The 144,179-nt window shown below is 34.9% G+C and overlaps 2 protein-coding genes across 2 annotated transcripts; both read right to left on the minus strand.

The window, feature by feature from the left end:
- Positions 1-1,607: 1,607 nt before the first annotated feature.
- LOC306659161 (ankyrin repeat domain-containing protein 26-like) lies at positions 1,608-75,077 on the minus strand. The gene is made up of 14 exons (XM_079136578.1): positions 74,996-75,077; positions 74,748-74,899; positions 62,920-62,971; positions 53,898-53,955; positions 53,649-53,800; positions 42,846-42,866; positions 35,470-35,524; positions 35,224-35,348; positions 16,467-16,608; positions 11,119-11,341; positions 9,468-9,651; positions 4,048-4,163; positions 3,014-3,958; positions 1,608-1,768 (listed from the first exon to the last, which is right to left on the minus strand). Exons 3-12 carry the CDS (start codon positions 62,923-62,925, stop codon positions 4,137-4,139), a joined length of 993 nt encoding a protein of 330 aa, XP_078992704.1. The 5' UTR covers positions 62,926-62,971; positions 74,748-74,899; positions 74,996-75,077; the 3' UTR covers positions 1,608-1,768; positions 3,014-3,958; positions 4,048-4,136.
- Positions 71,359-108,866, minus strand: LOC306658964 (uncharacterized protein; the record flags this gene model as incomplete). Its single annotated transcript, XM_079136236.1, has 15 exons — positions 108,697-108,866; positions 108,357-108,530; positions 105,474-105,580; positions 104,011-104,148; positions 101,671-101,729; positions 100,430-100,451; positions 97,615-97,687; positions 95,099-95,156; positions 94,242-94,270; positions 94,080-94,149; positions 91,137-91,167; positions 86,875-86,938; positions 74,996-75,047; positions 74,748-74,899; positions 71,359-71,367 (listed from the first exon to the last, which is right to left on the minus strand). Exons 2-15 carry the CDS (start codon positions 108,372-108,374, stop codon positions 71,359-71,361), a joined length of 882 nt encoding a protein of 293 aa, XP_078992362.1. The 5' UTR covers positions 108,375-108,530; positions 108,697-108,866.
- Positions 108,867-144,179: the final 35,313 nt, after the last annotated feature.

The raw sequence follows: 144,179 nt of genomic DNA on the forward strand, positions 1-144,179 counted from the left end.
AAGATTCCACTTTGGTGGAATGAGACAGACATCATTACCCTATGTACATGTATGATTACACCAATAGTATGAATCTACATTGTGTACAACCATATAAATGAAATAATGTGCCCCATTTGTGTACAATGAATCAAAATGCAGTCTGTAAAAAATTAAAGGTTAAATAAAAAAAAAACTGTGATATATATATATATATATATATATATATACAATGGAATATTATTCTTTCATAAAGAAGAATAAAATTATGGCATTTGCAGGTAAATGGATGGAGTTGGAGAATATCAGGCTAAGTGAATTAGGCTAATCCCAAAGACCCAAAGGCTGAATGATTTCTCTGATAAGTGGATGATGATATATAAAGCGAAGAGGGAGGGAGGCAAGAATGGAGAAAGGATGGATTGTATAGAGGAAAATGAGGGGTGGAGAGAGGATGGGGGAAGGAAAAATAATAGAATTAGACAAACATCATTACCCTATGTACATGTATGATTATACAAATGGTGTGACTCTACTTCGTGTACAACCAGAGAAACTAAAGTTGTACCCCATTTGTGTACAATAAATCAAAATAAAAATTTTAAAAAACTGTGAGTCAAAATAAAAATTTATCTTTATTAAAAAAATATACCTATGATAAATACTGAAGAGGATGTGGAGGAAAAAACACTTTTGAAATTTTTGTGGGATGGCAAATTAGTACCACCACTATGGAAATCAGTATGGAAGTTCCTCAAAATACTAGGCATGGAACCACCACATGACCCAGCTCTACCATCTTTCAGTATTTATCTTGAAGAATTAAAGTTATCTTTCCACAGTGAAACATGCATAACCATGTTTTTAGTAGCACAAGTCACAATTGCCAAACTATGGAACCAGTCTAGGTGTTTATCAGTAGGTGAATGGATGAAGAAAATGTTACCTGTGTACACAATGGAATTTTATTCAGCCAGAAAAAAAAATGAAATTATGTCATTTACAGCAAAATGGATTATGTTAAACAAAATAAACTCAGAAGATCAGGTGTTGCATGTTTTCTCACATGCAAGAAGCTAGAAAGAAATAAGGTAAAGAAATGTGGGCCTCATCTCAGGAAGATCAAAGGGAGATCAGTAAAAGAAAGGGATCAAAGGGAGGAAGGCAGGAAAGGAGGCGGGGAATTGTTAGTGTGATGTTGGCCAAATTATATTACTATATTGTATGAATGCAAGAATATGTAATGACAAATCTCACCATTGTGTACAACTACAGTGCACCAGTAAAAAACTGAAAAAAATGTGTAATACACTATAGTAATTTTAATAAAAATAAAATATTGTTATGGGCCACAGTGCTGGACATAGCAAAATAATGCTGGTGTAAATCTTTAGGTCCATATTGGAAATAAAAATTGGAGAATACAAATAAGCCACCAATAATGTGATATATAGATTCATAAAGTTACTAATGACCACTTGGTTCTTAGGGTAGTGTTTAATCAGCAGGCTTCTGGGTGGTTTGGGTACATAAAAATGAAATGGGTGCATACTTGCAATTCAAACTTAATTGTAGATGCCAAGAAAGATTCAAATATTTTTTAAAAATTTAATAAATGCTCACTTTATTCAACTTTGTGAAATTATGTATTCCACATATACATCCAAAAATAACCATTATCACTGCCAAAAATAAAATCTAAGTCCACTTGAGTTGAAAAATATAACAAACACTTTTCCATATAGCCTCTGGATAAAAGAGTAATTTGGAATAATGACCAAATAATATCCTATAAAGAAATATTTTACAGTGAATATAGTTCAAGTTGTACTGAAAGAAAAGTCTTCTGCATTTATTTTTCAAAGTCTAAAAATGAGTAATATAAGTTTACTAATTAATGATCAACTAGGATAAGTCCATTAAAAATAAAGTTAAAAAATAGAAATAATTTTAAAAGCACAACTAAGAAACATGGAAAACTAAATGTATAGAAAGGATTAAAAAAAAGCAAATGAAATGCTAAATCAGAAATATAAAATAAGCTTTATAGAAACATAAACTAAAAACATAAAGTCAAGATCTGAAAGCAGTAAAACACATGGTACAAAAGATTTTTAAAATGATTATTAAATAAGTAGATATTTTTACTATACTCTATTTGCAGAAGGTCTAGCAAGTCTAAGTTCAAATTCTGTAGCAAATGGAAAACAATTATTATTATTGCATTCTTTTCTCAAAAATTTCACTGTCACTGTTCATGTTGTAAAACATTACTATGAAATATAATTTCCCCATAGTTGTACGCTGATTTAATTATCACTGTGGCTGAATATCAGAGCTTCAGGTTTCCCCATTCTTCATTTTTCAGTTCAACATTCATATGGTCAGGTAGTATCACAAGTATCAGAATTATAAGATCAATATGAGAAAGTCCACTCCTTACATGTTGAAGGCCCTGGGTTCAACACCCAGTTCTGATAAACAAAAACAAATAAATAAGTTCACTATTAAGATAATAAAATTAATTATAATGGAAAGCCAAAGAATGCCGTGCACTGAAATTAGTATCTTAAAACACTTTTTATTGTTTAAAAAACTTCAGATTGACTGTTAAATGTTCACTTTCATGATACTTCACTTATGACCTAATCTGGTTTCTTCTTAAATCCTGTGTCTTCTCTTCTAAATTAAGGTGATAATCAGATGAAATTGTAGTGAAGCCAGTTCATTTTGAAGTGGTCTCACTACCACCTGATATTTGTGTTAATGATTGCATAAATCACCTTATTATTTCTGTATGTTAATAATACTTAACGCTTTCATATTTCTTTTAAAAATATCACCACAAACATCAATTCACCTTCTAGAGATAAACATTTATTTCTGAATTCTGTTAAGGATACAGAAGGTGTTGTCTTCATGTCCAATCACTCTTACATTCTTTAGACAACAGAATCAGCCCTTTATCCATTCAAACATTACTTTAAATTTTGCTTCAAAGGCAATTCATGTGTTTTTCATGCTTGAAACTTACTTTTGTTTTCTCATTTTCATATTGATGTAGTCTTTCTTCAAAATGATTGCATTTGTTGCTTAATTTCTCAATTTTTTTTACCAGAATGAGATTTTTTTTTTTATTCTTAGCTCGAAATTTTTCTACAATATAATGAAATTCCTGCTGGATACGTATTATACTGTGTCTTTACTGTCAGATTTGTTGTGAAGTTCATGCAATTGCTGTTGAAAATGTATTTTCATTTTGCAAATGCGATCTCTTCTCCATGGAATCCTGCTTCCCATTATAATTATTCACTTTAGTTTGTTCACTTTGATATGTGTGTGTAATTTCCTCCATTTGGCACTGTGTCTGCCTTAGGTCTCTTTGTACATTTTCTAAAACCAATGTCATTTCTTTAAGAGCATGTCTTGTCTGACGGAGCTTACTTTGTAGGCTACTGACTTTTATTTTATACTTAGTAAGTTCTTGGGAAACCTCCTCATAATTAATTTTGAGGTGAGAGAGATCAAACTTTATCTGGGTCTGTGATTGCAAATATTCATCTCTGGCTCTCTGGAAAGAAAGTTCTTGGTATCCATTTGATGTCCGGCTTTCATGAAGATGGGAGGGAGCAGCAGTGAATTGGGCACGGTATGACTTGACTTCTGTTTCCAGTCTTTCCCTGTTTTGTTTTTCATACTCCAGTTGAAATATAAGCATTGTAATCTCAACTTTCATATTATTAAATTGTTCATTATACTGGAATATATTCTCTCTAAGTGTTTCTTCCTCTAGTTTGATGGTCTTTTGAAGTTCATCATACTTTCCTTTTATAATTTCAATACTCTCAAGGTATTTCTTTTCCTTTTCTTGGTTCTCATGTTTTATTGTGTCTACTTCTGGTCTCATTATAGTGACTATATCCTTTATCCTGTGATGTTTATCCAACAGCTGTTTTCCTGTTTCATCACTAGTGGAAACCTAAGCAAAAACAAGGTGATATTTAGCTAACACTCAGTAAAATGATTTGATTTACTTTGAAATAGAAAAATAACCTATATAATATGTACAGTGAAAGGGTTGCAGTAAATGGATATCCAACTGGAGAAAAATTAGATCTAAACTTCAGAGCTTATAAGAGCATACCATTTCCAGAAATTCAAGAAGTTAATTGAAGAAAAGGAATCTATAAAAATACAAAAGAAATGGTAATTTTTAAGAATCTCAAAATTAAATAACACTTTTCCTGAATTACAACAGACTCAAGACATAGAATAAGTGATTAATAGGCTTGACCATGGGGCTGGGGTTGTGGATCTGTGGTAGAGTACTTGCCTAGCATGTGTGAGGCACTGGGTTAAATTCTCAGCACCACATAAAAAATAAAGATATTGTGTCCATTTACACTTGAAATTAAAAAAAAAAAATAGGTTTGACCATGTTAAAAAGCTGTTTACATTCTGATAACTTAGATGTAGAGTCAACCCATAGTGAGAGCCTTAGTGTACATATATTTGACAGATAAAAAATTCACAAACTTCTTTTGGTTCTCCTTTCATGAAAATGTTCTACATATATTCTACTTTTCTAACATATTTTTACTTCATTATAAGAATTACATCTATTGATAATTGATAAACTCAGGCACTAAACTCAGCAATTCTACATACACCAGTGAATTCTTTTTAATCCACAATTCTGAAGAGTGAGGTTGAAAGTGTAAGCAATCTATTATCCTCCTAACCCCAAGTCCCCTCCCCTCCCTTCACTATCCCTGCCTAATCCTCTATTCTGCCCTAGCTCCCCCTTGTGTATTAGCATCAGCATATCTGAGAAAAGGTCTGGCCTTTGGTTCTTTGGGAATGGCTTATTTTGTTTAACAAATTAGAAAAACAACAAAAAGACCCCCCAAATAACAAAAAGTGGATACAGGCTTCAGAATTTCTTCTCAGTCCTCTGATTTCATTTGTAGTTCTCTTCCTCCAAGACAGTAATTTCTGTACTCTAAACATACATGGTTCAAAATCCTAACAGCAATTAAAGTGTATAAGGCTCTTCTCAGAAAATCCTGAGATTGTTTTCTGTTTAGTAATATTTATTTTTTCATTGTAATTTTTGAAATATAAGGAAATACGAAATAGAGAAAACACAGTGACCTATTTTATTAGGAATGAAATAAGTACCAATAAATCTTCATTAGATATGTGGTATGCTGAATTGGTGTTTTCAGAAACTCTTTGTACGGAAAGAGGAGATTACTTGGAGCAAACTGTTTTCACGTCTCAAAATGGAGTAAAGAATATTCACTCTAAGGTTCCTGCTGGCTACACTGTTCCTCCTGGCTTACTAGTGGGACTTTTAAGTAGACTTCCACATTAACATGCCAAGGGATTAAAATCACTGCCCCAAACTAGAACATTAACATGCCAAGGGGTTAAAATCACTGCCCCAAACTAGAACATCTATTGTTAGTAGCAATGGTTTAGAGATTATGAGAAAATTATCAATTGCTATGAAATATATTAAAAGTATTTTCTCTGGATAAAGCCATTGTGAAAGGGACTACTGAATTGCTGCAGAAAAGATTAGTTGAAATAAGAATGTTACTTTATCCAATGGGATAAAAATGCCCCCATCCCAAAAATATGTACATTAAGGATATACATAGATGATACTAAAATTCTCTACACATTCCATGATGCATAGAGCTTTTGTTTAAAGCATGTACACATATGAATACATACACATATATTTTTGAAAACAAGAGGAAAGTAATAAGGTTTTTTTTGTTTTGTTTTTGCTTGTCCATCTCTGTTGTTTGCAAGAATGATTTGCCAGAATCCCACCTTACAATATTCTGGCTTTCTCGTCTCTAAAATGTTGCCTCTGGGTGTCATTTTGTCCCTCTAAAATATAGATACATTTCAATAAGTTTTTTATCTCTTGCCACTAGGGGGATGTAAGTCTAAAAGCTTAATTAAAAGCAGTACTTTCAAAATTAAAAAACAAACAACAACAACAACAAAACAATAAAAACTCCAAAAACTGTTATAAAAAGGAGCATGTCAATATCTTCTAGATTTTCTAATTTATTGGATAGTTTCTAACAATCCTCTGGATTCAGAAGTATCTGTAGTAATATCTCCTTTTCCATTTCTATTTTTGTTGATCTGGGTCTCTTTCCTTCTTTTGGTTAGTTTGGCTAAGGGTTAATAAATCTTATTTATCTTTTCAAAGAACCAACTCTGTTGCATTGATCCTGTGAATTGTTGTTTATTCTCAATTTCATTAATTACGGCTCTAGTTCTTATTATTTATTGACTTTTACTGACTTTGAAGTTATTTGTTCTTTTTCTAAGGATTTGAGGTGGCACATAAGCTTATTTATCTGGGTTCTGTCTATTTTTTTTTTTTTAATGTAGGCATCCAAAGGAATGAATTTTTCCTCTTAGTACTTCTTTCATACTATCCCAAAGATTTTGATATGTCATATCTTGGTTTTTGACTGCTTCTAAGAATTTCTTGGTTTCTTTTCTCAAAATTTCTCCTTGGATTTATTCTTCATTTAAAAAAGTGTTGTTTAATTCCCATGTCTTTATGTGGTTTCTTCATTATTTTCTTACTGATAATTTATATTTTCATTCCATTATGATCTGATAGAACCATTCACTCTCATCACTGCTGTTCAATTTAGTTCTCAAAACTCTAGCCAAGGCAATCAGGAAAGAGATAGTAATTAAAGGAATAGAAATTGGAAAAGAAGATGTCAAACTATCACTGTATGCTGATGACAAAATCTTGTATCTAGAAGACCCAAAAAAATTCCACCAGAAGACTTCTTGAGCTGATAAATAAATTTAGCAAAGTAGCAGGATACAAGATCAACATTCACAGATCAATATCTTTTCTATACTCTAACAGTGATTCAGCAGAGAAATGAAGAAAACAACACCATTCAGAATAGTAGAAATAAATAAATAAGTTAAATACCTGGGAATTAACCTAATCAATAAAGTAAATGGCCTCAACAATGAAAATCATAGCACATTGAGAAAAAAAAAATTGAAGACAACCTCAGAAGATGTAAGACCTCCCATGTTCTTGGATAGGCAGAATTAATATAGTCAAAATGACCATACTTCCAAAAGCAGTATACACATTCAATGCAATTCCCATACTTTTTCCACAGAACTAGAGAAAACAGTCCTACAATCCATGTAGAAGAATAAGAACCAGAATAGCCAAAGCAATTCTTGGCAAGAAAAGTGATTCAGGAGGCACTACAATACCTGATCTCAAATCATACTACAGAGCTATAGTAACAAAGCAGCATAGATCATGAAGACCATTAAATAGAAGACAAGATACAGAGACAAACCCAAATTTATACAGTCATTAGGTATTTGGCAAAGATGCCAAGATATATGTTGCATAAAAGATAGCCTTTATAAAAATGGTATTAGAAAAACTGGATATTCTGATGTAGAAAAACAAATATAGATCCCCAGTTTTTCATCCTGCACAAAAGTCAAATCAAAATCATTCAAAAACTTAGTAATTATAGCAGAAACCTTGAAACTGCTCTAAGAAAACATATAGTCAACATTCCATCGGGTTCTGTTCCTGACATCCTCAGTGAGACACCTAAAGCTCAAGAAATAAAACCAAGAATCAATAGATGGGATGCCTTCAAATTAAAAAGCTTCTGACCAGCAAAGGAAATAAGTAAAGGAGTGAAGAGTGAGCCTAAGGAATGGGAGAAAATCTTTGCTGGCTACTTCTTAGACAGGAGACTAATATCCAAAAAATATAAAGAACTCAAAAACATCAATGACAAAAAACAAAAACAAAAACAAAAAAAACCAAAAAAAACAAAACAACAACAAAACAAGTGGTTCAATCAGTAAATGAGCAAAAAAATGAAACAGAAACTTCTCAAAAGAAGAAACACAGATGACCACCAACATAAGAAAAACCTTCAGCATCTCTAGCTATTAGGGAAATGCAAATTAAAATACACTAAGATCTCATTTCACTCCATTCAGAATGGTAATTATCAAGAATTGAATAATGATAAATGCTGGTGAGGATGTGGGGGAAAAGGTACACTATTACATTGTTGGTGGGCTAGAAAACTAGTACAACCACCCTGGAAAGCAATGTGGAGATTACTCAAAAAACTAAGAATGGAATCACATGTAACACAGCTATCCCACTCCTCCTTGTATGTCTGAAAGATCTAAAATCAGCACACCACAGCAATACACTTCAGTGTTTATACCAGAACAATTCACAGTAGCCAAACTATGGAACCTGTCTAGATGTTCATCAATGGATGAATAGATTAAGAAAATGTAGTAAATACACACAATGGAGTTGTACTCAGTCCTAAAAAAGAATGAAAGAATGGCATTTGCTAGCAAAGGGATGGAAAAGGGGGAAATCATGCTAAGGGAAGTAAACCAGACTGAGAAAAACAAAGTTTAAATGTTTTCTTTCATATGGGGAAGTTAGAGCAAAATAAGGGAAAGAAGGCAGTGGGGGAAGGGGTCAGAGATCATAAAGATATAGGAAAGAATAGTGAAGTAGATGTAGGAGTATGAGAGGACGGAAGGAAGGAAGGAAAAGGAGAAGATAAATGGACTGAATTTAACAAAATCACACTATGATCATATATAAAGATACCAAAGATAATTTCACTTTCTGCATATGTAAAAGAAAGGACATTTAATAGAGAAGAAAGGAAGGCTAGCAGGAAGGAAGCAAGTGAGGAAAGAGGGGAAAAGGGGCTTGAATTCAAATTCCTTGAGGTCAGATTTAGTCAAAATGAACTCAAATACGACGTATAATTATGGTACTCTAATAATTTTAAAAAGAAGGAGCCTATTAAGGCATGTGGAACTTTATCCCACATGAATAGTTCAAATTTTAATCACATATATGACAGCTAAATTGGTCAAAGCAGAAACATATCTTAAATGCAGACTGAGGCAGTATCATGAAATACAACATTTTACAAAACATTTAACAAGTTTCCTGATATTTTCAAAGTGATTCAGCTTATATTATAACATAAAATGCCCAAATTAACAATTATGTTAGTGAGCTAACTCCACTCACCTTCTATTACTACATTCAGAAATCATATTGAGCATCTATTAGATGTCAACATTTGCAATAAATAATTTTAACCATAAAGGCCATCACTTAACTTTAGGATGAGATGGTCTTTTGTTTTAAATCTATATAATGTAGTCATGCATAGCATAACAATTCTTTAATAGACAACACACTGGATATATAAAAGGGTAGACATCTTCAGTGAGTGTGAGTACAGCTTATGATTGCATAATGATGAAATTACTAAACAATGCCTTGTTCTCAGATCTTATCCCAATCATTAAGTGAAACATGACTACATATATTAAATTGTGCTGAAATAATTAATGCTGAAATAAGAAATCTGAAACTTTACTGAGGATTACTTTACCTCAATTAACCTATTTCTTGCAGCACTCAGTTCCATATCTCTTCTTTTAAGAGAGATTTCAAGTTGTGTTTTGATTTCCCTTTCTTTATTATAATCCTCTTCTTTTTCTCTTAACTTGGTCTTAAATTTTTTAAAAAAATGATCAGCATTACTTCTCCTCTTCTCTTCTTCTTGTAGGTCACAACTGCAGTTAAATAAGTTATCTTAAAATTCATTTTGTTAGAAAGTGAAAAGTTTATTTTGTGATCTGGCTCTTCGTATGTTAATTTATCATCCTAATCAAAATTCTGAGTTCTCAAATACATTTCCCTTCATGTTTTTGTATTTTATTTTCTTCTTCAATCTTTCTCAAAGGGGATATTTCTATATATAGATATAGAAGATTTAGACACAGAAATGTGTCTAATGGAATGTTCTTTATTACATTCCATTAGTGGTTAAGATTCTGTTATAATTAACTCTGGTAGAAATTATGCAAAAGGAATTTAGAGATGATTCTGTAAATTGACAAGTTGAAACTTAACTTTCAGGCAAAGTCATATCTCCTTCTCAATTCTAAATATAATTTAAAGATGTTTAAAAACGTATTTTTTACAAACCAGTTTATAAGTTTACTAGAAATAAGCTTTTATCTTCATGAAACATTGAACATATTCTTAGAAATCATTCACAATGTAAGATATAGCACCTTCACATGTTTTCATACAATACATATCAGCATGTTAATATAACCCAAGGCTAGTCCACAGAGTCTAATTCCTGTTATTACACGTTTAATTATTTCTTTCTGGGTGACACTTTCAACTGATCTTGTTGATTATCATGTACTTTATAAACAACTTAAAAATCACCCTTGGAATAAGACAGGACCTTATATTTGATCCAATAATAAAGAGTAAAATGTCCTTTTACCAGAGAAATTTGAACTAATTTTATTTATTTATGAGAAAAGTTGAATAAACTAGTCAGTAATCACTTTTCAATTCATATTTTCTTTCATGGGTCTTAAGAATAAAAAAGTATCTGGGTATCTAGCCCAGCAGTAGCACACCAACCAACTTGAACAAGATCCTGGGTTTTGATCCCAGACACCAGAAGAAGAAAAAATATGTAATTTTTCAAAACATGTTCTTGGTTGAGGAAAATGCCCATTTCATCCTCTCTTGGAACTGTAAATTAACATAAACTTTCTAGAGTACAATTTAGAAATCCTAATCAAATACTTTTTAAAAAATCTCTCTACTTTAATCAAATAATTCTATTTCGACGAATGTAGTAAAAATAAACATATAGAAAATGATTTCTATAAATGAGGCTTCTTGAAGCAATGATTGCAATACAAATGTTTTTTAAAAGAATGAAAGACAACCCCAAACTTCATTTGTTACAAAATACTGAGATTCCTGTAAAGTGAGCTTCTATGTAGCCAGTAACATTATGATTGGGGAGAATATGCATTTAATTAGTAGAAGAAATCATTTCTACTGACTTGTTATTATGTCCAAGATTTTCACACTCCAGATAAATAAGAAATTTACTCCCTTATGAAATGCCAAAAGGTAAGAGTCAGGAAATATATTATATCCCCCACATATCTGTAGTTAAAACAAAAAAATCATTCAAACATTCCTTTAAATTTAGGATATTGTACCTCAAATTAAAGAGTTTTTGTTTCCACTCTGCTTTTTTATGCTCTAGCTTGATTTTCGCTCTTATTGGTTCTAATAGCTTCATCTCTAGTCCACAAACTTTATCTTCCATTTTTACAAGTTCTTCTATAAGTAGTAAACACTGTGAACAGTGACATTTTTTACGTTCTATTGTTCTTTGAGAGGAAATAACTGCATCCTCAATTTTGGATAGACTAACAGAATCTGTATAAGGGAAAAAATAAGATAGAAGTAAAATCTTTGAACATTTTTCATATATGAATGACTTACATTTTCACATGCACTTATTCTTGCACTGAACAAATTATTCAGTCTGCCTACAATTTCAGGCATATTATAATATACTCAATAAACAAACCTATTAGATGAGACCCATGTTTTTCTTTAGCTTAAAGTGTAGAGGAGAAGACCAAAAAAAATGCATAGTGTAAGGAAATAGTTTTGTAATCACATAATGGAATCAAATCTACAGAAAGATTGCCCAAAGGAAAATATGGCTCCCCAGAGAAATGAAGAATAATCAGGAAGTAGCTGGGCAGAGGGTGAAGAAGAGCATTCCAGTCAACACACAGCATGCACTGAAGCTCCATTACAGTCTGCTTCTGGTCAAGATGGAGTAACAGGTACTCACCTGAAATATCCAAGCCCAAACAGGCAAAATACATTAAATACCAATTTTCAAGACAGTGGACTTCAGACAATGAGGACAATGTTCCCCAGAAGACAGGAAATAAACGATGTAAGCTTTGCAAGTGTGCCATCTCCCTGTTTTGAGAGAGCTTCCAGCCCTGACTCAAGGAGAACAAGCAGTAGAGTCTATCAGCCTCCCTGAGCTGAGATTATGGGGCTGTGATTCTGGTAAAACCAAGACACAGAGAGATCTCAGGATAGAGCAGGAGAGGAGAAAGCAGTACAGAGAAAGAATCTTGGAGATCTTCAGAGGGACCCTTTTGAATATTTAGAAAACCAGTGGACAACAAACCCATGAGTGCCAAGAAGCAACCTGAGATCAAAGGCAAAAGCAGTGCAAAGCATTGGAGGAAACTGCCTTCAGTTCACAGAGCACTGGGAAGTGTCTCTTCCTACCAGTCAGTGTGGAATATCCGCTATTCCACAGGACATGGGAAGAGTCATCAGCAAGTCCCAGTAGTGGAGAATTCATAATCAGTTGATCACCTGACAAATCATAAAAACAAGACTGGGAAGACTCAAGCTCATTACCAGTACCCTAACTGAATTCTAAAATAAAATTCAAAAGGAGAATAGGAGGCATGAAAGATATAATTAAAAAAGAAACACAAATTACACGTGTAGGGAGGAAAACTGACATAAATCAAAAAGCACAATGACAGGTAAGCCCAACTACATTAACCATTGAACAAAACAGGTTTGAACTCCATGGGTTGTCTTATACAAGGATTTGTTTGTTATTTGAGGAAATTAGAAACAATTTGAAACAACTCAGAGAAGTCAGGAAAAGTCATAGTACATAACTACACTACTCTAGTAATTTTGTAGTCACCTCCTATGGGTATTGAGGTGAACTCAAGTGTTACAAGCATATGCTTAAAAGGCCACCTGAGCTAATCAACTCCATGGGAGCAGTTTACCTCCAGTAAATTGACTATCACTGTAAGCAGTGATCTCTCACAGTTTTTTATACTCCTCCCATAACACCTTTCACATACAAAATGTTGTTTATATTATGAAGAAAGTTTTGGTCAACAGCAATCCCTTAGTAACTCTGATTTTGCAGGGTTCAAATATACACTCAGATTTTTTGGCTGCAGAGGTGGATGTCACTCCTAACACCAAGACTGCTCAAGGGCCAAATGCTTATAACAATCATATTAAATCAAAAAGTTCTAACAACTTCAATTCAACTTTCAATTAGTATGGACAAAACAGTCTGATTCAACTACACTTCCTGGAAGAAATATGCTTCCTACAACCACAAATTTCCTACAAGAAATACCTTTTTAATACAGACACAAATTGGTTAAAAATATGAAGAAGACAAACCATACTGACACTTGGTAGAATATGGCTTAACAGGAATGGCTATTTAAAGGTATAATTACAAAACACTAACAGCAATAGACATAGTCATTTCACAGTGATAAAAGATTCAATTAATGAAGAAGACACACAATCTTGAGTGTTTATGTACCCCATACGGATGCAAAATTCATGAGAAAAAAAAAACTGATAGAACTATAAACAGTAATAAGCAAATGCACAGGTATCATCTAAGAGGCCAAAGCCTCTTACTCAGTAAGTAAGAGAAAAAAACAGGCAGAAAGTCAGCCACAATGTAGAAGAGTTCACCACCACCTTTCTTCTCACCAAAATACAACACATGATAACATCATACAATAAATTGTAATTAAAGATTGTCATAATGATTTAACAATGCACGGTAAGTTGCCTAATTACAAAGTCATCAGATAGGAAATCAACAACAAATATATCTATATTATCTTTATCCATTCATCTGTCAAAGGGCACCTAGGATGGTTTCATAATATCTATTTTCTAGAAAGAATTATGCATGATTCTAAATGAGACGAAAGATAATCGAGGTGACAGATAGCTGAAACATGCTTATCTTATTATTACACCTTATATATATGAATTGAAATGTCACAGTTTACTCCATAAATACATCCAATTACTGTGTCAGCTAAAAATAAAATGGTTTACAAAAGAAATTAAAATGCTTATAACACAAATGGCAATATCTGTAATTGAACAAATATATGTTAGACTTCATCAAAATTTAAAACTGAAGTTCTTAAAAATAAACTGTTAAGAGGAGAAAATATCAAGCCACAAAGTGGTGAAAACATTTTGCAAAAAGAATAGCTGATAATGGAATGGTATCCAGATAATATAATGAACTCTCCATACTCATAAAATAATGAAAGAAACTAACTTTTTAAGTGGCAAGAGACAGTGGAATGAATCTGACAAGTCTTTCCAATGTACTTATTTGTTACACCACAGTGAATCTCAACTGTGTACATCCACAAGACTAGAATTCTAACTGGAATAAATTATATTTCATGCTTATATAAATATATCAAAATGGATTCTACTGTCATGTATAACTAAAAAGAACAAATAAAGAGAATTAAAAGGATAAATTGTGGGAAGTCATCCTTATTTAACAGAATCAGACTAGGTTAAGCAGAGGGATGCAGAGGCCTGGCTTCTAGGAACTGCCAGGAAGCATGTGTTGATGCAAGGGAGTGGTTCCCTGTCTCCTTCTGGAATTTTCCCCCTAAGAGGATGGCTCTCCTAACTCCACCCTATCCTGTCCATCACAGAAGAAGCTCCTCCCCGTCCTTGTCCCCTTTACCTGTGTGTCTATGAATAAAAGAGAGCTGGGCTACTTCAGGTCTAATGTAAAGAGGCCAGAGCTGGTATGGCCAGACCCCTTACACCCCCTCTCTCATAAAAAGAGTATTGGCTCTCGTGTGTTTATTGAGTAGATAAGTTTTTTGAGGAATGGACAGAAAAACCGCCAACATCCTCCTCTGGCAATCAACCCTTTCCTCCTCCACGTAGGACACGACACAGAGGACCCCAACAATAAAAGACCGAAAAGTTATCCAAATTAATAATAAGCTCAGGGAAACATGCTCAACATTAATTGTCATTAGTGTAATGCATATTGAAACCATACTGATGTGTACATGTGTGCAGAGCACCCCCATTAGAATGGTTATAATTGTAAAAATGGACAATACTATGTGATATTCAAGATAGAAAAGTATAGGACCTCTCATAACATGGGCATAGAAAATGGTGGAAATATTTTGGAAAACAGTTTGAAAGTTTCTTAATCAGGGAATATAAAGAGGCATGAAAACTATTTTGTGAGTAATGGGTTTCTTAACTGTCTTTTGTAATTTGTTCTTTTTCATTACACATGACAGTAAAATGTATTTTGGGAAATTATACAACATAGAGTATAACTTATTCTATTTAGGATCCTATTCTTGTGGTTGTACATGATGTAGTTACCCTGGTCATGTATTCAAATACAAGGCATGGAGAGTTATGTCTGATTCATTCTGCTGTCCTTCCTGTTCCCCTCCCAACTCCCTTCCCTTCTTTTCTCTTTGTCTAATCTCATGGATTTCTGCTCTTCCTCTCCCCACTCTCCCTTGATTTGGTTTAGCATCCACGTATCAGAGAGAACTTTTGGCCTTTGGAACTTTGGGATTGGCCTATTTCACTTAGCATGATATTCTCCAGTTCTATCCATTTACGGGAAAATGCCAAAGTTTCATTCTTTTTTATGGCTGAGAAATATTCCATTGTGTATATCTACCACATTTTCTTTATCTATTAATCCACTGAAGGACACCAGGTTGTTTCCATAGCTTTTCTGTTGTGAGTTGACCTCCTATAAACAGTGTACGGTTGTGTCACTGTACTAGGTTGATTTTAACTCCTTTGGGCCTATGTCAAAGTGTGAGATAACTGGGACAAACAGTGGGACCATTCTAAATTTTCTGAGGGATCTCCATACTGATTTCCAGAGTACTTGCATCAATTTGCAGCCCACCAACCATGTATGAGTGTACCCTTTCCCCCACATCCTCACCAACATTTATTTTGCTTGTATTCTCGATTGTTGCCATTCTAACTGGAATGAGATGGAATCTCAGCAACAACATCTTGATTATGGTATTTAAACACGTTTAATACATATGTCAAAACTTGTCAAATCCCACATATTATATATGTGCACTTTATTATATTTCAATAATACCTCATGAAAGATTTTGAAAACAAAAAGCTGTACTGCAAGACCAAACATCTAAGACACTGGTTGGGATACAGAAATGCAGGATAAAGTTAGATAATTTAAACCTTTAATCTTATAACAAAGATAAGTGAGAGCTAAGTTCAAGGGAGGGGTTAGCATGATCATCAGATCTGAATTTTAAAAAATGTGTAATTATGATAGCAGGCTTGAGCATGGTTTCAGGAGGCCAGGCAGCAGGAAAAGCAGGTCTAAGGTACTGCAGACTTCAGACAGAGACAATAGTAAACTGATCTGATAATGATTAAGGCACAAGAGAGCAACATAACCAACAAAAGCAGTTGGGGTGCATTCACAAAGAAAAGCACAGTGGGGATTATCATAGCTCTTTGGCTGAGGGTATAACATAGCTCTCCATCTATTTTAATATAAAGTATACTTCTGATAGGAACAGATATAACACATCACTGCTCCACAGTGCAGTGCCCAGCAATGTGAGCATCTATTACTATAATATACGTAAAAGGCCTAATTTTTATGAAAAGGTCCTACCTTTACATGATGTTTTATGTTGTTCAATCAACAGCAAAATTTTCTTATAGTTAGGATAAACCAACTCAAAATCCTTTGAGGGTGATTCAGATGATTGGTTTAAGTTATCAAGGTCTTCCATGGCATTGGCTTGTTTTTTGACCTATAAATAATATGATTTCCAAGGAAGAAATAGAAAATTACTTAGAGATACATGAGAACACCAATACAACATATCAGAATCTCTGGGACACTATGAGGACAATGCTAAGAGGAAAGTTCATTGCATTGAGCTCATACATTAACAGAATAAAAAGTCAATAAATAAATGACCTAACATTTCATCTCAAAACCCTAGAAAAAGAACAAATAATCAACACCAAAAGTAGCAGAAGATAGGAAATAATCAGAATCAGAGCTTAAATAAATAAAATTGAAACAAAAGAAACAATTGAAAAATTTGACAAAAGTTGGTTCTTTGAAAAAAATATACAAAATTGATAAACCCTTAGCCACACTAACAAAGAGGAGACAGAAATCTCAATTTATTAAAATTCATGATGTAAAAAGAAAGATCATAACAGATACTACTAAAATACAGAAGAAAATTAGAAATTATTTTGAAAATTTGTACTACAATAAAATAGAAAAACTCAGAGACATCAACAAATTTTTGGAGACATATGATCTACCTAAACTGAATCAGGAGGACATACACAGTTTCAACAGATAAATTTCAAGCAGTGAAATAAAAGATACCATCAAAAGCATTCTAACCAAGTAAAGCCCAGGACCAGACAGGTTCTCAGCTGAGTTCTACAAAGACCTTCAAAGAATAATTAACAACCAGATTCCCCAAATTATTCCATGAAATAGAAAGAAGGGAACCTTTCCAAACTCATTCTATGAGGCTAGTATCACCCTGATACCAAAACCAGACAAAGACATATCAAGGAAAAAAACTTCAGACCAATATCTCTGATGAACATAGACACAGAAATTCTCAATAAAATTATGGCTAGTCTCATACAAAAACACATTAAAAAGATAGTGTACCACGATCAAGGGGGGTTCATCCCTGGAATGCAAAGTTGGTTCAACATATGGAAATCAATAAATAAATGTAATACAGCACATTAATAGACTTAAAGACAAGACTCGTATGATCATTTCAATAGATGCACAAAAAGCACTTGATAAAATACAGCACCCCTTCATGTTCAAAACACTAGAAAAACAAGGGATAGCGGGAACATAACAGTGTAAAAAGCTTTCTATGCTAAACTCATGGCCAACATCTTCTAAATGGAGACAAATTGAAAGCTTTTTCTCTGAAAACTGGAACAAGACAGGTATGCCCTCTTTCACCACTTCTGTTCAATACTGTCCTTCAAATTTAGCCAGAGCAATTCATTATATGAAAGAAATTAAAGGGATACAAATAGGAAAAAAGAAGCTCAATGTTTGCCTACTTGCATGATTTGATATTTAGAAGATCTAAAGATCTTCCACCAGAAAACTTTTAGAACTCATAAATGAATTCAGCAAAGTAGCAGGATATAAAATCAATACCCATAACTCCAATGCATTTCTATAAATAAGTGACAAATCCACTGCAAAAGAAATTAGGAAAACTATCCCATTCACCTTAGCATCAAACAACAACAACAACAACAACAACAACAACAACAAAAGCCTTGGGATTCAATCTAACAAAAGAGGTGGAAGACTGAAAGACTTCTACAAAGAAAACTAAAGAAAGAAATTAAAGAAGACCTTAGAAGACAGAAAGACCTCCCATGTTCTTGGATAGCCAGAATTAATATTATCAAAATAGTCATACTACCAAAAGTTTTATATAGATTTAATGCAATTCCTATGAAAATCCCAATGACATTCTTCATAGAAATAGAGAAGGCAATCATGAAATCATTTGGAAAATTAAGAGACCCAGAATAGTTAAGGCAATCCTTAGTAAGAAGAGTGAAGCAGGAGCCATCACAATACTAGACGTTAAACTATACTACAGAACAATAGTAAAAACTGCATGGTATTAGCACCAAAATAGACATGTAGACCAATGGTACAAAGTAAAATACACAGAGACAAACCCACATAAATACAGTTATCTCATAGTAGAAAAAGGTGCCAAAAATATACATTTGAGAAAGATGGCCCATTCAACAAATGGTGCCAGGAAAACTGGAAATCCATATGTAACCAAATGAAATTAGTCTTCTATCTGTTACCCTGCATAAAAATCAGTTCAAAGTGGACCAAAGACTTAAGCACTAGGACAGAGAGATACCCTGTGCCTAACAGAAGAAAAAGTAGGACCAAATCTTCATCATATCAACTTAGGACCTAACTTCCTTAACAAGACTTCTAAAGCCCAAGAAGTAAAATTAAAAATCAATAAATGGGATGGGTTCAAACTAAAAAAGCCTATTCTCAGCAAAGGAAACATTCAATAATGTGAAGAGTGAAGCTACAGAATAGGAAACAATCTTTACCACACACACCTCAGATAGAGCACTAATTTCCAGAATATATAAAAAGCTCAAAAAAACGTAACACCAAAACTACAAATAACCCAATCAATAAGTGGCTAAGGAACTGAGCAGACATTTAAGATATACAATCAATCAACAAATATATGAAAAAATGTTCATCATTTCTAGCAATTAGAGAAATGCAAATCAAAACTATTCTATGATTTCATCTTACTCCAGTCAAAATGGCAATTATCATGAATACAAGCAATAATAAATGTTGGCAAGGATGTGGGGAAAAAGGTACACTCATACATTGATGGTGGGACTGCAGATTGGTGTAACCCCTTTGGAAAGTGGTATAGAGATTCCTCAAAACTTGGAATGGAACTACCATTTGACCTAGCTATCCCACTCCTTGGCCTACACCCAAAGGACTAAAATCAGCATACTACAGTGACACAGCCACATTAATGTTTACAGCAGCCCAATTCACAATAGCTAAACTATGGAACAACCCAGATGCCCTTTAACAGATGAATGGATAAAGAAATTATGGTACATATACACAATGAAATATTACTCAGCCTTAAAGAAGAATGAAATATGGCATTTGAAAGTAAATGGATGGAGCTGGAAAATATCATGCTAAAGTGACTTAAGTCAATCCCAAAACCCAAAGGCTAAATGCTTTCTCTGATAAGTGGGTGCTAATCCATAGTGAGGGGGCGGGGAGAATGAAGGAACTTTGGATTATACAGAGGGAAGTGAGGGGAGGGGTGGGGTGATGGAGATGTGAAGAATGGTAGAATAAGACAGATATTATTACCCTATGTATGAAAAATAATTTTTAAAAATTAAAAATTAAAAATAGAAATAAATTATAAAAAATATGATTTCAATATGTCCCCCAAATATATATACCATGTACTAATAAATTCATGGGAGGGAGAATTGTCATTTTATATGCAACAATACAGGTACCTGTTAAAAGAGTTAGTTTCTGTCCTTTATCAATGGTGACTATTTACTAATCACTTTCTCAAAGTAGAAGTCTTAACCTAACAAAAGATTTTCTAATTTTTTCAGGTTACATTTTACAATGCACTTTTTTTCAGAGTGCATTTTTTAATAAAATACTATCTTTTATTATTTTTAACAATACCTTCCTCTTTTCATTAGATGCTTTCTCTGTGAGCCTGAAAAAAGAAAAAAAAAAAAAACACACACATAAAATCCTTTCAGGTAAATACTAACCTGTAAATAAGAATGTCTATTATCTTTTTATGTAAAATCTCTACCTTTGTAATTTCTTTCTCCTATTCATAAACTTTACAGCTTATTTAAATTTCAATCATTTTCTACTATCATAAACAGAAAAAGAAACATTAAGGGACAAAGAATAATACTAACAATAAGTCCATAAGAAAAGTAAAATTCGGACCACACTTTTTGACAGTCAAAGCAAAAGTATCATGGTACTTATATTATTTGATAGAAATACAGCATTTTTGCAACTGTAATCCAAATAAAAGACAAACTTTTACCAAAGACTCAAACTCATTAGTAAAATAGGACTTAAAGCCTTTTACAAGGGAAAATCTTTTTGTATAATAATATGAGTTAGTTTCTCAAAACCTACTATGTAACCACTCTGCATGTTTCCAGAACTCTACATGGGTTCAACTTCTTTGCATCTTCACAACAATTCCACAAGGCAGATAGCATATTAGGTATTTATAAGGGAAGAAACTAGGCAAAGAAAGTCCAAGTAACTTGCTCAAAGGCAAACAGATGGTCAGCAGCAAACCCAGAATACATGTTTCAGGTTCTAAAGCATGTGTTTCACAATACACTGTAAAAAGTATTTTAAGAGTTATAATAGCAGATCAGTCTACATTATCATCCCTTATCTGGTGATAATTATAAATAATAATTTTTGAATCTTGCCAATATTTTTTAAATTAAGAGTTTAAGGCAACTGTGGAAACCTAGATCAGTTTCAATAACTAGAGATTTATTTTTTTCTACAGAAATTTATCAACAGGCATCATTATCTATTCACTAGTTTATTTATACATTTCACAAATACTTTCTCAGCACAGAATCCATTTTTAATGCCACTGTTGATATGAGGAAACAAGATTTGTATGCTTTAAAACTTTAAAATCCCAAAGCAATATTGGATACTAGGTTGTCAATTGTTCACATTTCTGTTGTGCACAAACAAAACCTTCCATTTTCCCCAACTATTAAATTGATACACCTGATATTTTAGAGCACCAAACAAAGTCATAGCTACATATGATGATTCCCAAGAATTAGAACAAAATGTGTTTAAGAGGCATCATCAAACTGAAGTAAGTAAGTATTCTTTAATTGTGAAATTATCAGTATGCTATAGAACCAACCTCATTTTTTAAATGAGTTCATACTGCATTAATTTATGGAAATGGCATTTTACCTACTTCCTTATTGATGAGTATTTAGACTATTTCCAACTTAATATGACAGTGCTATAATAAACACCCTTAATATATATGTACATAGTTATATAAATGTCATTAACATATATGTTTAATGTACCTGTTATGCATATTAGATATATTCACCCACTGTATTATGTATAACATATAATATTTGTCCTTAATATGTGTGTGCGGGTAATGCATTTACAAGTCATCTTTTCTATTCCAAGAGAGGATATAGTAATAGAAGTGAAGCTTTTAGGTTTGAGGAATAATATTTTGAATCTTTGGTACATGCCACTAACATACAGTTCCAAAAGTGTTGAACAATTTAATGTAGGAACAGTGTTTGAGAATGTTTTCTTCCTCACAGTTCTCAACATTGGTTATTAATTTGTAAATAAAATTTTCATCAATACATTTGGAATAAAATGGTATCTCATCATTTATTTTCTTTTTTATGGAAACCTTCCAAGGTTGAACATCCCCAGTTAAAGTTTGACCCAGCTATCCCACTCCTTGGCCTATATACAAAGGACTTAAAATCAGCATACTGCAGAGATGCAGCCACATCAATATTCATAGCTGCTCAGTTCACAATAGCCAGATTGTGGAACCAACCTAGATGTCCTTCAGTTGATGAATGGATAAAGAAACTGAATATATATATATATATATATATATATATATATTCATATGTATATATATTCATATATATATGAATATTACTCAGTCATAAAGAATAACAAAATTATGGCATTTGCAGGCAAATGGTGTAATTGGAGAATATCATGCTAAGTGATTAAGCCAATCTCAAAAAACCAAAGGATGAATGATCTCGCTGATAAGCAGATGATGACACATAATGGGGGATGGAAGGGGGCAAGAATGGAGGAATGAGGGACTGTATAGAAGGAAAAGAGGGGTGGGAGGGGTGGGGGGAAGGAAAAAATAACAGAATGAATCAAAACCCATTACCCTATGTAAATGTATAATTACACAAAGGTTTATGCCTTTACTTTATGTACGAACAAAAACATGTTTAATATTTCTTAATCATGAACATTACACTAAATTAGTATGAGATTTAGAGAATAACAATCATCTATGGTGAAATACTGCCATAGGCTTACCCATCATGTTTTTGATACTTCCTAAGAGAAAAACACTCATGATCAGTTTTTCTGCTCTCTCTCTGTTCAGTTGATTCATCATCATCATCTTCTTCTTCTTCAGCACCTTCACATAGGTTTTGTGATTCTTCTATTTCAATTGGGTGCTCCTTGTTTTTTACCTCAACCTTTAAAAAAACTGATACTTTTAAATAAAAAGGTTTCATTTTCTGTTTTCATCCTTGATTTTACCAGACTTATTTTAATTGTTATTATTTCAGCCCATAAAATATTTTGTGCTTCCTTTAATTTTATAAAATGTCATTGAAAAATTTTGTAAATTCTGCTTCATTTTTGTTTGAGTGGAGGAAACAGAATTCTTCAAAATATCAAATAGAACAATTCTTCATTCTATGCTTATATTTTGATCCATTCTTTACTATCTAACATTTACATTCCTTGTATGACTCGCAGATGCAAAAAGAAAAAGACATGAAAGGAGTCCTCTTTTCTCTTTACTACCTGGATCTCACATGAATCATCCAGATTTAGAGACTGCATCATTGTTGGGTTTCAATAAACACAGGAAGATTTCCCCTTTCTTCTCTAGTCTTTCCCCTTGCCTTTTGCAATTTTTTTGTCATTTGGATCCAGGGAGAGCAATACAGTAAAGGTGCTCACTGCACTGTATGCACTAAGTTTGCTGCAACACAAGGAACAGGGCAAACCTGCTGCCTTGTAACTGGAGTGCTAGAAAGTGAGATGCTTCCCAGACTGGTTATCTACATTAGCCCCACTATCACCCTGGGGGGAAATTCAAGAAAGATTTAATGAGTCTATCAAAGCTCCCACGTGGCACTACCTAGCATCTTGGTGGCATTGAAAAATACCATGATTTCATAATGCTGGATCAGATAAATTATCCAGAATTTCATACCTAAACAAATATATTATATGCAACCGAGGCAAAGTGAAGCAATGCTTTCTTGAGAATGCTCCCAGTTCATATGACACTACATTTATTTTAAAAGGATATCTCTATATTTTTGCTTATATTTAAAATTCAGTGGTCTTTAAAGTCCATGTTTACATCAATATTAAGTAAAAACTTTGGGACTGAGATTTAATGCTTCTTTATGTGATAACATGATACATACCAAAATTAACAAATTTTCCAAAACAACTTAAAGGGTTGACTGAAACAGAAACATTTAACAGTAATGATTTTAAAAATGCAGAACTACATATACTTGTCAAAAATGTTTAAGATGTTCATATTAGAAATATGTTTAAATAGTTGGAGTAAAACAGATAAATTTATACAGATGGAAGCACAAAAAACAGATTAGTTTGGCTGGAAATATATGTTACACCTCCCCAAACTAGGCACATGGATATATTTCATTTCAGTCATGACTTCCTTCCCCTGACATTTCCATTTCTTTGTTTAAATAAATGACAATTAATCTTAGTCCAATAGGAAAAACCAAACAAAAAACACTTCAAGCTTATTATATTCTGTAAGCAACTTCCTCTTTGCTTATTTTGGTTTAGAAGGTTACATGGTATAGGACTAAATTTCCCAGTTCATATGTACTTGGAAGATGGATTGACTTAAGGAGGAAGAAAGATCATGAGAATGTTTTCTCCTATTTATGGAGAGAGGAACAAGAATCTATTTCTAGACACAATTTCATATTTAGATAACCCCCAATACATGAGTTTTTTAAAAGCAGGAAATCAGAATATAATCGATAGAAAAACCAAGAGTAGCAACAAGAGAACATCTATCCCATTTTGAAGGTACTCTTTTGCTTTTTCTAATGCCAGGACCTCCACCTGTACCATGCCTATCTCATTCTTAAACCTTCCCTTGCCTTGCAGTGAGTGGTCATCTAGACATCCTGCCATCATTCTGTCACTACGTGGCAGAGAGAAACTCACCTTTTCTAATTCAGTTTCCATGCTCTTATGGCTGTCAGCACTGCGATGATCATATAATGGCTTCTGGAACACACCTTGTATTGATTTTGTTTTCTTATACGTATCTTTAACAGTGTAAATACTGTGCCTTTTCATTTGAGTCATGTGATTCACTCCTTGGGAGTACGTAAGACGTGAATCGAGATGGGTTTTTGTCTTATTAGACCCAGGCATATGTCCAACATTTAAATTCCAACTAGGAGTAATTATGTTCATAATTGGTTTTTTTGAAGATCAAGTTTTTGGTCTTCTTTCACTGTAACTATTAACAACTTCTGGGTTCCTTGCTTTTTTTATTTTCTGTATTATTATAAAAATCCTCCTCCTCAGTATTAGAAACATGTTCAGTTTCTAATTTGTAATTTTCAGGTTCTAATTTATTTTCACTTAGATGCATCTCAGAAAATGATTAGTGAGAATGTTCCAGGGATTCAGAGCATTCATGAGAAGGAAAGATATTTTCAACACTGGGTTCTTTTGGTTTAAGACATTTCTGCATTACCACAGAGACAGATACTCCAGAAGCAACTTTTTCCTTATAATCAAGTACATGACTTATCAAATTAAAGGGTGTTTTCTTTAAATTGGTTCTTCCTTTGGAGTTATCATATTTTAAAAGCTGGTATCAGTACACACCAAACAAGGCAATGTATGGATGTGAAGGACCTGAGGAACAAAAGCAGTTGAAATCCACTGGATGTCAGGGACATGGGTTTGGCAACGTGAGCTGGCGTCTCCCTGCCAGCACAGCTAGGCAGCCCCTCCACAGTCCCTCCTTACTCACCTAGCTCTCACCTGAGTCACCCTCCTCAGGGTTCAAATACTCTCCCTGAACTCTCCCTACTTAATCTGCTGTTCCTGAGTAACTCCTCTGACCTTTTCACCTAAGCTTCTGGAACTTTGTCCTGGTAAGCAAATAGTTCTAAGTTCTTTAGATACAGAATATGGCAGAGCAGATTTGGTTATAACCCCTGCACAGTTCAGAAAGGAAGCAGTGAGATAATAGCTTCCCAGAAAGAACGATGCTACAATTTTCTACCTGGACTACTGATATCAAAGTAGACTTCAAACCAAAATAAACCAGAAGAGGCAAACAGGTTTTTTTCATACTGTTTAGGGGAACCAAGGGGAATCAACAGCAAGATAGAATGATTTGAATATTTGTGTCCTAACCACTGGTATCCTGACAATATACCTTTCTCAATATAAAGAATTAAGTAGATCACAATACAATGACATTGGGTGATTTTAACAAGTCTCTAGTATCATTTCACAGGTCATTCAAACATAAACTAAGACTCTGAAGAACTAAAAACTAGTATTAATCAAATGAACTTAAGAGATATTTTAGAATATTTCATCCATTAACAACTGAACTCACTTTCTCTAAAACAGATCATATTTTGGGGCACAAAGAAAGTCTTAGCAAATACAAAAAAAGAGATAATTCCTTGCATTCTATCAGACAAGAATGGAATGAAATTAGAAGTCAACGACCAGAGAAAAATCAGATACCATTTTAACACCTTGAAGTGAAATTATACACTTTTGTGTGGGAATGAATCAAAGAATAAATTAAGGGAGAAATACAAAAAATTATTAGAAACAAGCCAGAATAGAAATACAACATATCAAAATCTCTGGGACAGTATGATGGCAGTTCTAGTGGGTAAATATATAGAACTGATTTCCTACATTAAAATAAAGCAAAGATACCAAATAAATGATCTAACATTATACCCAAATGCCATAAAAAGTACAAACTAATTCCAGGATCAGTAGAAGAAATAATTAAGATCAGAGTTGAAATTAATGCGACTGAGAATTAAAGGCAATACAAATGATAAATGCAACATAGTGTTGGTTCTTTTTTTTTTTTTCAATTTAATTTTATTTTTTGTTCTAATTAGTTGTACATGATAGAAGAATGCATTTCTACATTTTGATGGACCATACATAAATGGAGTGTAATCTCACATTTTTCTGATTATACATATTGTAGGATCACCTCGGTCATGCAGTCATATGTGTACGTGAGTTAGTTCTTTAAAAAGGTAAATAAGCTAGTAAAACCTTAACAAAATTAACCAAAAGAAAGAGAATACCCATTCACTTTAAAACAATGGAGAAACTAAGGATAAAAGAAACTAACGCCAACATTGTAAAGGGTATATATGAAAAACCCCAGGCCAATATCATGCTGAATGGAGAAAAACTGAAGGCATTTTCTCTAAAATCAGAAACAAGAAAAGAATGTCTACTCTCATCAAAAAACTCTAGCCAGTGCTTTGGCAAGAGAAGGAAATTAAATGGATACAAATAAGAAAAGAAGAACCAATATTTTATGTTTGTTGATGATACAACACCATATTTAGAAGACCCAAAAACACTACCCCAAGATTTCTAGATCTGATCCACGAATTTAGCAAAGTAATAAGGTACAAGATAAACATATATAAATCAATTGTTTGCTTATACTACAATAACATATATGCTGAGAAAGAAATCAGGAGAAAAAAAATCCCATTCCCAGTAGCCTGAAAGTATAGCTAGGAAAAAAATCTAACCAATGAGTTGGAAGACCTCTACAATCAAAACTCCAGGCACTGAAAGAAGAAACCAAAGAAGACAGTAGAATATGGAAAGATGTTCTTTGACAAATAAAAAGACAAGTCAAAAAGTCCATACTACCCAAAGCTTTATACAGATTCAATGCAATTCCCATCAATATACTATTATGTTCCTCACAGAACTAGAAGAAAAAGTCCTAAAATTCATTCATTCATTCAGAAGAGATCCAGAATAGCCAAAGCAATCTTGTGCAAGAAGAGGGATTCTGGAGGCATCACAATACCTAATGATCCCAAATTATACTGCATAACTATAGTAACACAAACAGCATGGTATTGGCATCAAAACAGACATGGAGATCAACGGAATAGAAGACAAAGAGGTAAATACACATAAATACAGTCATCTGATGCTAAACAAACATGCCTAAACATAGGTTGGAGAAAAGACAGCCTCTTTTGTATATGTGGTGCTGGGGAAACTGCATATCCATATGTAGAAGAATGCAACTAGATCCATATCTTCACTCTACCCAGAATTAAACTCAAAGTGGATCAAAGACCTAGGAATTAGATCAGAAATTTTTCAAATGCTAGAAGAAATAATAGACTCAACACTCCAACAAATTGGTACAGGCAACAACTTCCTTAGTAAGACTCAAAAACAGCAAGAAATAAAATCAATAATCAATTAAGTGGGACAGCATCAAATTAGAAGGCTTATGCCTGTGCATAAGGAAACAAGAATATGGAGAAAGAATCTACAGAATGGGAGAAGATATTTGCCATTTGCTCTTCCAACAAAGGATTAATATCTAGAATATGTAAATATCTCAAAAAAATAACCATCCAAAACCCAAGTATTAAGTCGGCAAAATAACTAAACAGACCATCCTTAAAAAACAAAGGCAAATGGACAACAAGTATAAATGTGTACACTGTACATATTTTCTATCTTTTCTCATGAGAGTAACTTATCAACAACCTGTTTGTTATTAATACTTTTAAAACTTGATACTTTCTATATTTTTATCCCTGTTCCTTATATTTGAAATAGATTTGTCAACTTTTCTGAAAAACTACTTTTCTAGTTTTTAGAGTCAGTCTGCTATGTAAGTCTTCCATGATTATGGGTTTTGTACCTACCAAAAAAAACATATTTCTTTCCTTAAGGCTATCAGTTTTTTATTGATTTTTCTAGTGTACTTTTACCACTTGGAGATTAAATTATTTCTTTATGTGTCAACCCTATTTACACCTAGAAATATGGGGACAATGTTTGAATCACTTTGCATGAACAGCCTTAATTTATTTGATCCCCAAATTATGTATTGAGTTCCTGGTGAATGCTCAAAAGGGGACCAAAAGGTGTCAGGGATGGTTTTTCTAGAGGTAGCATCTGAACTGAGACTTAGGGGTAAGGGTAGCCAGCCAGAATGCAGGAAAGAATGGGAGCAGGACAGGCAATAGCAAGAGATGAAGACAAGTATAAAACAGGGTATGTGCTTGTTTAAAAATATAGGAATTGGTGAGGAACAATGCCAGAGCAAAGGGCAGACAGGGAAAAGGGCTAAAGATGAAGAGTTAGACAGATGTCATATTACAGAACCATTAGTGGTAACTTTCAGATATTTGACCATTAATGTTTAAGGAATCCTTCATGGACATAATTGCATGGGAAAGAAGCTTACATAATTACATTTCTCTAAATGCTATGCATACAGTGAATGTCAGGGACATATGGATAAAGGAAAGGAGATGAACAAGTACAAGATAACAGTGCAAAATCCAGATGATACATGCCTGAAATGAAGGAATTCTTACAAAAATATTTTTGAGTCCTGTGTAAAATGAATTTTTATTGAATAAATTCATGTATAAATCTAATTCTCTCAAATTCATGTATAAATCTAATTCTGCTCAAATATCTACAAAAAAAAAATCAAATGATCTGTAAGATGAATTACAGGGAATGAGTAATTTGATTGTGTTTACTTAGTTGGTTTTCACTTTTATATTTTCCTAGGCTCAGGGCACCCATTTAGGTGTTCTGTTAGTAATGTCCGGATAGTTGGATCTACCAGACTCAACAATGAATGAGACAAGTCTGGGGGTGAAGCTCAGTGATAAGGTATCTTCTTAGCATGCAAAAGACTCTGATTTCAAACCCCTTCCTCTGAAAAGAAAAGAAAAAAAAATAAAAAACAGAAAAGGAATTAAGAACACTGAACTCAAGGTATAAGTAAGTAACTGTAGACTTATAGCTCTTAGGAACTACCCTAGAAATAATTGATTTTCTTCTCTAAAACACAGTACAAAGTGTACAGACAAAAGAAAAAAATTTAAATATACATAAATATTGTGTGATTTCATCAAGTGAGTGAATAGGTACTGAATTAATAGAAAAATAGAGGTGAACAAATATTCAATGAAATTAGTTGCCATAGACTTGGTATCAAGGTAGCACTAAATTTGATTTTTTAAGGAGAGGTGTTCTCTCTTTTTAAAACCTTGTGTCCAACTCCTGAAACCAAGGAAATACTTTGGTTACATCCCAAGAATCAGGGACTGTAGACACGCACCAATGCCCAACTCTCTAATGTGAATTTTTCTAATGGAGTCTAAAATCGAATTCTGAATACCTGAAAACGAATGGGAATTCCAGTGGCATAAAGGTAAATATAGAAACATTCAAGATTAAAATCATTTTCTTATACTTATATGGAGCATTTTTTTTTTCAAACATGGCCACCAACACTGATGTTTGCCATGTTTTCCCAAATAGTTCCACTAAACTTGGAAAAACAAAAGAATTAGAATTGGAAAGTCTGCTGCATTTCTAAAGGATAAATTTCAAAGATGCAGATAGACTGTAACAACATTTTTCCTCAAAGTGACACACCAGAATCATTTCTACCATTTTATTACAAGGATGGACCATATCCCTCAGATTCTTCTGCAATTTAATAAGTAAAAAGTTGTGATAAAATCCCAGTGGAATACACAATTCTTATCAAACAAATTTTTGTGAACTGATAAACTGAGGTATCTATTTTTAGAAAAACAGTGCATAAAAAATAGTCTTCTTTTTCCATACATGGGTTGGATACCCATGTGCCTACATGTCTCGCATCATCTGGTTGAGCTGTTTGGTGTTCTTGATCCACTCATGTGAGAAGATGTACCAAGATCATCTAAGAAAAAATGTACAGTAAGCTTAATGTATTGGAGCACAGTAATAAAAAAGGAAAGATAAACAGATGACCATGAATGATTAAATATCAATATCCTTTACTTCAAAACCTATGTAATTGATCCTCAAAGTAACAAAGTGTTCAAGGAGTAAACTCTATAATGTGTTTTATTCCCAACATTACTCTGCTGTGGTATACCCTGTTAGTCTTTGAAGTACTTTCATGAAATGACTACCTTATTAACAATTATCTATTTGGGCCAAGTATGTTGCTCAGGGAGGGCCATGGGATTCACTCCCAGCACCAATATCAGAGGGAAAATACAAATCAAGTGGAAATTTTCACTCTTTCAAAGTCCAGCCAGTATTTCTATAACAAAATATATTCATATGAATAACTAATGTCAATACGTTAAATATATCCATGTCCCTGCATGTTATGGAAGAAGAAGAATGAGTGACTTAGGTGTCTTCCCATGCCAACACACCCTCCTGATTCCCATAATCTCTGGAGAAGGAATAATCTAATCTTTTGCTTGCAACACAAATGTTGCATTTGTTTCTCAATGTGCATTTCCTCATGATTTCTTCCAAAATTACCAAGTTAACTTCTTTCTTTCCTTCCTCATTTCCCTACCTTTCAGTAGTTTTGAAGTACCCTCTTGACTGGTGGTTGTCAAGCTTACAATTTTACATTCACTGCATAGGCTATTTCCACTTTGTCTTTCCTCCCTATTTAGCAATTTTATTACAGAATTATACTTTCTATCACTTCAACTTTTCGGTTCTCCACCTTTTTCAGAAAGCATATAAAAACAAAAAGATATAAAAACAAAATATATGCCACCCCTGGATCTTGTTATGTCTTGAACTTGTATCCAACAGATCTACATCCAGATTTTTCTAAAACGAAGTGTACACTGGCTAAGTACAATGTGGTTGGGAAACAAAAAGTATTAAAATAATTTAGAAGCCTTGAGGAATGTAGAATTCCAGACCTACTCTTCTTAGACAGAATGAAGCTGCTTGAGAAGTCATAGACTTTCTGATGGACATTGTTTTGGCTGTGGTTTTCCTGAAGTCTCCAGAAGAATTCTACAAATTTCCTTTTCCTGAATCTCACGTACTGAACTACATGACCCTCTCCTAGGAAGTAGCAACATTTTTAAATAATATCAAATTACATACATGCATGGCTCACTATGTTCGAATGTTCATATTCATTTATGACAAATAAAAACAGGATCAGGTAATTTAATATTTGCTACCTTTAGAACAGTGAAGAATATAGGCAGAGTCTCTATTTCTCAGACAAGTTTTGGAACTGGAAGTTTACAAATTCTTCCCACACTTTGAATAGCCTATCATGTTTCTAAAGTATTATATAAATATCACTCCCTTCAATGTATACACATAGTTCTTTTTCTTTATTTACTGTCATTTCTGCCTTTCTTATTCTTCATTGCCATTCTTTAAGGCAAGAGAAGTGCCTTCTCATGTCCTTTTCTTTATTTCTCAACTTTCCTCTGGACTTAGGGTGTCTTGAAATGGAACAAATAATTCAGCTCATCTACTGATATTCCCATCTTGCTGAGTCTTCATACAATATGCCACTCATATACCTTTAATTTCTTTTTTCCTTACTACCTTCAGGTATTAGAATATACCAGTGCTTTATAGGATATATAGCTATTACCTTCTGTATGTTTGTTTATTTTCTGTTCAGCTCTTTGATCTTCAGCCACAGTAAACTTGCCAACATACCTCAGTGGAAGAGACTCAGAGACATTCTGGTAAAATTAACATTCATAATGAGTTGCATAAAGATGTCCTACTTGCCTTTTAGGAACAGATCTAAATTTCCATTGCTGTCATCAAGGGTACTTAAAAAGAAGACTGGCATTTACTGTGAACCAAAACCTTTCCAAAGAGAACCTCATGTATACTCTCTAGAATAAACCTAATTTTGCCTTTTCTTGGCAATTGTTAACACAGCATGGAAGGAGAGAGGGAATCATATGCAGAGACAAGGTCCTAATAATGTGCATATTTCAAGAAAGAACTACCTTCAGTATATACAACTCTACTTTTACACTCCCCTCCAATAAGAAGAAAGTTATTTATAAACAAATGCTTTATACAAATTCTCATCTACAAACTTGTTATAATACAGTGTTAAACATTTAGGACACTCTAATGGCAGGAATTGTGTTAGATAAAATAAAATGGTTGGCATGATAAAAGACTTTGGAAACATCATGTTGTATATAAAAGGAACATTATAGCAGCTACTTCATTTGGGTAAATAAAGTCTTAGAAAACTACATATATTTTAGGTACTCAGTTTAATGATAGAAATAGCAGTTGAATAAGATGATAAAGTAGTAAGAAAACATCCCTTGACATACATTTCAGTAATATCACATAAACTTTGGATAGACTATGCAACTCTTTCAAGAGAAAACTTCAAAGATGTATACTAAGAAAGAAAGGTCAGTCTAGAAGTATATGGCACTACAGAAGTCTACTTGAGATTTAGTTTAACTGACTGGGGTACAACTGCATTCGCTAGCTGTGGGAAAACACTGCAGTTCAACTGTACAGTCAGTGACCAGGTGAGACTAAGAACACGCTGGTTAGTAGACTATTAAGAGAATTCTTAAAAGGAATAGGCTACTGTACATGTTGGCTAGGTGAGAGAGGGTAAGATCCCCTCTGAGGAGACAAGTGAAAGAATTCAAGAAATTTTAAGAAAATCAGACACCATGATAGGCTAAAAAAAAAAAAAAAAAAAAAAACAGTAGGGTTAATATCCAAGATACACAAAGAAAAGCTTAACACCAAAAAAGAAGCACAAATAACACAATCAATAAATGGGCAAAGGAACTGAACACACACTTCACAGAAGAAGAAATACGACTGGTTAAAAATATATATGAAAAAATGTTCATTATCTCTAGCAACTAGAAAAAATGCAAATTAAAACTACAATGAGAATCCATCTCACTCTATTCAGAATGGCAATTATCAAGAATGCAAGTAACAATGAATGGTGGCAAGGATGTGGGGGGAAAAGCTCATTCATATATTGCTAGTAGGACTGCAAATTGGTGCAACCACTATGGAAAGTAGTATGGAGATTATAGAAAACTTGGAGAGGAACCACATTTAAGCCAGTTTGCCTATTCGTTGGTTTATACCCAAAGAAGTTAAAATCATCATACTATGGTGATGCAGTCACATCAGTGTTTACAGCAGCTCAATTCACAATAGCTAAACTATAGAATCAATCAGCAACTCCTCCCTTCAACAGATGAGTGGATGGAGAAAATGTGGTATACACACAATGGAATATTATTCAGTCATAAAAAATGAAACTTTGGCATTTTCCAGTAAATGGATGGAAACAGACTATAATATTAAGTGAAATAAGCCAGTCCCAAAGGATGAATGTTATTTCTAATATATGGATACTAACCCACAACAAGGAAGGGGAGGGAAGGAAAGAAGATCATTGGATTAGGAAAAGTAGAATGAAGAGAAGGGAGAGAGATAGGATAGGAAACACAGTAGAATGAATTGGACATAACCTTTCTTTGTTCATAAATGAATACATGACCAGTATAATTCCGCATTATGTACAACCACAAGTATGGTATCCTAAATGAAATGGGTTGTACTTCATGTATGTACAATATGTAAAAATACACTCTACTGTCTTAATATATATAAAAACACCAAATAAAAATTTTAAAAAATAAAATAAAATTATCAAAGAGAAAATAATCAGTAGAGTTTAGGATAGTTTTGGAATTCCATATGCTCTATCCTATGTAATCTCAGTGTCTGGCTAGGGAACCATTTTTTCCAGGGGGCCTTTGTGTAGGCTTACTCATGGTTGACCAGAAATCCCTGCCAGTTTTTTATGTCTAAAAAACCCACCTGCCTCATTCATTGATTGGGGCATCAGGATTCAACTGCAAGAGTCAGGCCTCTTAGTGTATCATTTGAAATTGCCATCTGACTGCTATTACACTTGTTCAGATTTCTTAGCATATCTGTTCCTAGTATGTCTATGGGAGCTAAGTGGGTACAATTCCCATTTACAATTAGTGTTTTGATCCTAGGATCAAATTCAACTCTGTGTGCTTTCCTCAAGATTTATGGGTAAAGAAATTTATTTACTAAGTTTCTAAAAATGTTTAGGTTAATATTTGCTTATGTTTCTATACATTATAACAATAAAATGATTGTGGTGATGTTATCTCACACCCTGTTTCCCAGTCACTCCAGAATGTGAGGAGAAAATGACAGACAAATGTGACCTACTGTTCTCTCTGTTCAGAATGTCCTTCTAGATTTATGCGGCTGGCTCCTTCCCTTCCATTACTTGTCAGCTTAAATGATAGAATTGGAACTATCTTCACTGATTCCAGAATTCCACTCTTCCTCTTATCCACCTCTGAACAATATATAAACTACTCAAATTTAAAAGAAGTGTGAATTATATTGTCTTCTAATTCTTACTTAAAATGAATTTTGAGTCTTTCAGAAGAATCTAGTCTACAGTTCCTGACATCCTTAACTTCACTATTTTTTGCTGGGTCTGCATTATATCCTGTGTCTCCACTCTCTTATTCAATCTAAATGTTTATATTGCACTTCTTTGAAGAATATGTCCCATTTTTCTCCCTTCTCACCTTCAGATTCACCTAGCTCTTCATTTACTTTTCTTTCTAATTCTTTTCATCCATAATAACATCCCTGAGAATTGTTTACTACTAGCAACTTCTATGAATCTCAAACCTGTGCATAGTCTCTCTTGGCCAAATACTTATTTTCTATTGTGACCTAGTAGGGGCCTTCTATTTCTTTCTAGGATTGTCGAAATCATTATGAGGATATGGGAGAAAGTATGTTAAATAAATAGTTGAGAGAAAAATACAAAAAAAGACCTGACCTTTGAGCGAAGCTTTGAAGGTGGAGTATTATGCAGGTGCTTTCCTTTGATATGTCTTCTAGGAGCGGTGGAAACCACTTCTTTTTGACTCTCAGAATTACTGATGGCAAGCAAGGCTTGATTTTCTTGTTTTGTAGGTTTATATTTTGTTTTTATGGTAATAAAACAAAGAAAAAAGTACATAAAATTCTTGGAAATTTCAAGCCAACAAACAGCATAAGAATGGGCAGTGTTCAAAGAGATTACCATCATTACTGGATTGCTGGAAATTTTCACATACTTCTTTTCCTTCATGGACATTCTAGGAACGGAAAAAAAACAACACAAGTGTTATGAGCAAACATTAAATACTCTTTCTTCTCAGCAACACACAGATCATTTTCTAAAATAGATCACATTTTAGGCCACAAAGCAATTCTTACTACATATAAAAAATTGGGAGATAATACCATCAGATTATAATAGGATGGTTTAGAAATCAACAATAAAAAAGAAGCTACTCTAACACCTCTAGATTAAACACTATACTACTGAATGAAAAATGGATAGCAGAAGAAATGAGGTATGAAATTTTAAAAAGCTTAAAGATAAATGAAAAGTGTGACACAAATATCACAATCTCTTGAACACTATAAAGGTGGTTCTTAGGGGAAAGTTCAGTGCACTGATCTCATTCTTGAAAACAATAGAAAATCAGTTTTTTTTTTCTTCATTTAGAATGATGTTGGCCTTGGGCTTAACATAGATAGCCTTTACAATGTTGAGGTATATTCCTACTATCCCTATTTTTCTAGTGTTTTGAACATGAAAGGGTGTTGTACTTTATCAAATGCTTTTTCTGCATCTATTGAAATAATCATGTGATTCTTAACTTTAAGCCCATTGATATGGTGAACTACACTTATTGATTTCCAGATGTTGAACCAACCTTGCCTCCTTGGGATGAAATTCACTTGATCATGGTGCACTATCATTTTTAATATGTTTTTGTATGTGATTTGCTAAATTTGTTAAGAATGTTTGCATCTACGTTCATTAGGGATAATGGTCTGAAGTATTCTTTCCCCAATGTATCTTTATCTGATTTTGGTATCAGAGTGGTACCAGTTTCATAGAATGAGTTTGGAAGGGTTCCCTCCTTTTCTGTTTCATGGAATACTTTGAGTAGTACTGGAAAGAGTTCTTTGAAGGTCTTGTACAACTTGGCTGAGAATCCATCTGTTCCAGGACTTTTGTTGGTTGGTAGGCTTTTGATAACTTCTTCTATTTCACTGCTTGAAATTGATCTATTTAAATTGGGATGTCCTCCAGATTCAGTTTGGGTGGATCATGTGTCTCCAGAAAATTGTCCATGTCTTTGAGATTTTCTATCTTGTTGGAGTACAGATTTTCAAAGTAGCTTCTAATTATGTTTTGTATTTTAATAATGTCTACCGTGATATTTCCTTTTTCATCATAAATTTGAGTAATTTGAGTTTTCTCTCTCCTTCTCTTGGTTATTATGGTAAGGGTTTATCAATTTTGTTTACATTTTCAAAGAACCACCTTTATGTTTGTCAGTTTTTGTATTGTTTCTTTTGTTTCAATTTCATTGATTTCAGCTCTGATTTTAATTATTTCCCGTCATCTACTACTTTTGATCTGTTCTTTTTCTAGAGCTTTGAGATGGAATGTTAGGTCATTTATTTGTTGACTTTTTAGTCTTTTCTTGAATGAGCTACATGCAATAAATTTTCCTCTTAGTACTGCTTTCATTTTGTACCAAAGATTTTGATATGTTGTATCATTGTTCTCTTTTACCTTTTAAGAATTTTTTTATCTCCTCTCTGATGTCTTCTGTTATCCATGCATCATTCGGTAGTGTATTAGTCAGTCTCCAGGTATTGGAATAGTTTCTATTTTTTATTTTATCATTGATTTCTAATTTCATCCCATTATGATCTGATAAGACTACAAGACAGGGATGCCCTATTTCACCACTTCTATTCAACATCACTCTTGAAACACTAGCCAGAGCAATTTGACAAACCAAAAAAGTTAAAGGGGTACGAATAAGAAAAAAAAATCTCAAGCTGTCACTATTTGCAATGACAAGATACTTTACTTAGAGGATCCAAAAAACTCCCACCACAAAACTTCTAGAACTAATAAATGAATTCAGCAGTAGCAGGATAAAATCAACATGCATAAATCATAAATCTAATGCATTTCTATTCATAAGTGATATATCCTCTGAAAGAGAAATTTGGAAAACTATTCATTAACAATAGCCTCAAAATAAATATAAAGTATTTTTTTGTTAATCAAAAAAAAATGATTTAAAGTGAATCAATCTAACAAAAGAGGCAAAAGACAATGAAAACTATAGAACACTAAAGAAAGAAAAAAAAATTTAGAAGATGGAAAATTTCCCATATTCTTGAATAGGCAGAAGTAGTACTGTCAAAATGGCCATACTACCAAAGGCACTATACAGATTCAATGAAATTCCAATTAAAATCCTAATGGCCTTCCCTATAGAAATAGAGAAAAAAATCATGAAATTCATCCTGAAGAATAAGAGACCAAGAATAGCCAAAGCGATTCTTAGCAAGAAGAGTGATGCAGAAGGTATCACAATACCAGACCTTAAACTATACTACAGAGCAACAAGAACAAAAAATGGCAAGGTATTGGCACCAAAATAGACATGTAGACCAATGGTTCAGAACAGAAGACACAGAGACAAACTCACATAAATACAGTTACCTCACACTAGACAAAGGAGCCAAGAAAACATACAATGGAGAAAAGCTAGCCTCTTCAACAAATGATGCTGGGAAAACTAGAAATCCATATGCAGTAAAGTGAAATTAAACCCCTATCTCTCACCCTCACAAAACTGAACTCAAAATGGATCAAGGACCTAGGAGTTAGACCAGAAATCCTGCACCAAATAGAAGAAAAATATGACTAAATCTTCATCATGATGGCTTAGGACCAGGCATCCTTAACAAGACTCCCAATGTGCAAGAAATGAAAGCAGCAATAAATAGGGTCGATGCAACCTAAAAGCTTTATCTCAGCAAAGGAAATAACCAATAATGTGTAAGAGAGACTACGAAGTGGGAGAAAATCTTTTCCACGTGCACTCCAGATAGAGCACTAATCTCCAAAATTTAGAAAGAACTTACAAAACTTTACACCAAAAATACAAAGAACCCAATCAATAAATGGGCTAAGGAACTTGGCAGACACTTCACAGAAGAAGATATAAAAGTGATCAACAAATATATGAAAAAGAGTCTAATGTCTCTAGTAATTAGAGAAATGCAAATCAAAACCACCCTAAGATATCATCTCACTCCAATTAGAATGGCTATTATCAAGAGTACAAGCAGTAGGTGTTGGCATAAATGTGGGGAAAGAGGCACACTCATACATTGCAGGTAGAGTTGCAAACTGGTGCAGCCACTCTGGAAAGCATTATGGAGAATCCTCAGAAAACTTGGAATGGACCTACCTTTTGACCCAGTTATCCCACTCCTCGGTTTACGCCCAAAGGACTTAAAATTATCATACTATAGTAAAGCAGCCACATCAATGTTTCCAGCAGCTCAATTCACAATAACTAGATTGTGGAACCAACCTAGATGCCCTTCAATAGATGAATGGATAAAGAAACTGATATATATATATATATATATATATACATATATATATATAAAATGGAATACCATTCAATCATGTAGAAGAATAAAATTATGGCATCTGCAGATAAATGGATGGAATTGGAGAATATCATGCTAAGTGAAATAAGCCAATTCCAAAAAACCCAAAGGCTGAATGTTTTCTCTGATAAGTGGATGATGATACATAAAAGGGAGGCAAATGTGGGGTAAGAGAAGAATAGAGAAACTTTGGATTGTGCATAGGCAAATGAGGGGAGGAAAGATAGTGGAATGAGAAAAAACATCATTACCCTATGAACATGTATGATTAAACAAATGGTGTGAATCTACATTGTATACAACCATAGAAAGGAAAAGTTGTAACCCATTTGTGTACAATGAATCAAAATGCTGTTTGTAAAAAATAAAATAAATTTAAAAAAAGAATAGAAAACTAACAAATAAATAACCTAACATTACATCTCAAGGCCCTGGAAAAAGAACAAACAAATACAAAAAAGCAGCACAAAATGGGAAATAACTAAAATTAGAGCCAAGATCAATGGATTTGAAACAAGAAATTTCAAAAAATCAATGATCAAAAAGTTGGTTCTTTGAAAAAAAAAAATAAAATTGATAAAACCCTAACCATGCTAACCAGAGAACAAAGGAAATAACTCAACTCTATAAAATTCATGATAAAAAAGAAAATATCACCAAAGACAACACAGAAATACAGAGGATGGTCAGAAACTATTTTGAAAACTAATACCTAAATCAAATAGAAAATCTTGACGATATTGACACATTTCTAGAGAAAGATTACCTACCCAAATTGAGCCAGGAGGACATAGAAAATTTTAACACATTAATTTCAAGCAATGAAATTTCAAATACTATCAAAAGCCTATCAACAAAGAAAGCCCAGGACCTGATGGAATCTCAAGTACAACTAAACCTTCAAGGAAGAACTAACATCCATCCTCCTCAAACTATTGTAAGAATAAAATAGGAGGGAACATTTCCAAACACATTCTATGAACCTAATATCACCCTGACTCCAAAACCAGACAAAGACACAAAAGGAAAGGAAACTTCAGGCCAATAATCCTGTTGAACATAAGTGCAAATGTTCTTAACAAAATACTGGTGAATCTCATACCAAAACACACTAAAAACGATAGAGCACCATGATTACCTGGGTTTCATTCCAGGGATGAAAAGTCGGTTCAACATACAGAATCAATAGATGTAATTCACCACATCAACACACATAAAGATAAGAATCACATGATTATCTCAATAGATGCAGAAAAAGCACTTGAAAAAAATTAAGGTTCAAAATACAAGAAAAATGAGGGATAGTAGGTACATATCTGAACATTGTAAAAGCTATTTATGCTAAAACCCAAGGCCAACATCATTCTAAATGAAGAAAAACTGAAAGCATTCCTCCTAAAAACCAGAATAAGACAGTGATGTCCTCTTTTACCAAACAGCCCATGTTACTCTAGCCAGAGCTATTAGGCAAAGAGAGAAAGAAAGGAATTTATAAAGGAAAAGAAAAGCTAAAACTACCTCTAATAGAATGTGACATGATTCTACACTTAGAAGATCCAAAAACTGCACCAGAAAATTTCAGAACACCTGAACTAATTCATTAACATAGCAGCATACAAAATTAACACCCACGATTCAATTTCATAAAAGTAAACTAAAACAATTCATGGGCAATAAGGCAACACTGAAAAAGGTAATCAAAAGAATACTACGTATAAAAGAAGATGAAAATCAGACAATAGAGCATGTGAGAGAATAAATCTCACCAGAGTAGGTAAGCAAATGTGAATTAAGAGTTAATTTAATATTAAAAATAAAGCAAAATGACACAAGGAAATATGTACCTCTTTACCATTCATCCTGAATGTAAATGGGCTTGATTTTTCAATTAAAAAAAACATTAAGTGGAATACTGAATGAAAAAAAATCAAGATCCAACAGTATCTTGTCTGCAGGAAACACACATCACATGCAAAGAGATTCACAGAATGACAGGATGGGAAATGGTATTTCCATTTCATATAAATGAAGTCAAGGAGCAGTAGCTCTTCTCATATTTGCCAAAGCAGACTTCAAGCCACATTTAACCAGAGATCATTACCTATTGGTAAAAGGAATAATCCAACAGAAGTGTTTAATGACTATAACGGGTTTATGCCCTGAATATCAGTGCCCTCAATTTCGTGAAACACAAACTACTCAAAGAAAGGAACAGATGGGCCCCAGTAAAATCAGTGTGTGTGACTTCAATATACCACTCTCACCAATACTATGTCATCCAGACAAAAAGTCAACAGTTACTACAGAGTTCAAGTGCACTTTTGATCAAAAGGACTAGACAAATGCCTGAGGAATATTTTCTGGGACAACTGGAGAATATTCTTTCTTTTCAAGGAATTTTTTCTAAAGCAGACTCTAATTAGGCCATAAAAGCTATTCTTAGCAAATACACAAAGCAATCAAATTAATTCCTTGAATATTATCAGGTCAAAATAAAATACCATTTCAAACCCATACAAAGAAAACGACAGAAACATTATCATCACTTAGAGAATGAGCAATACAGTTTTGCATGAAGAATTCATCATCAAAGAAATTGGGGGAAGTATTAAAAGTCCCTTAGAATCAACTGCAAAGAGATACACATCCCAGAATCTATGGGATACGATGAAAGCAGAGTAAAGATGTAAACTTTTAAATACAGATACATACCATAAAAATTCAGAGGAATCTCAACTAACTCACCTGTAGATGAATTCCGAGGACTTAGGGAAACAAGAATAATGCAACTCCAAATCCAGTGCAATTAAAGAAATGAAAAGTATTAGTGCCAAAATTAATGAAATGGAAAATGAATAGACAATTAAAAGGATAAATGAAACAAAGAGTTAGTTCTTTGAAATGATAAACAAGATTGGTAAACCCTGAAACAAACTAACCAAAGTACAGAGAGAGAAGATATAAACAAAGTTACAGACAAAAAAGTGGATCTTAGACACTTTTCTGAAATTCAGAGGACCATTAGGGACTATTTTCAAAAGTGAAATGCCAATAAATGGGAAATCCAGAGACCTGTTAGGATAACTTACATTATAAAAACTAGAAAGTGTAGAAGAAATGGATAAATTTCTAGACAAATATGACCTACAAAAATTGAATCAAGAGCATTCAAGAAATCTAAATAGACCAACAGACTGCCATTACATTAAAGCAGAAATAAAATGCCTTCCAAAAATAAAAGCCCAGGATCAGACAGATTCATGGCTGAAGTTTGCCAGACCATCAAACAAAGAGTAACACTGATGCTCCTCATACAATTACATGGGATAGAAAAGGTAAATCCTGACAATCTCATTCTATGAAGGCAATATCACTGTAACAGGAAAACTGCATAAGAACAAAACAAGGGAAGAAAATTATTTAATATTATACTTGAGGAAGTTATTTTGAAAAACCCTCATGGAATACTTGAAAACAATTTCAACGACACATTAAAATGATCACAAAACCTCATGAAGTTGGCTTAATTCCAAAAATGCAAGGATGGTTCAACACATGCAAATCAATACATGAAGTACACCACACAGAGAATTAAGGACAAAAAAATCTCAACATCATCGCAATAGATGTAGAGAAAGCCTTTGAGAAAATTCAATAGCCCTTCATAAGAAAAGTCTTTAGAAACTAGGGACAGCAGAAACTTGTTACAATATTACAAAGGCTATATATGCCAAATCCAAATTCAATGGCACACTGAATGGTGAAAATCTACAGCATTTCCTCTAAAATCAGAAACAAGTAAAAGATGTGCATACTCACCACTCCTATACAAAATAGCACCAGAAATTTTAGTCACAGCAATTAGAAAAGGGAAGAAAATAAAAAGAAGTAAGTAAAGATGTGCATGCTCACCACTCCTGTACAAAATAGCACCTGAAATTTTAGTCACAGCAATTAGAAAAGGGAAAGAAATTAAAAGTAACAAATCAAGTCATCCCTATATACAAATTATTTGATCCTCTTTTAGAAGATCCTAAAAGCTCTACCAGAAGAATGTAAGATGTGATTAACAAATTTGGCAAAGTAGCTGTCAGGGAAATCAACATAAAAATATAAATAATATTTCTATACAACAAAAACAATCTCACTGAGTTATGGGGTTTTGGCTCAATGGTAGAAAACACTTACCTGGAACATGTGAGGCACGGGTTTCTATTCTCAGTACCAGATAAAAATAAATAAGTGAAATAAAGGAATTGTGTCCATCTACAACTAAATAAGCTTTTTAAAAAAATTCCAGTGAAAATGTAATCAGGATAACAACACTACTCACAAGAGATGCAAAAAAAAAAAAAAAAAAAAAAAAAAAAACATAGAAATAATACAATCCAAGTAGGTGAAAAAACTATTCAAGGAAAATTGCAGAATGAAGAAAACAAAATTGACAAAAGACACAAGAAGATAGAGAGACATCTTACATTCAAAAAAAGCAACCTTAATATGGGGAAGACATCCATGTACAGAAAGTGGTTCACAGATATTATGCAGTCCTTATCAAACCTCCAATGATATTATTCATGCAACTGGAAAAATTATTCTGAAATTCATATGGATGAAAAGCAGACCAAAAATAGACAAAGGAAATCTGAGACATGAGAGCAATGCAGGATGCATTACAATATCCAATTTCAAATCACAAAACAGAGCGATAGTCAGGAAAAGAACATGATGCTGGCATTAAAACAGAAATACAAACCAGAATTGACTGAACACAGAGAGACAAACCCACATGGCTGGAGTCATCTGATTCTTGGACACGAAGTGCCACAAACATAAGTAAAGGAAAAGACAGTTTTTGTTGTTGTTGTTTTTTCTAAAAGTTCTGGCAGCAAAGGAAAGAATAAAGAACAGGAAGAGAAAGTTCACAGAGAGAAAATCTGTGTGCACTAATCATCTCAGAGGGCATTAGTAACAAGAATATATAAAGAACTTAAAGACTTTAACATCATAAAATACAATTAACCCACTTAATAAGGACTTAACAGACATTTCTCAAAAGAAGAAACACAAATGATCCAATATATATGAAAAAATATTCAAACTATCTAACAATCAAGAAAATGCAAGTCAAACTCCAAAAGAAGTCCTCCCTCTACTTTGGAATGGCAACCATCAAGTATATAAATTATACTAAATGTTGGTGAAGATGCGGGGATAAAAGTTACCCCCAGACATTGTTGGTGGAAACACAAATTATTGTAACTATTCTGGGAAGCAATATGAAAATTCCTCAAAAAACTAGAAATGTAACCACCACAGGATTCAGTTATTTCACTCTTTTATATATATACAAAATTTGTAAAATCAGCAGAACAATTGGAATACAAGTCCATCAATGTCAATAGCAGCACAACGCATATTAGCCAAGACATGATGATGGAATATAAATTGCAGTATATATACATAACACAGTATAACTCTGTATTAAGAATGAAATTAAGCCATTTGCCAATACATGGTTGGAACAGGAGAATGTCAGGTTAAATGAAATAAGTAAAATAAGAAATTTGAGTGTTGAAATGATTTTGCTCAGAGGCAGGAGCTAAAACAAACGAAGAGGGACAAAGTTGGGATGGATAAAACTAAGTTAAAGGGAAGATTAGTGGAGTAGAAGAACATTGAAACCTGAGATATAGAGTTATGAGGAGTGAGGAGGGTTAGGTAAGGCAAGAGCATGTGGAAAGAATCTGAGAAAATTACTCTTCGAGCATGAAAATATATAATGGAGAATTCCACCTTTATGTTTATGAATTAAAAATAAATGAGTGGGGGTTTCAAGATGGAGGACTAGAGGGTGGCTGAAATTCATGTTGCTCCAGGACTCAGGATACAAAAGAGGAGATATTGAGAGACTTGGGACCAACTCAAAGCAGCTGGGTGAGTCTCTCCCGTTGGGGAGGCGTCCCGGATGGGGTGGTAGTCCCGGAACGTAGGAAACTTTGTGAAGTAGAGTTGCCCAACGAGACCCCCTCCCCCCGCTGAAGCAGTGAACTCGGACAACTGGGAGCATCATAGAGGAGGCTGCTCAGCACAGCGCTTGGACTCGGAGCAACCACTGGGGCTCCAGGCAGCTGCCCAGAGGAGGAGGTGTGCGGCGAGCTGTTTGGACTCAGAGCGACCACTCCTGAACACCGGGGCCTGCCCGGAGGAGGAGGAGGAGGAGCGCGGCAGGTCGCTTGGACTTGGAGTGACTGCATCAGAGCTCCAGGTGGCTGCTTAGAGGAGGAGACGAGTGGTGAGTTGTTTGGACTCAAAGTGACCACTCCTGAACACAGGGGGGGCTGCCCACAGGAAGAGCATGGTGGGTCGCTTGGTCTTGGAGCAACTGCTCCTGAACACCCGGGAGGCTACCCGGAGGAGGATGAGGAATGGGGCGGGTCACTTGGACTTGGAGTGACTGCCCAGGGCTACGAGCAGTTGGTGGGAGGAGGAGGCGAGCAGTGAGTTGCTTGGACTCCTAGTGACGGCACCAGAACACTGGGTGGCTGTCTGGAGCAAGAGGTGTGCGGCGGGTTGCTAGGACTGGGAGCGACTGTATGGGGCTCCAGGTGGCTGCTCAGAGGAGGGGCTACAGAGCCAGGCGATCATGTGCAGAGCAGGGTCCCAGGATCTAGGAGGCTTCTTGGTGGAAGAGCCGCACAGAGACACGCTTAGGGGCGGAGCGAAGGTTCCAGGCCTGTGGGCAAATTCTCTGAGGAGAGGCAGCCTAAGGAGACTTATCTGCGAAGGGTGAGGCTCCCAGGACCAGGAGATATGTCCAGGCCCATGGGAAAGTTGCAGAGGAAGGCAGCCCAGCCCAGGTGGTAGTTGTAGATTGACGGGAACCTCTGGGAGGGAACTGACCAGCAAGACCTCCCCACTGGGTGAGTCTTCCCTGCCGGGTGAGGTTTTCTCACAAGGACAGTAAAACCAGAGACACAGGCGCAAACAGGCTTTGCCTCAGCCTGCAGCCTAGTTGCCCTTTGGATGACCATTGGTCAACAAGTGGAGGCACCTCTGCCCACTAGCAGGGAATATACCCCACCTGAAGGCCACCATCCCTAGAGAGGCAGCTTCCTTGTGGAGCATGGCATTATCAAATTCCTCTAAGACTTCAGGCTAGTGAAGGCTAAGAGGGGATATACTAGAAATCTTCAGGGACATTGTAAATCAATAGAGAAAATCCGCAATATCGTAGTGGTCCACTGATACCTGAACAATATGAGAAAACAAGGGAAGAAACTGCCCCACACAAATCTAGATGTTAAATCAATAAAATCCAATGAGAGCATGGCAGAAGAAATGACAGAAAAGGAGTTCAGAATGTACATAATTAAAATGATCAGGGAAGCAAACGATGAGATGAAAGAGCAAATGTAGGCACTGAATGATGAGACGAAAGAGCAAATGCAGGCATTGAATGATCACACCAATTGACAGTTAAAAGAGCAAATACAGGAAGTAAAAGATCATTTCAATAAAGAGTTAGAAATACTGAAAGAAAACCATACAGAAATATTTTAAATGAAGGAAACAATAAACCAAATTAAGAACTCCATAGAAAGCATAAAAAATAGGCTAGAACACCTGGAAGACAGAACCTCAGATATTGAAGACAAAATATTTAACCTTGAAAACAATGTTGAACAGAGAAGATGGTAAGAAATCATGAACAGAATCTCCAAGAACTATGGGATATCATGAAAAGGCCAAATTTAAGAATTATTGGGATTGAGGATGGCTTAGAGAAATATACCAAAGGAATGAACAATCTATTCAAAGAAATAATATCAGAAAATATCCCAAATCTGAAGAATGAAATGGAAAATCAAGTTCAAGTGGCTTATAGGACTCCAAATACACAAAATTACAACAGACCTACAATACCAAGGCACATTATAATGAAAATACCTAACATACAAAATAAAGACAGAATTTTAAAGGCTGTGACACAAAAGAACCAAATTACATTCACGGGGAAACCAATAAGAATATCAGCAGATTTTTCAATCCAGACCCTAAAAGCTAGAAGGGCCTGGAACAACATTTTTCAAGCCCTGAAATAAAATGGATGCCAACCAAGAATCTTATACCCAGCAAATCTTACCTTCAAATTTGACAATGAAATAAAATCCTTCCATGATAAACAAAAGCTAAAAGAATTTACAAAAAGAAAGCCAGCATTACAGAACATTCTCAGCAAAATATTCCATGAGGAAGAGATAAAAAACAAAGAAGCAAATCAGCAAAGAGAGGAATTATCCTAAAGGAATTGTCAAATAAAGGAGGAAACAAGTTGTTTCAAAAAAATAAATAAATAAATAAAATAAAATAAAGGAACCAAATGACTGGGAATACAAATCAAGTCTCAGTAATAACCCTGAATGTTACTGGCCTGAACTCATCAATCAAAAGACATAGACCGGTAGATTGGATTAAAAAGAAAGCTCCAACAATATGTTGCCTGCAAGAGACTAACCTCATAGAAAAAGGTACGCATAGACTAAAGGTGAAAGGATGGGAAAAAACATACCATGCACATGGACTTATCAAAAAAGCTGGAGTATCCATCCTCATTTCAGATAATGTGGACTTCAAGCCAAAGTTAGTCAGAAGGGATAAAGAAGGACATTTCATACTGCTTAAGGGAAGCATAAGTCAGCAAGATATAACAATCATAAACATCTATGCCCCAAACAGTGGCTCATCCATGAATGTCAAACAAATCCTTCTCAATTTCAGAAACCAAATAGACCATGACACAATAATAGTAGGTGATTTTAACACGCCTCTGTCACCACTGGACAGATCTTCCAAACAAAAATTGAACAAAGAAAACATAGATCTCAATAACACAGTCAATAATTTAGACTAACAGACATTTATAGAATATACCATCCAACCAAGAGCGAATACACTTTCTTCTCAGCAGCACATGGATCTTTCTCCAAAATAGACCATATATTATGCCACAAAGCTAATGTGAGCAAATAGAAGAAGATAGAGACACTACCTTGTATTCTATCAGATCATAATGGATTAAAGTTAGAAATAAATGAAAGAATAAAAAAGACTAACTACTCCAACACCTGGAGATTAAACAATATGCTATTATATGATGAATGGATAACAGAAGATATAAGGAAGGAAATTGAAAAATTCTTAGAGGTAAATGAGAACAAAGAAACATATCAAAATCTCTGGGACACTCTGAAAGCAGTTCTTAGAGGAAAATTTATTTCATGGAGCGCATTTAATAAAAGAAGTAAAACTCAACAAATAAATGCCCTAACACTACAGCTCAAAGCCCTAGAAAAAGAAGAACAGAACAGCACCAAAAGTAGTAGAAGACAGGAAACAGTTAAACTCAGAGTTGAAATCAACGAAATTGAAACAAAAGAAACAATAAAAAAATTGACAAAATAAATAGTTGGTTCTTTGAAAAAATAAACACAATTGATAAACCTTTAGCCATACTAACAAAGAGAAGATGAGAGAAAACGCAAATCATTAAATTCGGAATGAAAAAGGAAATATCATAACAGACAGGTTGAAATACAAAATATAATTAGAAGCTATTTTGAAAATCAATACTCCAACAAAATAGAAAATTTCGAAGACATCAACAAGTTTCTAGAGACATATCAATTCCCTAAACTGAACAAGGAGGACATACACAATTTAAATAGACCAATTTCAAGTAATGAAATAGAAGGAGTCATCAAAAGCCTACCAACAAAGAAAAGTCCGGGACCAGATGGGTTCTCAGCCGAGTTCGACAAAACCTTTAAAGAAGAGCTCATTCCAATACTTCTCAAAGTATTCCATAAAACAGAAGAGGAGGGAACCCTCCCAAACTCATTCTATGAAGCCATTATTACCCTGATAACTAAACCAGACAGAGACACATCGAGGAAAGAAAATTTCAAACCAATATCCTTAATGAACATCGACGCAAAAATTCTCAACAAAATTTTAGCAAATCGCGTACAAAAATATATTAAAAAGATAGTGCACCATGATCAAGTGGGTTTCATCCCAGGGATGCAAGGTTGGTTCAACATCCAGAAATCAATAAATGTAATTCACCATATCAATAGACTTAAAGTCAAGAATCACATGATTATTTCAATAGATGCAGAAAAAGCATTTGATAAAATACAGCACCCCTTCATGCTCAAAACACTAGAAAAAATAGGAATAGTGGGAACATTCCTTAACATTGTAAAGGCCATCTATGCTAAGCCCATGGCTAATATCATTCTAAATGCTGACAAACTGAAAGCATTCCCCCTAAAAACTGGAACAAGCCAGGGATGTCCTCTTTCACCACTTCTATTCAATATCGTCCTTGAAACTCTAACCAGAGTAATTAGACAGACCAAAGAAATGAAAGGGATACGAATAGGAAAAGAAGAACTCAAAGTATCCCTACTTGCTGATGATATGATTATATACTTAGAGGAACCAGGAAATTCCACCAGAAAACTTTTAGAACTCATAAGTGAATTCAGTAAAGTAGTGGGATATAAGATCAATGCACATAAATCTAATGCATTTTTATACATAAGTGATGAATCTTTGGAAAGAATAATTAGGAAAACCACCCCATTCACGATAGCATCGAAAAAAATAAAATACTTTGGACTCAATCTCACAAAAGAGGTGAAAGACCTCTACAACGAGAACTACAGAACACTAAAGAAAGAAATTAAAGAAAACCTTAAAAAAGATGGAAAGATCTCCCATGCTCTTGGATAGGAAGAATTAATATTGTCAAAATGGCCATACTACCAAAAGTGCTAAACAGATTCAATGCAATTCCAATTAAAATCCCAATGACGTACCTTATAGAAATAGAGCAAGCAATTATGAAATTCGTCTGGAAGAATAAGAAACACAGAATAGCTAAAGCAATCCTTAGCAGAAAGAGTGAAGCAGGGGGTATCGCAATACCAGATCTTCAACTCTACTACAAAGCAATAGTAACAAAAACAGCATGGTATTGGCACCAAAATAGACAGGTAGATGAATGGTACAGAATAGAGAACATGGACACAAAGCCAAATAAATACAATTTTCTCATACTAGACAAAGGGGCCAAAAATATGCAATGGAGAAAAGATAGCCTCTTCAACAAATGGTGCTGGGAGAATTGGAAATCCATATGCAACAGAATGAAACTAAACCCCTATCTCTCACCCTGCACAAAACTCAACTCAAAATGGATTAAGGACCTCGGAATCAGACCAGAGACCCTGCAGATTATAGAAGAAAAAGTAGGTCCAGATCTTCAACATGTCGGCTTCGGACCAGACTTCCTTAACAGGACTCCCATAGCACAAGAAATAAAAGCAAGAAACAATAACTGGGATAGATTCAAACTAAAAAGCTTTCTCTCAGCAAAGGAAACCATCAGCAATGTGAAGAAAGAGGCTACAGAGTGGGAGAAAATCTTTGCCAATCATACATCAGATAGAGCACTAATCTCCAGAATCTATAAAGAACTCAAAAAACTCTACACCAAGAATGCAAATAATATAATCAACAAATGGGCTAAGGAAATGAATAGACACTTCACACAGAAGAAGATCTGCAAGCAATCAACAAATATATGGAAAAATGTTCAACATCTCTAGTAATAAGAGAAATGCAAATCAAAACCACCCTAATATTCCATCTCACCCCAATTAGAATGGCGATTATCAAGAATACAAGCAACAACAGGTGTTGGCGAGGATGTGGGGAGAAAGGTACACTCATACATTGCTGGTGGGGCTGCAAATTAGTGCAGCCACTCTGGAAAGCAGTGTGGAGATTCCTTAGGAAACTTGGAATGGAACCACCATTTGACCCAGCTATCCCACTCCTTGGCCTATATCCAAAGGATTTAAAATCTGCATACTACAGAGATACAGCCACATCAATGTTCATAGCTGCTCAATTCACAATAGCCAGATTGTGGAACCAACCTAGATGTCCTTCAATGGATGAATGGATAAAGAAACTGTGATATATACACACACACACACACACACACACACACACACACACATACACACACACAATGGAATATTACTCAGCCATAAAGAATGATAAAATTATGGCATTTGTAGGCAAATGTTTAAAATTGGAGAATATTATGCTAAGTGAGATAAGCCAATCTCAAAAAACCAAAGGATGAATAATATCGCTAATAAGTGGATGATGACACATAATGGAGGGTGGGAGGGTTTAGTGTTAGAGTTAGAGTTAGGGTTAGGGAGGGGGGCAAGAATGGAGGAAGGAACGACTGTATAGAGGGAAAAGAGGTGTGGGAGGGTGGGGGGAAGGGAAAAAATAACAGAATGAATCAAACTACATTACCCTATGTAAATTTATGATTACACAAATGGTATGCCTTTTCGCCATGTACAAACAGAAAAACAACATGTATCCCATTTGTTTACAATAAAAAAATAAATAAAAAATAAAAATAAATAAATAAGTGGAAGATTGACCAGTAGAGTAGAAGATGAGGGGTAAGTGAAAGGAAAGGGAGAAACTAGGGTCTGAAAGAGTGTAAACAACATTCATGTTTCTTAATGTCAATATGAATCCAACTATTATGTATATATTTACTGCAATATGGGAGCACAAAAAATGGCATTGGGCAAAATGAATATCCATATATAGAAGAACAAAATGAGATCTCTATTTCACACCTGTAGAAGACAACACAAAATGTATAGAAAACCTAGACATAAGAATAGAATCAATACAACTCCTCACAGGAAATCTAGAGAAAACACCTCAGCAAATAGGTACAGAATAGACTTTATGAAGAGGAATAATATAACTAAGGAAATAATAGCAAGTTGGAGAATAACTGGTGTATAACAAATAATATCTTCTGCAGAGCACAGAAGACAAGTAACAGAGTGTATAGCATGAAAGACAAACCAAGCCAGTTACTCTTTGACAGAGGATTACTAGACTAAACATATAAACAACTAAAGGAATTCAGCACTAGAAGGACAAACAACCCTTTTAACCAATGGCAAATGAGCAGATAGTTCACAAAGGAAAATGTATAATCAGTCAACTCTTACAGGAAAAAAGATTCAATGTTTTTTGCCATAAGGGACATGCAAATGAAAATTATGTTGAGATTCCATCTTCCCCAATTCAGCAAGCAATACTCAAGAATACACAAAGTAAACACTGATGAGGATCTGTGTAATAGCAATCTGTCAGTATTGTTCATGAGGATTCCACTACCGGGAAGCAGAATGAAGGTTACTTTTCAAAATAAAAATAAAATTTCCCATGGCCTGGTTATACCACTCCCCACTAGTACTGAAAAAATAGTCAGCAAACAAACAAAGGATTATTTTTCAGCCATAGAAATGGTGTTCGGTGCAGGAAAATGGATGGAATGGGACAGTATCCTGTTAAACAAAATAAGCCAGACTCAGAAGTAAACATGTCATATGTGAAAATGTTAATCATCAAATGTGTAAGAAGACCATAAATGGGAAGGGTGAGGAAAAAAACAGAAGGAATAAGAAATGGTAAGGTTATATTTTGGGATTGACATTCACCAAACTAAGTTATACACATATACAAGTATGACACAGTGAAACCTTCTATTCTGTATAACAAATGTGCACTGATACAAAACTTTGATCCTCTTAATTATTTTCCATCTATAATTCCTTAGTGCTAAGATAAAACATGTATTCCAAGAATTAATGAGAAGGGAAGTAATGAAATTTTTTATTAAATATTCAAAATGTGTAGGCATATATTTGTATGTGTTTCTATACTTTAGAATCATAAAATTATTTTGGTGATATTATCTTGCACCCTGCTTCCCAGTCACTCCAGAATGTGAGGTGAACAATGGAAGGCAAATTTTCACTCTGTGCAGAAGGTCCCCCTCTTATACATTTATGAATCTGGCTCCTTCCCTTCCTTTACGTGTCAACTTAAATGTCATAGCTGGGATAATTTTCAATGATTCCAGAATTCCCTTCACAGACCTATCCACCTCTGAACTATATATAAACACTTTAAATATAAAAGAAGTGAGAATTATATTTTCTTCCAATTATATTTTCTTTGAATTTTGAGTCTTTCAGAGGAATTGAGTTTACAGTTCCTGCTATCACTATCTTCAATATTTTTGTTGAATTTGCATTACATCCTTTGTCTTCAGTCTCTTATTCAATATAGATATTTATATTGCTCTTCTTTAAAGAATACTTCCAGGGGCTGGAGTTGTGGCTCAGTGGTAGAGCGCTTGCCTCACATGTGTGAGGCACCAGGTTCGATTCTCAGCACCACATATAAATAAATGAACAAAATAAAGGTCTGTCAACATCTAAAAATATTAAAAAAAAATACTTCCATTTTTCTCCCTTCTTACCTTCAGATTCAACTAGCTATTCATTTAATTTTCATTCTAATTCTTTCCTTCCACAATTAGGGTACCCCAAAATTATTTACTCCCATCAACTTATACAAATCTCCATCCTGTGCATACGTCACTCTACGTCTCTCTTGGTGCTGCACTTATTTTCTATTGATATCTAGTAGGAGCCTCATATTTCTTTTCAGGATCACTGCCATCATTATGAGGATAACAATAAGTTTAAAAAAGGAATGGGAAACAAGTATTAAAAGACACCTTACCTTTGAAACAGGTGATGACAGGGGAGCATCACGCAAACTCTTTTCCTTGATATGGCTTTTACTAGCAGTTGAAACCATATGTTCGCTTTCACTCTTAGAAATATTCTTGTCAAGCAAGGCTCCATGTTTTGGGTTCCCAGGGTCACATTTTACTTTTATGATAATAAAACAAAGTTAAAAACAAATAGATGAAACTCTGTTATTTCAAGGTAATAAACAGCACACATGGGGAGTCTTCAAAGAGATTACCATCATTCCTGGGTTGCTGCAACTTTTCACACACTTCTCCTTTTCCTTTCCAGCCAAACTAGGAAAGACAGAAAAAACATAAAAACAGTAATGAGCAAGCATGAAAAAAACATTCTTCTCCACAGCACCTAGATCATTTTCCCAAAAAGACCACATCTTACTGCACAATGCAATACTTAGTACGTACAAAAAAATTAGAGATAATACCTTGCACTGCATCAGATAATAATGGAATGGTTTAGAAATCATAAGATAAAAAAGATAGAAGCTACTTGAACACCTCTAGATTAAATAATACACTACTGAATGGCCAATGGATAGCAGAAAATCAGGGATGAAATTTTAAAATACTTAAATGTAAATGAGAATAGCAGCAAAACAAATCCAAATCTCTGAGAAACTCTGAAGTTGGTTCTAAAAGGAAAGTTCATTGTACTTACCTCTTTCATTAAAAGAATAGAAAGTCAACAAATAAATAACTTAACATTATATCGCAAGGCCCCAGAAAAAGAACAAAGCAACACTAGAAGTAAAACAAGATTGGAAATCATTAAAATCAGAGGCAAAAATCAATGAAATTGAAACAAAGTTTCAAAAAAAATTGATGATAGGAAATATTGGTTTGCTAAATGAAATGTATAGTTGATAAACCATTACCCATGCTGAACAGAGAATAAAGGACAAAACTCAAAATTTCTAAAGTTCATGAATAAAAAGAAAATATTGACAACCAGAACACTGAAATACAGAGGATAATCAGAAACTTTTGACAACTTATACTCTAATAGAATAGAAAATCATGAAGATATTGACAAATTTCTAGAAAGAGATTATCTACATAAATTGAATTGTAGGACACAAAATTATAACAGATCAATTTCAAGGAAACAAATTGAAGAATCTATCAAAAGCCTTCTAGCAAAGAAAAACCCAAGACCGGATGGAATCTCAGTTGAGTTCAACAAGACTTTCAAAGAAGAACTAACATCAATCCTCCTCAAACTATTATGTGAAAAATAAAAAGATGGAACTCTTCCAAATTCATTTCATGAACCTAGTATCATCATGATTCCAAAACCAAACAAAGACACATCAAAGAAAGAAAACTTTAGGCCAATTATCCAATTATTTAGGCCAATAAAATACTGGCAAATTGATACCAAAACATGTTAAAAGGATAGTACACCATGATCAGTTGGGTTTCATTCCAGAGGTGAAAGGTTGTTTCAACATAAGGAAATCAATAGATGTAATTCACATCAATACACATAAAGACAAGAATCACATGATTATCTTAATAGATGAAGCAAGAGCATTTGAAAAAAAGTAAAGGTTCAAAACACAAGAAAAATAAGGGATAGTAGGAACATACCCCAACATTGTAAAAGCTATTTACACTAATTCCAAGGCCAACATCATTCTAAATGATGTAATTTATGAAATAAAAGCATTCTAAATGGATGAATTTATGAATGAAAGCTTTCCTTCTAAAAACTGGAAGAAGACAGGGGTACTCTCTATCACCCCTTGTGTTCAACATAGTCCATGTTAATCTAGTCAGAGTTATTAGACAAAAGAAAGAAAGAATGGGGATATATACAGGAAAAGCAGAGTTAGAACTAGCTCCACTTGATAATGACATGATTCTATACTTAGAACACTGAAAAAACTGAGCCAGAAACACTCTAGAAATCATGAAAAAATTCAGCAATGAAGCAGCATACAAAATTAACACCCATAAATCAATTGCATAAGAGTAAACTAAGGCAGCACTGAAGGAGGTTCTCAAAAAAAAAAAAAAAACTATGTAAAAGAAGACAAAAATCAGACAATAGAGCATGTGAGAGAATAAATCTCACCAGAGTAGGAAAGCAAATATGAATTATGAATCCAAACTGAAAATAAAGCAAAATGACCCAAAGACATACATATCTACCATTCATACTGAATGTAAATGGGCTTCATTCTTCAATTAAAGGCATTAAGTGGACTATTGGATGAAAAAATCAAGAGCCAACTGTACCTTGTCTGCCAACAACACACACCTGCAGAGAGACTCACAGAATGACAGGATGGAAAATGGTATTTCCACTTCATATAAATGGAAAGCCAAAAGCAAGGAAGCTCTTCTCATATTTGCCTAAGCAGATTTCAAACCACAATTAGCCAGAGATGACAAGTAAGATCACTAACTACTGGTAAAAGGAATAATCCAAGAAGTTTTAATGGCTGTAAAGTTTTATGCCCTGAACATCAGTGCCCCACTTTCTAGAAACAAAAACTACTCAAAGTAAAGTGACAGATGGATCTCATTAAATAAGCGTGGGTCACTTCAATATGCCACTCTCACCAATAGCTACATTATCCAGACAAAAATTCAACAGTTACTATGGAGTTCAACTGTACTTTTGATCAAAAAGACTTCAGATATGTCTATGGAATATTTCTTCAGACAACAGTAGAATAATATTCTTTTTGTAGAAACAGACTCTATATTAGGCCGAAGAGGCTTTTCTTAGCAAATACACAAAGCAATTAAACTAATTCCTTGCATATTATCAGATCAAAATAAAATAACATTTCAAAAGCACACCAAGAAAAATGACAGAAATAGTACAATCACTTGAAGAATGAGCAATATACTTTTTCATGAAAAACGGATCATCAAATAAATCAGGAGAAATATTAAAAGACCTTTGAAATCAATTGAAAAGGGAAATACATATCAAAATCTACAGGATACAATGAAAGTAACGCTAACAAGGAAATTTATAAATATGGCTACATACCTTAAAAAAATCAGAGGCATCTCAACTAAATAACCTATAGATGAATCTCAAGGTTTTAGGGAAACAAGAACAATCCAACACCAAATCCAGTAGAAAGAAATGATAAGTATAACTGCCAAAATTAATGACATGGAAAATGAATGAACAAACCAATGATAAATGAAATAAAGAGAGTTTGTTTGAAAAGATAAACAAGATTGGTAAACCCTGAACCAAACTAACCAAAGATAAGAGGAGAAGATACAAATGACTAATGTTATAGATGAAAAAGTTGATCTTAAAAGAGACATTGTTTTGAAATTCAGAGGACCACTAGGGACTATTTTGGAAAATTACATGTCAATAAATGGGAAATTCAGAGGCCTATTAGGATGACTTATATTATAAAAATCAGAAAATGTAGGAAAAATAAATTTCTAGAAATATATGACCTACAAAAATTGAATCAAGAGGATATAGGAAATCTAAACAGAACAATAGCATGCCATTATATTGAAACAGTAATAAAAAGCTTTGCTAAAACAAAAGTCCAGGATCAGACACATTCATGGCTGAAATTTGCCAGACCATCAAATGAGAACTAACACTGATGCTTCTCAAAATTACATGGGATAGAAAAGGGAGGAAACTGGAAAACACATTCTATTACTGCAATATCATACTTATAGGAAAACTGCATGGACACAAAACAAGGGAAGAACACTATTTAATAATATGTCGAGGAAGGTATTTTGGAAAATCCATATGAAATGCTTGAAAACAATTTCAACAACACATTTAAATGATCATACAATATTATAATATTGGTTTAATTCCAAAAATGCAAGGATGGTTCAACGCATGCACATAAATGTGGTACAGAACACAGAGAATCAAGGACAAAAATCTCATGATCATCTCAATAGATGTACAAAAAGTTTTTGACAAAATTCGAAGTTATTTCTTAAGAAAAGTCTTAAGAAATTAGGGACAGCAGGAACTTGCTATAGTATTATGAAGGCTATGTATGCCAAACCCAAAGCCAATGGCACATTAAATGATAAAAAGTTGAAAGTGTTCCCTCTAAAATCAGAAACAAGTAAAAGTTGTGCATGCTCACCATGTCCACATAAAATAGCACTGGATATATTGGTCAGAGAAATTAGACAAGGTACAGAAATAAAAAGCAAGAATTCAAATTATCTCTATTTACAGACTATCTGATCCTCTCTTAGAAGATCCTAAAATCTATCGGAAGACTTTAAGATAGAATAAACAAATTTGGCAAAGTAGGTGAAAACAAAATCAACATACAAATATAAATAATATTTCTATACACCAAAAGCAATCCCACTGAGGGCTGGGGATTTGGCTCACTGATAGAGGATTTGCCTACAGGTGGGAGGCACTAGGTTCAATCCTCAGCACCACATAAAAATAAATGAATAAAATGAAGATTTTGTGCCCATTTACAACTAAAAAAAAAAATAAAAAAACAACACAAGGAGAATGAAATCAGGATAACAACTCCACTTAGAAGATACAAAAAAAAAAAAATACAGAAGAATAACAAAACCAAGAAGATAAAATAACTATTCAAGAAAAATTACAGAATGATGAAAACAAAACTGAAGAAGACACTAAGAGATAGAAAGAGACAAATCCACTTGGCTGCATTGAATAGATTCTTAGATACAAATGTCAAAAACATGTGACCGAGAAAAGACAGCTTTTTTTTTTTTTTTTTTTTTTTTAAGGAGCTGGCAGCAAAAGAAATGATAAAGAGCATAAAGAAAAACTCTACAGAATAAGAGAAAATCTATGTCCATTATTTCTCTCAGAAGGCATTAATAATAAGAATATATACAGGCTATATACAGACTGGGGTTATGGATCAGAGGTAGAGTACTCACGTAGCACATGTGAGGTGCACAGTTTGATCCTCAGTAGCACATAAAATAAATAAATAAAAATAAAGTTGTCCACCTACCACTAAAAAAAATTTTTTTTGAAAAAAGAATATATGAAAAACTGAAAATGCTTAATATCATGAATACAATTAACCCAATTATTACTAAATAGACATTTCTTAAAAGAAGAAACACAAACATTCAAATACTTATGAAAAAAAATGTTCCAAATCTCTAGCAATCACATTAAATGCAAGTCAAAACTAATCAGAGATTTCCTCTCTCTTCAGTCAAAATGGCAACCGTCAAGAATATAGATAATAAATGTTGGTGAGAATGTGAGGAAAAAGGTGCTCTCACACATTGTTGTGGGACTACAAATTAGTACAGCCACTCTGGGAAGCAATATGGAGTTTCCTCAAAAAACTAGAATGGAACTACCTATATGATCCAGCTATTCCACTCCTGGGAGTATGTACAAAGTTCTAAAACGAGCACACCAATAGGAATAAAAGCACATAAATACCTATTCCAGTACAACTTACAGTAGCCAAGACATATTCAAAGGATTATAAAATGCAGTATATTTATGAAGAAGTTTTTCTGTGCTTTAAAGAATGAAATTTTTCCAGTTGCCAATAAATGGATGGAACAGGAGAATATTGTGCTAAATGAAATAAGTCATATGAGAAAATCAGTGTTGAAATATTTTCTCTCTTAGACCAAAGCTACAGAAACCTAAAAGGGACAAAGTGGGGGGGGGGTATGGTTATCATGGAGTTAAAGGGAAGATTAGTGGAGCAGAAAAAGATTGATAGGGAGGGAAGAGGGTTAGGGAAGGGGAGTGAATGGGGAATGCATTTGACAAAATTACCCTACTTGCCTACATAAAAATATCATGTTGAATTCCACCTTTAGGGATATCTATAAAGCACTGATTTAAAATTAATAGATAAAGGAGTCGAAAGTAGACCAGTAGAGAAGAGGAAGGTGAGGGAGGAGGGAAAGGGAAGCTGGGAACCAGGGTCAGAAATGGTGAAAACAACATACATGATAGTATCAATATGTATCCAACTATTATGTGCAAGTCTAATGCACTATTAAAAGCAAAACAAATGGCAATGGGTCAACTGAATATCCAAATGCAGAAGAATGGAACTAGCAATCCTCTATTGCTCCCCATGTAGAAGATATCATGAAAGGGATCGAAAACATAGATATAAGAATAGAAACATTACAAAACCTTGCAGAAAATGTAGGGGAAGCACCTCAACATATAGACAGAGACTAAAGACTTTATGAAGAGGAATATGATAGCTGAGGAAATCATAGCAAGGTGGAGTGCAGCAAAATAAAATCTTCTGAAGAGCCAAGGAAACAACTGATGGACTGAGGAGAAAATGTATAGCATGGCAGATGTACCTTGCCAGTTACTCTGCGACAGATGATTAGTATAATAAATATATAAATTACTAAAAAGGCCAGCACTGGAAAAAACAAAGAAAAAACCCATTTAAGCAAAGGCAAATAAACAGATAGTTCACAAAGGAAAATGCATATTCAGTCAACTCTTATATGAAGTAATAATCACTGTTTTTAGTCATCAGGGACATGCAAATCAAAAGTCCATTGAGTTCATCTTACCCCATTCAGAAAGGCAATTTTCAACATTACACATAATAAAAACTGATAAAGATGTGGGGAACAGTAATTTTTCAACATTGTTGGTGAGCATGCATACTAATGCATTCACTATGGAAATCAGGATCGAGATTACACATAAAAAAATAGAAATAGCATGTGGTCCAGCTATACCACTCTCCACTGTTTCCTGAAAACTACTGCCAGCATATACACAAAAGATTATTATTCAGTCACAGCAATTGTGTCAAGCATAGAACAATGGATGAAACTGGACAGCAGCATGTAAAACAAAATAAGGAAGACTCAGAAGGAAACATATCATATGGGGACAAGTTCATTATGAAAGTGGAAGGGAATTATTTTAATATGCATTTCTCTAATTACTAGAAATGTTGAATAATTTTTCATATATTTACTAATTGCCTGTATATCATTTGTAAAGTGCTGTCCAGTTCCTTGGCCTATTTATTGATTGGGTTCTTTGTATTTAAAGTTTTGTAAGTTCTTCATAAATTTTGGAAATAAGTGCTCTATCTGAAACACATGTGAAAAAGATTTTCTCACACTCTTTTGGCTCTCTTGTCATCTTATTGGTTGCATCTTTGCTGAGAAAAAGCTTTTTAGTTTTAATCCATCCCATTTATTGATTCTTGCTTTGATTTCTTTTGCTTTGAGAGTCTTGCTTCAATTAGAATGACTATTATCAAGAACACAAACAATAACAGAAGATGGCGTGTATGTGGGGAAAAAGGCATACTTTTACATTGCTGTTGTAGTTGCAAATTGGTGCATCCACTCTCTCTGGAAAGCAGTGTGGAGATTCTTCAGAAAACTTGGAATAGACCCAACTTTTGACCCAGTTATCACACCCCTCCTTTCATACCCAAAGGACTTAAAATTAGTAGTACAGTAACACAGCCACATCAATGTTTATAGCAGTTCAATTCACAATAGCTAGATTGTGGAACCAACCTAGATGCCCTTGAACAGATGAATGGATAAAGAAACTGTGGCATATATACACAATGGAATATTATTCAGCCATAAAGAAGAAAAATATTACGGCATTTGCAGATAAATGGATGGAATTGGAGAATATCATGCTAAGTAAAATAAGCCAATCCCCCAAAACCAAAGGCTGAATGTTTTCCCGGTAAGTGGAAGATGATACATAATGTGGGTGAGGGGCGGGGGTGAGAGAAGAATGGAGGAACTTTAGATTATATAGAGGAAAATGAGAGGTGGGAGGGGACAGGGCATGAAAGATGATGAAATAAGAAAGACGTCATTAGCCTATGTACAAGTATGATTACATGATGATATGAATCTACACTGTGCACAACCATAGAAAAGAAAAGTTGTATACATTTGGGTATAATGAATAAAAATTCAGTCTGTAAAAATGAAAACAAAATGAATTAAAAAAATTAAGAAAAGGAAAAAAGAAAGGAGAAGTAAGAACATCAGTGCAGAGAAAGTGAAATGGAAAGAAGAGGGAATGGTAAGGCTAGATCATAGGATTGACATTCTTGAAACTATGTTATATGCATATACAAATATACCACAGGGAAACTTTCTATTCTTTAGAAAAAAAAGTGCACAGGTATAAAACTTTGACAGACTTCATCCTTTTCAGTCTATACTTCAATAGTGATAACATAAAATAATTATTCCAAGTCGTAATAAGAAGGGAAGTAAGGAAATTTATTCATTAAGTATCTAAAATGTTTAGGCATATATTTTTATGTTTCAATACTTTATAATTGTAAAAGGATTGTGGTGATATATTCTGATACCCTTTCCCCATTAACTCCAGAATCTTGGGAAAAGAATACTAGAAAGATGCTCTCTCTGTCCAGAATATTCTCCCACTAGACATTCAATGCCACATCTGGAAAGATCTTTACTGATTCTAGAATCCATTCACACAGCCATCCACATCAGAACTATATAAGTACTCCATGAATTTAAAAGAAGTGAGAATTAAATTTTCTTTCGCTTCTTAATTAAAATGAATTGATTCAGAAGACTCTATTCTACAGTTCCTGCCATCCTTAACTCCACTCGTTCCTTGTGATTGTATTATATCCTTTCTCTTCACTCTCTTACTCAATCTAGACATTTATTTTGCTCTTCTTTAAAGAAGACTTCCTATTTTTCTCCCTTCTCACCTTCAGATTCAACTAGCTATTTGTTTGGTTTTCTTTCTATTTCTTTCCTTCCCCAATATAATACCTGACAACTGTTTACTCCCACCAACTTCCACACATCCCAATCCTACACATATGTTTCTCTTGGTCTCTCATACTTACATGCCATTGTGAACTAGTAGGGACCTTATATTTCTTTCTAGGATTATTGTCATCATTATGAGGATATGGGAGATGTTTGTTAAAAAATGGGTGGGGAAAAAAGTATGACAAGCCGCCTTACATTTGTGTCAGGTGAGGAGGAGGAGGAGGACGAGGATGGAGGAGTCCCATGCAAGGTCTTTACTTTGATGTGTCTAGCACGAAGGGCCGAAACCACATGTTTTGCTTCACTTTCAGAATCATTGTTGTCATACAAGGCTCGATCTTCTCCTCTCTTAGAGACATATTTTGCTTTTATGGTAATAAAACAAAGTAAAATATACATGAAACTCTCTATAATTTCAAGTCAACAAACAGCACAACAATGGGCAGTCTTCAAAGAGATTACCATCATTCCTTAATTGCCAGGAATTTTCACATACTTCTCCTTCACGAACATTCTAGAAGGGAAAACAAAAACATGGTAAGTTCAATGAGTAAGCATTCAGTACACTTTCTTCTCACTAGCGTACAGATCATTTTCTGAAATAAACCATATCTTAGGTCACAAAGCAACTCTTAGTGCCTATGAACCATTAGAGATAGTCCTTGCACACAATTGGATTATAAGGGAGTAAAATTAGAAATCAACAATATAATGAAAAAATAGGAGCTACACCAACCCCTCTATAGCACTGATGTCATTCATTAAAAGAACAGAAAGTCTCCAAACAAATTACCTAATATTACACCTCAGGACCCTGAAAAAGGAAGAACAAATCAAAACTAAAAGCAGCACAAGACAAGAAATAAGTGAAAATCAGAACCAGAATCTATGAAATGGAAACAAAAAAGTTTCAAATGAATCAATGATACACGAAAGTTGATTCTTTGGGGAAAAAAATGATAAAGTTGACAAACCCTTGGCCATACTAACCAGAGAAAGAAGGAAAAAGCTTAATTGTCTAAATTATGTGACTTAAAGGTAAATATCACCATGGACAACATCAAAATACAGACAATAATAAAAAACTATTTCGAAAACTTATAACCCAATCAAATAGAAAATCATGAAGATACTGACAAATTTCTAGAGAAAGATTATCTACCAAAATTAAGCCTGGAAGACATAGAAAATTTAGACAGATCAATTTCAAACAATGAAATTCAAGATACTATCAAAAGCATCCCAAAGAAAAGCCCAGGACCCAATGGAATCTCAGCTGAGTTCAACCAGACCTTCCATGAAGAACTAATATAAATACTTTTCAAAATATTCTACGGAAAAGAAAAGGACAGGATCCTTCTAAACTCATTTTATGAAGCTGGGAGCACCCTGATTCCAAAATGAGATGAACACACATCAAAGAAAGAAAATGTCAGGCCAAAGTTCTGGAAAAAAAAAAAAAATTCTGAATAAAATACTGGTACATCTCATACAAAAACACATTAAAAAGGTAACACGCCATGATCAAGTAGGTTTCATCCCAGGGATAAATGGTTGATTCAGCATATGGAAATCAATAGATGTGATTCACCACATCAATACACATAATGATAAGAATCACATGATTATTTCAATAGATTCAGGAAAAGCATTTGACAAAATGAAAGTTGAAAACACAAGAAAAACAAGGGACAGTAAAAACATTCCTCAACATTTCAAAAGATATTTACTCTAAAACAAAGGCACACATAAATCTAAATGGAGGAAAACTGAAAGCATTCTTCCAAAAATTGAAACAAGACAGGGATGCCCTCTTTGACCACTTCTGTATAACATAGTCCTCATCACTCTAGCCAGAGCTATTAGGCTAGAAAGAAAAAGGATTCAAATAGGGAAATAAGAACTAAACCTAGTGATGTGATTCTCTATGTAGAAGAGCAAAACACTGCACCAGAAAAATTCTAGAACTCATGAACACATGCAGAAAACTAGCAGGATACAAAATTAACACCAATAAGTCAATTGCATAAGAGTAAATTAAAACAGTTCATGACCACTAAGGAAGCATTTCTGAAGGTACTCAAAAGAACCCCATATGTAAAAGAAGATGAAAATGAGACAATAGAGCATGAGAAAGAAAAAAAATATCACTAGAGAAGGCAGGCAAATTTGAATTATGAGCAAATCCAATACAAAAAATAAGGTAAAATGACACAAAGACATACATACCACTCTACCTTTCATACTGAATGTAAGAGGGCTTCATTCATGAATTAAAAGACAGTAAGTGGAATACAGAATGGAAAACATCAAGATTCAACTGTGTAGAGCTTATCTGACAGCAGTCACTGACAGCATGGTCTAAGTAAGCCAAACAGTCTGAACAGAGAAACTGAGGTAATGGTAAAGACATTTTGCCTGCCTCTTGCCTGTCCATTTGCCATTTGCCTGCCTCTTGCCTGTCCATCGCCTGCCTTACACCTATCCATCACTCACCTCCCAAGGTTCACCTCCCAATCGTCGGAGGACAGTCAGCAAACTGATCGCCAACCGCCAATGGAGCGCCAGCTGCCTGCTGTTGCCTAGAAGTTCACTGTGACAGTACCTGCAGGTTTGATTACATGTGGCTGCTGCCATTTTGAGACAACAGGCAGGCCCCATAGGAACCCTGGCCAGACTGACTGAGCCCCAGCTCCAGGATCACTCAGCCCAACTGATCACTCCCTGCCTCCAGAGCCCTCACATTGACTGAAAGCTCCCTGCCACCAGGACTCCCAGACCAACTGATTGCACCTGGCCTCCAGGATCCCGCAACCACACCAAACATACCCGACCTCCACGACCCCTGCCTAACCAACTGCACCTGCCTCCAGGACCTCTAGCCGACCACATCCACACCTCAAGCTGCAGCTCCCCATTTGCTAACACATTGGGAAGTCGGAGTGGCCATCTTGGATAATCCTGGAATCCACAGCTCCGATCTTTAGGAGGGGCAAATCCCATCCTGAGAGCCTGCTGGAGACCTGAAGCTCATTGTCAGGTACCTCTCATGCATCAGACTACATAAGACTTGGAGGATTCAATACTATGTGACTGGTATAGTGTAGATTTCTTTTCTCCGTATTGAACAATTTTAAGTTTTTATTTCTTTACTTTTCTTGCTCTCTTTTCCTTTTGTATACCTGTTCCCTCAGAGTCTCTTTCTCCCTTTTGGCATGCTAACATCCAATTTCTTTTGATTATACTCTCACCTTTTCTATTATCTAGAACTTCTGTATATTCTTTTCTTATCCCATTAACAGCTAAATCCTACATCCCTCTGCATCCTCTTTGTCCTCCATTAGAAACTGCAGACCTTATTGCAAATCTATTTGTTATACTGAAGAAAATATTTGAACTCCTTCTGTTTATTATGACAATATTGTTAATGTCCTCATAGGGGTTATTTGGTCTAGGATTGCATAGTGTCTGAATCAGGCACTGCTAATATTGATCTCCCCTTAAAGAAAAGGTTTTGGAAACCGATAGGGCCACTAAAAGCCTATAGGAGGAAATCTGCAATTCCCCAGATCTGCCCTGCTAGAGGGGAAGATACATGAACAACATGAAAAAACACGGGAAGAAAATGATCCACACAAATCTAGATTCTATATTAATAGAATCCAATGACAGTATGTTGGAAGAAATGTCAGAAAAGGACTTCAGCTTATACATGATTAAGATGATTCGTGGAGCAAAGGATGAGATAAGAGAGCAAATGCAGGCAATGAATGATAATACCAATAAGCAGTTGAAAGAGCAACTGCAGGAAGCAAAAGACCATTTCAACAAAGAGATAAAGATTCTCAAAAAAAACAAATGGAAATCCTTGAAATGAAGGAAAACAATAAACCAAATAAAAATACTCAGTGGAAAGCATCACCAAAAGACTAGACCACTTGGAAGACGGAACCTTAGACAATGAAGACAAAATATTTAATCTTAAAAATAAAGTTGCCCAGAGAAGATGGTAAGAAATCATGAACAGAATCTCCAAGAACTATGGGACATCATGAAAAGACCAAATTTAGGAATCTTTGGGATTGAGGAAGGCACAGAGATACAAACCAAAGGAATGAACAACCTATTCAATGAAATAATATCAGAAAATTTCCCAAACCTGAACAATGAAATGGAAAATCAAATACAAGAGGCTTACAGAACACCAAATGCACAAAATCACAACAGATCCACACCAAGGCACATTATAATCAAAATGCCTAATATTCAAAATAAAGATAGGATTTTAAAGGCCGCGAAAGAAAAGCATCAGATTACATATAGGGGGAAACCAATATGGATAGCAGCAGACTTCTCAACCCAGACTCTAAAAGCTAGAAAGGCCTGGAATGACATATTTCAAGCTCTGAAAGAACATGGTTGCCAACCAAGAATCCTAAAACCAGCAAAACTAACCTTCAGATTTGAAGATGAAATAAAATCCTTCCATGATAAACAAAAGTTAAAAGAATTTACAAATAGAAAGCCTGCGCAACAGATTGTTCTCAACAAAATATTCCATGAGGAGGAAATGAAAAACAAAAATGTAGGCCAGCAAAGGGAGGAACTACCTTAGAGAAAAACCCACTCAAAGCAGAAATCAAGCCAAGTTAAAAACCAAAAATAAGCCCAAATGAATGGGAATACAAATCATATCTCAATAATAACCCTGAATGTTAATGGCCTAAACTCATTAATCAAAAGACACAGACTGGCAGAATGGATTAAAAAGAAAGACCCAACAATATGCTGCCTGCAAGACTCATCTCATAGAAAAAGACATCTACAGACTAAAGGTGAAAGGATGGGAAAAAACCTACCATGCACATGGACTCAGTAAAAAAGCAGGGGTTTCCATCCTTATATCAGATAAAGTAGACTTCAAGCTAAATTGAGTCAGAAGGGATAAAGAATGACATTTCATACTTCTTAAAGGAACCATAAATCAGGAAGACGTAACGATAGTAAATATTTATGCCCCAAACAACGGTGCATCCCTGTACATCAAACAAATCCTTCTCAATTTCAGGAATCAAATAGACCACAACGCAATAATTCTGGGTGACTTTTAACACACCGCTGTCACCACTAGATAGATCTTCCAATCAAAAACCAAACAAAGAAACCATAGAACTCAATAACACAATCAATAACTTAGACTTAATAGACATATATAGAATGTTCCATCCATCAACAAGCAACTTCACTTTCTTCTCAGCAGCACATGGAACCTTCTCAAAAATAGACCATAAGTCATGCCACAAAGCAGCCCTTAGGAAATGCAAAAAAAAATAGAGATACTGCCTTGTGTTCTATCAGATCATAATGGACTGAGAATAGAAATCGATGACAAAATAGAAAACAGAAATTTCTCCAATGCCTGGAGACTAAATAATATGATATTAAATGAAACATGGATAACAGAAAACATCAGGGAGGAGATTAAAAATATTCTTAGCGGTCAATGACAATGATGATACAACATATCAAAATCTCTGGGATACTATGAAAGCAGTACTAAGAGGAGAATTCACTGCATGGAGCGCATTCCAGAAAAGAATGAAAAGTCAACAGCTAAAAGACCTAACATTACAGCTCAAAGCCTGAGAAAAAGAAGAAGAGAATAACAGAAAAAGTAGTAGAAGAGAGGAAATAATTAAAATCAGAGCTGAATTCAATGAAATTGAAACAAAAGAAACAATTCAAAAAATTGACAAAACAAAAAGTTGGTTCCTTGAGAAAGTAAACAAAATGGACAAACCCTTAGCCACAGTAACAAAGAGGAGAGAGTAAACTCAAATTACTAAAATTCATGATGAAAAAGGAAATATCACGACAGACACCACTGAGATACAGAACACAATGAGAAGCTACTTTGAAAATCTGTATTCCAACAAAATGGAAACTACCGAAGACACTGACAAATTTCTAGAGACATATGCTCCTCCCAAGCTGAACAGGAGGACATACACAATTTAAACAGATCAATATCAAGCAATGAAATAGAAGAAGCCATTAAAAACCTACCATCCAAGAAAAGCCCAGGACCAGACGGATTCTCAGCCGAGTTCTACAAGACCTTGAAAGAAGAACTCATTCCAATACTTCTCAAAGTATTTTAGGAAATATAAAAGGAGGGTACCCTACCAAACTCATTCTATGAAGCTAATATCACCCTCATACCCAAACCAGGCAAAGACACATCAAGGAAAGAAAATTTTAGACCAATATGCTTGATGAATATAGATGCAAAGAGTCTTAACAAAATACTGGCAAACTGTATCCAAAAACATATTAAGGAAATTGTGCACCACAATCAAGTGGAGTTCATCCCTGGAACGCGAGGATGGTTTAACATCCGTAAATCAATAAATGTAATCCATCATGTCAATAGACTTAAGGATAAGAATCATGTGGTTATTTCATTTGACGCAGAAAAAACGTTCGACAAAATACAACACCCCTTCATGATCAAAACACTAGAAAAAATAGGGATAGTAGGAACATAACAACATTGTAAAGGCTATTTATGTTAAGCCTATGGCTAACATTATTCTTAATGGAGAAAAACTGAAAGTATTCCCTTTAAAAACAGGAATAAGACAGGGATGTCCTCTTTCACCACTTCTATTCAACATTGTCCTTGAAACTAGCCAGAGCAATTAGACAGACTAAAGAAATTAAAGGGAGATGAATAGGAAAAGAGGAACTCAAGCTGTCACTATTTGCTGATGACATGATTCTATATTTAGAGGAACCACAAAACTCCTCCAGAAAACTTCTAGACCTCATCAATGAATTCAGCAAAATAGCAGGCTATAACATCAACACACATAAATCTAAAGCATTTTTATACACAGCGATGAAACATCTGAAAGGGAAATGAGGGAAACAACTCCATTTACGATAGCTTCAAAAAATATAAAATACTTGGGAATCAATCTAACCAAAGAGGTAAAAGATCTCTACAATGAAAACTACAAAACATTGAAGAAAGAAATTGAGGAAGACCTTAGAAGAGGGAAAGATCTCCCATGTTCTTGGATAGGCAGAATTAATATTGTCATAATGGCCATACTACCAAAAGTGCTATACAGATTCAATACAATTCCAATTAAAATTCCAATGATGTACCTTACAGAAATAGAGCAAGCAATTATGAAATTCATCTGGAAGAATAAGAAACCCAGAATAGCTAAAGCAATCCTTAGCAGGAAGAGTGAAGCAGGGGATATTGCAATACAAGAACTTCAACTATACTACAAAGCAATAGAAACAAAAACGGCATGGTATTGGTTCCAAAATAGACAGGCAGATCAATGGTACAGAATAGAGGACATGGACACAAACTGAAATAAATACAATTTTCTCATACTAGACAAATGGGCCAAAAATATGCAATGGAGAAAAGATAGCCTCTTCAACAAATGGTGCTGGGAAAACTGGAAATCCATATGCAGAAGAATGAAACTAAACCCCTATCTCTCACCCTGCACAAAACTCAACTCAAAATGGATCAAGGACCTCAGAATCAGACCAGAGACCCTCCATCTTATAGAAGAAAAAGTAGGTCCAAATCTTCAACATGTCGGCTTAGGATCAGACTTCCTTAACAGGACTCCCATAGCACAAGAAATAAAAGCAGGAATCAATAACTGGGATAGATTCAAACTAAAAACTTTCTCTCAGCAAAGGAAACTATCAGCAATGCGAAGAGAGAACTTACAGAGTGGGAGAAAATCTTTGCCACCCATACTTCAGATAAAACACTAATTTCCAGAATATATAAAGAACTCAAAAAACTCTACACCAAGAATACAAATAATCCAATCAACAAATGGGCTATGGAAATGAACAGACACTTCACAGAAGACGATCTACAAGCAATCAACATATATATGAAAAAATGTTCAACATCTTTAGTAATAAGAGAAATGTAAATCAAAACTACTCTAAGATTTCATCTCACCCCAATTAGAATGGTGATTATCAAGAATACAAGCAACAATCGGTGTTGGCGAGGATGTGGGGAAAAAGGTACACTCATACATTGCTGGTGGATTGCAAATTAGTGCAGTCACTCTGGAAAGCAGTGTGGAGATTCCTCAGAAAGCTTGAAATGAAACCACTATTTGACCCAGCTCTCCCACTCCTTGGGTTATACTCAAAGGACTTAAAATTAGCATAGTACAGATATACAGCCACATCAATGTTTATAGCTGCTCTATTCACAATAGCCAGATTTGGAACCAACCTAGATGTCCTTCAATGGATGAATGGATAAAGAATCTGTGATATATATACACACACACACACACACACACACACACACACACAATGGAATATTACTCAACTATAAAGAATAATAAAATTATGGCATTTGCAGGCAAATGAATGAAATTGGAGAATATCATGCTAAATGAGATAAGCCAATCTCAAAAACCCAAAGGATGAATGATCTCACGGATAAGTGGATGATGACACATAATGGAGTGTGGGAGACGGGCAAGATGGAGGAAGGAGGGACTGTACAGAGGGAAAAGAGGGGTGGGAGGGGTGGGGTAAGGAAAAAAATAACAGAATGAATCAAACACCATTACCTGGTGTAGATGTATGATTACACAAATGGTATGCCTTTACTTCATGTACAAACAGAAACAACATATGTCCCATTTGTCTATAATAGAAATTAAAAAAAAGATTCAATGATTATTTATAAGAAAAGTCTTAAGAAACTGGGGACAGCAGGATCTTACTATAGTATTACACAAGCTGTGTAAGCCTAATTAACACCAATGGCAGACTGGTGAAAATGTGAAACCATTTCCTCTGAAATGAGAAACAACTGAAAGATGTGCATGCTCACCACTCCTATAAAAAACAGCATTGAAAATTTTAGTCAGAGCAATTAGACAATGGAAGGAAATACAAAGTAAGAAGACAAATTATCTCTATTTACTGTATATCACATCCTCATTTAGAACATCCTACGGTAGCATAAACAAATTTACTAAAGTAGCTGAAAAAAAATCAACATAAAAATATAAATTATGTATCTGTACAATAAAAACAACCCCACTGAGAACAAAATAAGGATAACAACTCCACTCACAAGAGAAAAAAATATATACATAGCAATAAACCAAATCATGGAAGTGATACAACTATTCAAACAAAATTAAAAAATGATGAAAACAAAATTAAAGAAGACACAAGAGGATAGGGAGACATCTATTATTTATAAAAAGGCAGACTTAGCATTGGTAAAATATCCACATTCACAAATTGGATCACTGCAATTCCTATTGAACCCAATGATTCTCCTCATACAATGGGAAAAAATTATTCTGAAATCCATATGGATGAAAAAAGATAAAAAATAGACTAAATAAACCTGAGACATAAGAGCAAAGAAGAAGGCATCACCATACCCAATTTCAAAGCAAAACACAGAGCAATAGTTGGGAAAATAGCATGATGCTAGCATTAAAACAGACACAAACCAGAAGTGACTGACGATACAGACACAAACCCTCTTGGCTGCAGTCATCTGACTCTTGGACACAAGAGTCAAAAATATATATGCGGGAAAACGCAGCTTTATTTTTTTAAGTTGTTCTCAGTAAAGGAAAGATAAAGTTCATAAAAAGAGAATCTACAGAATAGGAGAATAGCTTTCTTTCATAATCCTCAGGGCATTAAAAACAAGAATATATAAGAACTCAAAACACTTAACATCATAAATAAAATTAACAAAATTAATTAGAACTAAATGTATTTTTCAAAAGAACATGAATGGTCAAATATATTTGAAAAACAAATGTTTGAAAACCCTAGAAATCACATTAAAGCGAATCAAAACTACTAAGAGATTTCCTCTCTCTCTTCAGTTAGGACGGCAACCAACCAAACAACAAATGTTGGTGAGGATGTAGGGAAAAAAGGAAACTCTGTCTTGGTGGGATAACAAATTAGTGCAACCACCCTGGGAAGCAATATGGAGATTCCTCAAAAACCTAAAATGGAACTACCATATGATCCAGCTATTCTACTCCTGGGTATATGTCCAAAGGCTGTAAAATCAGCAGACTAAAAGAGATACAAGTACATCTATGTCTGTACCCAAACAAATCATGGTAGACAAGATATGATCAATGAATTATAAAATGTAGTATATATACATGAAGAACTTTTACTTTGCCTTAAAAGAATGAAATTTTGCCCTTTGCCAATAAATGGATGGAACAGAAGAATATTGTGCTAAATGAAATAACTCCTATGAAAAAATTGGTGTTGAAATGTTTTCTCTCTTAACCTAAAAGGGACAAAGCGGGGATAGATATCATGGCATAAAAGGGAAAGTTAGTGGAGCAGAAGAAGATTGATGGGGAGGGAAGAGGATGAGGGAATGTGGAATGATTGTGACACACTCTATTTGCATGCATAAAAATATCACATTGAATTCCACCTTCAGGTATATCTATAAAGCACCAATTTACAATTAATAAACAAAGGAGTTGAAAGTAGACCAGTAGAGAAGAGGAAGGTGAGGGAAGAGGGAAAGGGAAGCTGGGAACCAGGGTCAGAAATGGTGTAAATAACATACATGACTGACAGTATCAAAATGAATCCAACTCTTATGTGCAAGTCTAATGCACTACAAAAGCAAAACAAATGGCAATGGATCAACTGGATATCCAAATGCAGAAGAACGAAACTAGACCTCTATTGCTCCCCATACACAAGACATCACTATCAAAGGGATAGAAAACCTAGGTGTAAGAATAGAAATATTACAAATCCTTGCAGGAAATGTAGGCAAAACACCTCAACATATAGGTATAGACTAAGTCTTTATGAAGAGGAATATAACTGAGGAAATAATACCAAGGTGGAGTGCAGCAAAATAATATCTTCTGAAGAGAAAAGGAAACAACTACTGAGTGAGAAGAAAGTGTAGAGAACAGGAGATGTTTCTTGCTACTCAGATGATTAGAATACTAAATGTATAAACAAACAAAAAAAACAGCACTGGAAAAACAACCCATTTAAGCAATGGCACATGAGCAGAGAGTTCACAAAGGAAAATGTATATTCAGTCATGTCTTACATGAAGTCATATTCACTGTCTTTAGCCATCAGAGACATGCAATCTAAACTCAAATGGAAGTCCATCTTACCCCATTTGGAAATGAAATATTCAATAATATAACTAATAAACACTGATGAGGAAGTGGGAATAGGAATTCTTCAACATTATTGGTGGGATGCATATTATTACATTTACTTTTGGAATCAGGATGAAGGTTACTCATAAAAATAAAAATAGAAATATCATATGACCCAGCTATATGGCTCCCCCATATACTAGAAAAATATAGTCCACATACACACAATGGATTATTATTCAGTCATAAAAATTTTTTCATGTGCAGGAAAAAGTATGTAACTAGACAGTATCATGTTACATAAAGTAAGGAAGGCTCAGGAGGAAACATGTCACACGGGGAAATGTTCATCAAGAAAGTTGAAAGAAGACCAGTAGTGGGAAGGTAGATGAATAGACAGAAAGAAGAGGGAATGGTAGGGCTATGTTTAGGGAGTCACATTCTTGAAACTAAGTTATACCCATGTGCATATATAAACCAGTGAAATCTGGTATTCTGTAAAGAAGTATATATACTGATCAAATACTTTGACAGTCTTCATGCTCTGCAGTCTCTAATTTATTAGTCCTAAGATTAAATAAATAATATAAAATAATATATTTACATGTATTTCTATACCTTAAAATCATAAAATGTTTGTGGTGATGTTATCTCACACCGTTTTCCCATTCACTCCAGAATCTCAGGAGAGGAATGCTAGAAAATGTTCTGTCTGTCCAGAATGTTCTTCCCCTAGACATTTATGTGACTGGTTGCTTCCCTTCCTTCACTTGTCAGCTTAAATGTCACATTGGAAAGATCTTCACTAATTCCAGATTCCATTCACTTACCTATTCACATCAGAGATATATAAATACTCAATGAATTTAAAAGAAGTGAGAATTATATTGTCTTTTGCTTCTTAATTAAAATGAATTTCAACTCTTTTGGAAGAATCTAATTGATAGTTCCTGCTATCTTTAACTTCACTATTATATTTCTTCACTTCTTATATTTCTTTCTAGGATTACTGTCAACATTATATAAGGATATGGAAGATATGTTAGAAAGGGAGTGGGAAAAAAGTATTCCAAGGTGCCTTACGTTTGGGTCAAGTGAGGACAGAGAAGTCTCATGCAAGGTCTTTACTTTGATGTGTCTAGCACGAAGGGCTGAAACCACGTGTTCCGCTTCACTTTCAGAATTATTGTTGTCATGCAAGGCTCGATTTTCTTGTCGCTTAGAGACACATTTTGCTTTTATGGTAATAAAAAAAGTAAAATATACGTGAAACTCTCCGTAATTTCAAGTCAACAAATAGCACAACAATGAGCAGTCTTCAAAAATATTACCATCATTCCTGAACTGTGGGAAATTTTCACATACTTCTACTTCATGAACATTCTAGAAGAGAAAAAGAACATGACAAGTGTAATGAGAAAGCATGTAGTACACTTTCTTCACACCAGTACACAGATCATTTTGTAAAACAGACCACATTTTAGACCACAAGGAAATGCTTACTACATCTAAAAACTTAGAGGTAAGGCCTTGCATACCATCAGGTTATAATAGAATGAAACCAGAAATCAACAATATAATAAAAAATAGAAGCTACTACATTGAACCTCTAAACTAAATAATACACTGCTGAATGACTAATGAATACCAGAAGAAATCATGGATGAAATATAAAAAACTTAAATTAAATAAGTATAATCATACCACATATCCAAATCCCTGAGTCACTCTGAAGGTGGTTCTCAGAGGAAAGTTCATAGCACTGATTTCATTCATTAAAAGGATAGAAAGTCTCCAAATAAATAACCTAACATTGCATCTGAAGACCCTGGAAAATATGTGACAAATCAACATTAAAAGAAGCACATGGCAGGAAGTAATTAAAATCAGAACCAAAATCAATGAAATGGAAACAAAAAAAATTCAAAGGAATGATAGAAAAAAATGGTTCTTTGAAAAAAAAATAAAATAAAATTCATAAACCCTTGGCTGGGCTCACCAGACAAAGAAGTAAAAAACTCAAATTTCTAAAATTTGTGACTTAAAAAGAAATATCAGCAGGGACAACATTGAAATAAAAGGGTAATCAGAAACTATTTTGAACATTTATACTCCTATCAAATAGAAAATCTTGAAGACATTGACAAATTTCTAGAGAAAGATTACCTACCTAAATTAACCTAGAGGACATAGAAAATTTAAGCAGATAAATTTCAAACAATGAAATTCAAGGTACTATCAAAAGCCTACCAACACAGCATGGGACCCCATGGAAGCTCAGCCCAGTTCAAGCCCACCTTCAGTGAAGAACTAACCTCAAACCTCTTCAAACTATTCCATGGAAAACAAAAGGAGGGGACCCTTCCAAATTCACTCTGTAAAGCTAGGATCACCCTGATTCCTAATCTAGACACAGACAAATCAATGAAAGAAATGATCCTGTTAAACATAAATGCAATCATTCTTAATCAAATACTGGTTCATCTCATTATAACAAAACACATTAGAAAGATAAGAAATTCAAATCAAAACTACTCTAAGATTTTATCTCACTTTAATGAGAATGGCAATTATCAAGAAAAAAAGCAACAATAAATGTTGGCAAGAATGTGAGGAAAATGGTACACTTATACATTGCTGGGATTGCAAAATGGTGCAACCATTATGGAAAGCAATATAGAAAGTACTCCAAAAACTTGGGTTGTAATATCCTGTGCAAAAGATGGAGTGAAATTTTCTGCAAGTGGAGAACTTGGAAATGGAAACATTAAGTTGTCACAAACGAGTAATGTCAATAAAGAGGAGGAAGCTGTTACCATAGAGATGAATGAGCCAGTTCAGCTAACTTTTGCACTGAGGTACCTGAACTTCTTTACAAAAGCCACTCCACTCTCTCCCACAGTAACACTCAGTATGTCTGCAGATGTACCCCTCGTTGTAGAGTATAAAATTGCTGACATGGGACATTTAAAGTATTATTTGGCTCCCAAGATTGAGGATGAAGAAGGATCTTAGGCATTTTTAAAATCTGAGGAAATAAAACTAAGCTCTTTGAGAACTGCTTCTGAGATGCCATCATGTACTGAAAGTCTTTTCTGTCACCAAATTTGTAACTGAGTACATATGTAGATAATGTTTTCTGTAAATAACCTATTTTCCCCCCCTTCATTCTCTACAGCTTAAAAATAAAATCCAAAGTAAAATCTGGTCTTTGTTAACCTAGAAATACTTTTGCCTTACTTAGAAATACTTCTGGTGATTTTTATAACAAAAGGGTCTTGACTTTAAATGCAGTTTTAAGAATTTTTTTTTGATTTAAATAAAGTTATCTGAATTTCAAATTTAAAAAAAAAAAAAAAAAAAACTTGGGATGGAACCACCATTTGACCCAGTTATCCCACTCCTCGGTTTACACCCAAAGGAGTTAAAATCAACATACAGCCATGACACAGTCACATCAATGTTTATAGTATCTCAATTCACAACAGCTCAACTATGGAACCAAACTTGATGCCCTTCAAGAGATGAGTGCATAAAGAACATGTGGAATATACATACAATGGAATATAAGAATGAAATTGTGGCATTTGCTGGTAAATGGATGGACTTAGAGAATATATCATGCTAAGTGAAATAAGCCAAACCCAGAAAAGCAAAGGCAAAATGTTTTCTCTGATATGTGAATGCTAATTCACAATGAGTTGGGGGAGGAAAGGGAAGATCGGAGTTACTATATTAGGTACAGGGGAGTGAAGGGAGGGGAAGGGTATGTGGGTAGAATGATGTAGATTAAAACATATTATTATCTCATTTACATATATGACTACATGAATGTGATTCTACAATATATATAATCAGAAAAATGAGAGATTACACTCTACTTATGTATGAACTATCAAAATGTAAAAATGTATTCTACTGGCACGTATGACAGATTACAACATATAAAAAAATTTACAAGTTAAAAATGCTCACCATGATAAACTGAGTTTCATCCTGGGATGCAAGATTGGTTCAACTTTTGGAAATAAATACATGTAATTCACCACATCAATACACATAAAGAATCACATGATTATCTCAATAGAGATAATCATCAGTGCCCCCAATTGACAAAATATAGGTTCAAAACACAGGAAAAACAATGGAGAGTAATACATACTGCATATCATAAAAGGGAAGGGCAACATTTTAAAGCCAAGGGTAACATCAATCAGAATGGAGAACAACTGAATGAATGAATCCCTCTAGAAGTTGTAATAAGACAGAGAGACCCCCTTTCACTGTTTCTGTTCAACAGTCCTTGCCACTCTAGCGACAGCTGTTTGGAAAAGAGACAAACAAAATAGATTCATACAGGAAAAGAAGAGCTAAAACAGGCTCTGTTGAAATGACAACAGGATCCTCTATTTAGAAGACCATAAAATTTGCACCAGAAAAATTCCAGAAATCATGAACAAATGAGGGAACTTGCAGGATTCAAAATTAACACCCATAAATCAATTGCATAAAGAGTAAACTAAAATAATTCATGACCACTAATGCAGCAGAGCTAAAGACACTCAAAAGTATCCTAATTTAAAAGAGTAAGATTAAAATGAGGTAATACAACATGTGAAAGAAGAAAGATCACTAGAGTAAGAAAACAAATGTGAATTATGAGTGAATCCAATTGTGAAAATTAAGCATAATGACTTGAAGAAACACATACCTCTATACCACTCACAGTGATTATACGCACACTTCCTTGGACAATTAAAAGACAATAAGTGGAATGCAGAATGAAAAAATTAAGACCCAAATGTATCTTATCTGCAGGAAACACCCATCACATTCAAAGAGACTCACAGAATGAAAGGATGAAAATGGTATTTCCATTTTATACAAATGGAAGCCAAATGCAAGAAGCAGTATCTCTCATATTTGCCTAAAGACTTCAAACTACCATGAGACAGAAATGACAAAGGAAGATCACTACCTATAAAAGGCAAAAGGAATACTGCAACATGAAGTTTAAATGCCTGCAAATATTTGTACCCTGAACACCAGTGCCCCCAATTTGGAAACAAAAACTGCTCAAAGTAAAGGGATGGTCCCAGTAAATCAGAGTGGGTCACTTCAATATACAGCTCTCACCAATATCTGTGTCCTCTAGAAAAAAATCAACCGTTCCTAGAGTGTTCAACTGTAATTTGATCATACAAGCCTTAAGATATCTATGGAATTTTTCCTTGGACAATAGAATATTCATTCTTTTCATAGAGTTCTCTAAAACTCTCTTTTGGGCCATAAATACTGCTCTTAGCAAATCCACAAAACAATCAAAATAATTCCTTATATATTATCTAATCATAATAAAATAAAATTTGAAAACCACATTATGAAAAAAAAATTAACAGTACAAGCGATTATAGAATGAGTAATACACTTTTGCATGATCAACGAGTCACCAAAGAAATCAGGGGAAGTATTAAAAGACCCTTAGAATCAACTGAAAAGAGAAACACATTCCAGAATCTGTGGAATGCTAAGAAGGAAATTTTAAATATGGCTACATAACTTGAAAAAATCAGAGGGATCTCAACTAAATAACCTATAGATGATTCTGCAGGTCTTAGGGAAACAAGAACAATCCAACTCCAAATTCAGAAGAATGAAAGAAATGGTAAGTATTAGTGCAAAGATTAATGAAATGGAAAATGATTGAACAATACAAAGGATAAATAAAACAAAGAGTTGGGAATTTGAAAAGATAAACAAGATCAATAAATCCTGAACCAAACTAAGGTTAAGACAGAAGATACAAATCATTAAATTTATATACAAAAGAAGTAGATCTTAGACACCTTTCTGAAATCCAGTTTGCAATTAAGGACTGTTTTGAAAAGTGAAATGCCAATAAGTGAGAAATCCAGAGGCCCATCAGGATGATTTACATTATAAAAATTAGAAAATATAGAAGGAATGGTTAAAGTTCTACACATATATGACCTACAAATTGAATCAAGAAGATACAGGAAAGCTAAACAGACCAATAGCATGACACTATATTTAAGAACTAATGAAAAGCATTCCAAAAACAGAAGCCAGACACATTCATGGCAGAATTTTGCCAGACCTTCAAATGAGAACTAACACTGATGCTTCTCACAAAACTACATGGAATAGAAAATGGAGGAAACTGTCAAACACATTCTTTGAAGCCAATGTCATCCTTAGATGAAAACTTCATAAGAAAAAAACTAACAAAGAAACTTATTTAATAATATTGCTGAGAAACATATTTGCAAAAACCCTCAAGAAATACTGGAAAGCAATTTCAACAACACATTTAAATGATCACATAACATCATAATATTGATTTAATTCCAAAAATTTAAGGATGATTCAACAAATGCAATTCAATAAATGCAGTTCACCACAAAGAGAAACATGGAAGAAAAATCTCATGGGGCTGGGGAGATAGCTCAGTTGGTAGAGTGCTTGCCTTGTAAGCACAAGGCCCTGGGTTCGAACTCCAGCACCCCCCCCCCCCAAATAAAAAAAAAAAAAAAAATCTCATGATCATCTCAATAGAAGTAGAAAAAAAAAACTTTGAAAAAATTCAAGTCCTTCATGAGAAAAGTCTTAAGAAACTAGGAACTGCAGGAACTTTCTATAGTATTACAAAGGCAATGTATGCCAAATCCAAAGTCAATCATACACTGGTAAAAAATTGAAAGCACTTCCTCTAAAAACAGAAACATGTAAAAGATGTGCATGCTCACCACTCCTGCCCAAAATAGCATCTGGAGTTTTAGTCAAAGCAATTAGACAAGGAAAGGAAATAAAAATAAGAAGTCAAATTATCCCTATTTACATACAGAATATCTGATCCTCTTTGAGAAAATCCTAAAGACTCCACCAGAAAAATTTAAGATGAGATAAAAATTTAGTAAAGTAGCTGAAAACAAAATCAACATAAAAATATAAATAATATATCTACACAATAAAAACAACCCAAATGAGAATTGAATCTGAATAACTGAACCCACAATAGAAGAAAAATTATACATAGGAATAACCCAAACCAAGATGGTGGTATAACCATGCAAGCAAAATCCCAGAATGATTAAAAACAAAATTGAAAAAGACAATACAAATACCTCTTATATTCATAAAAAGGCAACTTAATATGGGGAAGGTATACATGTACAGAAAGTGGTTCACAGATTTTATGCAATACTATCAAACCTTCAATGATATTCTTCAGGCAAAAGGAAAAAAATATCCTGAAATCCATATGGATGAAAAACAGACCAGAAATAGACTAAGGAAAACTGATACATAAGAGCAATGCAGAAGGTATCACAATACCCAATTTCAAAGCATAACACAGAGCAATAGGAAAATAGCATGATGCTGGCACTAAAACAGAAACACAAACCAGAAGTAACTGAAGATACAGACACAAATCCTCTTGATTGCAGTAATCTGATTCTTGAACACAAGTGCCAGAAATGTGTGGGAAAAGTCAACTTCTATTTTAAAGGGACTGACTGCAAGGGAAATGATAAAGAGCATGAAGACAGAATATTCAGAACAAGAGAAAATCTTGGTCCACTACTTCTCTGAGAGTGCATTAATAACAATAATATATAAATAATTCAAATATTTAACATCATAAATACAATTAACCCAATTGACATTATAAATAAAATTAACCCAATTAATTAGAAACAAACAGACATTTCTCAAAAGAAAAAACACAAATGACCAAATACATAGGAAAAAAATGTTCAAAATATCTAGCAATCATGTTAAATGTAAATCAAAACTACTCAGAGATTTCCTCTCTTCAGTTAGGATGGCAACCATGAAGAATATCCATATAAATTTCATGATTGCTTTATTTATTTCTATTTATCTATTTCAGTGGAATTTTAATTGAAATTGCATTGAATTTGTATAGTGCTTTTGGTATTGTGGCCATTTTGACAATATTAATTCTGCCTATCCAAGAACATGGGAGATCTTTTCATCTTCTAAGGTTTTCTCTAATTTCTTTATTTAGTGTTCTGTAGTTCTCATTGTACTGGTCTTTCACTACTTTTGCTAGATTGATTCCCAAGTATTTTATTTTATTTTTTGAGACTATTGTGAATGGGGTAGTTTTCCTAATTTCTCTTTCAGAGGATTCATCACTCATGGATAAAAATGTATTAGATTTATGAGTATTAATTTTACATCTTGTTACTGTGCTGAATTCATTTATGAGTTCTAGAAGTTTTCTGGTGGAATTTTTTGGATCCTCTAAGTAAAGAATCATGTCATCCCCAAATAGTGATAGTTTGAGTTCTTCTTTTCCTACTCATATCCTTTTAATTTCCTTGATCTGTCTAAGTGACCTGGCTAGTAGTTCAAACACATGTTGAACAGAAGTGGTGAAAGAGGGCACCCCTGCCTTGTTCCAGTTTTTAGGGGGAATACTTGTTTTTCTCCATTAAGAATGATGTTGGTCATAGGTTTAGCATAGATAGCCTTTACAATATTGAGGTATGTTCCTATTATCCCTATTTTTTCTAGAGTTTTGAGTATGAAGAGGTGCTGTATTTTATCAAATGCTTTTTCTGCATCTATTGAAATAATTGTGTGATTCTTAATTTTAAGTCTGTTGATGTGGCAAATTACATTTATTGATTTCCAGATGCTGAACCAACCTTGCATCCCTGGGATAAACCCACTTGATCATGATGCACTATCTTTTTAATGTGCTTTTGTATGTGATTTGATAAAATTTTGTTAAGAACTTTTGCATCTATGTTCATTAGGGACATTGGTCTAAGGTTTTCTTTTCTCATTTTATGTTTGTTTGGTTTTGGTATCAGAGTGACACTAGCTTCATAGAATGAGTTTGGAAGGGTTCCCTCTTATTCTGTTTCATGGAATACTTTGAGGAGTATTGGAAAGAGTTCTTTGAAGGTCTTGTACAACTTGTCTGAGAATCCATCTGGTCCTGGTGTATATTTATCTCCAGGTGTTGGAATAGTTTGTTTTTTATTTTATCATTGATTTCTAATTTTATTCCATTATGATTTGATAGAATACAAGACAGGGAAGCTCTTTCACCACTTCTATTCAGCATCATCCATGAAACACTAGACAGAACAATTTGACAGACCAAAGAAATTAAAGGAATACAAGTAGGAAAAGAAGAACTCAAGCTATCACTATTTGCCAATGACATGATACTATATTTAGAGGATCTAAAAAGCTCCACCACTTGAAAAAATAAGAGACCCAGAATAGCCAAAGCAATCCTTAGCAGGAAGAGTAAAGCAGGTGGTATCACAATACCAGAACTTCAACAATACTACAGAGTAATAGTAACAAAAATGGCATGGTATTGGCACCAAAATAGATAGGTAGACCAATGGTACAGAATAGAGGACACAGAGACAAACCCACATAAATACAGTCATCTCATTCTAGACAAAGGTGCCAAAAACATATAACGGAGAAAAGATAGCCTCTTCAACAAATGGTGCTGGGAAAACTGGAAATCCATATGCAATAAAATGAAACTAAACCCCTATCTCTTACTCTGCACAAAACTCAACTCGAAATGGATCAAGGACCTAGGAATTAGACCAGAGACCCTGCACCTAACAGAATAAAATGTAGGTTCAAATCTTCATCATGCTGACTTAGAACCAACTTCCTTAACATGACTCCCAAAGCACAAGAAATTAAAGCAGGAATTAATAAAATGGGATAGATACAAACTAAAAAGCTTTTTTCTCAGCAAAGGAAACAATCAACAATGTGAAGAGAGAGCCTAAAGAGTGGGAGAAGATCTTTGCCACATGCAACTCAGACAGAGCACTAATCTGCAGACTCTATAAAGAACTCAAAAAATTTTACACTAAGTTTACAAATAACCCAGTTGATAAATGGGCTAAGAAAATGAGCAGACACTTCGCAGAAGAAGATCTGCAAGCAATCAACAGATATATGAAAAATGTTCAACATCTCTAGTAATAAGAAAAATGCAAATCAAAACCACCCTAAGATTCTATCTCACTCCAATTAGAATGTCTATTGTCAAGAACACAAGCAACAATAGGTGTTGGCAAGGATGTGGGGAAAAAGGTACACTCATATATTGCTGGTGGGGTTGCAAATTGGTGCAGCTACTCTGGAAAGCAGTATGGAGATTCCTCAGAAAACTTGGAATGGAACCACCATTTGACCCAGCTATCCCACTCCTTGGCATATACCCAAAAAACTTAAAATCAGCATACTGCAGTGACACAGCTACATCAATGTTTATAGCAGCTCAATTCACAATAGCTAGAAGGTGAAACCAACCTAGATGCCCTTCAGTTGGTGAATGAATAAAGAAACTGATATATATATATATATATATATATATACACACACACACACACACACACACACACACACACACACACACACATGCAATGGAATATTATTCAGCCATAAAGGAGAATGAAATTATGACATTTGCAGGTAAATGGATGGAGTTGGATAATACGCCAAGTGAAATAAGCCAATTCCAAAAAACCAAAGGCTGAATGATTTCTCTGATAAGTGGATGATGATACATAACTGGGGTAGGGGCAAGGAAAGAATAGGGGAAGGATGGATTGGATAGAGGAAAGTGAGGGGTGGGGAGGGGTCAGGGGAAGGAAAGATAGTAGAATGAGACAAACATCATTACCCTCTGAACATGTATGATTGCACAAATGATGTGACTCTACTTCATGTACAACCAGAGAAATGATAGTGGTATCCCATTTGTGTATAATAAATCTAAATAAAAAAATCCATATAATATCTATAAGCAAAATGGAGATTCCTCAAAAAACTAGAAAGAAGCCACCATATGATCCAGTTATTCCATTTCTTGGTATATGTCCAAAAGTTGTAAAATCAGTAGACCAAAAAAGATGCAAGTACATCAATGTCTACAACAGCACAACTCACTTAGCCACATGATGAATGGTTTATAAAATGCAGTATATACACATAAAGAAGTTTTACTATGTTTTAAGGAATGAAATTATACCATTTGCCAATAAATGGGTGGAGCAGGAGAATATCATGCTAAATGAAATAACTCATGAGAAAATTGCATATTGAAATGTTTTCTCTCATAAGCAGAAGCTAAAGCACCCTAAAAGGAACAAAGGGGGAGATGGATATCATGGAATTAAAGGGAAGATTAGTGGAGCAGAAAAACATTGATGGAGATGAAGGAGGGCTAGGAAAGGGGAGGGAATGTGGAATGAATTTGAAAAAATTATTCTGTTTGCATGTATAAAAATATCATTGTGAATTCCAACTTCAGGTATATCTATAAAGCACCAATTTAAAATTAATAAACAAAGGAGTCAAAGGTAGACCTGTGGAGAGAGGAAATTGAGGGAGGAGGGAAAGGGAAGGTGGCAACCAGGGTCGAAAATGGTGTAAATAACATACATGAATGACAGTATCAATATGAATCCAACTCTTATGTGCAAGTCTAATGCACTATAAAAGCAAAGCAAATGGCAATGAATCAACTAGATATCCATATGTCAAAGAATGAAACTACTTTATAACTAAGGTGTGTTAGTATCACAAAGACTATAAAATGCTTCCAACTTGTGTGTCAAACAACAAAACAGAAATGATTATATGCATTCAGCTCCATTCATGAAAGACAAGAATAAATATGGTGGGACAATGTTTGGTGAATGAAAGCTGCACACAGCAACTAAGGAGTTTAGCTATATGAACCACCTATGGCTACAGAGATGGTTCAAATCTGGTTAAATACTATTATAAACCTCTCTTGAAATCTGTATCATTATCAGGAGAGATAAAGAAAAATGGAAAAAGAAATATTTCATGAATATTCTTATGAAAGAACATGTCATCAGAATTCTAAAATGTCATGCATTTTGTGTAGTGGTAAAAGACATATCTAATAGCATATGAGTGGGATGTCAAAAAAAGTTTAAGGTATTATAATCTAAGAACACAATCTAAACAGCATTGGAAGAATCTATTGACACTGTAGAATCTAGAATGTATGACATTTCTCTAATTTGTTTGCTTCTAATTTATGAAATAATTTCAATATAACTCACCTGAAATTATACCTCCTATAACTTAGAAGAGAACATAAATTTAAGCCATATTTTTAGAAATTCAGTAACCCTAATTATTAGCTATCTCAGGGTTATCATATTATGTAGAAAACTTCATTATATAGAAATCTTATTTTCTGTCCATTTATTCATGTTAAATGTATCAATAACTTTTTTACATTCAAATCTGTATTCTAGGTGCTCCAAGATACACAAAACTATGTTTCCTAACTTTCAGTAACTCTGAGTGACAAAAGAGCTTTAAAATGAACATTTAAATAAATAAGCACGGAAACTTCTAAAATTTGAATCTTAGAATGTGACATGAGGTCTTAAAATCTGAAATTAATGTTATACAAAATGATTAGTGAGAGTCTTTTCTTCTAGAACTATTTTGTAGAATAAATTCTTCAGATAGATGAAGAGATTTAAATATTCTCTTAATGAAAGTACTCAGAAAACGTGGGGTAATAACTCTATAATACAAATTTTGTAAAACAAATTTAGAATTTCTAAATTTTCACAGTTCTTAACATTACTCTAGTGTAAATATAGAACCAAGGATTGAAATAGAGAAAAAGCTCTTCCCAAAATAAGATGATACTAAAATATAAAGCAAAGAAAAAAAAAACTACAGGCAATATATTATACAGGTTTCAAACAAAAGTCACCATGATAATTATAAAAACTAATTAATTAAAAATAAATTTAGATCTAAATATTATGTAAGTCATGTCAGTAGGATTTAGGTAACAGTAAACTAAACGTAACAAAAGAATCCTTGACCAAATTTCATTATTTCTCTGCAGTTAGAAGGCTCTACCAAATGCAATTCCTGTATTATTAAAATTTGCCAGTACATTATTTTCCAGGGCCCACTACCCTTAAGTGTTTGCAAACCACCGCTATTGACAACAAAAAAAAGAAAGAAATATTTAAAGTTCATGTAATATTGCTTTTTTTTTTTTGTAAAATTCCAATAGAAAATAACAGGAAGATCACTACTAATTTTAATGGTACACACTTCACAAAATTCATACCAAGAATATTAATTTCACAAAAGTGCACCTTACCTTGGTATCAGAATTATTGTAGCCCCCACTGAATGTAGGTCTAGCTTCAATAGGACCAGATTTGCTGGATAATCATTACAGCACAAATGAATAACAAAAAATGAGTGAACACACATTTTCAAAGAAATATAAGCTGGTGAATGTCTAGATATCACTATATTAATTGTGGTTTCTAGACTGACATAATTAACATATGACCTCTGTGTTTTTTAATTAATTTTTTATTTGCCTAATTAGTTGTGCCTGACAGCAGAATGTATTTATACATTTTGATAGATCATACATAAATGGAGTGTAATTTCTCACTTTTCTGATTGTACATATTGTAGGATCACATTGGTCATGCAGTCATACATATATGTATATGAGGTAATAATGTCTGTTTCACTCTACTATCCTTCTTACTCTGATACTACTCGCCTCCCTTCATTCCCCTCTACCTAATATAAAATAACTCTGTTCTTCCTTAACCCCCGCCCCCTTATTGTGAATTAACATTCTCATATCAGAGAAAACATTCAGCCTTTGGTTTTTTTGATTTGGTTTAGTTTGCTTAGCATGATATTCTCCAGCTCCATCCATTTACCAGGAAATGCCTCTTTTTTAAGAAGTACTTTTTTTTTTAACCTATCCCTGCCTCTACTTTTCTAAATCTATGGAATATGAAATAAAAGCATTATTAGTTCCATTTCAAAGATGGCCAATATGTTGGCAGAACCTGAGAATAAACCATTTTAAAAAAATCTTCCTGAAGACTGAACTGAAAATCCAAGTGATAATGGAAATCATTTTTATTACCTGAAATAAAACGGAAACTAATATCTCAGATAAGGTAGAAAGATACTTTGTCCCTTTATCCTTGTCTCTCCCAGGGATCAAAGACTAAGCCAGATTAACATGAAAATGGCAGGTTAAGTTCTTCAGTATGGAAAACACCTACGGAAAATAACTTATTGCTTCCCTTTACCCAGAAATATCATAGGAGTTACCTGATCCATTTTAATTGTTTGGAAAATGAACGTACAATAGTGAAAAACAAATGTGCATACTTTTCTCTGAGAGATGGAGGCATTCTACATTATAAAATCCAACTCATTTTCTTATGTAGGCCCTATTTTACTCAGTACCACATTAAATAGCAAGTAATTCAAAATTCTGTAGGCATTCATACACTCAAGAGCTAAGACTGTTGGCAAAGAAGAGTACTCTGTTTCCTGTTTCCCCAAGTATAATCTAAATAACTTTCTTCCTGTGGGTTTCCACTCCAAAGGCCCTCTCCAACTTTTAAATATTCATCCTATGAAGTTGAAGATTTCTGAATCAAAGTTGGGTTCAAAGGACCAAGAATGAGAGATCTATCTCTCTGCTTCTGGAAAATGAGCTCAATGGAGTCTCACTCACTGACCTCAGTATAAACATGTTACCCAACTATGCAACTGAAGTTTCATGATGGCTCTACCAATCAATCGTACTCCTACCCTACCCTAAGTAGGAATGGTATTAGTGAGTTGGATAAAGGTGAGCAGTTATCTGTTAGGGGAAGTAGAACCATGAAGTGCAGGAACTTCAAGTCCCATGATGCTTGAGGGACTCTAAGCCATCCTCATGTTCCTCTGTGTTCTGGGGACTCTTCCCAGTGGCTCGAGTTATTTTAACATGCTTCCAAAGAAACTTTGATTTTCCCCATTCCTCCAATAAAGCAAAAATATTGCAACAATGTTCATCACTCCCTGGGGCACCAATTTTTTAAAATATGTCTCTCTAGGTAGTTCCCAACAGCCTGTGTCACTAATGTTTATTTGGTCTTGATCAAATTGGTCATAAAACCTTATATTCTGTCCTATTTTCCAAAACCTATGCCTCCAAAACTCAGCATTGTTCCTCTTCAAACTTGTCCTTTCTCTATTACTTGCATTCTGATCCTCTACATGGGGATCAGGCATAATTTCATTCTTTTTCAGTTGGGTTCACTTGACACGCTCTCCTATTCTATTGTTAAAACACTCAGCTATGTGCCAATTAAGAATGTACTGGGATTCCATCTCACTCCAACCAGAATGACAATTATTGAGAATAGAAGTTAACTATAAATTTTGGCCCGGATGTGAGGGAAAAGGCATACTGATACATTGTTGGTGGGACTTCGAATTGGTACAACCCCTCTAGAAAGCAGTATGGAGAGTCTTCTAAAAACTAGGAATGGAATACCATTTGACCCAGTTATACCACTCCTTGGTGTATATTCAAAGGAACAAAAATCAGCATACTATAGTGAGGTAGTCATATCAATGTTTATAGCAGAGCAATATCTAAGCTATGGGGCCATCCTAGGTGCCCTTCAACAGATAAATTGATAAAGAAAATGAGATATATATACACAATGGAGTATTACTTGGCCAGAGTGAATGATGTGATGACCTTTTCTAGTAAACAGATGGATCTGGAGATTATCATGCTAATTGAAATAAGTCATCCCCATAAAACCAAAGATCAAATGTTTTCTCTGGTATGTGGAAGCTAATCCAATATAAAGTGGGGAAGGATAAAAAAAATAGAATTTCAGTGGAATAGACAAATGGGAGTGAAGGAAGAGGGAAGATCAGAGGGGGACAATGGAATGAATCTGATATAATTTTCCTATGTGCGTATGAGAATATACCATACTGAAACCATTGTGCACATCTGCAGGATATTAATTTTTAAAATATCAATGGACAAATGGTAGAAAGATCAGTAGAGTATAGGGAGGGGTGCTGGGGTTGGGGGCAGGGAGAAGAGGTATTGGGGGCTGAATTAGAACAAGATATATTCTATGTTTTTATAATTCTATCAAATGACTTCTATTGTCATGAATAACTTAAAGGAACAAATGAAAAAAATAAATGAACAAAAAAAATACAGAACAGTAAAATTGTAGAATATTGGGCTAATAATTAAGGAACTTGAGTTCAAATCTTACTATGGCCACTTACTACATACAGAAAATCAATTTAATAGTTTTAAGTTGTAAGTTTTTGATCATAGTCACCATTTGGCAAAGATATTAAACACATTATGAAGTAGTAGGAGGGACTTTGATTGGTTGTAAGATTCCCTGAAACCCTGAAATTCTCTGGGTGCTTGATTCAGTATGTAGAAAAAGAAGAATACTTAGCTGACATAATTTTCTTAATATACCAACAGAAACACAAAGAAAATTAGAAAAGAAAAAATGACAATATAAAAAATAAGAAAGTTTATAGTCATATAAAAGTAAAAAGATTATAAAGAAAGAGGTATCTAGATAGAGCTAGACAGGGGTTATAACCTGAAGGGAAATCCAAACTGAGCAACCAGAAAATAGGGAAATCAATTAAATATCTTATAAAAAGATTCCAAATATTATTAGTATAATGTGTCATAACAGGACATACACATCCCATTCCACATTTCCAATAAAATAATTATTATCCAAGATTTGCTTAATTTTGTTCATGTGAAAACCATGGCCCTATAATCATTAGCTATGTGAGATTTTTCCCAAAAGATTTGATGTTTAAAAAGGTACTTGGTTACCAATGCAAAATATTAAGACAAACTTGCACTATTATCCAGACTTCCCAGGTAAAGTCTGAATCAAAATGAACACATAACTGGGATTGAATTTCTGAATTCATCTGGTATGGATCAACATCTTGATCTTAATGCCACATGGGTCTCTATCAATCTATGCACAAGGATGAGAGAATAGTTTTGTCAGCTAAGCTTGCAGAAGGTCAAATCATAGGCCATTTACTTGTTAATTAGGGAATCATGGGAAAATCAGTCAAAATCTCTGAATGAAAGTGGCTTCATAGTAAATAATAGATTATAATAACCCAGTTTCAGGTTGCTGTGATTAATATGAGAAAAAACAAATGACTCAGTGTGGTGAACTATCCACTAATTCCAGTGACTTGGGAGGATGAGGCAGGAGGATCCCAAGTTCAAGACCATCTCACCATTTAGTGAGATCCTAAGCAATTTAGCAAGGCCCCGTTTTAAAATAAAAAAATAAGAAAGAACTGGGGATATGGCTCACTGGCTATGTGTCCCTGTATTCAATCAAAACAGAAAAAAAAAAAAAAAACAACAACAACAACAACAAAAGAAAACAAAACAAAAAACAAGTGCCAAGCTCATAATAGGATCTCTAGCTCAGAACACAATAATTAAAACATCTTCTTTTCTCTGTGTTCTATAAGTACTTAACAAATAAAATTTTTAAACGTATAAAATCCTACCTGATTGAAGTTTCATTTTTAGAATTCTCATCTGTTATTAAAGAAAACAGTACATTTAAACAAACAGTATAAATAATATGATAGAAAAGTATATGATACTGATAATTTGTTACAAAGTATTCCTTTGGGACCATTCCTAGCCACTCTTCTTGAATGAATATTATTTATTTTAGTGACAGGCATTTAAGGCATGGAAAACTCTTATGCCCTTTTTTATTTTTTGGATTTATCAAATGAAAGGACAAACAACAACATTTATCAATGCTTGATTAATAAACTGATGTGTACATGCCCATAATCCTAAGTGAATGCTGAAAGACTGAAAAGCAAAATCATTAGTATATAACTGATAGTGCCAGACAAATAGCAGGAGTTTTCTGGAATCATGTCAGTAGAACAATTAAAAGGAGTATACTTATTGGACCATGGGTACACAACACTGTCTCCAGGTTTTCAATCAAAACTAGTTAGGATGAAACACCTCACCACAAGGAAGCTAGTTCTGTGGGAATTATGCTTACTATCATGGCAAAATACAGGAAATAGAACAGGGCAAAATACTTACAAAGAAAATCCATTTTTCCATTGAGAAGTGCTTGATAGAAATTCTCGTGATTAATCTCACTGATCTTCTTTTGCTAATCTCTTAGTTACAGCTATTTCCTCTCTTTGTGTGATGTAAACAAGACTTTACCTCCCACAGAATGACCCACTAGAACGATGACTCTCTTATAAGTTTGATGACTCTGATCCATATGTAATTGTCTTACAGATGCTTACAAGTAACCTCTGAGGAGGCAGTAGCAAGTTGTCAAGGAGAAATAGTTGATATGCTAATAATACTTAAATAGAACTTTTAATAAATTCAAGGAGAATATGAATAAAGGAAGGAGGTGGAGGAGAAGGGAGGAAAGGACAAGCAGTAGGAAAGACCTTTCTTATTCTTGAAAAGGCAGATTTAATATTGTCAAAATTGACATATTATAAAAATTGTTACACAGATTCAATTCAATCTCACTGAAAAACCAACGATATTCTTCACAAAACTAAAAATAACAGCTCTAAAAATAGTCACTCTAAATTTCATTTTTAAGAACCAAAGTCTCAGAATAGTCAAGTCAATACTAAACAAGAAGGGAAATGCTAAAAGGCATTACAATATCAAATTAGACTACACAACTATGGTAACAAAAACATCACGGTATTGGCATCAAAACATGCATGAGACCAATGGAATAGTATAGGACACACAGAGACAAATCCACAGAGTCACCTGATACTTGATAAAGGTGCCAAAAACATACATTGTAGAAAAGATAACCTTTATAACCAATGGTGCTGAGAAACTCTGTATACATAAGCAGAAGAAATATCTTTCGACCTAGACAAAAGTCAAATCAAAGTGAATCAATGACATAGGAATTAGACCAGAAACTATTCAAAAGACAGGGTCAACACTCCAAATTACTGGCTTAGTTGCCAAATGTCTTAAGAAAACCTTAAGCTCAAAAATGAAAATCAAGAACCAGTAAGTGGGATGGCATCAAATTTCAAAAGTTCTGCATGCAAGGCAAACAATTAAGAGCATGAAAACTGATTATACAGGATAGGAGAAAACCTTTTCCAGCTGCTTCTCCAACAGGGGAATAATATCCAGAATATTTAAAGAACCCCAAAAGTTTAACACTGAAAAATAAAGAACTAAACCAATGAATAATGGGCCAACAATATAAACAAACATTTCTCAAAAGAAAAAATGGAAATGGCCAAGAAACACATGAAAGAAGTTCAGCATCTCTACTAATCAGAAGTTCAGAATCTCTACTAATTTCACATTCAAGTGAAAACCACATTGAAATTTCATCTCACTTCAATTAGAATGGTAATTTTCAGGAATACAAACAATAATAAATGGTGGAAAGGACAAGAGGAAAAAGTTACACTCATACATTGTTGATGGGGACTTCAAATAAATAAAATCAATGTGGAAAACACTACAGAGACTGCTCAAAATCTAGGAATGAAACCACCCTGCTATCCCACTTCTCACTGTTTATCCAAAAGAACTAAACTCAGCACACTACAATGTTACAGCCATATCAATTTTTATAGCACTGCAATTCACAAAACCAAGATATGGAACTGGCCCAAGTGCACATCAGTAGATGAATGGATGAAGAAAAGGTGGTATATAGACAATAGATTTTTGCTCAGCCATATGAATCGATTATGGCATTGCTTGTAAATGGATGGACCTGGAGAACATCATGGTAAATGAAATAATCCAAACTCACAATGTCAAGATCAGAATGGTTTTCCTTCATATGCAGAAGCTAGAGAAAAATGAAGAAACTGTGGAGAAGCCTACAAAAATGGAAGAGATATCAGTGGATAGAAAAAGTGGATTTATGTGGACTCTAGAGGCAAAGGAAAAGGAGCATCTATGAAAGAATTTGATCAAATGATGCTAGGCACATATATGAATATACCACAAAAAATTTCACTTCTATGTCTATGGATAAACACAAATTTTAAAAACTGTAAATAAAGTGATGGAAAGCCAGCAGAGTAGTGGAAGAAGAACAATGTAAGGGAGGCGGGGAAAAAAAGTGGCCCTAGAAACTTAAGTGGAGCAAATTAAATTATATTCCATTCATGAATAGTTATGTCAAAATTAAATCCCAAAATTATACATGGTTATAATACTCTAATAAAAAATTTTACAAAGGTTTAAATGTATAAATATCTAAGACAAAGGTTGCAGTTATAAAAAATAACTTTCCTATATTCATAAATATCTTAATCATGAACACTGAATTTAACATTTGAATTTTTTATGTGTAATCCTACCATAAAATTTGGGAACAAAACAAGGACTGGAAAGATTGCTTATAATTCAAGAGATTAATTTTCTTCCCAGAAAATTTGTATAGCAAAATTTACCTGATTTGAATCTCCTTACAGCATTCACTTCCACTACCTTATCTGCTTTATTTGTGTCTTCAATGGTAGGCTTGATGGGTTTGGAAACAAGATATTATATTAAAATTGCATACATCATACAATGTATAGTTAATGATTCTATATAAAAATGAAATATTTTACCCTGTCTTGAGAACATTTCTTTTGAGATACTGAAAAGCAAAAAAGACAGATAATCAATTATACAACAATATATCAAAAACAATCATAAATTCATGCAGAGTTTGTACAAAGAAGAATCCTTATGCTTAATTTGATGATGATTACTTTAGCTTTGGTCTTTTTCTTTATGTTTAGGAGAAAAAAAAATATGACAGAAATGTACTACAGAAAAACCAGGAATACAGATTTAATGAAACATGAAGTTAAGATTCCAAAAGAAAATTTACATTTCCACTGACAATATTATAAGAGCTGTGCATGGTGGCTCACACCTATAATCCCAGATTGGGAGGATGAAGCAGGAGTATTGGGAATTCAAAGTCAGCCTCAGCAAATTAGCAAGACCCTGAATAACTAAGTGATACCCTGTCCCTAAATAAAATATGGAAAATGGCTGGGGATGTGTCTCAGTGGTTAAGTGCCCCTGAGGTCAATCCACCATACTTAAAAAAAAAAAAAAAATACAGATATGAAGGAAAGTGTGCAATTGCCAATGTAAACAAGCTGATCAGTGGAGCACAAATTGCTCCCTAATCAGAGGAGCCACTATGTGGGTCAAAATGTCAAAGCTGATGATAGAATGTAATGGGATGTGTCATTTGTGGAACACTCAGAATCACTTATATGATTATAAGACATGTGTATATACTGCTTCTCAAATTGCCTCTAATTGAATAAGTACAAATTTTAGCATTTGTTGGTTTCTCAATGTCACATTTTACTTCTATCTGAATGAAAACAAAGTAAAGAATACATGAAATGTCTATAATTTCAAGCCAATAAACAGCGTAAGATTGCACAGACTTCAAGTATCTTACCTTCTTTCTTGGATTGCTGAAAATCTCCACATATTTCTCCTTTGCTTTCAGGGATATTCTGGGAAGGAAGAAAAATTTTTATGTGTAATGAGCATTACATTTGATAAAATGATTATAATATTCAGTATTACTACATAATACATTGGAAAAAATACAGGTTTCCAAATCATTCATATATACGTCCAAATCCCAATTCTGCCATGTAATGACCTGCATCTTCACATGGGTTAAAAATTATCAGATGAGAGAGACAGTTCCAAATGTTACTCCCCTTACCTCTAGTCAATTATTACAGAAATATTATAATATCCAATAGATTATTTTCATGAGCACAATCACATTGGGTAAAAATATGATCCATCTATAGCTCAGCACACTTGTAAAAAATCTGACATTTTAAGAAATTTGAAGTAATTACTCGTGATATTTTGAATGCTTCCATAGTTTTTACTTGCATAAACTACCTCTTGAGGGGAAAAACACAAGAGCTGAGTTTTGAGGATATTTTGTAACTAAGATTGGATAGGGTCACAAACAGTATGTAAGTTCCTTTTATCCATTTTCATTCCAGAAAGGCAAGAATAAATCCTGTAGGACAAAGATGGATCAACCAAAGCCACACACAGCAAATAGAAAATAGGAAGACTAAGTAAAGAAGACATCATGGAAGCACAGGTGACTGAAAAAAACAGACCCTAAAGAAATGTATTCTCAAATGAAATACTGAGTCTAGGGGTAAAACATTTTTAGAAAGGTAAGGGAGGAGGAAGAACCAACAGAAAGAGAGAGACATGACCAGTCAATTGAACATGTGTTTAAGCCAAAGAAGAAAGAAAAGGAAGTAAGAGGAAAGCATGCAAAGAAATACAACACAGAATTTTGGCCAAACAAATAATACTGATAATATTGATTTCTATTATATTATCATTTCCTTTCTATAAAAATTTATATAATAAAACATTCAGTTTTATTACCGTAAAAGTAATTCAATTAGTTAACCACAATTATGAACCACTCTCTGAAATCTGTAACATTAGTAGTAGGGGAAAAATATTTCCCCAATCTACCTCTGAAATAGAAAACTGGTAAACAGAATGCTAAAAATTAGGTAAAACTGAACAAGATGTATTACTAGCATAGGGATTGGTCCTCAAAAAAGTATAAGAAATTTTGATCTAAACTCCTAATCTCAGCTCAAAGCTGGAAGAAGTGAGGGATATTCTGCTATCTACTTTCATATTTGTTTCACCTTATTTTCTTTGTTTCTTATTTATGACATTAGTTTATGATAACTCACCAGAAATTTTACTTCTTGAACTTTAAGCCATATTTTCAGTAATCCAATAGCCTTAATATTTAGCTACCTCAGGCTTATTACTTAAAACACCTCATTTTGTAGATATCTTATTTTCTGCCTATTTATTCATGTTCACAATGTATGTAAAAGTCATTACATTAAAACACTATTCTGTTTTCCAAGACATACCCACATGTTTCCTATCTTGCAGTAGCTCAGAGTGACAAAAGGCTTTTAAAATGAATATTTAAATAACTAAGTATACAAATTTCTAAACCTGAAATCCTAGAGTAGGACATACATATTAAGAGTGTGTATTTTAAAACTCTACAATGCAAAAATTTTTTGAAATTCAAATTATGCCATGTGGTTTTTAAAACTTTCTGCTTCAACAACTAGTTATTATTTACAGAAAATATCTAGTCTTCATTAAGATAAAGAGATTTATAGACACTTTTAACAGGAAGGTTCAGAAAAGGAAGCACAACACCTTTACAATGGAAATGTTGAGAAACAGGTTTTAAATTTCTCCTTAACAATGTCTCACAGTTTAAATGTAAATATGGAATCCAGGATGGAAATAAAGAAAAGCTTTCCTAAAAAGTTTATGATCTAAAACATACAGCATTCAAGAGATAAAAATGTATGCAATGTTCTGAATAGTATTCAAACTTAGGCATCAGGAAAATTACATGACTTATAAATATTTATCCAAACCATTAAAGATTTATTTAGTCCTGAGTATAATAAATTATGTAAGTTCATATTCAAGTCACAGTAAACTTACCCAAATACTCCTTGAACAAATCTCATAATTCCTGAGCTAATAGAATGCTTCTCCTGAACTGGGGTTGTGGCTCAGTGGTGGAGCACTTGCCTAGCCCTTGTGAGGCACTGGGTTAGCTCCTCAGAACCACATAAAATAAAATAAACATCGTGTTCATCTACATCTAAAAAATATTTTTTCAAATAGAATGCTTCTCTTACTATAATTTTGCTACTGCTATGGATTTTCAAAGCCCCTGCTTCCCTGAAGTATTAGATGGAACATTGATATTCACAAAAGTGAAAATAAAAATTCAATGCAATTGTGCAAAATAATTTCTCCTGAGAAAACTTCCAAAGAACCTGATGAGGAAAGCACTGTTAAACTGCAAGACTAAACACTTCACAAACAAAATTCAGAGCAAGAAAATTAATTTGACCATAGGGCATTTACCTTGGTGTCCGATTTATTGTTGTCCTTTTCTGATGTAGTCTTGATATCACCAGGATCAGGATTATTTGCAGATCTTTAGAGCAAAAACGTACAACAAAAATAGCTGAGTCCAGTTCAGTTTTCAAAGTAATGAAATCTGGTGAATGTTTGGATATCACTATATTAAATGAGGGTTTTGACTGATAGGATTAAAATATCACCTCCATTCTGAAAAAACTTGAGTTTACCTCTTTCTGCCTCTGCTTTTCCCATTCTATAAATCATTCAGTGAAGTCACAGTTGGTTCCATTTCAAAGAGTGACAGCCAATACATTGGCTTAGTCTGAGAATAAATTATCTTCAAAAACTGTCTGTCCTGAAGGCTAAACTGAATAATCCAACAAGCATTCCAAGTAACCTTTGTGGCCTGAAATGAAACAAACCTAATACTCTAACATGAGGTAGAAATATATACTGATTCTTGTTGATTGTTTCACCCTGGATCAGAGACTAAGATGGCTAACTTGAAAATGTCCGCCTTTGTGCTTCAGCTTGGAGACCACCTGTTAAAATGTCCCTCTTGCTTCCCTTTACTCCTTTATTCAAAAACAGCACGGGGATTTCCCTGAAACATTTTAATGGTTTGAAAGATGAAGACAAAAAAAAATAAAAATAAAAAATAAAACAAAGAAAGAACATATGTATATGTTGTTACTAGGAATTTCTTTCTTCTTAGAGAGATTGAAACATTATAAGTTATAAAATTCAATTAATTTCCCAGTAGAACTCCTGCCTTATTCATGGCCACAAAAAAATAGCAAGCACTTTAAAACATTCACAGACACTTACTCCATGCAAATGATTGCCTATAAAGTAGAGTAATGCTAGTGGGACTTCTGTTTCCCCAAGTACTATCTAAATATCTTCTTCCTTCATGTGGGTGTCCACTCCCATATCCATCTTCAGCAGGACCTATAAATCTTTATCCTATGAAGATGAAGTTTCCTGAATAAGGTTGGCTTCAAGGACCATAAATGGGGGTTGCTCTTTCTTGCTCCAAAAAAACAAGTTAAATGGAATCTCAGTCACTGGTCTCAGCATAAGCATGTTACCAACCCTCCAAAGGACACTCGGCAATAGCTCTGCCAAATTGTACCCCTGTCCTACCCTACCTGTACATAGGAAGGACATGAGTGAGTTGGCAAAAGTGGTGGAAGTGAGTATATGCCTGCTCTGGGCCATAGATCATGTGGTTCAGCAACTTCTAGTCCTTGGTGCTTGAAGTTCTGCAAACCACATTCCTATATATTCTACAGATTCTTCCCAGTAGCTTAAAAGTTTTTAACAACTTTCAACAGAAACCCTGAAGTCTATCATTCCTACAAACGTGAAAGCAGCAATGTGCTTTGGACTCCTTCGAACTTTTTTAATATGATTTTTACATAGTTCCCAATATTTGTGTCCCAAATTCCTATTTTGTCTTTATCAAACCAGGTAAAAACTCCAACATGTTGATATCTTTTGGAAAAACAATGATTCCTACCCCATTCAGTGTTTTTCCTCTTCCTCCCTCTGTTAATTCTATTATGATTCTCTACCTCCAGGTTCACTTACTAAGTCTCTTCTGATCATCCATATTTGGGTTCACTAGACTCACTCTCCCATTCTGTTGTTGAAACTCTCATATGTGGTATGGCAATTTAGGAGAGGATTGGCCTACTATTAAGGAACATGTGTTCTAATCTCATTGCTGTTACTTTCTGCAACCAGATAATATCCTTTAATATATTTAAGTTTAAGGTTATCCATGAAAACAACCATTTGGGCAGAATGCTTAAAATACTTTGAAGTATTTGAGACTTCTTTGAAGTATTTGAGACTTCTAATTATTAAGATTCTTTAAAACTCTATTATTCTCTGTGATTTTGATTATATCTATTGAAAAAAAAAAGGTACAAAGCTAATAGTAATTTTTAAAAAAAATCCAAAATAAACACCAAGGAAAGTAGAATAGAAAGTTAAAAAAATTCAAGAAAATATTATAGCCATAGAAAAAGCAAAAATAATGAAAAAAGAAAAATGTTAATGTAAGTAGACAGGAGTTCTAGCCTGACAGAAAAATTGAACTGGGAAATCAAGAACTAGAAAAATAAATTAAACTATTCTCTAAATAGGTGTTTAAAAAGATTAATGCAATTTATATATCATATATATCACAGTCAAGTCATAGATATTCTTCACATTCATGAAAATAATTCTTCACCAATAATCGCCTGACTTTACTTACATAAAATCCATGCTCCTATGACCCTAGCTATGTGAGATTTGGCCTGAAAGGTTTGAAGTTAAAAAACATATGGTGTGCTGTTGCAAATTTCAAAAACATTAGCACAGATTCTTCAATTATAAACATGTCTTTCAGGAAATGTCTAATTTAAAAATTAATAGACAACTAAATTTGAATTCATGAATTCATCTGATATGGACCTGCATCTTGATCCTTTGTGCCACATTGGTCCCTACCAATCTACAGAAAAGGGCAAGAGAATGAATTTATCATTCAGGCTCATGACCAAATCACAGGCCAACTACTTGTTAATTATGAGATCATGGGCCCATTAGTCTACTTGTTTGAATGACAGTTGCTTAATCAGTGATTAATAGGTTATAATAGCACAGCTTCTTTCAAAGGTCCTATGATGACTATAAGAAAGTGTTAAACACATATTCTGGTATCTGGCTAGGACTAGAATATCCACCAAATTTTATTTCCTTTGTCTGCATTCCCTCATTAGCTTTATTAGTTTCATTAGTTTTAAATTGGAAAAAATCATACCTGGTTAAAGAGTTATCTCCCTCTATAAAAGAAAATGATGAAATAAATATGTCATTAACAATAGAAAATATAAAATAGTAGAAATAATGACATAATTTTTTAAAAGCAATCCTTCGGGACCAGTCCTGAAGATTATTCTACACTGGATATCAATTATATTACTCATAGGCAATTAATGCACTATGAATCAAGGGTACACACAAAGGAGCGCAGGTACAGACTGTAGGCATAGGAAACTTAAAAAGTCTGTAAAATAATACTAGAAAATGTACCATGTCTTCGGAAAGATACTGACATCCAGGAACAGAAAGCATTTAGAACCCCAAATGAACTTGACCAGAAAAGAAACTCTCCACACCATATACAATTGTCAAAAAAAAAAATCAAACCAGAAAGAATATGGAAAGTTACGAGAGAATGATCAAATCACTTATATAGGCAAACCTATAAGAACACCACAGATTTTTAAACCAAAAATTTAAAAAACAAATCAGTACACAATGATGTATTTCAAGTCCAAGAGGGGGAAAAAAGTGGAAAATGAAAGGGCATTTATCATATTATGCAGAATAAACCAAAAAGTCAAGTATCATGTGTTTTCCCTTACATGTGCAATCTGGAAAATAAATAAATAAAAAGATGCTCTGGAAATAGATGTGATGACTAGGGAAGAGGAAGAAGACTAGGGGGAGGTAGAGAGAAGGGAGAGAAAGAAAGGAGGATAGATAGGATTCAAGTATGATATCCTTGCATGGAAATGTCAGAGTGAAATGAAATCATTTGTGTAAAAAATAGGAGTCAATATTTATAAGAAAAAAGTGTCCACTTTCATAGCAAGCCCAATTTAATATAACTTCACTATAGAAAAAACATACAACATACTAATTTTTAAATATTAAACAGGTAAGATTTCTGAGGCTAAATTTTAATTAATAAAATATTTTTTCAGAAAAGTTTTAAATTTCAGATTATAAATTTCAGGTAATATATTTCCTCCAATTACTTAATTCTAAATTATAGGATATTAAGATGAAAATTAAGAAAAATATGAATGACATATACACATTGGTTTGTTGCCACTCCTTTGTGATCAAACTTTTTTACTCTTTCTTATGTAGAGTAGAAACACTAAGGGTAATTCACTATCAAAAGGTACTGAGTTTCATACTCAGCACCACATAAAAAAGTAAAAATATTGTGTCCATCTCCAAGCAAAAAAATATTTTTTAAAAAAGTCTTACCTGCATTCCTGGTTTGCATATTCTTAAATTCTGCTCTAGTATGTTCCAAAATTAGTTTCCTATGACAATGTATGAAAAAGTAATGAAATTATTATCAGTGCTGATATGAGAAACACTAACCAAACAAATTATGAAAAGTGTTTTAGATAGCATCAAAGTTATTATCAGTTCTTTACCCCATATATCTCAAATGTAAAAGTTCTCTCTACAGATTATTAACCTTACAGCTATTTTTATGTTCTTTGGGGAGGAGGGGTTTATTTTGTTTTGTTTTGCTTTGGGGATTAGGTTTTACCACATTACCTAGGCTAGTCTTGAAATCCTGGGCTCATGTAATTCAACTGCCTCAGCATCCCAAGTAGCTGGGGTTGAAGCACATGCCACTGCACCCAGAAGTTTAAACAAAGAAGAAAAAAGTAAGGTGAAATTAATTTCACCTGCTTGAGACTCAAGACATTAACTAGATTAGCCTGACATGAAGAAAAATATTCTGAACTCAGAAGATGTCCTCTCTCTATAACAAATAACTCTTTGTTCTAACATAAATCATTTCTCTTAGGCTCTAATTCTCCATCTAAAAATTAAGCATTGTATTGCTTTAGTTCACCAGGTTGTTATGAAAACTAAATGGGAGTACAAACCATGCTGACAGAAATAGTAAAGTAATGGAATAATTTGTACATTAATTCTGAAATCTGAAGCCCTAGTAAAATACTATTTTTCACAGGTTCTAATGATCAAATATTACAATTCTTAACAAATGCTAATGAGTCTTATTTTGGGCCACTGGCTCTGATATTCTCTGTGCTTTATTGTTTAGGAAAAAATCAACTATTTAATAATTTATAACTCTATTTTAAAATATAATTGAATTGGCATAAATATCCACTTTAATGAAACTAATCAATCACTGGGCTTAGACTATTATAGCAGATTATTGTTCAGAATGAGGCTTAGTTTCCATGCTGATCTCTTGCTAACTTGAAAGAAAAACCCTCTTTTATACATGGATACTGATGAGTCATGATGAGGCTTAGTTCTTTTAGATCCAAATCTACTTTAGTTTCTGAGAATTCTGTTTAATGTCTTCTTTTTGAGGAAGAATTTGAAATATTCTGAAAAATGAGGCACCGATCCAAGTAGCTGGGTAAATTTTTATTCACAGGGAAAACAAATCATGTGAGGTACCAATCAAAAGTTGGCACCCTAACTGGGAACTCTGACCTGGGACCTCCTTCAACCAAAGAAAATGTGTTTCACAAGATATAATTAGACTTTGCCGTACAGATCTGTTAGAAAAGATAAAAGGGAACTCTCAACTCTTCCTGTAACATTTTTGAGACTATCCCATAATTTTGAATGATTCCAAATGATATGTGCTGGCCAAATGACAAACCAAAGCCTCAAAGGACCACTCATTATGAAGGTCTAGGCTAGTATATGAGCTCCACATAAGGTTGTAAGCTGAAGGGCAGAATCCGTGTGCTCACTATGGGTGGATAAAGCTAGGAATCCTGCTACCAAAGCAGGTGCCTATTGGGAAACAGTGGCTGAGGTTATAAACATATGTACATGTGAAAGGAAAAAATGTTGTGACTTTTAAGTTAAGTGGATATTATCATGAAGAGTTAGGGATCTGGATCAGTTAGGACAACCTAGTAGTAAAGTTAATCATTACCAGACTGCAGGACTACTTCTAATTGCAACACTGCAGCAACAGAATGGACAGAAACAAAAGAATAACTGGAAAGTCCTTTTTTTCCCCTCACCCTCTGGTGGAAGAAAATTTTCTTCCTTAGACATAAGAAAATCCTCAGAGAAATTCAAGGAGAATGTGTGAACAGCTAGTTCCCAGCAAAAGTAAGGAGATTTTCTGTTAAACTCACATTGCAAGACTCAAAGAGTCAAAAAGAAAAATCAAAGATATGATGCTATTTGTACCCCACATGCAGAGGTTATACTTGGAATGTAATGAATATTGCTGGGATTCCTAAGGATAAAGGATTTATAAGTCCTGAGACAGGGACTGGTGGAATAGCTTAGTGCTAGAGTGGTTGCCTACTATCCTGAGACCCTGGGTTCGACCCCTAGCACCAAAAAACAAAAAAAAAAAAAAGAAAAACAAGAATGAGAGAGAAGGGAGTGGTCCTGAAATGAATCCTACACACAGTGCTCCTTCTAACTAGTCTAGACTTTTTGCAGGGGTCCAGACTGAGGAAATGGACTAACTCACTGCATTCCAAACATACCTAAGTTATGACATCTCATTGATGTGTAAGATGCAATAGCTGTAATAGTTTTGAACCTCCATTTAATTAGTATTTTAATGTAGACACTTACACGTTGAAACCACTAGAAATAGCATAAGATAATGCATTATTTCCAGACTGATCTTCTGCAAAGGCATCAATACCTCCATGAAGCAGCAGCTCAATTATATGTTTTGCTTCATGTTTTGCAGCCAACATGAGGGCTGTCCTAAAATAACAAAGAGATAACTTCAGTCTTAGGTACTTTAAATAGTGAATTGTCTTTAATAAAGTTATTTAAAGTGAAATTTTGGTATATTTTCCAATTTAATTTGGTTGTATAGAACTAAACCTTTACAGATACTAATACATAAGTATCTTAAAGTGTTCATCTTTGTGTATTACCTCCAAGTCAAATAGGAAAATCCAAAAGGAAACCTCTTGTCCCAATGGGGTATTACATAACAGAAATTGCAAGTTTAAAGTACTTTGATGGACAATAACTATGATGAGGTCATTTAGGTGAAATAGGTAAAGATTTAAGTGAAGAATAATCCACTTTTTCCCTAGTCTAATGTAATATGTTATAACTCTCAGTTACCTAAAGGTTAAATAAGTAAAAGCTATTTGCTGGCTTAATAATAGGAATAACAATGATGATAATAATAGTCATTGCAATTTCAAGTAATAATGATAATAAGCATTTACTAGGCACCAAAATCTATGCAATCTACATAACCTTCCAACCATCCTTCAGGCATATGTTATCCACATTTTCATCTTAGGAAACATTTAGTGATGAGTAATGCTTCCAAGTTGACACACATGGCAATTAGCAAAGGTAGGAATTCAAATCAATCATGTTTGGATCTAAACCTATCACTTGTCTCATTCTCACCCACCTATGATTTATGTTTATTAGTAAATATTTATCCCAGGAAAACTATACTTTATTTCCCTTTGCTCAGGTCAATTTAAAAATACATCCATCAAAATGTGTTAGAAATAAAAATGGGGAATTGAACATAATCTGGCAATAGTAATTAATATTCACATAGCGATAACCAAAAATTTAAGTTCTTCAAAGAAGGCAGTTTAAAGCAAAAGGCCAACCAAAAGTAAATAATTTTCAAAGCCTACTTATGTTCAATAGAGTATTGTTAAAGAAAAAATACAAAGAAGCAGAAGTTTAAATATGATAAAAGGTTAAGCATTTCAGTATTGAATGAAAAAGTAAACAAATAGCCCATACTTTATAAAACTGATGAAACTAATGGTGAAACACCTTTGGTTAAGGGGTTGATAATATGAGAAAAAAACTCAGATCACAAATGACAAACATCACCCAATATTATAATGAAATCTGAATCATACTACATAATGTTATTTGTATTTTCTAGTCTGAGTAATTGCTTTTCTAAAAGGTGATTTGTGTTCATGTTTCACTTTATCCCAATAATTGTAAGTTAATATTCCTCTTCCCATTAATTTAATATTATTTACTTAAATTTTTATTATCATTCCATTAAACTTCAAAAAATATCACTATTATACCTGTTTTCCTCATCGACTATATGTATATTTGCTTTTTTCTGAATTAAAAGTTCTGCCACTTGTTGTTTATTGTGCTTCAATGCAAGTAAAAGTGGCGTGTGCCCATCCTAGAAAACAACAAAACATATTATTCACAAAATTTTTCAACTGAAGCAGAAATCTTATAAAAGACCTACCAGGTTCCAGAAATCTTGGCCTCTATCATAGTATCATGGTATCTTGAAGTTGTGTGTTTGCAGCTTCCATCTAAACCAAGAACTTCTTGAGGACAGAGACTAGGTCTTTTATCTCCATAACCCCAAAACCCAAAGCACAAAAGGTAAAGAATTTAACTATTGTGTTGAATTAATGAGTTAAATATTCTTTTCTAGAGTGTAGTTTATCCATCTATGTTCCAAAGAATGTGTACTTTTCAAGTAATACCAACCTCATTGTAAAGATTCCTTAATCCATTCTTAGAGAAATATTATAAAACTGTTCATTGTACATTCAGTATTAAAGAAGTCCTTTGCCATCATTAATATCAATTTGACTATTTTTTGTGTATCAAACAGTCACACTGGAGGAATTAAGAGTTTCAGGGAGACAGCTCTGACAGTTTTCCAATAAGGAGGAAACTTCCTCCATGTAGTACTAATTCACTTGATTCTATTTATGATGTCAGGATCCCAGATACCAGTGTAAGGCACTCCTGCTCCAAATGGGTCACTAAGGACATGGATTTTTTTAGTTAAAAGAGACTTCAAATAACTTTGATTTCATTTCTAATTGGTCCCTGCAATTGCTTCTATGATAAAATTAAAGCTGGTTTTATTACCCATTAGAAAGCTCAACACAAAATATATTCGTACTTATAATGATAACCCTAGATTATCATTATTATCACTATCATAGTGCACATCTACTTTTTAGATTCTATTTTAGTTCGGTACCATTTTAATTGCAATTTAAAGTTATTATTTCAAAAATTTTATGAATTTAACAAAAATTTATATTGATCTACATGGATTGATTTTACCATCATGAAAAACACTAACTCACCTGCATTTTAAATGTTGACTCAATGAATGAAGGCAAATTAAATATATCCAGGGGTTACATATAGTCTGAAGCCTTGATTTTATCTTTGCTGTGGGTATTTCCAAATTGTCATGTACAATGCAAGTATTTGCACGTAAAATCTTTCCTCTCTTTAATATAATTTTTCACCCAAAAGGGGGCCTTAAAATGTAGTACAAAAAAACTCATATCTTCATTTCAAACTTTTTTCCAACACTATCTATGAACTAATACTCCATTTGTGTACTATTCTCCCAGACTATTATTTTAATAAGACTTTAGTTGCATAGGAATGCTGACACTAAGTTATTAAGAGGATTCTTCTATGTTCTTACTACATGGCTTTCAGTTTTTAAAACTGATAAGCTGATTAAGCTGGAGTCCCAGAAACATAACAGATCTAGCGAAATAGTCTAGCATCCAGCCTCTGCTAAAAATTTTCAATACTTGGTATTATTCTAACCAAGAAAATCATTCTTAAAGTCAGCATCTGTTGATCCAATGACATGAATGATAGCAGAAACATAAAACCCTTAAAAGGTTCAGTCTTGGCTTCTTGAAAGAGTAGTCATAAAAAAAAATTCTCGACACCTTTTAAATGATTGTGAATGATTAATGTTGTTGGAAGGAAAAAAAGTTGTATTCCAGCCATGAAAATAGAGAAAAACAAATATAAGTTAAACTAATATTGTCAGAAAGGAGACATGGGAAGAGGGTCAAACTCCAATTCTCCCAGATATTTATTCAGTTTTGAGGATCTGGGAATTTCTATATTACACTTCTCAATTTAGTGATTAGTCTCTAGGAGTTGGGTAGGAATCTCAGGATATATTTGAAAATATCCATGTCCAGGTCTTACAGGATTTACTGAATATATACCTCCAAGGAAGAGCCTAGGTTTCTAAATTGTTAAAATCTTCTTCAGGTCACTCTGAGGTACCATTCTACTAGAGAACTAGAGGAGCAGAAAATCATCTCTTCATTTCATCTCTCATTTACAGGGATGATTCCCTTTATAATTTGGGCAACTGCCAAACAAAAAAACAAAAATAAAAACAAAACAAAGAGATAGTCATTTACCAAATATTTTATGTAAGTTTCCTAGGCAGTGAGAGAATAAGGACCAATAAATTTAAAATGAATTTTGGTTTCATTTATAACCCTCCTAAAATTGCTCTTTAGATATTTTTTGCAACTCTGCATCTTCCTTTCCTAAATTAAGTACTGTTAATCCCCAAATTGAAGAGCACCTCATCCATACACAGAAACTGGGGGGAAAACTACAAAAAATAAACCCTTCCTACTCTTTTTCCTTAATTATCTAATTTCCACAGTGGTCTAAATATGACTTACATTTTCCACTTTTCCATTGTTCCTGCTTAAGCTTTACCACAGAGAGATAATTAACTTTTATGTACCTTTTCCCACAGCAATAAGATCATCATTTATTTAAAATGCTTTTGTTTTGTTTGAGTTTTAAGATAAAGCCTATTTCCAGGGCAAAATTTGCTTCCCTGTTTTGTTTTACACTATTAGTAAAAAGGGTTGGTGCAAAACATAATTTGCAAACAGGAAAAGTTTTACCTTTAAAAATTCAGTGTTTTCACAAATATTTGCAATTGGTGCATACAAGAAAGCTGTGCCTTCTAATACTTCTCTTACAGTGTCAGTATTTAAAGTGAAGTCTTCGACAGTCCATTTATTTCAATACATTTTCCTGCAGTGAGTGTTTAAGCTTCTAAATATGGAAATGGACACTACATATCTCATTATTAAAACAAATGTATTTCAAACAATCTAGAAATAAAATTGGGTGATATGTACCTTGTTTTGTAATTCCATATCTGCATTGTGTGAAAGCAGGTTTTCTGCTATTGCTGTTGTCTGACAAAAGACGGCATAGTGGAGAGAAGAGTATCCATCAATGTCCTGAACATTTGGATTGGCGCCATTATTTAGAAGAATTTCTACACATTCCTCATGCTGGTGTTCTACTGCCTGTTTTTATTGTACCAAGAAATGTACCATAAATTCAAGAAATGCAAGCCAAACATACCACAGGGTTCACAAATTAGTTATATTTAAATTATATTAAACCCCTTTTATTTAAACATTTCAATCAAATCCACCTCCTGCAGAAACCCTAGGCTACTAATGTATGTACCTTATTCAGTGCTGTGTTGAAGTAATTATCAAAAAGTTCAAGGTTACATTCCTTCTTTATTAACAGGGCCACCAGTTCTGGATGTCCAAAGGCACTGGCATAATGGAGAGGAGTCCTAGAAAAGTAAGAAGATTCATTAGATCATACAGCACTTTTCACCAACTACAGAATCCAACAGGTGAGCCAACCTAGTCTGCCACAGCAGCACAACAAGGAAGCTCCAAGGTCTGGTATCTTTCAAGGGCAGAATCGACATTCACAAACAACACTGCTGAACATAAGTGAGTTTGTAGAGCTCAGAGGACAGTGACACTGTATGTGCTCAACCTTAGCTCTCAAAGTGACTCCAGCCCTCTGGAAAAGAGAGTTTTCTCCTGTAAATACTATGAATATCCCTGAGATGTAACACATCATGATCAACTGATAATCAATGACATACAGGGAGGTCTTGAAATAGTTGCTTTTCCAGAGAACCTCAGAATTTACAGTGAGCCTAAGAGAGATCCCTGTACAACTCTTCAGTGATCCTTCTCCACTCATGATCACCCAGGCTACCAGTCAGCAGCATGCTGACTGCATATGATCAAGAAACTCCCATACCCACCATACAGAATGGCCAGTATTGGTGCAGCCAGTATGGCCAATGGTTCCTGGAAGGCCTGCCACCTGCATTCCAGCCAGCTCTGGACTCCTCCACCCAGGAGTAGGCAGAGGTTTGGGAGGTAAGGTGGTACTGAAAGTAGAACTGGAGGTGTAAGACTGCAGGTCCCATTAGACCATTCCTTTGTAGGAAAGTTCACCTTGCTGCACAAAGCCAAGCAATGCTTGCAGCTACCACCCAGGTAAAGCTGGATGAATTCAAAAGTCTCCTGGTGACAATCCAATAATTCCTCAGTAAAGTGCAAGAAGTCCTTCCTGAGGTTGTGGACAACTAGTGCTGGGCATCTCCCAAATTCAGCAGCATCGAGGCTGCCTTACCACACCCAACAATCATGGGTGGCCTTCGCCAGGGGCCTGTCTTCTACAGACGCAGTAGTATGCTTATGGTCCCAGTGGGTTGGGCTGAGGTTCACAGTCCCTGGGTTCTAGCATCCAAGGCAGCCCAGAGTCGTGGTTAGGGATGCTCCATCTAGGTGGAGCTAGCTGTGGGATGCTAGGGATACTCTTTCTGCACCTGCATTGGCCTCAAGGTCCAGGAGACAGGCTGTGTCAACACCGCAGTCCATTTCCCCTTAGTAATGGCCCCCACTCAGGCAGGGGTTTCCTCTCCAAGGTGTAGCCCTGACCTCCCTGAGGGCAAAGGACACTGAGAGGAGGCTGCAGGAGAGGGCTCAGTGCCTGGCTTTGGCTAGGGCAGCTGCCATACCACCCTTTTGCACAACAGACACCCATGACTGCATTGAAAAATCTTGATGTGTTCGCTGCTTCACTAAGAGTGAAACCTTCCAGTGAATTCTCGTCTCTCTCAGGGGAACTAATGGCAATTAGTGCAGCGCTTGCAGGAAATTCACGCTTGTAAACAAATCTGGTTATGAAGATGGTTGACTGCTCAAGACAATACTGAGTAACCTTTCAGAAGTTGATGAATGAGTCCAAATGGAGCATACAAGAGATATGGAAAGTCTATTGAGTGGAATTGGCACCCCTAAATATGTTACTGTGAAATAACATTAGAAACAAAAAACAGAAAAGACCAAGGAGTCATCTTGCCATTTCAAAATGTCCTGGTAAGGGCCTCGGTAGAGAACACATATCCATAGGTGTACACTGATGAAATGGACTGCAGATTGTATTCAAAGAACTATTTTTGCCCTTAAGTTGCTGTATTATGGGAAACGTTTTGCCTCCTGCTGCACTTTTCTACATTGTACATGTTTTTTAAAAATGTTTACATTAAAAATAAAATGCTATGTACATAATTTTGTGATTTAAATCATTTGCAGCCAGTCAAGAGTTCTCTAGGGGAATTTTAAGTGACTGGCAAGACGGCTAACGTTTTGTTTTGCTGCTCAATAAGAACTCCGGGGTGCTAGATACCTTCATAGTCTCTAGATCCCACGTATTGAGGCACCTGTGAGGGCGGGAAAGTCAAGCACCCTGGTGAAATGAGAGCTGGCCTCAATTTCCCTCCTTCCCCCTGGGCCCAGTGGGAAGGAGAAGGCTTCTGCCATATTGGCCACACCTTCCCGGGTAGGCACCCTGTAGGCACCCTGTCCCTAGGGCCCCTGCCACCCCATCCGATTACCTGTTTTTCTTGTCCCTTTCATCCACGCCAGCTTCCCCATGGGCAAGGATATGGTTCACTTTCTCCACATTGCCCATACACGCAGCCCTGTGGATCCTGGAGGGAACTTTATACCTGAATACGCTTTTCCGAAAGTTCCGGCCAATGAAACTCTCGGCCGGAAATAATTTAGAGTCCATGACTAGGCCTCAGAGGCCCCGTAACAGCACTGGGGCTCTTCAACACTTCTGAAACTCAGAAAAGCCATCCTAGACTCGCCAACGAATTGCCAAAGGAGTCAGGGCTGAACCTGAACCGCTCAGCCGTCAGTTATCCCAACAAAAGAATGGTTACCTAGCAACCCTGCGCGTCACAGAGATTGAGTGCGCATGCGCATCTTTTGGCCAGCTTGGAACCTATGCAGACAGCTTAGGCTGTCCTGCTCAGAGTATGGCAGACCAGGCTAGAGGGTCCCTGACTGTGCACGATCAGGAAACCCCCACCACCTGCATGATGGCCAGCACCTATGCGGCCAGTGTGGCAAAGCACTCCTGGAAGGCCCACCGCCTGTGCTCAGTCAGCCTGGGTTCCTCCGCCCAGGAGTTGGGGGAGGTTTAGGACGTGAGGTGTTGGGGAAGGCGCTAGAAGCCGAACTCCAGGTGCAAGGCTCCAGGTCCCATTGTAGGAGAGTTCCTCCTCTAGGGGGGCTTTCAGTGCCGGCTCAGGTAGAGCTTAATGAAAGCAGATACCTTCTGATACAAGTCCAAGAATCCTGTGTGAAGGGCAAGAAGTCCTTCCCGAGCTCCTGGACAGCCAGTACCAGGTGCCACTCAGATTCAGCACCATCAAGGACCCAGAAAAGGTCATTTCTGAGGATAACCACAGCAGACAACCGAAAACCTCATCCATACTGGACACTCCACTCCATAAAGGGACTTATATTGCAGCACCCCACAAACACCATCCACCTCCCACTGGGTCCAGGCTCAATTGTACTGAGTGGTGACCTGTGCACCCCAGAGGGCAGCAACCATATACTGCCCTGCCCTGTGGGCCACCCAGCAGCTCGTCAGACAAAATACCTCCACCTTATACTGACACACCTCACACTCTCCAAAATATACACTGGGTGCCACACCCTGGATTTGACAGCATTGGATACAAGGAGTTCCCTTCTGGAGGGCACATAAGACTATACCTCCTAACATGGTGTAACCTGGCTGCTTAGTCACAGAAAATTAGACATCCTCTCCTCCAAACTGACAGGAAGCTAATAAGTACCTAGCTAAACCAAAGTTTGGAGGGAGTCTCCTAGAATTGTTTCCGAGTGAGCTGGTGTGACCACTATTGCCACACCCAGAGAAACAAACTTAAAGCTGAAGGTTGGTGGGCATCTTCTGAAGGTCCCAAATCCTGATGAAATCCACACAAGCAAGACTCAATAGGAACATTTTCCACTTTGACCTGGATTATTATATGTAGCTCTAATGTCAATTTTGATCTATATGTTACTTTTTATTGTGAATCAATAAATGTTTACCTTTTATCAATATTACACCCTCAACCCATTTGACTGTATTCTTGAAATGTTTTAAAGCATTACCTGGAAACTATTCTATTTTTGTTTTCCTAGGTCAGATTTACACTTGCTCCTCTTAGTCACTCTTCTCTCTCTAACATTGCCTGCTACCAACAAATCCCTCCATCCATCTTTTTCTTCTTTTTAATTTGGTTTGGATTATTCATTTCTATTTTTCTTTTCTCTTTCATTTTTTCTTGCCAATTTTATTTCTACTCTTCTTTTTTCTCCTACATAATGTGATAGTAATTTTACTAACGTTAATAACTCATTTCTCAACCTATTCCAGAATGTTACAATTTTATTCCTAGAGTATGAAAAGAGCAGAGAAATTTTTCTTCAAGTCCCCCGTGTCCTAAGTTTCATTAGTGCATGAGTTTGCTCTGAATCCATTGTAATAAATAGGGTTTAGTATCTTCTATCAGTAATGCTGAAATTGGGAACAGCATATGACACATGTTGAGTGAAAGTAACAATACCTGGATATGCGCCTATCCCCGGGCACTTACACAAAGAAGCTCACTAAATTATCTCTTGTATAAAAGTAGAATCTATAGCCAGGTGTGGAGACTTATGCCTGTAAGGCCAGTGGCTCAGGAGGTTTAGCAGGAGGATCACAAGTTCTAGTCCAACCTAAGCAACATAGAGAGACCCTAAGCAACATAGGGAGACTCTGACTCAAAAATTAAAAAAAAAAAAAGGGGGTTAAGCATGCATGGGTTCAATCCGTGGTACCAATGTGGGGGCGGGGAGAAAGTGAAAACAATAATTAACCCAGAAGATGGGTACACACAAAAACAGTATGAAAAAGCAAGTAAACCAACCACCCCAAATAGCCCAAATTACTTCAACAACTGATCCCATTGACACCACAGTAAAGGAAATGTTGAGAAAGAATCAAGAAAATTTATAGCTAAAATATTATTCAGCCATAAATAAGAATAATATTATGGCATTTGCAGATGAATGGATGGAATTGGAGAATATCATGCTAAGTGAAATAAGCCAATCTCCAAAAACCAAAGGCTGAATGTTTTCCCTGATAAATGGATGATGATATATAATGAGGGTGGTGGGGTAGTGGGTGAGAGAAGAATGAAGAAACTTTAGATTACATAGAGGGAAGTGAGGAAGGGTATGAAAACTGGTGGAAAAAGACAGACATCATTACCCTATGTACATGTATGATTACACAAATGGTATGATCTATATCATGCACAACCATAGAGAGAAAATGATGTATCCCATTTGGGTACAATGAATCAAAATGCAGTCTGTAAAAAAAAAAAAAAAAAAATTCAGTGAACTAAAAGAAGATGTAAGGAACTAGAAAATACAGGAAGTGAAAGAAGATTTTTTAAAATATTCTAAAAAAGAACCAAACACAAATCCTGGAAAGACTCAGTAAATCAAATTTAAAATTTAGTGGAATCCATCACCAATAAACTAGACCACTTTGAAGACAGATTCTCAGACCTTGAAGACAAAGAATATAATCTTTTTTTAAGTAACAGGCTTTTTTTCATTTTATACTTTTTTATTCCATTTGTTCTAATTAGTTGTACATGACAATAGAATGCATTTATATATTTTGATAGATCATACGTAATAAATACAGGATAATCTCTCATTTTTCTGATTATACATATTGCAGGATCACTTCTACTATAATTTCTTCCCCCATACCCCTTCTGCCCTTTTCCCTCCCCTCTATTTAATATAAACTAACTCTATTCTACCCTATCCACATGCCCCCCCCCCATTGTGAATTAACTTCCACATATCATAATAAACATTCTGCCTTTGGTTTTGGGGTTTGGCTTATTTCACACTCAGCCTGATATTCTCTAACCCCATCCATTTAAAGACAAGTGCCAGAATTTTATTCTTCTTTAAAGCTGAGTAATATTCCATCATATATATATATGTATATATATATATATTTCTTTATTCATTCATTTGTTGAAGGACATCTACTTTGGTTTCATAGTTTGGCTGTTGTAAATTGAGCTGCTATAAACATTGATATGATTGTGTCACTGTAGTGTGTTAATTTTAAGTCCTTTGGGTATAAATCAAGGAGTGGGTCAAATGACAATTCCATTCCAAGTTTTCTGAGGAATCACCATACTGCTTTCCATAATGGTTGCATCAATTTGCATTCCCACCAGTAATGTATGAGTGTACCATTATCCCCACATCCTTCCCAACATTTATTTTTCTTGTGTTCTTGATAATTGCCATTCTGATTGGAATGAGATGAAATGTTAGAGTAGTTTTGATTTGCATATCTCTAATTGTTAGAGATGGTGAACATTTTTTCATTTCATATAATCTTAAAAATAAAAGCAACAGTAAAGATGTTACGAGACCAAGACCAGAATATCCAAGAAATCTTAGATAACAAAGGTAAGAATATCTGGCACAGAGGAAGACACAAAAATACACAATACAGGAATGTACAAGCTTTTCAATAAATATCAGAAAAAATTGAAAACATTAAGAATGAGATGGAAATCCAAATTCAAAAGCATCTTAGAACCCCACATGGGCAATATCACTAAAGATCCTCTCCAAGACACATTATAACTAAAATGCCTAAAATACAGACTAAGGTTAGAATGTTAAAAGCCTTAAGATAAAAAAAAAAAAAAAGGTAGTCACATGTTGAGGTAAACCAGTTAGAATTTCAAATGATTTCACAGTCCACACCCTAAAAGCAGGGAGGGTTTGGAATTATATATACCAAGATTAAAATATCCAGCAAAATTGTCCTTCAGAATTGAAAATGAAATAAAAACCTTCCATGCCAAATACAAAAGAATTCATATAACCAGATTGATTGCACTACAAATCTTACACAATGAAATATTCCAAGCTGAAGAAAAAAAAAAAAAAAAAAAGAATCACAACCAGCAGTGGAATGAAATTCACTAGAAGGATACTAAACTACAGAGAATCAAGTTTGAATTAAGTATTAGAAATAAATGAAAATGGCAGGAAATAAATATTTCTATATTCACACTGACTGTAAATAAGTATCTTTTGCATGGCATTTGCTTTGATCCTCAAATTCTATAAACATTACCACATTTGTTAATACAAATTCAAATTGGTACAAAACTAACTGGCAGGAACTCCAAACCCCATTTCTCTTCCCCATTTCTCCAAACCTCAAACTCCTCCCCCATCACCATAACTCAGGTCACTGCAGAGACCAATGGAAGCTCAAGGTGTATGAACTCAACCCTAATGGCCCCTAGGTGTTTGTGAGGAAGCTCCTTACTCATAGTAGATGGCATCTGCTCTACATGGTGCTACATGATCTACAAGCTATTTACAATATTGTTTTGGTTTGTATTTTCTCTTCACCTAGCATCCTTAGTTGGTGTTCCTGCTCAGTATGGGTAGAAAGAGCAGTCAAATTGATGTAGTGTTGCAGGGGCCCATCTCCTGTGAAGAGATGTTCTGCAGGGATTTTATGAGGTTCTGAGGGCCATTGGATGTGGTGAGTATTCCCAGATGAAACTAGCCCATGATGTCCTCACTGGGGCAGAGGTGGTGGTAAAAGTCCTGTCAAAGGAAAAAGAGAACTTCTCGGTCCATTCTGGACTGATTATGGTGAAGGACCTGGAACACCCCCATGTGATTCAGCTATTTTGGCTTGTTGAAATAGGTAAAAATATCTATATCATGATGGAGCATGCAGGTGAGGGAGGACAGCTACTTTACCACACCCAGTTTGATGGCATGAGGAAGGAGGATGCCTGGAATGTTCAGGAAGATCATGTGTGCAGTGGGCAACTACCACAAGAAGTGCATCATGCACTGAGACCTGAACGTCAAGAACATCATGGCAGATGCTAGAGACAACCTCAAACTCATTGATATTGGCATAGGTGTGAAGTTCACACCTGAGCAGAAGCTGATTGGGATTCAGACCACTCTCCCATATCATGCCCCTGAAATCACTCATCAGGAAGAATATAAGTCTCCACCCTCTCCCATGGATGTTTGGAACCTAAGTGTCATTCTGTATGTTATATTTTCATGGAGACAACCATTTATGAAGATCTTTGGGAGCTGGTGACACAGATCATGGAGGCAAGGCACCACATTCCTGATCATGTTCCCACCCAAAAAAGGTGGCTCATCCATAAAATGCTGACCAAGAACCTCCATGCAGTGACCTGCCTTAGAGTAAATCCTTCAGCACCCATGGCTGAGTGAGGGTAAGGAGTATTCAGCCCAACAACTTATTGAGCCGCTCCCCAAACACCCAAACCCCAGACTAATGACAATCCTGTTTGACATGGGTTATAACCCATATGAGACCTGGGTGTTTCTAGCCAATAGAAAGTTTGATGATGCAATGGCTATGCACCTGATACACCAGTCCCACATGCACCAGAGGCAAGACTGCATTTTCCAGGAGAAGCCTGGGGATCAGAGTGTTGGGCCTCAATCATGACACATGGATCATTCCAATTTCTCAGTCCTATCAATGAAGTGTGCCAGTGAGTCTGCACTCCACACCTTCTCCTTGTCCTATGAGCAACAACTCCCTGCAGAAGTGAAGCAGTTAGGGCAGAAGGGCATCAGAAGGTTAAACCTGACTCATTGATGTCCACTCCCTGCATACAAAGACCTCTGCTCCCTGCATTGCCTCCCTGCCTGACCCTGAGTCCTACATGGTCAAAATCAGGAGGATCCTGATTTCTCCAAAGGACAATTTCTCCCAAATTTCTCCAAAGGACAACCTCAGGACAACAGCAACGTATGCAAGAGGGTGACAAGGAGGACTACTATTTACTTTTAAGAACTGTGTTGTAACATGCTGTTTGTCAGTTAAAGTGGCTCTTATCCAGGGAGGTTCTGAATGTGCTAGATTCAGAAATAGGGTGATTCCAGCGTAAATGCAGAACTGAGACAGACAAAACCAATGGACAGACAGTCAGAGGAATCTATGCTCTGTGGATTCTTTACATCATAGGATGGCATTAGTCACATGGTCTCTAAACAACCACAGGAACCAGGTGTGCATACTGGCTTAGATTTCTCTGCATTAGTTCCAGCCAGGAGCACCTCTGGATCCACTTGGACATCAGGAGTCTCCTCTTCTCCCACCTGTGAGAGAAATCAGGATCTGTTTTCCCTGGGACTGTACTCCCTGCCCTATACTTCTCTGTCCTTTCTCCCATGCTTCAAGGATGATAGAAATATTTCTTTAAAAATTGTTTCCTTGTTTTTATATAATATAATTGATATTCAAAGATAAAACATATAAAAGTCTGGTTAAAAAACAAAGGGGATGCCTCAGGTGCACAGCAACCATTGTCTGTACATCTTAGATGACTGTTCTTCACTCTCCTATTCAGGGTGGATACTTCCCTTGAGCCAGTGTAGATGAGCACTTACTTGGCTTGATCTAATATGTCCAGAGATTCACTCCCCTTGAGCCAGTGTAGGCTTGACTTACTGAGTACTGGTGACCTTGACAAAAAGGAATCTCTCTCCCAGTCATCAGGTCCTTCCCTGAGGTATGTGGAGAGGGTGGGTGGCACAGTTGGAAAAGTCACATCTGAGAAGGCGTTGGAGAACATATTGTCTCCATAATCCCATGTGTAGGGAAGTGAGACGTGGCTAGCCTGCAGCAGTGGTTGGCTGCACCCACCACCTGCCTACACACCCCAAATCTCCACATGGCTTCTGTTAAACATAGTAGAGAAGGAGCACATGGGGCTTGCGGTGTGAAAATGTCACACTGTCTCATGCTATTTACATAAAAGTAAACTGCACCAACGTGGAATTGTTCTTATCTTTGGATTCTGTTAGCAATGAATTTTGTAGTGCACACAATGGATAAGAAATGGTCAGGATAATCAGGAGGGCAGACTTTGGGCACCTTCCATTTCTGACATCTCCACAGGGTTACAACCCCACAGCTGCTCTGGCAGCTTCATACTTATCTTCCCCTGAGTGGTCAGAAATGAATACCTTCAAAAACAAATGTATACCTCTATAGTTTTCGCTGTAGAGATCTTTCACCACCTTGGATTGATTTATCCCTAAGTTCTTTTGTCTTTGTTTTTTGTTATTTTGACATTATTGTGAATGGAATATTGTGAATGGAATAGTCTTTATCCACAGATTCATTATTGGAGTAAAGAAATATGATTGATTGATTTTTCATGCTCTTGTATCCTGCTTACTTAATTTATCAGTTCTAGAAATCTTCTGGTAGAATTTTTGGGGTTTTCTTAAATAGAGGATTATGCCATCAGCAAATAAATAATTTGACTTCTCCTTTTCTTATTCTGAATTCCTTTAATTTTATTCTCTTGCCTGATGAACAAGGGTTTTAAGGAATATTTTGAATGGAAATGGGAGAGCAGATATGTTGGACATGTTCTTCATTTTAGAGGAAATTCTTTTGGCTTTTCTCCATTCTGTATGATGTTGGCCTGGGTTTGCCATATATAGCCTTTACAATGTTGAGAAAATTTCTTCTCTCCCTAGTTTATCTAGTTTTATAAACTTGAGTGGGTGCTGCATTTTGTCAGATATACTTTGATCTACACTTTATCAGATCTACACTTTTATCAGATACACTTTGATGATATAATCCTGTGATTCTTGTTCTTAACTCTATTTAGGTGGTGAATAGTATTTATTGATTTGTGTATGTCTTCTACTGATTATGGTGTTAATTTGTTCTTTTTCTACAACTTTGAGGTGCAATATTAGGCCATTAATTTTGTATCTATTGTTTTTAAATATAGGAACCTAGTGCTATAAATATTCCTCATAGAACTGCCTTCACACTGTCTCACAGATTTTGTTATGTTCTCACTCTGTTGTCATTTGTTTCTAAGACCTTATTTCTCCCCTGATTTCTTCTGCAATTCTGGTCTTATTTAAAAGTGTACATTTAATCTTCAGGAGTGAGAGTAGTTTCTTTTTAAAAATCTTGTTCATTTTAGATTTCAATCAATGACAATCTGATAGAATGCAAATAATTCTCTATAATTTGCTTGTATTTGCTAAAATTTTCATTGTGCCCTAGAGTATGGTCTATTTTACAGAATGTTTCATGTGCTACTGACAACAAAGTTAATTCAGTTGTCAATGGATAATGTATGGCAGTAATTCTTACAAACAGATGGAATTTTGAGAAAAGAAATCAGGCAAAATACATGATGTGATGTATGATTCTATTCATATTATACTTCTGAGCAGGCCAATTTTTTTTTTATGGTCCTCCACAGGGTTAGTGAGCATCATCCAACCCAATGAAGATCTATGTAGTAGTCCTTGTTATCTGCAGGGGATATGCTTCAAGATTCCCAGCACATTCCTGAGACTGCTGACAATAACAAATCCTAGCTATTTTTGATATAGTTTTCTATACATACATCTGTATAATAAATTTTAATTACTATATTAAGCATAGTAAGAGACTATAATAACTCATAAGCATAGAACAATTATAGTAATGTATTGTGATAAAATTTATGTGAGTGTAGATTTTCTCTGCCTCTCTCAAAATATCACAATTGTTCTGTACTCACACTACTTTGGTTGACTGTGGGTAATTGAAACAATGTGAGTAAAATAGTGGGTAAGTGGGGAAGTGCTATAGAACAAAAAGTTGGAATAAGTTTCAATTAACTCTGCCTGATTGCTTGAGGTAAGAAAGTTGTCTCCTCCTGCCACTCCTGGTTTTTAGATCGTCAGATCCAACAGTCTACTTTTGCTCTCCAGCTTCAAGACTTTGAATTATGCCACTAGTTTCCCAGAGTTTCCACTTGCACACAGCAGATTGAGGAAATGTTCAAGCTTCCTACTCATATAAGCCAATGGCCACTATAAATCTGTTTCATTGGAGAACCCTAAATTATACAAACATCTTTTGGGAAAAATTAATCTGCCTATTGCAATGTATGTGCAATATGTATGATATGAAACATGTTATATATGATGCATTACATATACATACATCTAGATTTAAAATAATTCAATATTGAAAAAAGCACAGAGAAAAAATAGAATGGGTGTCACCATGCATGTGTATATGTGTGTGTGCATAATAATTGTTATAAAAATTAATTATAAACATTATCAGACCTTTTCATTTGATACAACTTAAAAATCCATATTTCCAGAAATAATCACTACACTGAAGATGGTGAACATATTTCCCACCCACTCCATATATGCTCCTTAACTATGTAGGTTAATAGTATTAATAATTCTTTATATGTTCTAGTAGCTGTTCTTTTGTAATTTGTTAAATATCTAGTGATATTAAATTTTATAACAGGTTTCATTAATAGGTTTATACATTTATTTTAAGCAATGTATTTTCAATTTTAACAATGTTCCACACTAAAAGAAATATTTCATTTTTATTGAGCATTTAATGTTTATTTCCTAAATTCTTATATTCATTAACAATTGTCTGCCTATACACAGGGCTTGCTTTCACACGAGTTTTATTGACAGACAGCAGCTGTATGTGGAAATTCTGAGTTGTATTTAGAATGTTCAAATAAAATGAAACTCATCAGCTTTGGAAAATATTGCAAGAGATGTATGTATTGAATCAATCAAATATTATTTCATAATATTTCTCCTAAAAAAACCTGAGGAACCTTGACACTATTAAGCAAAAGGTTTATATAATATCTAATTTCATACTTGAGTATATGCCTTTGGAATCACCTCCCAGTTGGTGGTACAGACAAGTAAGTATTTACTAATTCTTTAATATCACTTTTGGTAGAAGCAATAAGGCATACTCTTAAAGAATGAAGAGAAGTTAATCAAGTCAACAATATTTCTCAATATTAACATGAAACACTTAATAATTTGTGGATCTGGTAACATTTCAGATTTTAGGACAATTATTAAAATAATTTTCTGCCCCTTGATATATTAATAAGTCATATACTAAAAGCCCCAAGATCTCAAGCAATGATTGGTTGACTCATGGAGATTTGTTTAATTTTGGTACATGGAATTAAAAATATATTGAATACTAATATATTTTCCACATTTTGACATAGTTTCCAACAGTCTCCATCACTTAGATACTGGTGAAAGGCTTCATATATTTCTGTTACTCTTCCATCATGAGTTATTTGTGTTATTGTCTGTAATAAACAGGAATTCAGAAGTGCATATTAATTTTAACCTTTACAACTTAGTATTCCATGGGAATCAACTTCCATTCAAAGAACACATTTTCATGAAAAGAGGAACTGTGGACTGATACTCAACATCCATACACCAGTATTTCTCCTATCTCCTTCAGATGGGTGCTTGTATAAGAAACAGAAATGAAAGTGTCTTGATGCCTAATGAGGCATCAATTGGCACCAGTTAGCCACCAGCAATATGTAAGTTTATTCTTAATAATATATTATGTGCTCTGGATAATAGTTTAATAGAGAGTGACCTTGATTCTGGAATCAATGTATGAAAGGGCTAATGGTCTACTGCTATATTTGCAAAGTTTCCTTAAAATTTGATTTGAGTTTTTAATCATTGTAGAAGGATTGATTTGAATTTTTAATCATTGTAAAAGGACTGATTTCTTCATCAACAACATCATTTTTTTAAATTAAAACTTTCCTCCCTTCCTCCCGGATGTTTCAGACTCTTATACAACCAAAGAAATAAGCAGTTAAGGTATTATTTTTCTTGATTATCAACACAAAAAGTATCTTTCCTGTAGCTGGAGAACAAATAGCCTATTATATATCACCTCCAAGTAAAGGGTTAATGGATGATTAAAAATTCATACATGCAGAAAAAAATGTATTTAAACCAACTTTGGATGTATGATGGAATAATTTCATATTTGCATTAATTAATTTATCAGCTGATTGAGAGGAAACAGAATGTAAAATAGGAGGTAGAGGGAATTGTATGTAATATTTATAGATATATATCCAAACAGTAGTAAAGAGTGAATATACTGCTCATTTATGTATTGATACAGCCCAGTTTGATGCTACATTATTCTGACATTAGAAATGAAGAAACTGACTTTAGGGAGGTTAGTTAACAAGTGGTCTAAAGCAGTAAAACTAATATTAACCTTTCTGTAGAAAAATGGAATCTATATTCACCTGATATTTTTCTTATCTTCAAACAAACTTCGTGTTCTTTGTTGCATATTAGCTAGTAGGATATACTCTTGTGCAAGATTCACTAAATGGGGGCACTACTATAACAGAAAGTTTCCATTAATTGCAAGGAGAAATCCCCATATACACCCTTCAGACTTTATAAATCACAGTGACTCAAATATTATTAGGTAATAGGTGCATATTGATGATGAGAACTTGAGACTTTCCACAGAGGTATTTTCTTTCTGCTTTGTTCACTGTTTCTGCCTACATTATCTATCCACAGATTTTTGGGGATCTGGGGGTGTTAGAGAACTCTATATTTTTATCTTCTGTTCTAATGAACAACTTCAAGTTCACTTGTAATCACAGTCATCCTAAATATTCAGAGGTAATAAAAAGTGTGCTTTGAACCATTTAATGAACTCATTAAATCAAGATCAGGCACAGATAATATTTTGGAGTACTGAAAGATGCAACAAATAAAAACAAAAAGGAAATGACAAAATTTCACTTTAAAAATGAGATATGAAATATAACTATGTTTAGGAAAAAGTGTAAAAATATACAAAGAACCTGAAATTAAGAAGTAAACATCCATGTATGTACACCTTTATCAACCAGATGACATTGTTTTTGTTCAATCTAGAGTGTCACTGGAAAGCAGCCTTTGATTTCCTAGTGCAGTATACTGTTTTCTTCAACAGTCTGAGAATTTTGGATTATGGTAAATAATTTTTCATATGTTTACTAAAATATTTAACTAAATGTTAAATGACTAAATTGAGAAAAGTACAATTCTAAAAAAATTAGATTTGCTGACAAGAGGGAAGTAGCATATTACTGTATTCTTTAATATGTTAGAATGTAAGTTTCTTGAGTAAAGTCAAATGTAAATAATGTTTTGATGTCTGCAGTTGAGAATTGATTACTATAAACATGGAATGGGGGGGGACAATCCAAGATGGCAGACTAGAGAGAGACTGCATCTCCAGTCGCTCCAGAACCCAGGATTCAAGAGGGGGAGGCACTGAGAGACTCGGACTAAAATAGAGCCATGGGGTGAGTCTCCCCCACCCGGTGAAGTGCTGCCCAAACGGCAGGCCAGGATTCAGGTGGCTTATTAGAGTAGGGTAGGGCAGCTAGAGTCTTCCCCAGGCAGCCCTGTGCACTCTGGTGGTGGGCTCCTCCCACAGGGCCAGATTCTCCAGCATCTCGGAGCAGGCCCCCCAGTGAGAGCCTTTCTGCACAGAACCAAGCTTCAAGTCCCTGAACCAGGGCGGTGAGTTCCTGCCCACAGGTTGCTTCAGGGACCAGGACAGGGAAGCCAGGGAATTCCCCAAGCAGCCCGCAGCCTGGCCCCCTCCGGTAGAAAGCACCTTTCCAGGCTAGCTTCTCGGAGCAGACCCCCCAGTGAGAGCATTTCCACACAGAGCCAGGTCCAAGTTCTGGAACCAGTAGCGGGCTAGGGGCAGCTTTCCTTTGAAGCACTGCATTATCAAGTTACTCCAAGACTTCAGACTACTGAAGGCAGGAAGGTGATACACTGGAAATCTACAGGGACACTATAAGCCAATAGAAGAATTCTGAAATATCACAAAGCCCCACTGACATCTGAACAATATGAGAAAACAAGGGAAGAAAATGTCCCAAACAAACCTAGATACTATATCAATAAAACCCAATGACACACAGCACAGCAGAAGAAATGTCAGAAAGGGAGTTAAGAATGTACATAATTAAAACAATCAGGGAAGCAAACGAGGAGATGAAAGAGCAGATGCAGGCATTGAAGGAGGAGATGAAAGAGCAAATGCAGGCATTAAATGATCACACCAATGAACAGTTAAAGGAGCAAATACGGGAAGCAAGAGATCATTTCAATAAAGAGTTAAAGATATTGAAAAAAAACAAACATAAATCCTTGAAATGAAGGAAACAATAAATCAAGTTAAAAACTCCATAGAAAGCATAACCAATAGTATAGAACACCTGGAAGACAGAACCTCAGATATTGAAGACAAAATATTTAACCTTGAAAACAAAGTTGAACAAACAGAAAAGATGGTAAGAAATCATGAACAGAATCTACAAGAATTATGGGATATCATGAAAAGGCCAAATTTAAGAATTATTGGGATTGAGGAAGGCCTAGAGAAACAGACCAAAGGAATGAACAATCTATTCAATGAAATAATATCTGAAAATTTCCCAAATCTGAAGAATGAAATGGAAAACCAAGTACAAGAGGCTTATAGGACTCCAAATATACAAAATTACAACAGACCCACACCAAGGCACATTATTATGAAAATACCAAACATACAAAATAAAGACAGAATTTTAAAGTCCATGAGGGAAAAGAATCAAATTACATTCAGGGGGAAACCAATAAGAATATCAGCAGATTTTTCAATCCAGACCCTAAAAGCGAGAAGGGCTTGGAACAACATTTACCAAGCCCTGAAAGAAAATGGTTGCCAACCAAGAATCTTATACCCAGCAAAACTTACCTTCAAATTTGATGATGAAATAATATGCTTCCATGATAAACAAAAGCTAAAGGAATTTACAAAAAGAAAGCCAGCACTGCAGAACATTCTCAGCAAAATATTCCGTGAGGAAGAGATGAAAAACAATGATGCAAATCAGCAAGGGGGGGAACTAGCCTAAAGGAATAGCCAAATAAAGGGGAAAACAAATCATGTCAAAAACCAAAAATGAGTCAAATGACTGGGAATACAAATCATATCACAATAATAACCTTGAATGTTAATGGCCTGAACTCATCAATCAAAAGACATAGACTGGCAGAATGGATTAAAAAGAAAAATCCAACAATTTGCTGCCTGCAAGAGACTCATCTCATAGAAAGAGATACCCATAGACTAAAGGTGAAAGGATGGGGAAAAACATACCATGCACAGGGACACAGCAAAAAAGCTGGAGTATCCATCCTCATTTCAGATAATGTGGACTTCAAGCCAAAACTAGTCAGAAGGGATAAAGAAGGACATTACATACTGCTTAAGGGAAGCATAAATCAGCAAGACATAACAATCATAAATATCTATGCCCCGAACATTGGCTCATCTGTGTACGTCAAACAAATCCTTCTCAATTCCAGAAATCAAATAGACCACAACACAATAATACTAGGCGATTTCAACACACCTCTCTCACTACTGGAGAGATCTTCCAAACAAAAATTGAATAAACAAACCATAGATCTCAATAACACAATCAACAATTTAAACTAAACTGATTTATATAGATATACCATTCAACAAAGAACGAATACACTTTTTTCTTAGCAGCACATGGATCCTTCTCTAAAATAGACCATGTCTTATGCCAAAACGCTACTGTTAGCAAATACAAGAAGATAGAGATACTACCTTGTACTCTATCAGATCATAATGGATTGAAATTAGAAATAAATGACAGAAGAAAAAACAGAAACTTCTCCAATACCTGGAGATTAAATAATACACTATTATATGATGAATGGATAACAGAAGACATGAGGAGGGAAATAAAAAAGTTTTTAGAAGTAAACGAGAACAAAGACACATCATATCATAATCTCTGGGACACTATGAAAGGAGTACTTAGAGGAAGATTTATTTCATGGGGCGCATTCAACAAAAGAAGTAGAAATCAACAAATAAATGACTTAACACTACAGCTCAAAGCCCTAGAAAAAGAAGAGCAGACCAACACCAAAAGGAGTAGAAGACAGGAAATAGTTAATATCAGAGCTGAAATCAATGAAATTGAAACAAAAGAAACAATCAGAAAAATTAACAAAATAAATAGTTGGTTCTTTGAAAAAATAAACAAAATTGATAAACCCTTAGCCAAACTAACAAAGAGAAAGAGGGAGAAAACTCAAATTACTAAAATTCAGAATGAACAAGGAAATATCACAACAGTCACGAGTGAAATACAAAATATAATTAGAAGCTATATTGAAAATCATTACTGCAACAAAACAGTAAACCTCGAAGACATCAACAAGTTTCTAGAGACATATGAATTACCTAAACTGAACGAGGAGGACATACACAACTTAAATAAATCAATTTCAAGCAATGAAATAGAAGAGGTCATCAAAAGCCTACCAACAAAGAAAAGCCGGGACCAGATGGATTCTCAGCAGAGTTCTTCAAAACCTTTAATGAAGAGCTCATTCCAATACTTCTCAAAGTATTCCATAAAATAGAAGAGGAGGGAACCTTCCCAAACTCATTCTATGAAGTCAATATCACCCTGATACCTAAACCAGACAGAGACACATCAAGGAAAGAAAATTTCAAACCAATATCCTTAATGAACATCGATGCAAAAATTCTCAACAAAATTTGAGAAAATCGCATCCAAAAATATATTAAAAAGATAGTGCACCACGATCAAGTGGGTTTCATCCCAGGGATGCAAGGTTGGATCAACATCCAGAAGTCAATAAATGTCATTCACCATATCAACAGTCTAAAAGTTAAGAATCATACGATTATTTCAATAGATGCAGAAAAAGCATTTGATAAAATACAGCATCTCTTCATGCTCAAAACACTAGAGAAAATTGGGGTAGTGGGAACATTCCTTAACATTGTAAAGGCCATCTACGCTAAGCCCATGGCCAATATCATTCTAAATGGTGAAAAACTGAAAGCTTTCCCCCTAAAAACTGGAACAAGGCAGGGATGCCCTCTTTCACCACTTCTATTCAATATTGTTCTTGAGACTCTAGCCAGAGCAATTAGACAAACCAAAGAAATTAATGGGATACAAATTGGAAAAGAGGATCAAACTATCCCTGTTCGCTGATGACATGATTATATATTTAGAGGAACCTGGAAATTCCACCAGAAAACTCTTAGAACTTATAAGTGAATTCAGTAAAGTAGCAGGTTACAAGATCAATGCTCATAAATCCAATGCATTTTTATACATAAGTGATGAATCTTCAGAAAGAGAAATTAGGAAAACTACCCCATTCACAATAGCATCAAAAAAAATAAAATACTTGGGAATCAATCTCACAAAAGAGGTGAAAGACAATGAGAACTAAACAACACTAAAGAAAGAAATTAAAGAAAACCTTAGAAGATGGAAAGATCTCCCATGTTCTTGGATAGGAAGAATTAATTTTGTCAAAATGGCCATACTACCAAAAGTGCTATACAGATTCAATACAATTCCAATTAAAATCCCAATGATGTACTTTACAGAAATAGAGCAAGCAATTATGAAATTCATCTGGAAGAATAAGAAACCCAGAATAGCTAAAGCAATCCTCAGTAGAAAGAGCAAAGCAGGGGGTATCACAATACCAGATCTTCAACTCTATTACAAAGCAATAGTAACAAAAACGGCATGGTATTGGTACCAAAACAGACAGATAGATCAATGGTACAGAATAGAGGACATGGACACAAACTGAAATAAATACAATTTTCTCATACTAGACAAAGGTGCAAAAATATGCAATTGAGAAAAGATAGCCTCTTCAACAAACGGTGCTGGGAAAACTGGAAATCCATATGCAACAGAATGAAACTAAATCCCTATCTCTCACCCTGCACAAAACTCAACTCAAAATGGATCAAGGACCTTGGAATCAGACGAGAGACCCTGCATCTTATAGAAGAAAAAGTAGGTCCAAACCTTCAACTTGTTGGCTTAGGATCAGACTTCCTTAACAGGACTCCCATAGCACAAGAAATAAAAGCTAGAATCAACCACTGGGATAGATTCAAACTAAGTAGCTTTCTCTCAGCAAAGGAAACTATCAGTAATGTGAAGAGAGAGCCTACAGAGTGGGAGAATATCTTTGCCACTCATACTTCAGATAGAGTGCTAATTTCCAGAATATATAAAGAACTCAAAAAACTCTACGCCAAGAATACAAATAATCCAATCAACAAATGGGCTAAGGAAATGAACAGACACTTCAGAGAAGAAGATGTACAAGCAATCAACAGATATATGAAAAAATGTTCAACCTCTCTAGTAATAAGAGAAATGCAAATCAAAACTGGCCTAAGATTTCATCTCACCCCAATTAGAATGGCGATTATCAAGAACATAAGCAACAATAGGTGTTGGCGAGGATGTGGGGAAAAAGGTACACTCATACATTGCTGGTGGGGCTGCAAATTAGTGCAGCCACTCTGCAAAGCAGTATGGAGATTCCTCAGAAAGCTTGTAATGGAACCACCATTTGACCCACTATCCCACTCCTTGGCCTATACCCAAAGGACTTAAAATCAGCATACTACAGAGATACAGCCACACCAATGTTCATAGCTACTCAATTCACTATAGCCAGATGGTGGAACCAACCTAGATGCCCTTCAGTTGATGAATGGATAAAGAAACTGTGGCATATATATAGAATGGAATATTACTCCACCATGAAGAATGATAAAATTATGGCATTTGCAGGCAAATGGATGAAATTGGAGGATATCATTCTAAGTGAAATAAGCCAATCTCAAAAAACTACAGGACGAATGATCTCGCTGATAAGTGGATGAGGACATATAAGGGGGGGTAGGAGGGGTTAGCTTTAGGGTTAGGGTTAGGGTTAGGTTTAGGGTTAGGGATAAGGAGTGTGGTAAGAATGGAGGAATGAAGGACTGTATAGAGGGAAAAGAGGAGTGGGAGGTGTGGGGGAAGGGAAAAATAACAGAATGAATCAAACAATATTGCCCTATGTAAATTTATGATTTTTAATTAAAATAAATAAATAATTATAAGAAACATGGAATGGGAATCATAAAATGTACTCAAGTTATAATACATTAATTGAGATGGATTTAAGACATCTAAGAAGTCATAGAAATGTGACTATTTTAATAAGCAATGGAACAAAGAGGAATTTTTGTCCTGCATTAAAAGTTTTAATTTCAAGTGACAGGCAGCTAAGAAGCATAGAAGAAGTGGATGCCTTGACAGAATCAAAATATCACTGAAGATAAACTATTTTTCTTTGTCCTTTTTGTACATCTGAATAGAGAAGATAGTAGAGATAGGATAATTATGCTTCAGATAACTAAAATATGATAAGATTTTATAAAATGTCCTTTAAATACCATTTTGTAGTTATTAATTCAAAAGTACTATGATTGTATATAAGGTATATAGAAGTCATGATGTGACAAACTATACTAGAAGAAGGTTAAGGTGGCAAGATACACTGATGCAAATACTAAATTCAGAATACCATGTCTCAGAAGATCATTGAAAGAAGAAATAGGGTTCTCCAGGCACTCTCATAATAATAATGCTTTAGAAACCTTGTGCCAATTACCAAGGTTGAAATTTCATTTGTCTTGGTTATAATATATCAGTCGACACATACCAGTTTTTTTTTTTTTTAAAAGGAATAAAAGAAAATAAATTATTCCCCCCGAAAGGTCAATGAACAGAGGAATTAAGTGAACAGCTGCATTCTCCTTGTCCCTTATGATTCATGAAAATTCCTGACTTTCTTGTCCTTGCCTTCTCTTCTAGTTCAACGTCCACAGGAATTTTAGTAGTGTGATACTTCCCCATCACCAGGTGCTTCAGAAACTTATGAAGAATGTGGACGAATGTGCACCCCACAATCCAACCCTGGGAAAAGTGCAGGTAAACAGAAGCATTTTCAGAAAAAGCAGTAATTAAGGGCAGCATCATGGGCAAGAAATATTTCCAGTGGCATATTTGCAATGATGTTCTTTTCTTAAAATTGTCTATGTCTTATTATTTGTAAAGAATATAACTAATAATTTACTTGCAAGGCTGTAAGATCTCTCTTTTGAGATTTTAAAAAAGGAACTCTTGTTATATGCATTATGACATAAAACATATATAGTTAGTTCAGTGGGGCTTCTGAGTAAGTGCAATTCTCACAAGACCAGTCCCAGCTCCCCCACATAGGCTGTTTACATGGAGGTTTAACACCAATATCAGTAGAAAAAGAAGTGTTTTCCTTGGTTTGCTCTCTTTGCACATAGACTTTAAACAATGTAGCATTAACAAGTAATTGGTTGGCAAATTTGGAGTCCTAATTGTCTCTGAATCCATTTCTGTCATAATAACAACTCATAAAAATAAATTCTAAAATAAATAAGCACATGAAAAGCTAATGATATTTACTTTAAACATCAAACGGCAAGAGATATTGTACTGTATTGAGATGACAGGGACATTTTTTTAAAAAATTAAAATGTTTTCTAATATTTCAGGCCTTATAAAAGGCAGTTGAATTTTTAACTCTGATAAGCACTTTTTATCTGGTGATTTTTCCAATGAAAATTTAATGCAATACTTTTATCAAAAGTAATGTCATAGGTTATTCTCAAATTAAACAAAATGAAAGAATATGTTTAATTGCAACACCTCTTCTACTTTTACTTGAACAGCTGCTTTTAAAGACATTTGATTTTAGGACTTCATATTATATAGGCTGATAAAAGTTTAATTGACATTAAATATGTTCTATGTCCACAGATGGAGTCCATGGATTTTTTACCATGGAATCCATTTATAACTGATTGATTTACTGTGTGTCCCTGGGGAAGGAAATTAACTTTTTCTGATCTATTTTTTAATTTATATGGTGCAGATGCCATTACTTGCAGAAATAGTGAAATAAATTTAAAAATGTACAATGAAGAAAAAACTACACAATGTGTCAGAAATCTGGTCATTTTATTTATTTATTTATTTATTTATTTATTTATTTATTTATTTATTTATACTGGTGATTCAACTCATGTGCTTTTAAACACTGAGTCACACCCCCAGCCAATTTTAGTTTTTATTTTGACATAGGGTCTCACTAAGATGCTGAGGGCCTTGCTAAGTTGCTGAGGGTGGCCTCAAACTTTTAATCCTCCTGTTTCAGCCTTCCCAACTGCTTGGATTACAACCAGGTGCCACTGCACCCAGCTGGTCATCTGTTTGAAAACAGTACCCTATAAACTCTATGGAAGCTTCCTCACATGGTCAGATAACTCAGTCTATACAATAGTTAAAAGCAAGTGCTAGAGAATGTAAATGAAATAATATATCTAATACTTCTTTCCAACAAGGAAAGAATGCCATTTTACATATGGCAGAAGTTGTGTATCATGAACATTAGCTGGCTACCACTGGGTAGTAAGGGCACAATTTAATACCAATCAGAGCAGAAAATGGGTTAGAAACCACTTATTCTCTCCTTATCAGAGAAAGCGATAAGAAAAGCAATGCTGATAATCCTTAGCTATAAGTATATAAACCTTGATCAAGCTAAGAGACTTTCACTTTCTTTTAATTTCATCTTTATATTTACACATGACAGTAAAATGTATTTTGACATACTTCATAGAGTATAACTTATAATTAGGATCTCACTGACAGTTTCACTTTTAATGAAAGATTAACCTTGAAGAAAAAGAATAAAACCAGAGATAATAGATACAGAGTAATAGGTAGGAGAAGGGAGGAGGAAGGGAGTGAAGAATTTTTTTTTCAAATGGAAGTTATATTATCTGGTATTTGATTAAGGAGGAATATTTCTCCCCAAAATTTTAGTAACAAATTTTTCTTCCAATGATATTGTGATTATTGAATCCCAACATAAATAATATGTAGATCTCAAAAGCTGGAAATTGAAAAAGTAGTTATGGAACTCACGTGTTTTAATAGCAATGTGGTCCAGCAAATGCAAAAACAAAATCCTCTTGTTGTCAGTGTTTCCAACACTCATGACTTAGAGATCACAGTCTCAAATTGCTAAACATAAATTAATATATAAATTATACCATAGAGTTCTCAGAAAAAATAGGTCATTGTTAATGTCCTTCATTTCCTATTAAGGGAGACATCAATTATATAACATAAAATAGAAAACAATTAATAGCAAAGGACAGGAAGTATTTTAATAGAACATGGCTTATTTTTCAAAAGTGACTGATAAAATATTTATAGATGAATTGAACATTATAATTATAAGCTTAAGAAATGAATAACCCTACAGAAAAAAATGAATTGAAGAAAAAATTAGTGAAATGGAGGATAAGACTAAAGATACAGTGAAAAACAGAGTGCAGAGCAGCAAAGTAGTGAAACACATAAACCAGAAATAAAACAAATGGAAGATAATATTACTATATATGGCCAAATGAATTTCTGAAATCAGAGGTCACTTCAAAATATATACACACACATACATATATGCACTAAAATCATAAAATCCCCCAACAAATGCATATAAATAAAATAATATATAATGGTCATAAAGTTTCATAATGTTTCATAAAGTTACCAAATAGTAATATATCTAAAAACAAAGTAAAAAAAAAAGAGAGAGAAAATATAGAAAAATATTTTTAGGAGAAAATTACTTGCCTATGGAATACTCTTAACAGGATATAGCTACTTAAGAATACTGTAACAAAGGAACTCAAAATCCATAGATACATGGGACATTGTTTCCTAGAAAACACTGTGCTACATTTTTTTAAAAACAGAGAGAAGGAGAATGGTGTTCCATAGATTGCTATGGTGACTTCATCCCATAAGCTTTCTTGTGGCATTTGTGGGGTGGTATAGAACCTTTATGAGACGGGTCTGGGTGGAAGGCTCTCAGGTCAATGGGATGCATGTGCTTAAAAAAGTTTGTAAGACTGCAGCCTCCCTCTGGTTCCTGATGGTGATATCATTTCTGTCTCCTGCTTGTGTTCACACCATTCTGATACCATCCACCTTGAGGCCTTGACTGGAGCCAACCTGATGTCCATAACATGCCCTTGACCTCAAGAACTGTGAGCTAAATAAACCACATTTGTGGATTAACTTGCCTTTATGTTACTATATTTCATTACAATAACAAGGACTAATACATGGTTAAAACAATCCCATGCCATATGGGGTAAAACCACTAAGTCTCAATTATGAATCTTTTCAATTATTCTGTCCAAAACTCTATGTCTAGAAAGGAAAGATATAGAAAGCTGGTCTGGAGAACCTGGACAACTTCTTCCTTTTTCTAAGTCTCTTCACTGCCAGTATCTTTAAAATTATTAGCAAAATAGGATCTCTATTTATTAAAGTCTGATCTGATATTTCATCTTGTGCATTAGTCTCACCTATTAGTTTTTTTTTTTTTCTTTTTTTCGTTGTTGATTATAAGCACTTTTCTTCACACAAAGTGAGGGAAATATGCTTAGAGACTCATCTTTTTCCTGTATCTTTTTATAAATTTATGAATAGAAAATGTGAATTCATAAGTTTTAGACATTGGAATATGATTGTTAATGTACTGGCAACCTTAAGTATAATTTCATGGGCTATACATTCAAAGAAACATAGCATTTTATGTTCAAAATTAATTTGGTTCAGTGAGTCATTTTTGACATTTGAGATCAGGGTATTAATCTTCCATTCAGCCATTCTTCTTTCTGCTTAAGAGACCAAGTGAGCAAACTTAAATGCAACCAAATGGTACTTGAAAGCACAGGTGCAGAATCTGGTGTCCTTTGTTCACACATTCACTGATTTCAAATCCACTCTAATTTTGAATTCCTTAGGCATAACTCTATTATTTTGTGACACATGTTTATTACTCAAAACTATAGCTGTAATGGAGACACTCTAAAATGTGTCCTTGACACTTGCAACATGCAACCATTTCCCAAGAATTTAAAGATACTTTAAGTAAAATAAGTTACAGAGATAGAACATAGAGGAACAGCTTAGACTATATGAGAATATGACTACAGAAATGTCATTATTTTCAGGAAAACTTATAGGCATTTTGATATTATTACAACTAGTTAAAATATTCAATCATTTTATACACATAAACCCTCAAAATGAGAAATATCTATACTGAGATGTTGTTAATTTTGTCATTCTATACTGAGTTTTGAGCACATATATCAATATTTAGTAAAATTAGCAGTAATTAATGTGATAGGTAATGTGAATAATTCCATTGATTATAACTGAGTTACCTTCTCATCTATGATATTAACATGCTATAATTAGGTGTATAGTACTTTCTTGGCATTGTCACACAACTAAATAAAACAGTGAACTTGAAAATTATTTCAGGTCTTCATTGATTTAATGTAGTAAAAACTATTAATAAAATAAATAAATTTGTAATTTGTTGTTGAAGTGAAAAATGGTACAACAGATGAATGGCTAATAATAAAGAAGAGATACACTACACCACAATGTTCCATATAATTTAAGACTGATTATATGACCATTATGTTTACACATAGAAGTGAGAGTTTAGATTATTTTGGGGAAAAGTCAAAGGAACCAATGTGAAGGAAAATAAAAACTAACATAACTAGATGATACTGAGGTGAAGTAGTCTTCTTAAGTTATTCAACCATGAAATCAACAACATATAATCTCCAGGTGGGAAAGAGGTGTAAATTACTAAACTACAAATTAAATTCCTGAAAATGATAGATGCAATTTTCAAACTGGCTTATACTGCCATTATTGGTAAATAAATCATTTTTTATTTAAAAAATCTATATTATTTATAGAAAAGCTACATTAAAATGTTTTAAAAAGAACATTCCAGGCTATTTGAGAGTCTTCAGAATTGTATTACTAGATAAAAATATGGAAAAAAACACCCACATATTAGCTCCAAGGTATTGACTGGTTCATTAATGTATTTCTGTTGTCATTGATGATGATAGGTCAGTTTCTGCCCTCACAATCTAACACAATAACCACCACTAAACAACCCCTAAAAATAAAAAGTCTGTCACAAAAGGAAATCATCCAAAATAATGGCATTGGTTTAGGGGGTTGAGTTGTTGGTGATCTTTTTGCCTCTCCTTTATTTTCTCAGTTTCCTATGCAGTAACCCTTTCCATTAAAGCACCCGAAGAAACAGTGGTGCTTTATGAACTTTAACACACTCATCTAATGATTGATATTGATCCTTATTTTATACTTACAGAAACTAAGTTTGAGAAAATTAAAAATCTTCCCTCAGGTTCTTATCATGGAGTTATTTCTATGCAAAACATTTTTAGGATGAGTTTTGTCTCCATATCCTGGCATTGAGGAGGTATATGTTGGTATTAATAGTCAGTCTTGGTGGCGCCTTGTGGGAGAACAGCTGCTCCAAAATGAAGCTGAATATCTCCTTCCCAGCCACTGGCTGCCAGAAACTCATTGAAGTGGACTATGAACGAAAACTTCATACTTTTTATGAGAAGGGTATGGCCACAGAAGTTGCTGCTGACGCTCTGGGTGAAGAATGGAAGGGTTATGTGGTCCGAATCAGTGGTGGGAACAACAAACAAGGCTTCCCCATGAAGCAGGTGTCTTGACTCATGGCCATGTTCCTCTGCTACTGAGTAAGGAGCACTCCTGTTACAGACCAAGGGGAATGGAGAGAGAAAGTACAAATCTGTCCGAGGCTGCATTGTGGATGCAAGAGAATGTAAGAAGCCAAAGAAAAACACCAGGAACAGATTGCCAAGAGACACAGGCTGTCCTCCCTGAGAGCTTCTACTTCTAAGTCTGAGTCCGGGCAAAAATAAGAATTTTTAAGAGTAACAAATAAGATCTGGCGAGGTTTCAAGATGGCGGCCTAGAGGGTGGCTGCATTTCATGTTGCTCCAGGACTCAGGATTCAAAAGAGGAGATATTGAGACGCTTGGGACCAACTCAAAGCAGCCGGGTGACTCTCACCCCCTGGGGAGGCATCCCGGATGGGACGGTGGTCCCGGAACGCAGGAAACTTTGTGAAGTAGAACTGCCGGCGAGACGCCCCTCCCCCCGCTGGAGCAGTGAACTCGGACAGCTGGGAGCGCCGTAAAGGAGGCCGCTCGGCACAGCGCTGGGTCTCGGAGCAACCACTGGGGCTCCGGCGGCTGCCCAGGGGAGGAGTGGCGAGGAGAGCTGTGTGGACTCAGGACACCGGGGCCTGCCCTGAGGAGGAGGAGCGTGACCACTTGGATTCGGAGTGACTGCACCAGAGCTACAGGCGGTTGCCAGAGGAGAAGCTGCGCGGCGAGCTGTTTGGACTCAGAACGAGGCTTCTGAACACCGGGGCCTGCCCTGAGGACGACGAGGAGGAAGAGGAGCGCGGCCGCTTGGATTCGGGGTGACTACACCAGAGCTACAGGCGGTTGCCAGAGAAGGGGCTGCGTGGCGAGCTGTTTGGACTCAGACCACTTCTGAACCCCGGGGCCTGCCCAGAGGAGTAGGAGGAGAAGGAGGAGGAGCGCGGCGGGTCCTTTGGACTTGCAGTGAATGCATTAGTGCTCCAGGCGGCTGCTCAGAGGAGAAGGTGAGTGGTGAGTTGTTTGGACTTAAAGTGACAGCTCCTGAACACAGGGGGGCTGCCTGGAGGAGAAGCGTGGTGGGACACTTGGTCTTGAGTGGCCACACCAGAGCTCCGGGCGGTTGCCCAGAGGACCTGTGCTGCGGGTCACGTGGACTCAGAGCCACTCAGAGCGACCGCTCCTGAACACCCCGGGGGTTATCTGGAGAAGGAGGAGGAACGGGGAGGGTCACTTCGACTCGGAGTGATTGATTGCCCAGGGCTACGGGTGGTTGGTGGAGGTGGAGGCACGCAGTGAGTTTCTTGGACTCCTAGTGACCGCACAGGAATACTGGGCGGCTGTCTGGAGGAAGAGGCATGTGGCGGGTCTCTGGGACTCAGAGCGATTGTACAGGGCCCCAGGTGGCTGCTCAGAGGAGGGGCCGCATAGCCAGGCGATTAGGTGCAGAGCAGGGTCCCAGGATCTAGGAGGCTTCTTGGTGGAAGAGCCGCACAGAGACAGGCTTAGGGCGAAGCAAAGGTTCCAGGCCTGCGGGCAGATTCTCTGAGGAAGGGCAGCCTAAGGAGAGTCATATGCAAAGGGTGAGGCTCCCAGGCCCAGGAGGTAGGGCCGGGCCCCTGGGAACTTTGCAGAGGAAGGCAGCCCAGCCCAGGCGGTAGCTGTAAATTGAGGGGAACCTCTAGGAGGGAACTGACCAGCGAGACCTCCCCACCGGGTGAGTCTTTCCTGCCGGGTGAGGTTTCCCCACAAGGGCGGTAAAACCAGAGACTCAGGCCCAAAAAGGCCTTGCCTCAGCCCACAGCCTAGGTCCCATTTGGATGACCATTGGTCAACAAGTGGAGGCACCTCTGCCCACTAGCAGGGATTATACCCCACCTGAAGGCCACCACTCCTAGAGAGGCAGCTTCCTTGTGGAGCACCGCATTATCAACTTCCTCCAAGACTTCAGCCTACTGAAGGCAAAGGGGGGATATATATAGAAATCTTCAGGGACATTGTAAGTCAATAGAGGAAATCTGCAATATCTCAGCGGTCCTCTGATACCTGAAAAATATGAGAAAACAAGGAAAGAAAATGCTGCAAACAAATCTAGATGTTACATCAATAAAACCCAGTGACAGCATGGCAGAAGAAATGACAGAAAAGGAGTTCAGAATGTATATAATTAAAATGATCAGAGAAGCAAACGATGAGATGAAAGAGCAAATGCAAGCATTGAACGATCGCACCAATCGACAGTTAAAAGAGCAAATACAGGAAGCAAAAGATCATTTCAATAAAGAGTTAGAGATATTGAAAAAAAACCAAACAGAAATCCTTGACATGAAGGAAACAATAAACCAAATTAAGAACTCCATAGAAAGCATATCCAATAGGATAGAACACCTGGAAGACAGAACCTCAGACATTGAAGACAAAATATTTAACCTTGAAAATAAAGTTGAACAAACAGAGAAGATGGTAAGAAATCATGAACAGAATCTACAAGAACTATGGGATATCATGAAAAGGCCAAATTTAAGAATTATTGGGATTGAGGAAGGTCTAGAGAAACAAGCCAAAGGAATGAACAACCTATTCAATGAAATAATATCAGAAAATTTCCCAAATCTGAAGAATGAAATGGAAAATCAAGTTCAAGAGGCTTACAGGACTCCAAATACACAAAATTACAACAGACCCACACCAAGGCACATTATAATGAAAATTCCTAACATACAAAATAAAGACAGAATTTTAAAGGCTGTGAGAGAAAAGAACCAAATTACATTCAGGGGGAAACCAATACGCATATCAGCAGATTTTTCAATCCAGACCCTAAAAGCTAGAAGGTCCTGGAACAACATTTTTCAAGCCCTGAAAGAAAATGGATGCCAACCAAGAATCTTATACCCAGCAAAACTTACCTTCAAATTTGACGATGAAATAAAATCCTTCCATGATAAACAAAAGCTAAAAGAATTTACAAAAAGAAAGCCAGCATTACAGAACATTCTCAACAAAATATTCCATGAGGAAGAGATGAAAAACAAAGAAGCAAATCAGCAAAGGGAGGAATTATCCTAAAGGAATTGTCAAATAAAGGAGGAAACAAGTTGTGTCAAACAAATAAATAAACAAAATTTTAAAAATGAACCAAATGACCGGGAAACCAAATCATTTCTCTATAATAACCCTGAATGTTAATGGCCTGAATTCATCAATCAAAAGACATAGACTGGCAGACTGGATTAAAAAGAAAGATCGAACAATATGTTGCCTGCAAGAGACTCACCTCATAGAAAAAGATACCCATAGATTAAAGGTGAAAGGATGGGGAAAAACATATCATGCACATGGACTCAGCAAAAAAGCTGGAGTATCCATCCTCATTTCCGATAATGTGGACTTCAAGCCAAAGTTAGTCAGAAGGGATAAAGAAGGTCATTTCATACTGCTTAAGGGAAGCATAAATCAGCAAGATATAACAATCATAAACATCTATGCCCCAAACAGTGGCTCATCTATGTATGTCAAACAAATCCTTCTCAATTTCAGAAACCAAATAGACCACAACACAATAATACTAGGTGATTTTAACACGCCGCTCTCACCACTGGACAGATCTTCCAGACAAAAATTGAACAAAGAAACCATAGATCTCAACAACACAATCAATAATTTAGACTTAACGGACATTTATAGAATATTCCATCCAACCAAGAGTGAATACACTTTCTTCTCAGCAGCACATGGATCCTTCTCTAAAATAGACCATATATTATGCCACAAAGCTAATGTTAGCAAATACAAGAAGATAGAGACACTAGCATGTATTCTATCAGATCATAATGGATTGAAGTTAGAAATAAATGAAAGAGTAAAACACAGAAACTATTCCAACATCTGGAGATTAAACAATATGCTATTATATGATGAATGGATAACAGAAGATATTAGGAAGGAAATTAAAAAATTCTTAGAGGTAAATGAGAACAAAGAAACATCATATCAAAATCTCTGGGACACTATGAAAGCAGTACTTAGAGGGAAATTTATGTCATGGAGCGCATTTAATAAAAGAAGTAAAACTCAACAAATAAACAACCTAACACTACAGCTCAAAGCCTTAGAAAAAGAAGAACAGAACAGCACCAAAAGTAGTAGAAGACAGGAAATAGTTAAACTCAGAGCTGAAATCAATGAAATTGAAACAAAAGAAACAATACAAAAAATTGACAAAATAAATAGTTGGTTCTTCGAAAAAATAAACAAAATTGATAAACCTTTAGCCACACTAACAAAGAGAAGACGAGAGAAAACCCAAATCACTAAAATTCGGAATGAACAAGGAAATATCACAACAGACAGGATGGAAATACAAAACATAATTAGAAGCTATTTTGAAAATCTATACTCCAACAAAATAGAAAATTTCGAAGACATCAACAGGTTTCTAGAGACATATGAATTGCCTAAACTGAACGAGGAGGACATAAACAATTTAAATAGACCAATTTCAAGTACTGAAATAGAAGAAGTCATCAAAAGCCTACCAACAAAGAAAAGTCCGGGACCAGATGGGTTCTCAGCCGAGTTCTACAAAACCTTTAAGGAAGAGCTCATTCCAATACTTCTCAAAGTATTCCATAAAATAGAAGAGGAGGAAACCCTCCCAAACTCATTCTATGAAGCCAATATCACACTGATACCTAAACCAGACAGAGACTCATCAAGGAAAGAAAATTTCAGACCAATATCCTTAATGAACATCGACGCAAAAATTCTCAACAAAATTTTACCAAATCGCATACAAAAACATATTAAAAAGATAGTGCACCATGATCAAGTGGGTTTCATCCCAGGGATGCAAGGTTGGTTCAACATCAGGAAATCAATAAACGTAATTCACCATATTAATAGACTTAAAGTCAAGAATCACATGATTATTTCAATAGATGCAGAAAAAGCATTTGATAAAATACAGCACCCCTTCATGCTCAAAACACTAGAAAAAATAGGGATAGTGGGAACATTCCTTAACATTGTAAAGGCCATTTATGCTAAGCCCATGGCTAATATCATTCTAAATGGTGCAAAACTGAAAGCATTCCCCCTAAAAACTGGAACAAGGCAGGGATGCCCTCTTTCACCACTTCTATTCAACATCGTTCTTGAGACTCTGGCCAGAGCAATTAGACAAACCAAAGAAATTAAAGGGATACGAATTGGAAAAGAAGAACTCAAACTATCCCTGTTCGCTGATGACATGATTATATATTTAGAGGAACCTGGAAATTCCACCAGAAAACTCTTAGAACTCATTAGTGATTTCAGTAAAGTAGCAGGTTACAAGATCAATGCCCATAAATCCAACGCATTTTTATACATAAGTGATGAATCTTCAGAAAGAGAAATTAGGAAAACTACCCCATTCACAATAGCCTCGAAAAAAATAAAATACTTGGGAATCAATCTCACAAAAGAGATGAAAGACCTCTACAATGAGAACTATACAACACTAAAGAAAGAAATTAAAGAACACCTTAGAAGATGGAAAGATCTTCCATGTTCTTGGATAGGAAGAATTAATATTGTCAAAATGGCCATACTACCTAAAGTGCTATACAAATTCAATGCAATTCCAATTAAAATCCCAATTGTGTACCTTACAGAAATAGAGCAAGCAATTATGAAATTCATCTGGAAGAATAAGAAACCCAGAATAGCTAAAGCAATCCTTAGCAGGAAGAGTGAAACAGGGGGTATTGCAATACCAGATCTTCAACTCTACTACAAAGCAATAGTAACAAAAACGGCGTGGTATTGGTACCAAAATAGAAAGGTAGATCAATGGTACAGAATAGAGGACACGGACACAAACCCAAATAAATACAATTTTCTCATACTAGACAAAGGGGCCAAAAATATGCAATGGAGAAAAGATAGCCTCTTCAACAAATGGTGCTGGGAGAATTGGAAATCCATATGCAACAGAATGAAACTAAACCCATATCTCTCACCATGCACGAAACTAAACTCAAAATGGATTAAGGACCTCGGAATCAGACCAGAGACCCTGCAGATTATAGAAGAAAAAGTAGGTCCAAATCTTCACCTTGTTGGTCTAGGACCAGACTTCCTTAACAGGACTCCCATAGCACAAGAAATAAAAGCTAGAATCAACCACTGGGATAGATTCAAACTAAAAAGCTTTCTCTCAGCAAAGGAAACTATCAGCAATGCGAAGAAAGAGCCTACAGAGTGGGAGAATATCTTTGCCAATCATACTTCAGATAGAGCACTAATCTCCAGAATCTATAAAGAACTCAAAAAACTCTACTCCAAGAATTCAAATAATCCAGTCAACAAATGGGCTAAGGAAATGAATAGACACTTCACAGAAGAAGATCTACAAGCAATCAACAAACATATGGAAAAATGTTCAACATCTCTAGTAATAAGAGAAATGCAAATCAAAACCACCCTAAGATTCCATCTCACCCCAATTAGAATGGCGATTATCAAGAATACAAGCAACAACAGGTGTTGGCGAGGATGTGGGGAGAAAGGTACACTCATACACTGCTGGTGGGGCTGCAAATTAGTGCAGCCACTATGGAAAGCAGTGTGGAGATTCCTTAGAAAAGTTGGAATGGAACCACCATTTGACCCAGCTATCCCACTCCTTGGCCTATACCCAAAGGACTTAAAATCTGCATACTACAGAAATACAGCCACATCAATGTTCATAGCTGCTCAATTCACAATAGCCAGACTGTGGAACCAACCTAGATGCCCTTCAATTGATGAGTGGATAAAGAAACCGTGGTATATATATACTATGGAATATTACTCAGCCATAAAGAATGATAAAATTATGACATTTGCAGGCAAATGGATGAAATTGGAGAATATCATGCTAAGTGAGATAAGCCAATCTCAAAAAGCCAAAGGAGGAATGATATCGCTAATAAGTGGAGGATGACACATAATGGGGGGGAGGGAAGGGTTAGAGTTAGGGTTAGGGAGGGGGGCAAGTATGGAGGAAGGAACTACTGTATAGAGGGTAAAGAGGGGTGGGAGGGGTGGGGGGAAGGGAAAAAATAACAGAATGAATCAAACAACATTGCTCTATGTAAATTTATGATTACACAAATGGTATGCCTTTACGCCATGTACAAACAGAGAAACAACATGTATCCCATTTGTTTACAATAAAAAAAAATAAATAAGCATTTTTGTATTCTGAAATTTTGTGTTCTAGTGCAGGGAAGGGATGTTAGGAGTAAAGCAGGGACCTCAATAACCAGACCATTAGGATTGTACTCTTAGGATCATGATCTTATTTAAGGGGAAGAAAGTGTGATAGTAGGACTGGGCAGTAAAAGAAAAGATAAAAAGACTTTGAGAATAGTCATAAAGTTTCTGAGAAAAGTCATATCATTTCTTGAGATTTGGAGTTAATAGATAAATTCTCAAACTAATATTTGGGTGATCTGTATGATTAATGTTCCAGAAAGTAACCTCTAAAGTGATATCTTCTGCTGCATCCTTTTCCTAGACTTGAGTCACCAAATGCATATTGCTAAGACACTAATTATATCTGGTATGTAAAATAGAAGGAAAGGACTTTGCAAGACATTTTGATTAAATTCTCCTTTGAAGAAAATATAATATTTTCACGCCACATACTCTCTACATCTAAATGAGCTGGTGGTGAAAGGATAAAATTGGCTTTCACATCATGCAATAGATAGAACCTTTTAAGCTAAGGATGCAATGAGTGCATTTTATTATCTGTTCAAAGTTTTATCTGTGTTTAGCTACCAATCTAAGAAGAGTTCTCATATAAAACAAGGTTTAAAGTTTTAAGAGAAAAAATAACAGCGATGAGGTGTCAAATGGGAAATCTTTTGAGAGTATAAATAAAGGTAAGAACAACGTAGATTATTAAATATTTTTGCTCTCTAACCTTTTTAAGATTTCACAGGTGACTCTGATAAGACATGCTATTCATCAGTGTATTTTCCTAAAGTTCTTAATGTGTACTACAAAGATAACTTCATAGATTATTTCATATAAAGCTACTTCATAGATTTCTCTTATATTGACTCTAAGTAGTATCTATTAGTACCTTCAAAGATCTGCAACACCAGGATGTCAGTAGTCATTTAGTGAAAGTGAGACAGTTCTCTAATGTTCCTAATGCAATATTGAATTTCAGACTCTCCTACACAAAAGTTGCTATTATCAGT

This window comes from Sciurus vulgaris, assembly GCF_902686455.1.
Source record: "Sciurus vulgaris genome assembly, chromosome: 4".
NCBI lineage: Eukaryota > Metazoa > Chordata > Mammalia > Rodentia > Sciuridae > Sciurus > Sciurus vulgaris.

Bases quoted from the DNA above. Each gene is read 5' to 3' on its own strand.
- LOC306659161 (XM_079136578.1), bottom strand. The intron at 53,801-53,897 runs GTAATCTCTTTG...TTATCATAAAAG, and splicing joins GCAGCAACCCAGGAATGATG to TAAAATGTGACCCTGGGAAC. The intron at 35,349-35,469 runs GTAATCTCTTTG...CTACAAAACAAG, and splicing joins CCAGCAATCCAGTAATGATG to AAAATCAAGCCTTGCTTGCC.